This window comes from Salmo salar, chromosome ssa03, assembly GCF_905237065.1.
Source record: "Salmo salar chromosome ssa03, Ssal_v3.1, whole genome shotgun sequence".
In the NCBI taxonomy this organism is placed as follows: Eukaryota; Metazoa; Chordata; class Actinopteri; order Salmoniformes; family Salmonidae; genus Salmo; species Salmo salar.
The window spans coordinates 65,376,226-65,486,503 of NC_059444.1; the positions used below are offsets into that span (position 1 = coordinate 65,376,226).

Below are 110,278 nucleotides of genomic sequence, written 5' to 3' on the forward strand. Positions count from 1 at the left end.
AAAGCAGGAGAGGTAGAGTCAGGCGCAGGAGACAGAGAATTCTTGACCACACTTCTTTATTCAAGAAAATGGATGTGGTCGCCAAAAAATAGGGACGCAGCCCTTAAATACTTCTGCGGTGGTGAACACAGCGAAACCAACCACAGGCAGAGGAAAACCAGCACACGTTCCTCAAGCACATAAACCGGACAAGAAACACAATCACGCACAAACACAGACATCCTACGCTAAACTAAATAACCCCCCCCCCCTACTAATGACTAACCCAAAACAGGTGCGTGCCTACCTAGACCTAACCAACAGAAAGTGAAACAAAAAAGGATCGATGGCAGCTAGTAGGCCAGCGACGACGACCGCCGAGCTCCGCCCAGCCGAGGAGGGGCGCCACCATCCGTCGGTATCGTGACAGTACTCCCCCCCTGACGTGCTGTTCCCGCAGCGCGCCGACGCTGGCCTCGAGGACGCCCCGGAGGGCGAGGCGCAGGGCGATCCGGATGGAGGCTGTAGAACTCCCGGATGAGCGCTGGGTCCAATATGTCCTCCACCGGTACCCAGCACCTCTCCTCCGGGCCGTACCCCTCCCAGTCCACGAGGTACTGCAGGCCCCTCGCACGGCGTCTGGAGTCCAAGATGGACCGGACTGTGTACGCCGGGGGCCCCCCGATGTCCAGGGGGGGTGGAGGGACCTCCCGTACCTCATTTTCCTGCAGTGGACCAGCTACCACCGGCCTGAGGAGAGACACATGAAACGAGGGGTTAATACGATAATAAGAAGGAAGTTGTAATCTGTAACACACCTCGTTTATTCTCCTCAGGACTTTAAATGGCCCCACAAACCGCCGACCCAGCTTCCAGCAGGGCAGGCGGAGGGGCAGGTTCCGGGTCGAGAGCCAGACTCTCTCCCCTGGGGTGAACGCGGGGGCCTCGCTGCGGTGCCGGTCAGCGCTCGCCTTTTGTCGCTCCCTGGCTCGTTCCAGGGATTCCTGCACAGCGTCCCAGGTCTCCCTTGAGCGCTGAACCCATTCCTCCACCGCACATTAGAATGGTGACATGTTGGTAGAGGAGTGGCGCAAAGAGTTCTGAGCCATTTCGGCCCATGGCACGAACCTTGCCCACTCCCCTGGCCGGTCCTGGCAGTAGGACCGCAGAAACCTGCCCACCTCCTGGTTTACCCTTTCTACCTGCCCATTACTTTCGGGGTGAAACCCCGAGGTCAAACTGACCGAAACCCCCAGTCGCTCCATAAACGCCCGCCACACTCGGGACGTGAACTGGGGGCCTCGATCTGAGACGATATCCTCGGGCACCCCGAAGTGCCGGAAGACGTGGGTGAATAAGGCTTCCGCGGTCTGCAGGGCCGTAGGAAGACCGGGTAACGGAAGCACAACGACCAGGACCGGTCCACAACGACCAGGATCGTAGTGTTGCCCTGAGACGGCGGGAAATCGGTCAGGAAATCCACCGCCAGGTGGGACCATGGTCGTTGTGGAACCGGGAGGGGCTGTAATTTCCCTCTAGGCAGGTGCCTGGGAGCCTTACTCTGAGCGCACACCGAACAGGAGGAGACATAGTGCCTCACGTCCCTCACCAAGGTGGGCCACCAGTATCTCCCACTAAGACCACACACTGTCCGCTCAACCCCTGGATGACCCGAGGAGGGAAGCGTGTGAGCCCACCGAATCAGACGATCGTGAACACCGAGCGGAACGTACTTACGACCCACTGGACACTGCGGAGGAGTAGGCTCCGTCCGTAACGCCCGCTCGATGTCCGCGTCCACCTCCCAGACCACCGGTGCCACCAGGCAGGAGGCTGGAAGTATGGGAGTGGGATCGGTGGACCGTTCCTCGGCGTCATGGAGACGAGACAGTGCGTCGGCCTTAGTGTTCCGGGAACCTGGGATATACGAGATGTTAAACTGAAATCTAGTAAAGAACATCGCCCACCTGGCTTGACGCGGGTTGTCTCCTCGCCGCCCGGATGTACTCCAGATTGCGGTGGTCAGTCCAGATGAGAAAAGGGTGATGCGCCCCCTCAAGCCAATGTCTCCACACCTTCAGGGCTCTGACCACAGCCAACAACTCCCTGTCCCCCACATCATAGTTACGCTCCGCCGGACTCAACTTCCTAGAGAAGAAGGCGCAGGGGCGGAGCTTGGGGGGGGCGCCCGAGCCCTGGGACAGCACGGCTCCTACCCCAGCCTCGGACGCGTCCACCTCCACTATGAAGGGCAAAGAGGGGTCCGGGTGCGCCAGCATCGGAGCGCCGGTGAACAAAACCTTCAGACGACTAAAGGCCCTGTCCACCTCCGCGGACCACCGCAACCGCACCGGGCCCCCCTTCATCAGTGAGGTAATGGGAGCCGCCACCTGCCCAAAGCCCCGGATAAACCTCCGGTAGTAATTGGCAAATCCCAAAAACCGCTGCACCTCCTTCACCGTGGTGGGAGTCGGCCAATTACGCACGGCTGAGATGCGGTCACATTCCATCACTACCCCTGATGTGGAAATGCGATACCCCAAGAAAGAGACGGCTGGTTTGGAAAACTCACATTTCTCAGCCTTGACGTATAGGTCATGCTCCACCAGTCGCCCAAGCACTTTACGCACCAGAGACACATGCTCGGCGCGTGTAGCGGAGTAGACCAGAATGTCATCGATGTACACCACTACACCCTGACCGAGCAGGTCCCGGAGAATCTCGTCCACAAAGGATTGGAAGACTGCGGGAGCATTCTTTAACCCATACGGCATGACGAGGTACTCATAATGGCCAGATGTGGTACTAAATGCAGTTTTCCACTCGTCCCCTCCTTGGATACGCACCAGATTATATGCACTCCTGAGATCCAATTTCGTGAAGAAGCGCGCCCCGTGAAATGACTCTATCGCCGAGGCGATGAGAGGTAGTGGCTAACTGAAACCCACTGTGATGGCATTTAGACCTCTATAGTCAATGCACGGGCGCAGACCTCCCTCCTTCTTCTTCACAAAAAAGAAGCTTGAGGAGACGGGTGAGTTAGATGGCCGAATGTATCCCTGCCTCAAAGACTCAGTGACGTCTGTTTCCATAGCCGCTGTTTCCTCCTGAGACAGGGGATAAACGTGACTACGAGGAAGTGCAGCGCCCACCTGGAGGTTTATCGCACAGTCTCCTCGTCGATGAGGTGGTAATTGGGTCGCCTTCGTTTTACTGAAGGCGATAGCCAAATCGGCATACTCTGAGGGAATGTGCACGGTGGAGACTTGGTCTGGACTCTCCACCGTAGTCGCACCGATGGAAACTCCTATGCACCTGCCCGAGCACTCATTTGACCACCCCTTAAGAGCCCTCTGTCCCCACGAAATCTTAGGGTTGTGAGTGGCTAGCCAGGGAATCCCTAGAACCACTGGAAACGCTGGGGAATCAATGAGGAAAAGACTAATCCGCTCCTCATGACCCCCCCGCATTACCATGACCAGTGGCACAGTGACCTCCCTGACCAGCCCTGACCCTAGTGGTCGACTGTCTAGGGCGTGCACGGGGAAGGGTTGGTCCAACTGGACCAGGGGAATCCCTAACTTAGCCGCGACCCCACGGTCCATAAAACTCCCCGCCGCGCCTGAATCGACTAGCGCCTTAAACCGGGAGTGAGGGGAGAAACACGGAAAAGACACTGACACATACATGTGACGGACAGGGGGCTCTGAGTGAGGCTGGTGCTGACTCACCTGAGGTGTCAAAGGAGCGCTCTGCCTGCCTTCTGGACTCCCAGGTGAGTCTCTCCAGCACCGGTCCACAGTGTGCCCTCTGCGACCACATGAGGTGCAGGAGCGAACTCCCCCTCCAGTCTTCCTGGCTGCTGCCCCCCCTATCTCCATAGGCGTGGGAGCAGGAGGGCTGGAGGGTGGAATGAGCAGGGCCCGGGTCGGATGTCCGCGGGCGGCCAGCAGATTGTCCAGTCGGATGGACAGATCCACCAGTTGTTCCTGGGTGATGGTCGTGTCCCGACAGGCTAATTCCCGGCGGACGTCCTCCCTCAAACTACAACGGTAGTGATCTATAAGGGCCCTCTCATTCCACCCTGCTCCCGCAGCCAGGGTCCGGAACTTGAGAGCAAAATCCTGCGCGCTCCTCGTCTCCTGCCTCAGGTGAAACAGCCGCTCACCCGCCGCTCTCCCCTCCGGGGGATGATCGAATACTGCCCGAAAGCGGCGGGTGAACTCTGGGTAGTTGTCCCTGGCTGAGTCCGGACTGTCCCACACGGCGTTTGCCCATTCCAGGGCCTTACCCGTGAGACAGGAGACGAGGACGCTGACGCTCTCCTCCCCCGAGGGAGAGGGACGAACGGTCGCCAGGTATAACTCCAACTGGAGTAAGAAGCCCTTACACCCAGCGGCCGTCCCATCGTACTCCCTGGGGGGAGCGAGTTTCACCCCACTGGTACTGGGTGCTGTGGGTGCTGGTGGGGGCACAGGCTGTTGACCTTCCGCGTTCAGGAGGCCGAGAGCGCTTCGGTCCCAGCTCTCCATGCGCGCCAACACCTGATCCATGGCGTTCCCCAGACGGTGGAGCAGGGTGGAGTGTTGGTCAACTCTTTCCTCCATGGACAGGGTTGGCGCTGAAGCTCCTGCTGACTCCATCAAGTTTGGTGCGTGATTTCTGTCACGGGCTGGCTCAAGAAAGCAGGAGAGGTAGAGTCAGGCGCAGGAGACAGAGAATTCTTGACCACACTTCTTTATTCAAGAAAATGGATGTGGTCGCCAAAAAATAGGGACGCAGCCCTTAAATACTTCTGCGGTGGTGAACACAGCGAAACCAACCACAGGCAGAGGAAAACCAGCACACGTTCCTCAAGCACATAAACCGGACAAGAAACACAATCACGCACAAACACAGACATCCTACGCTAAACTAAATAACGCCCCCCTACTAATGACTAACCCAAAACAGGTGCGTGCCTACCTAGACCTAACCAACAGAAACTGAAACAAAAAAGGATCGATGGCAGCTAGTAGGCCGGCGACGACGACCGCCGAGCTCCGCCCGGCCGAGGAGGGGCGCCACCATCCGTCGGTGTCGTGACAACAGGAACAAACACATGAAGTAAAACCTAACCTAAATAATATACAGTCCACCAATTCATCACTTACATTGTGGTCCCTTTGAGCCGGATAAAGGTGTTTATTCCCAGATCAAGATGCAACGATTTACCGGGGAACCTGGACCTGGTCTGATCATCCAAGGTGCCAAGCCTCACCTTATCCAAGTTATAGTAGCACAGTATGTACATGGGCAAGAAGACGACCTTCAACCTCGCATGGCGGGAGCTGCCAAGATGACACCCCTCACTCCACCCAGTCCCTTCCTCTCCAGCCAGGCCAGATGGGACACAACTCCAGAGGAGTGGGAGACCTTCAGAGAGTACAGGTCCGTCCTAAACCCTCATCTGACCCACAAGAACATAAGGATGAGCCACAGTAAGCAGAGTAAGGAGCAACATAGAGGCCTGTCCATGGTCTACAACAGTCACTGGGAACACAGGAAGCCACCTACAGAGCACAAGCTAGTGAGAGAGTACATCGAACAAGGGAGAGCCCAGCTGGGGCAGTCCCAGCGAGCTATGCAGGTCAGGCTCACTCAGGTTCATGAGCAACAAGAAGAGATGGTACAGCTCGCTGAGACTCTCTGCTCCGTGCTGCCACAGCTGACATCCCAGTCTATAGCTAGTCTCTCTCCCACTAAGCCAGCCCCCTTCCAGCAGATAGAGGTCTGCTGGCACCACCACGGCCCGCGTCAGAGCCGGTTGAGCATACAAAGCCATCACCCAACGAATAAGATACGGCTTGCAATGGACAGTATGACAACAGTGAGTGGCCTGACCCCACAAAATGGCCTCCAGCATGTGATGAGTCACTACTGCTCTGCCATCAGAGTGACACCCCACGCCTACAGTGTGGCTACCAAGAGCCTCCTCCAGCAGCTATGAGTTCCCTCAGTCCCGGTGCTCACCCCACCTGTCAGGAGGCTCCTCCACTAGTGGTCCAGCTAAGAGACATATCTACCTGTCAGCTCCAAGACACTCCCAGTGTGGAGTACCAGCCCACTGACAGTGCCAGTCTAACTGTCATTGCCATTGGTTCTCAGTTTTCCCTCAGCATGGGTATCCAGCCTGTTCCTGACAAGGTGTTTCAGTCTGCCACCACAAAGGATCTATCAGTCCTCAGCCACTGTCCCAGTATCTCTGGTACCAGCTGCAGCCCAGGGGCCACCACCTGGCTTTACACTAGGAGTCATCCCTGTTTTAGTTAGGGTGGCTTCACTAGAAGCCCCCACCTGCTCCTGATGAGGAGCCCAGTTCATCTCTAGCCACTCATCTCTAGCCATTTTAGGTGGCCCTGTCCTGTCCATCCACTTGGCCCTGGCTTCCAGACACTAGCTGCCCATGCAGTGCGGTTCCCACTTAACTCAGTACAAAGAGACCAGAGCAGCTCATTTGGGGAGCCCCCACCTGGTTTAAGTGTGAGCCCACCATGGCTTCCTCCACGGTGGCCGCTTCAGCCTCCACCCTGAGGTCCCATCCAGTCCTCGCCAGCAAGGTCCTCTCCGATCCTGTGGGGGAGCCTCCGCCTGAGACCATCAGCGACGCTTCCTGAGAGACCAGAGCTCAACCCTGTCTTCTGGGCCCTTCAGTCCTCTCCCCTGCAACCTCCGCTAGTTCCTGCCTGTGAGGTCCACCCTGGCTCCGTCTTGGAGCCCCAATCTGCCAGTTGTCGAGAACCCTCTGCAACTCTAGCCCAGGGTCCACAGTCACACCCTGCCTGGGGAGCTCTGCTGCCATCTCTGGAGAACACGTCTGTCCCTGCTTTGAGACCTCAGCTCAGCCCGATTATCAGCTCACATCTGGCGCCTGACCCTAAGACTCAGTTTCCCCTCATCTGGAGGTCGCTGCCTGATCCGGTTGGGGAGTCTCCGCCAGAGCCGGAGCCCTGTTACACTATCCACCATAGAGCTACTACCTGCCGCTGCTCTAGGGGTCAAGCCAGCTCCTGCCAATAGAGCCCAGAGCGCTCCCTCCTTCGAGTGTCAGACTGTGTCAGCCCCAGAGACTGTTTCCTCTGACAAGTCTTCCCCTAGTACAGATACCCTGCTGGTAGCCCCAACAGCCTCTGATAGTCAGTTGCTGGAGACCTGTTGGACCATGTAATAGGACCTGCCTGCCAGCCTTTATTTGCCACAGTGTCCTGCCCTTAGTTATTAGTTAGGCCATGTTGCCAGGCCTTTAGGTACCCCTGTCCTTAGCTCCCCAGTCACCAGACACTCAGGTGTCCCAGGTGCCCTATTAGCTAAGCAGTCAGGCATTCCCCCTTGTTTCCTGCCAGCTGACACCCTAGTAGTCTGGAACAAAGCAGCGTTCCATCAGTTACATTCACCCCTCTCCCAGGAGGATATTCTCACCATATAGCGCGCCTAATGGACTAAGTGTTCCTGCCCGGCTGTTATGGAGAGCAGCTCCTCTACTCCACTAGAGCAGAGAACCGTTCCCATCATTTAAATACTGGACTGGAGTTGATTAGTTATTAGTGGTTATACCTAACAAGGCCCTCTGCTGACAGCAGCTTCTCTACTCCACTAGAGCAGAGAACCCTTCCCATCATTTAAATACTGGACTGGAGTTGATTAGTTATTAGTGGTTATACCTAACAAGGCCCTCTGCTAATGGGGTGGCTAGACACCCCTAGACATCTGGTCTCATGTCTGTTAAGTTTGGATATGATATGTAAGTAAGAGTTAAGTAAGAGTTAAGATAGTCAAGTTAAGTCTTGAGCCTTTCTTAGGAGTGAATTAACATAGTGAATTCAGGAGCGTATTTGTACTTAATCATTATCAGTAATGTTAGTTCATAATATCAGAGCTGTAGCCATTCTGGGCGATCTACAGGTCAGAGAAGAAGATCAGCTCTAGAGTAGTCAAGTGAGAGAAAGTTCCAGCCATCCTTGTGTTTTCCCACCAATTAGCCTTCATTGTGTTAGCCAAGACCAGTGTGCTTCCTTGTTGATATACCATTCACTCACTCACTCACTCACTCACTCACTCACTCACTCACTCACTCACTCACTCACTCACTCACTCACTCACTCACTCACTCACTCACTCACACCTTGGTTACAGCAAGTCGCAAGACCACTAAGTGCCATATCCCATTCATACTACATACACTGTGCGGTGCATCTTCAGCATTATTAAACCACCTCAACTGGAATCCTACCTGTCTGCCATCTGTGCCCTTACCAGCACACAGGAACAAACACATGAAGTAAAACCTAACCTAAATAATATACAGTCCACCAATTCATCACTTACAATTATTTATTTTACCTTGAAAATGATTGAGGATGAATGAAATTGTCAACGTGATGACAATAATTAGCCTATAACACCCTGCAAATCCTTACCAAAAAGTATTTGCAAAGCATTTCACTACACCCATAATAAAATCTGCTAAACATGTGTGTGACCAATAACATTTGATTTGATTTTGAAGACAACGTTTAGATATAATAATATAATTTGATTGAACTGTGAATGACTGGAGTAAAGTCTACTTTCCACTAATTGGTAATCTGCGCAGCGCGACTGCAATAAAAACGTGCTGGAACGCAGCCAGAATGTGTGGGCTTTGTAGCCTACTCCAAAACGATAGAGGGCGGACATGCACCAGTTGTTGGGCTGTCCAGTACAGTCACAAACCAAACCAAAAATCATAAAAAACGTACGTCACTTCTATCAGACACATAATAACACTGAAATGGCTGCTGAAGGAGTTGGAGAGGTCGCTTCTAAGGAGCAACTTTCAGCGGCACAGAAACAACTTCTCAGGAAAAGACAAGATCTCGACTATTGGAAGAAAAACGCGCTAAAAATACGTAGTCGCAACCGCATAACCGGACTAGCTATCGGGGCGTTTGTCATCGGCATGTGTATCCTTCCATCTAGAGTGTCATACATATCTCAGTCGGACCATTAACGTTACTACTGTTCCAGCTGGATGATAGCGGTTATTACTTAGGTAGTGTAAAGCGTAGCACAGAATTTGACAAACATTTACTTGACAACACTTCCTCAGTTCCTGTCTTCTAAACTTCCTTGGCTAGTTGTAAGTGGTTTGTTTAAGCAATAAGGCCCGAGGAGTTGTGGTATATATGGCTAAGGTGCCTGGACACAACCCTTAGCCGTGGTATATTGGCCATATATCACAAACCCTTATTGCTATTATTAACTGGTTACCAACGTAATTAGAGTAATACATGTTCTGTCATACCCGTCTGATATTCCACCTGCTGTCAGCCAATCAGCATTCAGGGCTCGAACCACACAGTTTATAATTACATTTAGAATATGCTCTGTTATTAAATAATAAATGTAACTTTTTGTTCTCCATGAAGTAAAGCAAAAAGGTCTATTGTCTAGTTCATATCTTCTCATTGATGGTCCTTGCAATCCGGATTCCTTGGGAAGTCACCACCCCCCCATTGAAGTTAATGTGAAGGGTAGGGACATCCTAAGGATCCAAGTTAGCACTAACACTCATTGATCGAGACAGGTGAGTGTCAGAGAGGAAGAGGTGAAGCAAGATGGATAACTGGGCCCAAATCTGTCTTCTCCAGCAGGTAGTGTTTTCCTTTTTTTCTGCTCACTACCTGAGGAGTTTTTGTATGGAGGTCAATATGTGTTGAATTTGGTTAACAAAAAATGTAGTGGCTTATTTGCTACATCTGGCTCATTGAATAGAAGTTTTGTAAAGCATAGGTTGGCACGAGTGAACTGATATAAGGAGGACATGACATCTCGGCAACTTAGAGAAAAAAAACACTATCGGAGTTGTACCTGTTGTTCACTTGCATATGCCCTCTCATTGGCTAAAATGGGCCCACCTGATTTGCTGCCTCCTGACTGCCTTTCATTTTTTAAGACATTTATTTTAATTGTTAGAGTTTTGTCCCCCCCCAGTTTTATCATTGAAATGTGATACAGAACACAGCAATGGTGTGCTTTAGGACCATGCGAATGCCTCCGTGCGGTCGGGTAGGCTGTTTGGAATGTGTAGCCCACTGGATACATTTTTTTTTTATAATTGTCCCCCCACTTCTAAAACCAAAGTTGCGACCTTGATATAGGGCCTTTGGGGTGGACACCCAGCTGTCTCAATCAATGAGAGAAGACTTTAAATAGACAAGATAACAATGTATACATTGCTGGATTACTTAATGGAGCAATTAAAAAAAATTAAAAAATTCTAACAAACCACCTGCAACAAGCCATTGACGTTTAGAAGACATGCGCTGTCTTCCAAAGTCAGGAATTGAGGAAGTATCGGAAAGTAGGTTGGTAGAAAAATTGACTTTAAATTTACATTTTTCATTGGTAGTACAGGTGCCCCTGATTTAAAGTTAGGATCATAACATTTAGAAGCACCAGAATGTTTTTTTCTATTGATTCTATTGTACCTATATTAATTTCTAGCTACTTTTGAGCCCTATAAACTGTAAAGACATTTGTTATAAAAAGCTAAAATGTTGATACAAAAACCTGTCATTGAAATTAGTCATTTGTGGAATATTAGGTTTCTACATTGTGTGAAAGTACTACCTATTGAGGTACATTTAGTGGTGGAAAAAGTACCCAATTGTCATACTTGTGTAAAAGTAAAGAAAATTACTCAAGTAGAAGTCACCCAGTAAAATACTACTTGAGTAAAAGTCTAAAAGTATTGGGTTTTAAATATACTTAAGTATCAAAAGTAAATGTAATTGCTAAAATATACTTAAGTATCAAAAGTATAAATCATTTCAGATTCCTTATATTTAGTTTTTTTTTTAAATTTTCAGATAGCTAGGGGCACACTCCTACACTTAGACATCATTTACATTTGTGTTTAGTGAGTCTGCTAGATCAGAGGCAGGAGAGGTGACCAGGGATGTTCTCTTGAAAAGTGTGTGAATTGGAATAAGCATTCAAAATGTAACAAGTACTTTTGAGTATCACGGAAAATGTACGGAGTAAAAGTTGTCAAAAATATAAATAGTAAAGTACAGATACCAACAAAAAAAAACTTAAGCAGTACTTTAAAGTATTTTTTACTTAAGTACTTTACACCACTGGGTACATAACATTGAAAATTGTACACGTCTCTAAGAGCGAAATGGTTTATGAATGTATAGTCAATTCATGACATTTGCAATCCATTACATTTTTCGCTGTAGTAATGGTGCAGTAATGACAGTAACGAATCTACGCCAACTTTTATCTCTAGGGCACTTATACAACAGTACAGTGAAGCTTAATCATTACAACAATTATTGTATGTGTGATTCTTTTTCTAGGTGCACGGTGCTCCCAAAATAAAATGGCAGGTCGCACAACAAAACATTTAGGAGCATATGCAACCAAAATGGTTGCACTTTATAGCCCTGGTCGAAAATGATCTGGTCTACGCTTTACATTATCTAAGTAACGCCTTTCAGCCAGTTGGAACAGTGGTAATGGTCTGACTAGGCAATATTTTTCATAGCTAATCACTAGCTAGCTGCTAACGTTAGCATGTCATGTTCACCAAATAGGTTCCTAGCTAGTTTGTGTGTGGTGTGTGTGTGTCTTATCATTTCTCACTGCTCTAAAAGGATCCACAGCACTCAATATGGCGCTGTAATGAAAACCACAACTCTCAGAAATATACTGAAATGCTCTTTGAGAGGAAAAAGGCAAAGGTTACTCCTGCCTGTTTTGTGGCCTTAACCATTTCTTGTCTTCAGTCAGCTACACTATCCTCTCAGTGAAGCAGGAGAGGATCATGGAGGACATTGATAACGAGGCAAAGATCAAATACATCAGAGGCCCCAGGACCGGGACCAACTCTTAGGGATGTTCCCAGCTCCCTCACCTGCACAGGAACAGTGGAAGCTGAGCTCACACGGGACTGGACTGTCAATCTGCCATACGCAACTGTGGCCAAAAGATACACACTTGTTTTTGAAAGGTGGAGGCTCCCATCAATTTCTTTTATTTCAATATGCATTGTAGAGATAGATGTAACCTTGCACATGCTCTAGACCTGGATACCCTGCAAACTGGTTTCTGAATATATTATAACTTGTTATATAATAAGAGGTTGTTTAAGAATATTACATGGTTTGTGTATTGTGCAACTAATTGGCCTCGTAATATAGGAGAAAGCTTACGTGTTGGGCTATTCCATGATATTCGGATGTTGTTATAGAATGAAATGAAACGTAAAGCTGCAATCAGATGATTAGTGTGTAATAAATGGTTAACTTGACGGTGTATCAGTTTTGAGTTTTCAAAGTCAATGCGTGATGATTTTGTACATCAACCTACAGGGAAAGAAAACTCAAAACAGTGCATGATGTTGAATAGTCATTTATTAGCAATATTTACAAATATGATTTAGGAAACAATCACGCTTGGAAGGTAAAAAAAATGGTAAAGGCACAGAATCTGCATGGCAGTATGTTTTCTAGAAACATGATTGACAACAAAATAGAGCTCATGACATCTAAATATATATTGTATATTTACTGTTGATGTCTTGATTTAGAAGAACACAATCTGAGTAATATATTTAATGTGTTCTACTACAATCGTTCCCCATGTGCATACTTTAAGGCAAATAGCTCAGAATTCTTCACAGCTTCAGTTCTTTGTCATTAATCAAATAATTACCAACCCTAAATGCATAGGCACGCATACAATTTAAAATATATAACTATACATCTTTACCCCGCTATTATTTATAGGGACGCAATTGTTCAATACCAATAGTGAACGACCCCTATGGAAAGTGCATTGTATCAATCCATAGATTAAGAAGATAAAATGCGTTTTAAAGCATAAGCGTCCACTCTATGCTTAAAAAATGAAGGCTGATAAGTGACACCCAGTATCTTTACTACTAGGCCATAGAGAGAGTAACAAATTAACAACGTGTAGTATATTATAAGACCTGGAGTGTTTGTATACTGAACAAAAATATAAATGTAACGTGCAACAATTTCAAAGATTTTACTGAGTTACAGTTCATATAAGGAAATCAGTCAAATGAAATAAATTCATTATGCCCTAATCTTTGGATTTCATATGACAGGGAATACAGATATGCATCTGTTGGTCACAGATACCTTAACAAAAAATGGGTCTCGCAATGGGCCTCACAATCTCGTCACGGTATTTCTGTGCATTCAAATTGCCATTGATAAAATGCAATTGTGTTCGTTGTCCGTAGCTTATGCCTGCCCATAACATAACCCAACCGCCACCATGGGGCACTCTGTTCACAACGTTGTAATCAGCAAACCACTCGCCCACATGATGCCATAAACGTGGTATGTGGTTGGGAGGTTGGTTGGATGTACTGCCAAATTCTCTAAAACGAAGTTGGAGTCGGTTTATGGCAGAGAAATTAACGTTAAATTCTCTGGCAACAGGTCTGGTGGATATTCCTGCAGCCAGCATGCCAATTGCACATGCCCTCAAAACTTGAGACATCTGTGGCATTGTGTTGTGTGACAAACTGCACATTTTAGAGTGACCTTGTATTGTTCCCAGCACAAGGCGCACCTGTGTAATGATCATGCTGTTTAATCAGCTTCTTGATATGCCACACCGGTCAGGAGGATTGATTATTTTGGCAAAGGAGAAATGCTCACTAACCGGGATCTAAACAAATGTAATTTTAGAGAACTAAGCTTTTTGTGCATATGGAACATTTCTGGGATCTTTTACTTCAGCTCATGAAACATGGGACAAACACTTTACATGTTGTGTTTATATTTGTGTTCAGTGTACGTTCAATAAAGTGACATTTAGTTTTTCATGCACCATGTGTGATTTGTGTTGCCTCATGAACATTTGTTTACACCAAAGACAGCTCTGATGTTTTGCTGATACTTGCAGGCGGCTTGGATTGACTCTTATTTAGGTGTACTTGATTTAGTTCGCCCAGCAGACCAAGTAAGCGGAGCTGCAAAATGGAAAACTGCTGACTTGCCGGTCAATACATTAGATAGATGCATATTTGTTCATCCCATTCCTTTCACAATATTATAAACCCTACAAATACACTGTTTTGAAGGCAATGATTACATCTCATCCTGCTAAAGCTATCTTATCTCTTGATTCATAACATCTGGACAGTAAAACGCTGTTTAGCTTGGTCTGGATTCAATCCATATCGCCAAAGTATTGCGGATGACCCGCGTAAAAATGTTACGTTTTTTTCCGATTGAGCAGACATATGCAGCGTTTACCGTGAATACAGTCTCTGCGACCGCAGGAACATTGCCTTTAGTTGTCAATCGCAACATTAAGCAGATCTTCAGCACTTCGGATTGAATAGGGTCATATTGTAGTAAGAGGAGTTCCTGCTTGCAGCAGTTGGAAACCGAAGTGCAGGAGAGAGCAGGGCTTCTGGGACGTGTGTTTTCCAGGGCTAGCACAGGCAGCATCCGCATAAGTGCACACGTAGAAACACACACCTTTAGCCTTCCTATCCTCACTTTCCATTTGACCTGACGCTACACACAGCTATATAAGCTTAGCATCCTTAAGATCGGGAGGGGACTTCCTTGGATTGGTGTCGCAATACTAACTCATGGTATTGCACATGAACCAGATGGCAGATAGGGTGCTTTGGTGCTCTGACAATGGGATCCTTATCTATCGCCGTTAGGAGGAGTGTTTAGTGAGGCCCATTGTGTGGATGACCATGGCCTTTTCTCATTTGGGAAAAAGTCTGTCCTCCAACCTCTCCTTCGTCCTATCTCCTCCGTGACTCAGAAACTGATAAGTGTTCGAGGCGAACAGAAGTGTTCTTCCTCCTTGTTAGCCATCTTCCATAGATGATAGTCATGTGTGTCCTACCTGAGTCCTTCACGGAAGAATTTAGAAATCTGCCACACCCCCTTTGAATCAGCTTTTGTTTTTTGATGGAGAAAAGCATGCACATGTTTACAAACAATATGCTACTTATAGTTGTATCTATAAAATGTCTTGAACAACTAACTTCATTTGTTTTTATCACTCTACACATTTATTTTGGGATCCACCCCTGTAAACGTCATTTGCCTGAGTGGAGAAGTCTAATTTCTTACAAGCGCATTTTCGTCCTCGTTCACTCTCCTTGCAACCTCTCCTCAATGACCTTTTTCAAAAGGAGGCGAGAGAAGACAGCGTAGAGAGGACAGAGGAAAGAGGACGCAGGAGTTGAGCAAATCCAATTGAGAAAAGGCCCATGTCTTCTGGCCATCCGGTTTCCCCATCCCAAGGCTCAGGCTGGGAGCTATCTGTTCAGCACTGGGCTTGGCAACTTATTGGTCATCATTGGGCTCCCTCTCTTCCTGGTTGGGAGGGGAGGCGGCTGGCCACAGTATCACCTGCCCCAACCCCCAGTCCTCCGGATCACACAGGGAGACGCGTCTCACTAGTAGGAGAGAGGTTAGAGGTCAGAGGGCGTAGTGTGTTCACCAAGTAACCAAGCAGGTTAACAAACAAAAACCAAGGTGACTACGTTAACATATTATTTTCGTCACTGTACAGGTTTTTAGAAGGATTACACCTGTCAAAATGTTCTATGTAATTGTTCAGACTGACACGGTCAGGGTTCAGGGATCATGGGTCAGACAGGGTGCTTGCTCACCATCCGGTTGTAGTCGGGGGCAAAGGTCACCCCTTTACTGGACCTCTCCTGAGAGCCACTGCTGCTGCCATTGACTGAGTTTTTACGCATGATCCCTGTGTTTGTAAGACATGGAGGGAATAGCTAAGTCATAACGAACTCCCAACCAGACAGCAACATAACTACTACAATACCAACTGACCTGCAGGGGGCAGTATATCCAGTCTCTGCAGGCTGTTCCTACGCGAGCCGGGGTAGTTACCGCTCTTGGAGAGGCGCCTCTGGCGGTTGTTGAGCATGGCGGCGGGGGACATGATGCCAGGGGGAGGCACCTTTCCCATCCGCTCATACAGCGCCTCAATCTCTCTCTTCTGAGTGAGCTGGAGGGCCTGCACCTCTGACAGGTGCCTGAGAAAGAGAGAGGGAGGGAGGAAGAACAGAGAGGGGGAAGGGAGGAAGGACAGAGAGGGGAAGGGAGAAGAAGAAGAAAGAGAGAGAGGGCACAGAACATGAATAGAGGACAAGGAGGAGAGAATACAAGAGAGAGTGAATGGGACAGGGAAAGAGTTGAGAAGGGAGAAGATGTTCAAGGTCAGGGGCAAAGAAGGGGTAAGAAGACTTTTATTAAGTTAGCTTGAAATGGTGTTTGTGTTTTCACAGTCAGGTCGTGAATTTGGAAGATCATTTTGGTTTAATGACCATTTGGTGTTGACAAACCAAGTTCTAAGAATGTTCAAAACCTTATGTCATGCTCTAATGATGACAGTGGAGGCTGGTGGGAGGAGCTAAAGGAGGACAGGCTCATTGTAATAACTGGAATGGAATGAATGGAACGGTATCAAACATATGGAAACCGCATGTTTGACTCCGTTCCATTGATTCCATTTCAACCATTACAATGAGCCTATCCTCCTATTGCTCCTCCCACCAGCCTCCACTGAACGACAATGCATATGACCTTATTACACATGTTGATGTCAACAGTTCTTAGAAGTCTTTTTAATTCAACTAGAGTGATAAAGACACACTTCTACTTCCTATCAACAGTGTGGCCATAACTCCGATTGTTTTGTTTTGGAGGACTGGGAAGGAACCGGAGACCTTGATTGGTGGAACAATGTTTTCTACTTTGACTGTGTGTTTGTTCACAACCTCAGAGACTTGACTTCAAAAACAGAAATGGTGCGCCTCCTCTCCTCCACTCACCTGTCCCTGAGTTCCTGTAGCTCTTCGCACATATCCTCGTCTTCACTCTCTGTCTCGTCACTGCTGACATACGAGGCGCTGCGTGTGTAGCTCATCCAGGGCTGGTTCAGGTTGCTCCCGCTGAACTGGGGGCTCCCCGCCGTACCCTCCCACAGGCTCAGGCTCAGCCTCCGGCCCCCCCTTCTCCTCAGCTCCTCCTCCTCCTCTCCCTCCTTTTGCTCCTTGTCTGGCTCCTTGTCTGGCTCCTCCTCACTCTCCTGCTGGTCCTCCTGCTCTGTCTGCTTAGGGCCTCCAGGCAAGGAGTGGGCGATGTCTAGGTTACACAGGGGCCCGCCGGGGGATCGCTGGGGAGGGGACACGGTTACAGTGCTAATGCTGCTTTCTGATTCGCCCCCCTGCTCCTCAGTGCTGGTATCAGATTCACTTTCCCGGAAGGAAGGGCTAGTGCTAACGGTGACTGTGGGCGGGGTTTGGTGTTGTGGGTGGGTTTGGGGAGGATCCTGGGCAGGTCTAGCGGAGGCTGCAGGGATCTCTCTGCTGGGTGTGACCTGGAAACGGCCGACGGTAACTGTAGGCTTTTTCTCTGTTGGAGGGAGAGAGAGAGAGAGAAGAGAGCGGGGGAGAGCGAGAGTCATGTCACGTTACATGATTGACACACATTATAATGGTGTCTAGAAAGTCATTGACATTAAGCCAGCCTACTCATCTACACAACAATGTATTTCTCATCAAAGTTCATACTACAGGTTGGGCACTTGGGGGGCAGACTTAACTGTGCAATGATTTAAGTCATGTTGCTTGAGAGAGTACCTTGGGGTCATACAAGTACACAGTAAAAAGTGAATTGATAAACGAACGATCCACAGTATCGTATATTAAGTTGCCATGGACACAGCAGGTGCAAAAATACAATGTGGTTTTTCCTGACATATCGGCTATCTTGGAAACAGACAGTGCTTTAAAAATGTACATGAATTAAAAATGAATTGACGTGATTAACTATTATTAGCTCATCATGCCAAATACATACACAATGAAAAGGTGTATGGCATGGAGAGAGAGCTTACCCTCAGAGATAGGTGACAGTCTGTTTTTGGCAGCGTTTGCTCCTGACTCTGACACCACCAGGGGTGAAGAGGTTCTTAGCCTGGGTGAAGACACCTGCAGGGTAAAATAACAACAACATTTTTTCAGCTTTACCAGCTCAGTACTGTAATAATACACTATGCCAGAACATGTTACAGGCGTGTCTAATCTATACAACACTGTAGAGGAACAGGTTTGAGGTTTTAAAGGTAAGGCAACACAGGTTGAAGCAAATTCATATCCTACAGTATACACTTCTTCTTCATGTATATGAGCACATATTTATTAAGTGACTCACGGTGCTCTGTGGGCTGGCTGGAGCTGAGGAGGAGGGGGAGCTGGTGATAGAGGTGGAGGCTGAGCTGTCTGTCTGCTCCTGGAACCCCACCCTGGGCCCCAGCTGGCAATACATCTGGGGACTCGCCCTGGATCCTGGAGGAGAGAGGCTGGAGCCAGCTTGCCTGAAAGCAGTCCCATCCACTAGCCCGCCAAGCTGGGGTGACCCTGGGGCTACGTTGGCTTTCAACAGGCTCTGTTGGTGCAGAGCCTGGGTGTCTGCATACTGCTGGCACATGTCCAGATACTGGCCTGCTGTTATCTTGCCCTGGGGTTGGTAGGGGCCCTCCCCTGGCATCAGCTGGGGAGGGCCAAACATGGAGGGGTGGTAGGAGCCAGACTGGGCTGGGTTCAGACCGCTGGGCATGGAGGTGGGGGGCATGAAGGACTGGGCCACGCTCATGGCCAGGGACAACACGTTGGCCAGGGAAAAGAGGGGCTGGTTGTGGCTGTTTGGGGGCCACATGCCTGGGTTCTGCTGCTGTTGGGCTGGAGGGGTAGGCTGGGGGGGTACTGCCCACTACCTCACCGCTCAGAGGTAACGTTTCACCCCTCTGCTGCTGCCCTGGGGTGGCCGGCTTGGCCGGGGAGGAGGAAGGGGATGGGGAAGAGGAGGAGAGGTTGGAGTTGCTTAGGACCCGGTGGAGGGTCTCGGGGGTGAAGGGGGCGCCGGCGGGCTTTGAGGAGTTCTGGGTGACAGGGTAAGGGAAGGGGAAGTGGGTGTTGGGGACATTGGGGGGCTTGGGGTACTGCTGGGGCAGGTGAGGCAGCTGATTGAGGGGCATCACGGGGGGGCACGGCCTCGGGGTGGGAATACTGGGGGTAATGGGAAGCAGGCGGGTGGAAGGTCTGGGAAGAACCTGGAAGACGCATAAGGAATATTGGGGTTAGACTCATAAGTAGGGGAACAATCTGACTTATGACTGGTTGAATGGGTTCCATCCACAAACCGAATAAAGACCTGTTCTAAAGAGTTCATGTTAAACAGCATTCCCTTCTGCCTAGCACCACATCTAAAGTAACCATTCAGTTATTTACAACATAAATCAAACTGGACCACCTGAGGAAAGACCTACTTTCACTCAGATATAGATACAGTGAAACAGTATTGGTTACATTCACTTTTCCTCTCACAAATGTAGATACTTCCTTCCTTTTTCAATCTTACCAATGGACAGAGATATCATTCTGCAGCACAACTTCAGCTCCATTAAGCACAGGTTCCCATGAAATCAAGGCATGTCAGTCAAAAGGAATTTTGACTCGCCCAGAGTGTCAAAAGTAATTACAGACCACAAAATAAACAAAAGCTAAAACCTGTCAATGATGGATGGATTATGTAACTCACTTAACTCCTCTTTCACATTGCAGCTGCACATAAACCTCACACCTGTTAAAATAGACTGAATGGCAACTCTCAGTAGAGCTGAGACAGAGTGGGAAAATCCCCACTGTATCGGTCAGTAAACATTCTGAGAGAGCAACTGGAGGGAGAGGAGAGAGAGAGAGAGAGAGAGAGAGAGAGAGAATAAGAGAGGGCATTCAGGCCTGAACCGTCCCCCCTCTGGGTGGTTGAGGTAAATACCCAAGGGACCCTGCTGTGGGGCGAACTCAGACTCTGAGGTGCCTGAGAGGAGGAAGTGACGCACAGTGCTGGCTGATAGCACTCTGCTCTACAGTAAACCTGAACACTAGAGGTGAGTGGGTGTGTCTGGGTGGGAATACCAGTTCTTCGAATAACCTTATGCCCATATAGAGTATCACATGTTTTGTCTCCAATTGCCAGACGGCCTATTGCTTCTAATGGAAATCTTCTTTCCTTCTTATTCTGCCTATCTCGATGCCCGATTGGTAAACGAATATATACTTTGGCAATATCAAAGTATATCAACACCGCTACTCAGACTACTACTGTAATAAGCATTCAAAGTCTAAGACTCAAAGTCTGATGTCCAAACTGTGTTTGTTGTTTGCAGTAACTTTTTTGTTATTGTAACATCCCAAACGGACGTGGCAGTTTCACCTATTAAGGATTCCAGCTATAAATTAAACGTTTTTGTTTGTGTGGTTGATGGTGAGCAGCCAGACAGTTTTTCGGGGTTTGGAGTGTGGTACGTACTTGACGTGGTCTGGAAGGACTGAGAGCGGAGGGGACGAACAGAAGGGACTGCCTTTGGGTCGATGTAGAAGTCTCCAACAGGCGCCACAGGAGACGAGCCTCGGAGCTGAGCAACGCTGCCCTCAGCAAAGTCTGGCCCAGAGAGACAAATAAACCCTTAAACATGCGCAGATACACCAAAGTGACATTGATCATACCGTATCGATGTGTTTGTGGGGACTGATGACAAATCTATATGTGATGGACGTCACTGTGCTGCTTAGGTTACCAATTCAACTCAGTTGATTGATTGATTTTATTAGCCGGTTAAAAAAGTACATGTACATACGTTTACAAACGTGACAGGGATAGCGCAATAAAGTCAGATAATTATTTCCATTATGGTCCCTAAAGTACAATGTGCAAAAGCATTATAGTTACAGACATACAGTGCCTATAGAAAGTCTACATCCCCTTGGATTTCTTCACATTCTACTGTGTTACAAAGTGGGATTAAAATGGATTTTATTGTCATTTGTTGTCAACGATCTACACAAAATACTCTAATGTCAAAGTGGAAGAAAAATTCTAACATTTGTCAAAGATGAATGAAATATAAAACACTCATATACCTTGATTAGTATTCACTCCCCTGAGTGTTGCTACATGTTAGAAACACCTTTGGCAATGATTACAGCTGTGAGTCTTCATGGGTAAGTCTCATAAGAGCTTTGCACACATGTATTGTGAAATATTTGCCAATTATTATTTTCAAAATTCTTCAAGCTCTGTCAAGGATGTTGGGGATCATGGCTAGACAGCAATGTTCAAGTTTTGCCATAGATCTTCAAGCAGATTTAAGTCAAAACTGTAACTTGGCCACTCAGGAACATTCACTGTCTTCTTTGTAAGCAACTTCAGTGTAGATTGTTTTTGTGTTGTAGGTTATTGTCCTGTAAAGCACGTTTTCCTGTGCTTAGCTCCATCCCATTTCTTTTCATCCTGAAAAACTCCCCAGTCTTTGCCGATGTCAAGCATACCCATATGTTGATGCAGCCACCACCAAACTTGAAATTAAGGAGGCAGTTACTCAGTGATGTGTTGTGTTGGATATGCCCCAAACATAAGGCTTTGCATTTAGGCCAAAAATTGTAGCCCTTTGCTGTGTTTCTTTTGCAGTATTACTTTAGTGCCTCGTTGCATACATCTGCATGTTTTGGAATATTTGTATTCTGTATATTTGTATTCTTCTTTTCACTCTGTCATTTAGGTCATTATTGTAGTCACTACAATGTTGTTGATCCATCTTCAGTTTTCTCCTATCACAGACATTGAACTGAAGCTGTTTTGAAATCATCAATGTCTGATTTGTTATTGTTACCCATCTACCAATCACCTCCCTTCTTTATGGGGCATTTGAAAAGCTCCCTGGTCTTTGTAGTTGAATCTGTGGTTGAAATTCAATACCTGACTGAGGGACCTTACAGATGTTGTATGTATGTGGGACAGAGGAAGGGGAAGTCTAAACTGAGGGGGTAAATACTTATGCAACGACTAAATTGTAGTTATTAAACTTTTACTAATTTGTAAAAATGTGTAGAATTTTCTTTTCATTTTGACATTACAGAGTATTTTGTGTAGATCAATGACAAGAACATAAAATTAAATCTATTTCAATACCACCTTGTAACACAACAAAATGTGAAAGAAGTTCAAGGGGGTGCAGAACTTTCTATAGGCACTATAGAAACATACATCTATACATATATTGCACACGCACACAGGGAATCTTCCTTACCGGGCAAAGACGAAGAGGAATGTGTCCGTTCCAGTCCATGCGCGTGTAAGTTCGGCTGAAATACAATCACAAAGCAAGTCAACCAATCAACCGTTAAAATCACTCCATGGCATATGCTGTCTTGCTGCAGAGGATTGCCATGCACTTGCTTTTGTTGTTAAGTTGTTCTAAAGATCAGGGGCAAATAACCCAGGGCATTAAAGTTGTTGTTCATTGTAAGTGGGACCAACAAGTGCACAACTTACAAAACAACAACAGACAAAACCAACCATCTGTCTCAGGGGTGCATATCTCTGGTCTTTGAGTTCTCCAGTCGTGCTGATTAGATTTTTCACCAGGCAGTTGATTGATGTTACTGATTAGCTGGAGAGTGCAAATATCTCCTTTCGCAGGTAGAAATCAATCCCATAGTTAAATTCAAGACGAAAATCAGGACTGTGGCCCTCAAGGACTGGAGGTGTGCACCACTTATATACACTGAACAAAAATATAAATGCAACATGTAAAGTGTTGGTCCCATGTTTCATGAGCTGAAATAAAAGATCCCAGAAATGTTCCATATGCACAAAAAGCTTAGTTCTCTAAAATGTTGTGCACAAATTTGTTAATTTCCCTGTTAGTGAGCATTTTTCCTTTGCCAAGATAATTCATCCACCTGACTGATGTGGCGTATCAATAAGCTGATTAAACAGCATGATCATTACACAGGTGCACCTTGTGCTGGGGACATTAAAAGGCCACTCTAAAATGTGCAGTTTGGTCACACAACACAATGCCACAGATGTCTCAAGTTTTGAGGGAGCGTGCAGTTGGCATGCTGACTGCTGGAATGTCCAACAGAGAATGTCATGTTCATTTCTCTACCATAAGCCGCCTCCAACGTTGTTTTGAGAATTTGCCTGTGCATCCAATCGGCCTCACAACCACAGACCACAAGTAACCACGCCAGCCCAGGACCACCACATCCGGCTTCTTCACCTGCGGGATCATCTGAAGAGGGGGAGGGGGGTGCTGAGGAGTATTTCTGTCTTTAACAAAGCCCTTTGTTGGGAAAAAGTCATTCTGATTGGCAGGGACTGGCTCCCAAGTGGGTGGCCCTATACCCTCCCAGGCCCATCCATGGCTGCACCCCTGCCCAGTCATGTGAAATCAGTTGATTAGGTCCTAATGAATGTATTTCTAGTGACTGATTTCCTTATATGAAGCCAAACTCTTAGAAATTGTTGCATGTTGCGTTTATAGTTTTGTTCAGTATAGACTAAGGCCCAGCATGATTCGAGTTCCACATCTTTTATTAGTGAAACTTAAAGAAAACAATAAACAAACAACGACCGTGAAGTAACAGAGCGCACATCAGCACTCAACAAAACAATATCCCACAAAGCAGGTGGGAGAAAGGGCTTCCTAAATATGATCCCAAATTAGAGGCAACGATTATCAGCTGCCTCTAATTGGGAACCATACAACCCAGCCACATAGAAAATCAATGACTAGAACACCCCCCTAGTCACGCTCTGACCTAAACACCATAGAGAATCGAGAGTAGGAGGGGTGACTACTGTCGGCTCCGGTGCGGGTCGTAGCCCCCGCCCCGACCACGGATCCGGCCATGGAGCTGGGTTGGACGCCGCGCCCGGACTGGGCACCGGCGCCGAGGAAGGCTCCGGCCATGGAGCTGGGTTGGACGCCGTGCCTGGACTGGGCATCGGCACAGAGGAAGACTCCTGCCATGGAGCGGGACTGGACACCGTGCCTGGACTGGGCACCGGCGCAGAGGGAGGCGCCGGCCTTGGAGCGGGACTGGATGCCGTGCCTGGACTGGGCACCGGCGCAGTGGAAGGCTCCTGCCATGGAGCGGGACTGGACACCGTGTCTGGACAGGGCACCGGCGCCGAGAAAGGCTCCGGCCTAGGAGCGGGACTGGGGAGGCGCACTGGAGGCCTGGTGCGTGGAGCCGGCACAGGTGGCACCGGACTGGTGACACGCACTTCAGGGCGAGTGCGGGGAGCTGGCACAGGACGTACCAGCCTGGGGAGGCGCACTGGAGGCCAGATGCGTGAAGCCGGCACAGACTTCACCAGACTGCTGACAGGCTCTTCAGGTCGAATGTTGAGCAGAACACACTTGACCAACATCTCTCTCTCTCCCAACTTCTACATCGCCTCCCTGACGGTCTCTGGCTCTTCAGGGTGAGTACGGGGAGCTGGCACAGATGGCACTGGACTGATGACCCGCTCTTCCACTCTCCACTGCTCCGCCGACCACCCCTCGTGCCCACCCCCCTAAAACAAATCTTGGGGTTTCCGTGGCCACGGTCCCCGGCGTCGTCGCTGTCCTTCCACCTTCCTTGGTGTCTCCTTCCAAGGAAGGGTCTCACATCCGGACATGATTTCCTCCCATGTCCAAAACTCCTTAACCTGTTAGGGCTAGGGGGCAGTATTTGCACGGCTGGATAAAAAAAATGTACCCGATTTAATCTGGTTACTAATCCTACCCAGTAACTAGAATATGCATATACTTATTATATATGGATAGAAAACACTCTAAAGTTTCTAAAACTGTTTGAATGGTGTCTGTGAGTATAACAGAACTCATTTGGCAGGCAAAACCCTGAGACATTTTCTGACAGGAAGTGGATACCTGATGTGTTGTATTACCTTTAAACCTATGCCATTGAAAAACACAGGGGCTGAGGAATATTTTGGCACTTCCTATTGCTTCCACTAGATGTCACCAGCCTTTACAAAGTGTTTTGAGTCTTCTGGAGGGAGATCTGACCGAACAAGAGCCATGGAACGATGATGGCCCATTAGACACCTGGCGCACGAGTTCATGTTGGGTACCCTCGTTCCAATACGTTATAAAAGAGTATGCATTCGTCCACCTTGAATATTATTCATGTTCTGGTTAAAAAAGGCCCTAATGATTTATGCTATACAACGTTTGACATGTTTGAACGAACGTAAATATATTTTCTCCCCTCGTTCATGAAGTGAAGTCCGGCGGGCTTAAATCATGTGCTAACAAGACGGAGATTTTTGGACATAAATGATGAGCTTTTTTGAACAAAACTACATTCGTTATGGACCTGTGATACCTGGAAGTGACATCTGATGAAGAGAATCAAAGGTAATGGATTATTTACATAGTATTTTTGATTTTAGATCTCCCCAACATGACGTCTAGTCTGTATCGCAACGCGTATTTTTCTGGGCGCAGTGCTCAGATTATTGCAAAGTGTGATTTCCCAGTAAGGTTATTTTTAAATCTGGCAAGTTGATTGCGTTCAAGAGATGTAAATCTATAATTCTTTAAATGACAATATAATATTTTACCAATGTTTTCTAATTTTAATTATTTAATTTGTGATGCTGACTTGACTGCCGGTTATTGGAGGAAACGATTTCCTCAACATCAATGCCATAGTAAAACGCTGTTTTTGGATATAAATATGAACTTGATAGAACTAAAAATGCATGCATTGTCTAACATAATGTCCTAGGAGTGTCATCTGATGGAGATTGTAAAAGGTTAGTGCATCATTTTAGCTGGTTTTATGGTTTTGGTGACCCTGTCTTTGAATTGACAAAACATTACACACAACTCTTGTAAATGTACTGTCCTAACATACTCTAAATTTATGCTTTCGCCGTAAAACCTTTTTGAAATCGTAAAACGTGGTTAGATTAAGGAGATGTTTATCTTTCAAAGGGTGTAAAATAGTTGTATGTTTGAAAAATTTGAATTTTGACATTTATTTGGATTCAAATTTGCCGCTCTTGAAATGCACCTGCTGTTGATGGAGTGCACCACGGGGGGGACGCAGGCGTCCCACCTAGCCCATAGAGGTTAACCTCCATAACACGCTGCTTGGTCCTGCGTTGGTGGGATACACTGTCACGGTTGTTGGGATAGACGGACCAAGGCGCAGCGTGATTCGAGTTCCACATCTTTTATTAGTGAAACTTAAAGAAAACAATAAACAAACAACGACCGTGAAGTAACAGAGCGCACATCAGCACTCAACAAAACAATATCCCACAAAGCAGGTGGGAGAAAGGGCTTCCTAAATATGATCCCAAATTAGAGGCAACGATTATCAGCTGCCTCTAATTGGGAACCATACAACCCAGCCACATAGAAAATCAATGACTAGAACACCCCCCTAGTCACGCTCTGACCTAAACACCATAGAGAGGGCTCTCTATGGTCAGGGCGTGACAATAGATGGTTGGTTTTGTAACTATTTTGTAACTATTGGTTTTGTAACTAAAAAATAAGACTTTTAAGGCTTAAGTTTTCATAAACCCTACATAGATGCTTCACGAATGATTGATAAGCAGATTCTACTGGTGGTAATAGTACAGGTTTTTAACACACTGTATTGTGTTGTATTTGGTCTGTGTACAGCTGTATGCACGTGTGGACCATGCCAACAATGGGCAGCAGCAGTGGTTAACCGCTGCTGTATTAACAGTATTTCTACTTGCACATCATCATACGCACATCTATCACTCCAGTGTTAATTTGCTAAATTGTCATTACTTCGCTACTATGGCTTATTTATTGCCTTACCTCCTCACGCCATTTGCACACACTGTATATAGACTTTTTCTATTGTGCTATTGATTGTATGTTTGTTTATTCCATGTGCAACTCTGTGTTGTTTTTTGTGTCGCACTACTTTGCTTTATCTTGGCCAGGTCGCAGTTGTAAATAAGAACTTGTTCTCAACTGGCCTACCTGGTTAAATAAAGGTGAAATAAAAAATGTAAAAATCTGGCATGGTGGCACTGACCAATGATGTATATGTCTATGGCACTGACCTGCGAGGCGGACAGGGTGCCCACTTCGCTGAGGTAGGGGTAGAGCTGGTGGGCAGCATCCCCCAGACTCAGGGGCTCGCCCCTCCTCATCAGGGCCTCTGCACGCTTGATGATGTCACGCATGCGGTAGATGAAGCCCTCCTGCTCAGAGGGAAGGATGAACTCATTGTGGACCTGAGGGAGTTAAATCAATCAGTCAATCAATCAGTAAATTAATCATTCAATCAATAAAACAGATATGAGTGAAGGAACAGTTAGATTTGACAGATTTGACGATTGAGACAAACAAGGACACAGATGGACAAAGTTAGGGAAGAAAGAGAGGAAGATTTTGAACGTGAGTAAACAATCATCTTCGCTTGTTGTTGTCAGGATTTCATAACAGACACCCACTTAGCTAGTCCTGAAACAGGGGTCTATAGTCATGTGTCAGGGCTACCACTTAGGCAGATGGCTACTGGAGCAGTGAGTCGATAGCTTTCATACACACTAGTTTTGAAACTAGCTTTGCAGGTCTTGAAATGCCAAGTACATTGTACAGGTAACTGCCAAAATAAAGTGGAACATCAACATAAAGTGTCTTAATAGGTTGTTGGGCCACCATTCTGCCATAAGAAATTTCATAATTTGGTGTTTTGTTGATGGTAGTGGAAAACAGTCTCAGGCACCGTAAGTGTTCAATTGGGTTGAGATCTGGTGACTGAGGCAGCCATGGCATATGGTTAACAGTGTTTTCATGCTCATCAAACCATTCAGTGACCACTCGTGCCCTGTGGATGGTGGCATTGTCATCCTATGGGGCATATCCATGGTAGCCAAAATAATGGCCTGCCCAGCATTTTTGTACATGACCTTAAGCATGATGTTAATTGATTAATTAACTCAGGACCCACACCTGTGTGGAAGCACCTACTTTTAGTATACTTTGTATCCCTCATTGGAAGTATTTCCATTATTTTGGCAGTTAAATTTGCTTACGGAACCTAAAAAAGGTATAATACAAGTAATTTATCTCATTTCAATACATTTTTCAAGATATGTTTTACTATTTCATTTTAAGGTAAAATATATTGGAAAATATCTTGAAATAAGATAAATTACTTGTATTAAGCCTTTTATAGGTTAAAATAAGCAATCTGCCAATGATGTTTAATTTCGCTTGTTATGAATTATCACTCAATATAAGATATTTTGGCTTGTTTAGATTTCACTTTTTGCAGTGCACCAATGCAAAATTGTTCTCTGCAGTCATTTTCAGCTTGTTTTAATCCCATCAACTCCATGATGTGAGCAACTGCTATGAAGTTTTAAGAACTAGAGAAATGTTCCCCTATGACTGGGGCATATTCAATCAAAACCATTAACCATGCTTTCCCAGGGCTAAGGCCAAACAGCATTCTTTCCAAAACTGTGAGAGATCTTGCTGGAATCCATGGTCAGTTTCACTTTCTTACACTATTTCATTGATTGGATAATTAGATGTTATATTCTCAAGGAGCAAGCACAGTGTTCTTCTGTGTTCTCTGGGAAGTTAAGGTTCTGCTTGAAAAACGCCGATGTTTTGTAACACTGGATGAGATTACAGTGGCTCAGTGGATAAGAATTAGTTGAGTTGAAGATACGCGCATGCACGCACACACACACAGCACACTCACCATGACAGCAGCAATGTCCTCCGGGTTGTCTCCGTCCAGATCAAACTTAAAGGTCACCATCTTACTGTTGTGAGTCTGGAGCTGACACTCCACCACACGGTCCACCTTGTCAGACAACTGGAAGGACAGGACAAAAACAAGTGTTTATCCACTCAGAACATGTAGCCACTTGACAAGACCAAGGATGACTTGGATTGCAATCCTCTTTGTATGTGATTAATTCATTACAACTGCTAACTGACAGACAGACAGAGAGACAGAGAAACAGACAGACAGACATTCCATACCCCAGTGATTCGTAAGCGTGAGCGGGCTCTACTCCTGAAGAGCTTGGTACCGGTACGTTTGTTGGCACTCTTTTCTGATAGGCCCTCATTGCCATCACTCAAGCCTGATGTCACATCAGAGGCATAGCTGTGGGATAATCAGGAAGTGGGTTATGACAACTGACCAGGAGATGTAACCCTGTGTCCTTTTGTTATTGATAATACTAACTATTGCTATAAGAACACCTACACTACTACCACCACTACAAAAATGTTAACTACTCGCACTTGAAGTACCAATACAACTACTACTACTGAAAGTACAACAACAACAACAACAACAACTACTACTACTACTACTACTAATGTCTACTTCTAGTCTTATTTATTCTACACAACTAATAACGAACTGGTTATTAATGAGGCTGTAGTGTATGGCCAAACAAACCACTGAAAGTCTTCTAACTCCTATTAAAAGGTTATTTCCATCCCACCCAGCTCCCAGAAGGAAAAGCCTATTAAGACCATTGACCTTCTCCCCCGAGACCATTATGGATTACAGTCAGAAAGGCACCTGAAGGGAAGGAAGTGCTCTGATACCTCTCGCTCCACTCTCGCTCTAATTGCACACAGGAAATGGGGTGATTGGGGGACGAGGGCAGGGGGAGGATGGGGGGAGAGAGAAAGAGTGTGTATGTGTGTTAGGTGAGTCACACAGGAGAAAGGGAAGCACACTCCAACGGAGCACTTTCAACAGACATTCACGTGGCATCATTCATCAAAGTGTTGTTCGCCATGTCAGACTTGCTGGCTATTTCCCATGGGGATAGAGAACCACACACAGGCTCAATAAAAGATCGCCTTCAAGTTCACACACACCTGTCCTGCTTTAATGGATACTACCGGAATTGTGTGTTAACTGCACGGATACCCACCCATTAGACAGGGAAGAAGTCCATTCTAGTTTTATTTATTTAATTATTTTATTTAACCTTTATTAACTAGTTAAAAGCAGCAAAGTGCTTGTATAGTGGTTGTATACTTCTATAGTACATTTGAAATTTGTTCCTTTGTTGGGCCTTTGTTGTCTTGAATGCAACACTGCCATACACACATCACATTATACTTAGATACTGGCCATAAGGTGTGTGGTGCAGGCCTTTGCCTTTCTTTATACCCTGAACAACACCCCCATCATGGAAGAGGGGTTCTACATGTGTTTGGGTTACCTGTCAACAGGAGAAGAGAAACCACTGGCGTTTCCTGACTGGGGCATGATAGTGTTGGACACAGCGATACTCTGGGGGAGGGACAGAGGGTCAGAATAGTCTGTTGAGGTAGGGTGCTAAAATTACACACTCATGGCTATTCTGGGTATTAATGGCTTATCCACTCATCACTCTAATCATAAACACATATCCCCGCTATAAAACTAGTAGGGCCCAGAAACTTTCCTGGTAAGGTGTTGTGTAAGAGTCCTAACTGGATATAACACATTTTATAAACTGGCTGGTTCGAGCCGTCAATGCTGATTGGCTGACAACCATGGTATATCAGACCGTATACCATGGGTATGACAAAACATTTATTTTTACTGCACTAATTACATTGGTAACCAGTTTATAATAGCAATAAGGCACCTTGGTGGTTTGTGATATATGGCCAATATCCTACGGCTAAGGGCTGTGTCCAGCAGCCCTTAGCCGTGGTATATTGGCCATATACCACACCCCCTCGGGCCTTATTGCTTAAATATAACAGTTATAAGAAGTCATGATAATTAATATTTTGACTGTTGAGCTCTACATCCATAGAAATATAAACCTCAAGACCTTCATACAGGCTACCTACCGAGGGGAAGCGGAGAGCCGGGATTGGTGGAGCGTCAGGGGGAGGAGCCTTGATGGCCAGGGCCTCGATGCGAGGGATCTCCAGGGGCAACGGAACAGGAGTGATGGAGGAAGGGGAGGAGTTAACAGGAGGCTGGAGAGGGGAATCCCCAGGATCCTGGAAGCCAGAGGAGCTCAGGTAGCCGTCCATCTCGCAGTCGGCTGCCATGGCGACATCATGGTTAAAGGAAGGGAAGTGGGAGGGAAGAGACAGACAGGCATTAACTGTGTTTCTACACCTGCATTGCTTGCTGTTTGGGGTTTTAGGCTGGGTTTCTGTACAGCACTTTGAGATATCAGCTGATGTAAGAAGGGCTATATAAATACATTTGATTTAATTTAACATGTTATCAATCTCTTCTTTATGTCATGTACCCCTGAATGTGTTAACATATACTGTAAAAGATACGTCTTGTCTGGAAATAATGTATACTCAATGTTTCTTGTTATTTGTTCATGAAAATAAAATCCTAACGTCCTGAGGGAGGGGTCCTTTTTGGGCTCCACTAACAGGCACCGTGAGGGACGGCTACATGGATTAGCAGGGCTCGAGGGTAACCACAACAAATGGACAGAGGCACAACTGCAAAAGATTAGCCTACTTAAGAGATATATAAAAAACACATGGGATCTACACAGGGCTATGTAGCACGTGCACTAGGCAAAGTCTGTTGAGCCAACAGTTTCCAATACACCCTCCACTGATACCCCTTTAGCTGTACAGATATAAGGAAACACGTGGGCCCATGCACACACATACACACACAGTGCAGCTGTGATACTGTAATTCCGAATCCAGGGCATGAGCATGTCAGCAATGAATGTTTGTAGCATGTTTTGGCTAAACCTCATATCAGCGAGTATGTGCCTCAGGTACTAATCTTGAAGGTTGTGTGAATAGGGTATCTGTGTTATATATCTTGAAGGTTGTGTGAATAGGGTATCTGTGTTATATATCTTGAAGGTTGTGTGAATAGGGTATCTGTGTTCTATATCTTGTTTACAGTAAACTTGTGGACCATACTTATCTATCTGCGTCATACGTATAGGCCAGGCCAATGCACTTTGCATGTTGCCTAGACATGAGAAGCCTCGACTGTACATGCTGTCTGTGGGCAAATGTGTAGTTTCAGGAGCTCAGCTACGAAGCGACACGAGTTTAGGATAAATGTCTCTGCTGTATATGACCATGTGATTGCACTATAGTGCAGAGGTTCTCAAACCTCTCCTCGGGACCCCCAGCCACTCCAGAGCTAGCACACCTGATTCAACTTGTTAACGAATCATCAAGCCCTTGAATAGATTAATCGTTGAGCTAGTTCACGTCCAAGGGTCCCCAAAGGAGAGGTTTGAGAACCACTGGTATAGTGAGTGTATCCTCACACGTGGCAGAGGAGTAGCTGGCGTGTCTGATGTTGTAGTGCAGCCGCTGGTCTGCCTCCTGCTCCTCCGTCTCTGCTGTGAAGCTGGCGTTTATCCCCGAATCCGCCGAGCCGTTAGCCACGGACATCACCGGCCTCGGCGGAGTCTGGTCAGGGGGTGCCGAGACAGGGGCGGGGTTGGGCGGTTTGATGGGAAAGGCTATTTGAGGTTTGGGGGTGGGCGGTTCTGGTTCGGGGGCCGACTCTGGTTTTTCCTCAATGACAGTTTCCTGTTGTTGGCGCAAGGCCTCCTCGGCCATCCGGCGCTGCTTCTCCCGCTGCCGCTTGATGGCGGTGGCGCGGTCCCGGATTGCTTTGGCCACCAACTTGTAGTCTGCCTCACAGACGAAGCCCAGCACCACCTAGGGGGAGGGGAGGGAGGGAGAGGGAGAGGGAAGGAAAGGGGGTGGTGAGGTAGAAGATTAGGGAGAGGAAGTGGGGGAGGGTGAGAGCAATCAGTGAACTTGACACTTGAGATCCACAAAATGTGAAAAGGGTCCGGAAATCCATCAACAACCCACCATCTCCTGGGCCACCTCCTCGGGTACATCCTTGTAGAGTTCAAACAGGAACTCGATGGCGTTGTTGTCCTTGTACTTCCCATGCAGCTTCTTGGTGTCGTCCATACGCAGCCACAGCTTCAGGCCAGACTTCACCATGTCGTCCTCCTCCGCCAGCTCAACATGGACGCCATTGTTCTCCTTGAAGAAGGTGTGTTCCAGCAGGTCTTGGATGGTGTACCTGGAGAGGCCACTGTTTTCTTAGTTTTATAATCCATTGAATTGAATATTACTGTATTTTCTCAGTCTGTTCTTTTTATTGTCATTAACTAAACATAAAAACAACAGTATTTTACTATAGGTGGGTGGATGTGGTGAGTCAGACTCTGTGCCACTTTAGACTATTGACACACAGCCAAAGGAGAGAGATGGATAGGTGTGTAATGTAATGTGCCCCTATTTAACAGAAGGTCAGGTATCATCTCATTGGAACCCCAGGGGCCTGAAACCTGACACCATTAACGATGGTCGATGTGTGTGTCACCCAGTTCCCTCGCCATAGTAATGTGGCAACATTTGAATTATGTATGTCTGAAGTCGTTTCTCACTGTTATTTTTAGCTCACAACATCATTCAATCAATGCTTTGAAAGAGAATGAGAAATTAGAAAAGCTAATTTAATCATAAAACTGTTTTCGTCAGGGCATTTACACAGTTGTTGGCTGAGACTGATACAATTTATTTTGTTTCAATGTCAGTGCCCTTAGATTAATGTTGGAGAGAGCGACAAAGAGTCTGGACAAACTAGCCTGACAGGGATAATATCCTTTGTCTAGGGGGAACAAAACTGTCTGTCTAATGTTTGCACACATTAAGAATACACACACACACACACACACACACACACACACACACACACACACACACACACACACACACACACACACACACACTTCAAACTACAATCTATCCAACATTTGATACCACACCACCGCAGTGCCAGACTGAAAGCGGATGTCTGAGGTAAGGTGAGTAAAGAGAATTCCTATCTGATTACTCTACCTCTGGTCTGTATTTATGCGGATGCATCCCTCTATGATCTCTTTCAACTCAGGGACTTTTACTTTGAAGAAGCTGTCCGGCTTAATTCCCTGTGAGGAGAAAGAAGGAAAGGGGAAAAGAGGAACGGTTAGATATGTCACCGACGTCAATCACTCCATCATTTGGGAGAGGAGAGGACTGATGCAGGCAGAAGGACCCCTGAAGCAGAGTATGTGAGCAGAGCGGAGTTGGAGCAGAGCAGGGAGTGGAGCGTTCCCAATTTGACTGGAGTGAGGAGCGAGATTCCCAAAGGCTGGAGCTCCGGCCTTCGTGCCCGCTCCAATTTTGCTCCAGTAGAGCTCACTTCACGAGCTCAGGGCATGCCCGGACCAGCATGCATTTGTAGTCTACTTGGGTGCTGCTATAACCCCTTGCTTTAGCTACTGTCATTGAGTTCCCTAAATATTTTCAGAAAGAAACACACAGGTGCAAAATCAATGTGACTTACAAAGATGAGTACCAAGAGCAAGAGAGGGAGTGTGGTGATGTAGTGTCCACAACAAAATATTATCTGCTGCTGGCCTGCTCTCCAGGCACCATGGAATGAGCCACACACTCTGTCGAAACTTGGGTTTCTAAAAATGAATTCAAAGGCACTGAAAACTGAGCCCAAAAAGGCATTTTTCATTTAATTCTAACTATAAACTGGGTGGTTCGAACTCTGAATGCTGATTGGCTGACAGCCGTAGCATATCAGACCGTATACCACGGGTATGACAAAACATTTATTTTTACTGCTCTAATTACATTGGTAACCTGTTAATAATATTAATAAGGCAACTCTGGTGTATGTGGTATAAGGCCAATATACCACGGCTAAGGGCTGTATCCAGGCACTCTGCGTTGCATCATGCTATGGAACAGTTCTTAGCTGTGGAATATTGGCCGTATACCACACCTCCTCGTGCCTTATTGCTTAAGTAACTCACAGCCTATATAGGCAATTTATAGACTATAATTATTTAATACAACGAAATGTTGTTTAAATGCTGAGCGCTTAATGTCCCTGACTCCCTACAAGCCTAGTGTGTCACATTTGCAAATGCTTCACAATTTATTTCTTTGTAGCTATAGCCTTGAAATAATTGAAATAATATAGCCTAAATAATCCTTTTTGTTCCTTCTTAGTCTCCCTGTCTGGCGCCTGACCTATTTAGAGTGTTAATATGCTGTTTAATATGACATGTAGACTATTCAGAGTGTTTAGATGCTGTTTAATATGACATGTAGACTTTTCAGAGTGTTCATATGCTGTTTAATATGACATGTAGACTATTCAGAGTGTTAATATGCTGTTTAATATGACATGTAGACTATTCAGAGTGTTAATATGCTGTTTAATATGACATGTATCCTATTCAGAGTGTTAATATGATGTTTAATACTACATGTAGACTATTCAGAGTGTTAATATGGTGTTTAATATGACATGTATACTATTCAGAGTGTTAATATGCTGTTTAATACTACATGTAGACTGTTCAGAGTGTTAATATGCTGTTTAATATGACATGTAGCCTATTCAGAGTGTTAATATGCTGTTTAATATGACATGTAGCCTATTCAGAGTGTTAATATGCTGTTTAATATGACATGTGGCCTATTTGAAATGATGAGCGCTTCTTACATTCACCTTTTCATGTTTATTAAAATACTTTTCATTCAAATCATATCAAATCAAATGTATTGCTCACATACACGTGTTTAGCAGATGTTATTGCGGGTGTAGCGAAATGCTTGTATATGGTTTGGTTTCAATACTTCAAAAACAAATGGGAGGTCCAGGTAGTCACAAAAATAGATGGGTGTTGGTTAAATTGTGATTTTAATGAATGGAGCGAATTTGGAGAGGCAGTTTTTTTCTGTGAGCGCAGAGCGGTTTTTAGTGGAGCGGATGGAAAGGACGTGGAGTGCTGAAGCGGTGCACTGCTCCATGAGCGATGAGCGGGATAGCCGACCACTCAACTCCGCTCACCTACTCTGTCCTGAAGGAGCCAGGGTGATACGGGAGTGAGGAGTGAGGGACAATGTGGATATTTTTCCCTAGCCTGCCCTACACCACTATGATGGATGGAATACTTTATAAGTATGTCTCTATGCTTCAGAAACACAGTACATGTACATCCTCTATTCACATTGGTAGATCTCCTGGAGAGAATACCTTTAAATATGAAATATATATATTATAAATATCTAAATGGAGTTAAAGGTTTCGTTGTTATCAGTAACTATAGGTTGTGATGTCATTGGTAACAGTTGCCTGGACACCCTGCCCAGGGGCACAAGGTTAAAAAACAGGGTGTTCCCGTCAGAGATATTCTCTGTGGGCCATCGTCAGAGTTCAGACATAACTGAGCATGGCTATGCACACAAACAAACAGGAACAAACGCACGCACCAACACAGACACAAAGAGGAGGGTTCGACTCTGTCCCAAACCGTTCACTGTTTGGTTTCTCTCTGAGTTCTACGGCCAGTTAGAACGAAAGTTCAAATGTGGTGAGAGAGTGGTGGTGTGTGTAAGAGTATTGTGGTGCTAACCTGTTAGCTAATGGTTTTGTACACAAACACTCAGGTCATGATACATAATGTCCAAACCCATCGAGAGCACGCAGGTCTGTGTGGGTGCAGAGCACTGAGTACTAACTACCATGTGGTTTCCTAAAGGGCAGTCAGCTCATAGCTCATGTTAATTTGGTTTAGACACAAATGTTCATTGACATAATACAAAATGTACAAAACCATCTAGAGGATAGTGATGGGTATAGCAGGTGTCCATACAGTAGCTGTCGTGACCGGATACAAATAGAGAGAGACTTCCTATGGGGCTGTTAGCTAATAACTAACGTAGCGTGAGCATGAATACCAAGCAGCAGTCAGATACTCACTACATAGTAGCCTTAGCCTGCGTGGCGGTGAACACAATGACTGGGTCACACAGGTAAATGGGATACTTCCTGTAATGCTGTGTGTTAATGCTTAGAGGTGATGCATGGCCAATATGCTCTTTAGGTTTATGAGGTAACTATCACCAGACACAGCGCAGGGAGTTCAGGTAGGGTGAGAGAAACAACCAACAGGGCTGTGTCCTACTGAACAATATGCATGAACAAACACATTCACATACTATAAAGCCAATGTCACACACAGAACCACACGCGTATACAGACACGGCCACATCACTAGACCACAGGTCTTTTCTGTGAAAGGATGGGAAACATGGTGTGGGTGGAAAGAGGATAAACGCTTCAAGGAGAGGTATTACCACAAGAAACGATTGAGTCATTCTCCCCTTTGAAGCTTCATGAACAGAACAAGCAAGTCTAGCGGAGGAGATAACACATTTCATTGAGGTGATAAGACTCCCCGACAGAGGAAAATACCACTATTTCACAGTCTGTCGCCTCCATGGTCTCCACAGATTAAACAAGGCCTGTAGGGTCAAGGTCTGGAGTTACTGAGCGGAAAAGCAAGGTAAACCTCCTCCGTGTAAAATGTACGAGGCGGAAACAACAAGATGACGGCAACGAGAAACGAAATGGGAAGACTGGTCCTCATTTATCACACACACACACACACACACACACACACACACACACACACACACACACACACACACACACACACGAAATCATTTAACACAGAGCACAGAGGGTGAGCGGAGTTGATCACAAGGTTTTCAGCAAAAGGAACCTGTCCGCACAAAGTGAGTGATGTAATGCAGCTTGTTTTTATTACATAACTCCTCAAAAAAAGACTATAAAAACGATGTGAGATTATATTGGATTAAAGAACACAGTGGCACATTTATGGAGGAACTTTAAGTTGCTCAACCGGTTCCATGTGACGAATAGTGTGAAATACGTAGCAGTAAAAATAAAAAATTGGAGAACCAGTGTGACTTGACTTTTTTTTTTCTGGTGGTGACGACAGTGGCCCCAAATACTCCTCTTTCCCACTAAAGCGAGGGGAGGCAGCGGGACTTACTAACGGAAAATGGACTCTATCGAATTCTCTGGTGTTATCCGAGCAGATAATTGCAGCGTTTAACTACGTAAGAGAAAAGGGAAGGGAAAAGACATGATAACAAAACAAACAAGACATTCTAAGCAACAAAAATTGAGAGAAAAAAGCTAAATGGTGTCCATCTTAATGGCTGATATGAAAAGCATCTGGAGACGTGAATAAACCCTTCAGTCTTTAGAGGGGCTTAGGGAGGAGTCACAGAGCCTGCTCTGTACGGTGGCTTTTGTTGGTCGGTGACATCAGCCCAACATCTCCCCAACGTCCTGACCCACCGAGACTCTAAGGTGTACTGAGGACATGAAGTCCTGAGATACAGAGCCAACCACTCCCCCCACCTGAATGAATACAATGAATGAATGGAAACTCTGTTTTTAGAAGAGAGAGAGAGAAAGTGAGACAGGGAGATGAGTTGAAGATGGAGAGATACTGGAGGATATTGTCTTCTGGGAGACAGACATCATAATGGACGCTCTCTATGATCCAATCTCCAAGGCATGGCAAGAACAATGTCAAACTGAAGGTTAATGAGAGATGATGAGCCACTTTATTAGGGCCCCAAACCTCCCTTCCATATAGTGCAATTGGTAAAATTACACTATTTAGTATTTTGCACCAGATTTTAATAGGAATATTTATTTTTGAGAACTCTCTCGCTTTATCTCTCTCTCCCTCCCCTTCTCTCTTTCTCCTAATGACAAATGTTCTCCATAATACCCACTGACAGCAAGCAAATCATTCTAATCACACAAATGAGCTTTCCCAGAACACCAATGTTTTCAGTGGAGAAAACACAGAAGCACTGATGGGTGTACACAGAACATAAGCATGTTGTTCCCGTCCAGCTAGATGTACTTTGAAGAGGATTGACTTAATTAGCTCTACAATTTGGAGTTAACACACACAAACTCAAATTCAACACACAAACACTGCCTCTAACACAAACAAACAGTGACCTTGTGTAATGAGATGAAGACTCCATTTTCCATTGTGCTATAGCTTCTTGACTTCTAGCACTCAGAAAGCCCTTTGAAAAATGGCTTGATGTGGATGCTTTAATCTTCTCACGTAAAATAAATAAATGACGATCAAATTGAAAATGTTTCCCATGGAAATACTATGACTTGATGACTGAAGTTTTATGAGCAGACCACTGCAAAAGTTATTGAGCTACTGGCCTTATTAATACAAAGCTTACAGGCTGGCTCCCTGCTGCTAAAACAAGGGTATACTGCTAGTGGTTCTGAGATCAAAACTAGAGTAGAACTATAATCTAACTCAGTCAGGGAAACGTATGTACATGTATGAAACATGTGTGGGAGGATAAGGGCCACAGGTCTGTGTAATCACACAGACTCTAGTTTTCCTGAGACGGATAGAAAAGAGATAGAGATAGAGAGACAGAAAGAGAGAAAGACAGAGAGAGAGAGACAGGGAGAGCAAGAGAGAGACAGAGAGAGACAGAGAGAGAGAGACAGGGAGAGCAAGAGAGAGACAGAGAGAGACAGGGAGAGCAAGAGCGAGAGACAGGGAGAGCAAGAGGGAGAGCAAGAGAGAGAGAGAGACAAAGATACAGAGAGAGCGACAGAGAGAGAGATAGACAGAGAGAGAGAGAGACAAAGAGAGAGAGAGAGGGAGAGCAAGAGAGAGAGACAGGGAGAGCAAGAGAGAGAGAGAGACATAAAGAGACAGAGATAGAGATAGACAGAAAGAGAGAGATAGACAGAGAGAGATAGACAGAAAGAGAGAGATCGACAGAGAGAGAGACAGACAGACAGAGAGAGATAGACAGAGAGAAAGAGAGAGAGAGAAACAGAGAGAGAAACAGAGAGAGAGAGACAGGCATAGCAAGAGAGAGAGACAGACAGACAGAGAGAGAGAACACTAAAACAGCAAGTTTGCCTGAGACGGATAGCATTAATTATGTGAATTACACAGCTACTCTAATTATGCACACATGCATAAATGTGCACACAGAGACAGAGAGAGAGACAGAAACAGACAGACAGAAAGAGAGAGAGCGTTCACAGTCAGCCAGCCCACTGACACCCCTATCAGACCACAGCAAAATCACAGTCTACTTGAACAGAGCAATACTCAATCATGAGGCATCAAAGCCAAAGGAACTGAGTAACATTAAGAAATGCTATAGATGGACAGAATGCAGTTTGGAAACCTATCAAAAAACAATTAGGCAACAACAAATTCAATCCCTTTTAGACAATTTCCTGGGAAAAACGTTCCACTGTAATAGTGAAGGTGTAAACGTGGCAGTAGAAAATCTTAACAGTATATTTGACCTCTCAGCTTCCCTATCAAATCTAAAAATCTCAAATAGAAAACAGAAGAAAATGAACAACAATGACAAATGGTTTGATGAAGAATGCAACAAATCTAAGAAAGAAATTGAGAAACCTATCCAACCAAAAACATAGAGACTTAGAAAACCTGAGCATACGCCTTCACTATGGTGAAACACTAAAACAATACATAAATATATTACGGAAAAAGAAGGAACAGCACGTCAGAAATCATCTCAATGTAATTGAAGAATCCATAGACTCTAACCACTTCTGGGAAAATTGGAAAACACTAAACAAACAACAACATGAAGAATTATCTATCCAAAATGGAGATGTATAGGTAAACCACTTCTCCAATCTTTTAGGCTCCATAACAAAGAACAAAGTGCAAAAACATAGACATGATCAAATACAAATCTTAGAATCAACTATTAAACACTAACAAAACCTACTGGATTCTCCAATTACATTGAATGAACTACAGGACAAAATACAAACCCTCCAACCCAAAAAGGCCTGTGGGGTTGATGTTATCCTAAATGAAATTATAAAATATACAGACAACAAATTCAGAGTGGCTATACTTAAACTTTTTTTACATCATCTACAGCCCTGGCATCTTCCCCAATATTTGGAACCAAGGACTGATCACCCCAATCCACAAAAGTGGAGATAAATTTGACCCCAATAACTACCATGGGATATGCGTCATCCTTAGGAAAATCCTCTGCATTATCATTAACATCAGACTCGTACATTTCCTCGATGAAAACACTGTACTGAGCAAATGTCGTATTGACTTTTTACCAAATTACCATACAACAGACCACGTATTCTCTACAACAGACCACGTATTCTCTACAACAGACCACGTATTCTCTACAACAGACCACGTATTCTCCCTGCACACCCTAATTGACAAACAAATAAACCAAAACAAAGGCAAAGTATTTTCATGCTTTGTTTATTTCAAAAAATCTTTTGACTCAATTTGGCATGAGGGTCTGCTATACAAATTGATGGAAAGTGGTGTTGGGGGAAAAACATACAACATTATAAAATCTATTTACACAAATAACAAGTGTGTGGTTAACATTGGCAAAAAAACACACATATTTCTTTCCACAGGGCCGTGGAGTGAGACAGGGATGCAGCTTGAGTCCCACCCTCTTCAACATATATATCAACAATTGGCGAGGGCACTAGAACAGTCTGCAGCACCCGGCCTCACCCTACTAGAATCTGAAGTCAAATGTCTACTGTTTGCTGATGATCTGGTGCTTCTGTCCCCAACCAAGGAGGTCCTACAGCAACACCTAGATCTGCTGCACAGATTCTGCCAGACCTGGGCCCTGACAGTAAATCTCAGTAAGACAAAAATTATGGTGTTTCCAAAAAGGTCCAGATCCGGGCCCTGCCAAATGTATGACCATATTAGAGACACATATTTCCCTCAGATTACACAGACCAACAAAGAATTCAAAAATCAATCAAATTTTGATAAACTCCCATAATATCTACTGGGTGAAATACCAGTGTGCATCACAGCAGCAATATGTGACCTGTTGCCACAAGAAAAATACAAACAGTAAAGAACAAACACCATTGTAAATACAACCCCTATATGTTTATTTCTTTTCCCTTTTGTACTTTAACTATTTGCACATCGTTACGACACGGTATATAGCCATAATATGACATTTGAAATCTCTCTATTTCTTTGGAACTTGTGTAATGTTTACTGTTCATTTTTTATTGTTTATTTCACTTTTGTTTATGATCTATTTCACTTACTTTGGCAATGTAAACATATGTTTCCCATGCCAATAAAGCCGGTTAAATTGAATTGAGAGACAGAGAGAGACAGTGTAACGGTTGTTGCAAGGAGGGGACCAAGGTGCAGCGTGGTACGTGTTCATGATGGTATTTATTAAAACTGAACACTGAATCAAAAACAAAGTGGAACAAAATGCAACAGCTCTGTCAGGCGAAAAACACAAGACAGAAAACAGAACATAGAATGCCCACCCTAGTCACACCCTGGCCTAACCAAAATAGAGAACAAAAACCTCTCTATGGCCAGGGCGTGACAGACAGAGAGAGAGAGAGAGACAGAGAGATAGAGACAGAGATAGAGAAAGAGAGACAGAGAGAGACAGAGAGAGGTCCTTCTACGGTTGTTTCTCACGCTCTTAGTTTTTTTCTCTTTCAGAGAGTCTTTGTATGGTCTGCCTAGGGAGATGACCACTAAAACAGCCAGTTTGCCTGAGACGGATATAATTAATTATGTCAATTACATGGATACTCTAATTAAGCACACATGACAGAGAGACAGAGTTCAAAAAATGTTATATTCCTATCCAAATCTGGTGCACAAAATTCAATACTGTAATGTTACCAATTGCACTATATGGATGCAAGGTTTGGGGTCCACCAATTAACAATTATAAGCTCTGGGAGAAAAAAAAAAAAAAACGAATCTAGAATTATCCTAAATATCCAAAAGAAAGTACCAAATAATGCATGCAGGGCGGAACTCGGACGATTCCCTTTAATTGTAAATATAAAGAAAAGGACAGTAAAATGTTGGCACCATTTGAAATGAAGCCCCAAAACATCCTTACAATTCAAAGCAGTGGAAACCCAAGAGCTGAACCCTGAAAAGAGTTCCCTGTGTTAGCTGTTAAAACACTACACAACCCTATAATCCAACCACACTGTTACACAAATGAAAACCTCTTACTTGACAAATTGGGAAAATTAAACAAAAACACAGAATAAACTAAATTGCTATTTGGCCCTCAAATGAGAATAGAAATTGGCAGAATATCTGTCAGAGAGATACAAAACAGAGACAGATCCTGACCAAATACAGGCTCGGCGAACACCAATTGGCTATAGAAAAAGGGAGACATAAAAAGACATGGCTACCCAAAAAGGAGTGTCTATGTGGTCACTGCAAGACAGGGGAGGTAGAGACAGAGATGCACTTTATCCTCTACTGTGAGAAATACTCCCAAATAAGATCATCTTTAAAAATAAATCTCAATCAATTCCCAACCTCTGTGCATTTACTAATAACATAAAGCTGGGAATTATTCTGGTTGAGGGAGAAACCGCAAATATTACTGCCAGATATGTATATGACTGCCATAGTCTGAGGGACATCCCATTAATTCCTTGTAGTATTTACATTGTATATAACTTACTAGTAATACATAGTGTAACAATCATCATGTACATTCTGTTGTTTATTTATTAGCCATTCTTTCTTTTTCTTTTTTATAATCTTATTTGTATTTAATTAAATGTACTGACCAAAGATTACACAGTACAACAACAGAGAGAAAGCGAGAGAGAGTGAGACAGCTAAACTGAGAGAGAGAGAGACAGCTAAATCTGAGAGAGAGACAGACAGACAGAGAGAGACAGCAAGACAGACAGAGAGAGACAGCGAGACAGACAGAGAGAGACAGACAGAGAGAGACAGCGAGAGACAGCGAGACAGACAGCGAGACAGACAGAGAGAGACAGCGAGACAGACAGAGAGTGACAGTCAGAGAGAGAAAGCGAGACAGCGAGACAGAGAGAGAGAGACAGCGAGACAGAGAGAGAGACAGCGAGACAGAGATAGACAGCGAGACAGAGATAGACAGCGAGACAGACAGAGAGAGACAGACAGAGAGAGAAAGTGAGACAGCAAGACAGAGAGAAAGCGAGACAGAGAGAAACAGGGAGACAGAGTGAGAAACAGCGAGACAGAGAGAGAGAGACACAGAGAGAGAGACATCGAGACACAGAGAGAGAGACATCGAGACAGAGCGAGACAGCGAGACAAAGAGAAAGTGAGAGAGACAGCAAGACAGCGAGAGACAGCGAGACAGACAGAGAGAGACAGCGAGACAGGGAGAGAGAGACAGCGAGTAAGAGACAGCGAGACAGAGAGACATCGAGACAAAGAGCGAGACAGAGAGAGACAGCGAGACAGAGGGAGAAACAGTGAGGAAGAAAGAGAGAGACAGCGAGACAGACAGAGAGAGACAGCGAGACAGAGAGAGAGACATCGAGACACAGAGAGAGAGACATCGAGAAACAGAGAGAGAGACATCGAGACAGAGCGAGAGAGACATCGAGACAGAGCGAGAGAGACATCGAGACAGAGCGAGAGAGACATCGAGACAGAGAGAGACAGCGAGACAGAGGGAGAAACAGTGAGGAAGAGAGAGACAGCAAGACAGAGAGAGAGAGACAGTGAGACAAAGAGAAACAGGGAGATAGAGAGAGCGAGACAGAGAGAGAGAGACAGTGAGACAGAGGGAGAAACAGTGAGGAAGAGAGAGACAGCAAGACAGAGAGAGACAGCGAGACAGAGAGACAGTGAGACAAAGAGAGAGACAGCGAGACGGAGAGAGACAGTGAGAGAGAGAGACAGAGAGACAGAGAGAGAGACAGCGAGACAGACAGAGAACGACAGCGAGACAGACAGAGAGAGACAGCGAGACAGAGAGAGAGAGACAGCGAGACAGAGAACGAGACAGAGAGAGACAGCGAGAGAGAGAGAGAGAGAGAGTCAGCGAGACAGACAGAGTGAGAAACAGCGAGACAGAGAGAGAGACAGTGAATCAGAGAGAGAGACAGCGAATCAGAGAGAGAGACAGCGAGACAGAGAGAGAGACAGCGAGACAGAGAGAGAAGGCGAGTCAGAGAGCGAGACAGAGAGAGACAGCTAGACAGACAGAGAGAGACAGCGAGACAGAGCGAGAGAGACAGCGAGACAGAGCGAGAGAGACAGCGAGACAGAGCGAGAGAGACAGCGAGACAGAGCGAGAGAGACATCGAGACAGAGCGAGAGAGACATCGAGACAGAGCGAGAGAGACATCGAGACAGAGCGAGAGACATCGAGACAGAGCGAGAGAGACATCGAGACAGAGCGAGAGAGACATCGAGACAGAGCGAGAGAGACATCGAGACAGAGCGAGAGACAGCGAGACAAAGAGAAAGAGACAGCGAGACAGAGAGAGAGACAGCAAGACAGCGAGAGACAGCGAGACAGACAGAGAGAGACAGCGAGACACAGAGAGAGAGACATCGAGACACAGAGAGAGAGACATCGAGACACAGAGAGAGAGACATCGAGACACAGAGAGAGAGACATCGAGAGACAGAGCGAGAGAGACATCGAGACAGAGCGAGAGAGACATCGAGACAGAGCCAGATAGACATCGAGAGAGAGACAGCGAGACAGAGGGAGAAACAGTGAGGAAGAGAGAGACAGCAAGACAGAGAGAGAGAGACAGTGAGACAAAGAGAAACAGGGAGATAGAGAGAGAGAGACAGCGAGTAAGAGAGCGAGACAGAGAGACAGAGGGAGAAACAGTGAGGAAGAGAGAGACAGCAAGACAGAGAGAGACAGCGAGACAGAGAGACAGTGAGACAAAGAGAGAGACAGCGAGACGGAGAGAGACAGTGAGAGAGAGAGACAGAGAGACAGAAAGAGAGACAGCGAGACAGAGAGAGAGAGACAGCGAGACAGAGAACGAGACAGAGAGAGACAGCGAGAGAGAGAGAGTCAGCGAGACAGACAGAGAGAGACAGCGAGACAGAGTGAGAAACAGCGAGAGAGTGAGAAACAGCGAGACAGAGAGAGAGACAGCGAATCAGAGAGAGAGACAGCGAGACAGAGAGAGAGACAGTGAGACAGAGAGAGAGACAGTGAGACAGAGAGAGAAACAGCAAGACAGAGAGAGACGGCGAGTCAGACAGCGAGACAGAGCGAGAGAGACAGCTAGACAGAGCGAGAGAGACAGCTAGACAGAGCGAGAGAGACAGCTAGACAGAGCGAGAGAGACATCGAGACAGAGCGAGAGAGACATCGAGACAGAGCGAGAGAGACATCGAGACAGAGCGAGAGAGACATCGAGACAGAGCGAGAGAGACATCGAGACAGAGCGAGAGAGACATCGAGACAGAGCGAGAGACAGCGAGACAGAGAGAGACAGCGAGACAAAGAGAAAGAGACAGCGAGACAGAGAGAGACAGCAAGACAGTGAGAGACAGCGAGACAGACAGCGAGACAGCGAGACAGGGAGCGAGACAGAGGGGGAAACAGTGAGAAAGAGAGAGAGACAGCGAGAGACAGCGAGACAGACAGAGACAGCGAGAGACAGCGAGACAGAGAGAGACAGCGAGACAAAGAGAGACAGCAAGACAGCGAGAGACAGCAAGACAGACAGCGAGACAGCGAGACAGAGGGAGAAACAGTGAGAAAGAGAGAGAGACAGCGAGAGACAGTGAGACAGACAGAGACAGCAAGAGACAGCGAGACCGCGAGTAAGAGACAGCGAGACAAAGAGAGACATCGAGACAGACAGAGAGAGACAGCGAGACAGAAAGAGACAGCGAGACAGACAGAGAGAGAGACAGAGAGACAGAAAGAGACAGCGAGACAGACAGAGAGAGAGACAGAGAGACAGAAAGAGACAGCGAGACAGAGAGACAGCAAGACAGAGAGAGAGAGAGAGACAGCGAGAGACAGCGAGACAGAGAGAGAGACAGCGAGAGACATCGAGACAGAGAGAGAGACAGCGAGACAAAGAGAAAGAGACAGCGAGACAGAGAGAGAGACAGCGAGACAGAGAGAGACAGCGAGACACAGAGAGAGACATCGAGACACAGAGAGAGAGACATCGAGACAGAGCGAGAGACACATCGAGACAGAGCCAGATAGACATCGAGAGAAAGACAGCGAGACAGAGGGAGAAACAGTGAGGAAGAGAGAGACAGCAAGACAGAGAGAGAGAGACAGTGAGACAAAGAGAAACAGGGAGATAGAGAGAGAGAGACAGCGAGTAAGAGAGCGAGACAGAGAGAGAGAGACAGTGAGACAGAGGGAGAAACAGTGAGGAAGAGAGAGACAGCAAGACAGAGAGAGACAGCGAGACAGAGAGAGACAGCGAGACAAAGAGAGAGACAGCGAGACGGAGAGAGACAGTGAGAGAGAGAGAGACAGTGAGAGAGAGAGACAGAGAGACAGAAAGAGAGACAGCGAGAGAGAGAGAGTCAGCGAGACAGACAGAGAGAGACAGCGAGACAGAGTGAGAAACAGCGAGAGAGTGAGAAACAGCGAGACAGAGAGAGAGACAGCGAATCAGAGAGAGAGACAGCGAGACAGAGAGAGAGAGACAGCGACAGAGAGAGAGACAGTGAGACAGAGAGAGAAACAGCAAGACAGAGAGAGACGGCGAGTCAGACAGCGAGACAGAGCGAGAGAGACAGCTAGACAGAGCGAGAGAGACAGCGAGACAGAGCGAGAGAGACATCGAGACAGAGCGAGAGAGACATCGAGACAGAGCGAGAGAGACATCGAGACAAGCGAGAGAGACATCGAGACAGAGCGAGAGAACATCGAGACAGAGCGAGAGAGACATCGAGACAGAGCGAGAGAGACATCGAGACAGAGCGAGAGAGACATCGAGACAGAGCGAGAGACAGCGAGACAGAGAGAGACAGCGAGACAAAGAGAAAGAGACAGCGAGACAGAGAGAGAGACAGCAAGCCAGTGAGAGACAGCGAGACAGACAGCGAGACAGGGAGAGAGAGACAGCGAGACAGGGAGCGAGACAGAGGGGGAAACAGTGAGAAAGAGAGAGAGACAGCGAGAGACAGCGAGACAGACAGAGACAGCGAGAGACTTCGAGACAGAGAGACCGCGAGTAAGAGACAGCGAGACAAAGAGAGACATCGAGACAGACAGAGAGAGACAGCGAGACAGAGAGACATCGAGACAGCTAGACAGAGCGAGAGAGACATCGAGACAGAGCGAGAGAGACATCGAGACAGAGCGAGAGAGACATCGAGACAGAGCGAGAGAGACAGCGAGACAGAGAGAGACAGCGAGACAAAGAGAGACAGCGAGACAAAGAGAGACAGCGAGACAAAGAGAGAGACAGCAAGACAGCGAGAGACAGCGAGACAGACAGCGAGACAGCGAGACAGACAGCGAGACAGCGAGACAGGGAGCGAGACAGAGGGAGAAACAGTGAGAAAGAGAGAGAGACAGCGAGAGACAGTGAGACAGACAGAGACAGCAAGAGACAGCGAGACCGCGAGTAAGAGACAGCGAGACAAAGAGAGACATCGAGACAGACAGAGAGAGACAGCGAGACAGAGAGACATCGAGACAGAAAGAGACAGCGAGACAGACAGAGACAGCGAGACAGACAGAGAGAGAGAGACAGAAAGAGACAGCGAGACAGAGAGAGAGAGACAGCAAGACAGAGAGAGAGAGAGAGACAGCGAGACAGAGAGAGACAGCGAGACAGAGAGAGACAGCAAGAGACAGCGAGACAGAGAGAGAGACAGCGAGACAGACAGAGAGAGACAGCGAGACAGACAGAGAGAGACAGCGAGACAGACAGAGAGAGACAGCGAGACAGAGAGAGACAGCAAGACAGACAGAGAGAGACAGCGAGACAGACAGAGAGAGAGAGAGAGACAGAGACATCGAGACAGAGCGAGAGACAGCGAGACAGACAGAAAGAGACAGCGAGACAGAGAGAGAGACAGCGAGACAGAGAGAGAGACAGCGAGACAGAGAGAGAGACAGCGAGACAGAGAGACAGCGAGACAGAGAGAGAGAGACAGCGAGACAGAGGGAGAAACAGTAAGGAAGAGAGAGACAGCAAGACAGAGAGACAGTGAGACAAAGAGAAACAGGGAGATAGAGAGAGAGACAGCGAGAAAGACAGAGAGAGAGAGCGAGACAGAGAGAGAGACAGCGAGACAGAGAGAGAGACAGCGAGACAGAGACAGCGAGACAGAGGGAGAAACAGTGAGGAAGAGAGAGACAGCGAGACAGAGAGAGAGACAGCGAGACAGCGAGACAGAGAGAGAGAGACAGCGAGACAGAGGGAGAGACAGCGAGTAAGAGAGCGAGACAGAGAGAGAGAGACAGCTAGACAGACAGAGAGAGCTCCTTCTATGTTTGTTTTTCACACTGTTATTCTTTTTCTCTTTGAGATGGGTCTTTGTATTTTGTATTTGTATTTATTAGGGATCCCCATTAGCTGTTGCCAAGACAGCAGCTACTCTTCCTGGGGTCCAAACACATTAAGGCACTTACATTACATATATAACAAAAGATAAAACAGTACAACATTTTTACACCGCTACATATCTACAATACAAAATGTAAAATACTACCATACAACAATATTACAATGTACGTGTGTGTAGAGTACGTATGGTCTGCCTTGGGAGATGACCACTAAAACAGGGGTATCTATGTCAATTATAACACCCTAATTAAGTTCTCTATTCTTTATGTCTCTCTTCATCTCACCAATCTCCCTCCTCCCTCTCTTTGTCACTGGAAACAAGCGCTGAAACATAATAAATGACTAACTGGTGCCCTGCACATTGACTCTGTACCGGTACCCCCTGTACACAGCCTCGCTATTGATATTTTACTACTGCTCTTTAATTATTTTTTATTTGTATTTTTTAATTATCTATTTTTTACTTGACACTTATTATTTTCTTAAAACTGCATTGTTGGTTAAGTAAGTAAGCATTTAACTGTAAGGTCTACACCTGTTGTATTCGGCGAATTTGACAAATAAAATTTGATTCGATTTGATTTCCAACACAATCAGCATGAACAGAACATTTCTGGATCAGCGGCAGATCCTTTAACACCCCCCCCCCCCCAACCACAAACACACACAGAAAGGAAGTGCGTCAGAGCTCCTTATTGCCTGGTGTGTGTTCGGTGTGTGTGGGCAGAAACATGTGGAGGAGGAGGGACAGTGGTGGTGTGGTGGCGTCCATGGCTCTGCTAGCTAATTATAACCCTGCAGTGGAGTAGAGAGGTAGAGGAGGGGCTGTGGAGTTACAACATCTACACAACACTGGCTGGTTGGGAGGCAGAAAATAGTAGAGACTAGAGAGGGCCAGCCCAGGGGTGGTGGAGAGAGGGGGTCAGCCCAGGGGTGGTGGAGAGAGGGTCAGCCCAGGGGTGGTGGAGAGAGGGGGTCAGCCCAGGGGTGGTGGAGAGAGGGGGTCAGCCCAGGGGTGGTGGAGAGAGGGCATGGCCAGGGGTGTCTGTTCCCTCACACCCTCACTCTCTCACTAAAAAGGGAAACAGGCAATGTACCCCCATAGCAGCACAGGAGGGTTTTGGTTGTGTGGGCAGTACGTAGGGAGTTGGCAATGTACGGATTAGTCTGACTCTCCCATTGCCTTTAATTGGCCCTCAAGATGTATTGGATGGAGTCAGATCATGTTCAATAAGGGGAAAGAGGGATACCTAATCAGTTGTACAACTAAATGCATTCAACTGAAATGTGTCTTCTGCATTTAACCCAACCCATCTGAATCAAGGCATGGTAAGACCTTGTTCACCCCATAGTTGGACCCCATGTTGAAAACAATATGACTGCCACTCAGTGAAGACTGTGAGCTTAGGTATGGGGCTTCAGGCAATGGCTTTCAATCACACCTCCCAACACTGTGACGTAAACGTCACCATACCACACAGACCTACTGAAATCACACAAGCCTCTTAGCTTTATCCTCTTAGCAATTGTTCCAGAAAGGTAAATGAATGGCTCAATGGTTCTTGAGATCTACTCATTTGTTTCAACAAGATTCATCACAGAGGTGACTCTCGCCATTCAGTCATTTGTTACTCATTGGACAATTGATAGAGGAGGGAGGGTTAGACGGCTGGTAGCCATGTTAACTACACACTCTGGTAAGCTGCCAGGAACTCCTGTTCTTTGAAGCCTTCATTAAACCCTGGTGACTTCTTGTTTAATGGTAATATGCTGTGTGGGGGAACGACAAAGGTTCCTGGTATTCCTAGAATCCTACAATGCAATTTTCTCCTTACCATGTGAAATCACGAATGTGTTGAGGTTGTTGGTAGGATCAATGGGAATGTATAATATTCTGTATTCTGCACATTGAATGAACATACACTATATTTGCAAAAGTATGTGGACACACCCCTTCAAATTAGTGGATTCGGCTATTTTAGCCATACCCATTGCCGACAGGTGTATAAAATCGAGCACATAGCCATGCAATCTGCATGGCTATGTGCTCGTCATAGGATGCCACCTTTCCAACAAGTCAGTTTGTCAAATTTCTACCCTGCTAGAGCTGCCCCGGTCAACTGTAACTGTTGTTATTGTGAAGTGGAAACATCTAGGAGCAACACCGGCTCAGCCATAAAGTGGTAGGCCACACAAGCTCACAGAACGGGACCGCCGAGTGCTGAAGTGCGTAGTGCATAAAAATCGCATGTCATCGGTTGCAACACTCACTACAGAGTTCCAAACTGCCTCTGGAAGCAACGTCAGCACAATAATTGTTCATCGGGAGTTTCATGAAATGGGTTTCCCTGGCTGAGCAGCAGCACACAAGCCTAAGATCACCATGCGCAATACCAAGCGTCAGCTGGAGTGGTGTAAAACTTGCCGTCACTGGACTCTGGAGCAGTGGAAATGGGTTCTCTGTGATGAAACGCTTCACTATCTGGCAGTCCGACGGACGATTCTGGGTTTGGCGAATGCCAGGAGAACGCTACCTGCCTAAATGCATAGTGCCAACTGTAAAGTTTGGTGGAGGAAGAATAATGGTCTGAGGCTGTTTTTCATGGGTCGGGCTAGGCCCCTTAGTTCCAGTGAAAGTAAATTTTAACGTTACAGCATACAATGACATTCTAGACGATTCTGTGCTTCTAACTTTGTGGCAACAGTTTGGACAATGCCCTCGTGCGCAAAGCAAGGTCCATACAGAAATGGTTTGTCAAGATCAGTGTGGAAGAACTTGACTGACCTGCACAGAGCCCTGACCTCAACCCCATCAAACACCTTTGGGATGAATTGGAACGCCAACAGCAAGCCAGGCCTAATCGCCCAACATCAGTGCCCAACCTCACTAATGCTCTTGTGGCTGAATGGAAGCATACTTTTTAAGAGGCGCAGCGGACATCTGCTAACGCCTTGGTCACAAGTCTGTCTGTCTCCTCACACACTCAGTCAGACCACAGCACAGCGACGGCTTTGAAGAGTTGGAGGAGTGATGCTGGACCCGTTCTGCTCACCGTATCAATGTCCTTTGTCAGCGGCGGCAACCCCTCGTCAGCTGACGCACTGGGTAATGTTCTGCTTCTGTAAGAGCTCACTTCAACCCAGTAAACTTCCAGAGAAGACAGTGTTACTGTCCAAGTTAACTTGCTGTAGGTGTATTGGATAAAGGATTTACTCTGTTGTTTTTGAAAGTTACTTGGGGGCATTGTCTTGGCTTTTGTGCACCCACACACTGGCGTCATTCCGCCGCCCACACACATGCTCATACTGATACACGTTCTCACACAGACACAAATACACACACACACACACACACATTTCAACTAATGTGTCTGAGAATGCGCAACACACACACATGCAAAACACACACACACACACACACACACGAATGAGGGAGGACAAAGCTTTTACACCTACTTGAAAAGGCAATGTATCTCACCTGAAGGAAAAACAAATAGGTCTTTCTGTGCAGACACCGTATATCATCTCATCTCACACGTCACACAGCACAGGGGAAACTTGAGCCATATATAATATCCACCGTTTGTCCTGTTGGTGAAGGCTACTAAACATGACAGTGATATCATTCCACCAATAGACCACTTCGTTCCTCTTTCACCATCAGGTAAACAAAGATATACAGCTCTCCTATCATAGCATAAATATATAGCTCTGAGAAAGGGAACAAGATAATTTGATGACACAGACATTGTCATAAAATGATGTCAGACAGTGGCCAAGTGTAGGAGGAGAATGGTGGCCATTTGCTGTAATCTCAGTAATAATCTGCTATTCATTTCCTCTATAGGCCAAGCCTCATGGCTGAATTAGAACTGTGGTATGAATGAAGCATGGAGATCCTTATCTGCTGAGGTCAACACAAATAAGAAACAACAGTGCAAGTATGTCTGAATACAGAGGCTGGCTGGAGAACGACTGAATACAGAGGCTGGCTGGAGAACGTCTGAATACAGAGGCTGGCTGGAGAACGTCTGAATACAGAGGCTGGCTGGAGAACGTCTGAATACAGAGGCTGGCTGGAGAACGTCTGAATACAGAGGCTGGCTGGAGAACGTCTGAATACAGAGGCTGGCTGGAGAACGTCTGAATACAGAGGCCGGCTGGAGAACGACTGAATACAGAGGCCGGCTGGAGAACGACTGAATACAGAGGCCGGCTGGAGAACGTCTGAATACAGAGCCCGGCTGGAGAACGACTGAATACAGAGGCCGGCTGGAGAACGACTGAATACAGAGGCCGGCTGGAGAACGTCTGAATACAGAGGCCGGCTGGAGAACGTCTGAATACAGAGGCTGGCTGGAGAACGTCTGAATACAGAGGCTGGCTGGAGAACGTCTGAATACAGAGGCTGGTTGGAGAACGTCTGAATACAGAGGCTGCTGGGGAACGACTGAATACAGAGGCTGGCTGGAGAACGACTGAATACAGAGGCTGGCTGGAGAACGTCTGAATACAGAGGCTGGCTGGAGAACGACTGAATACAGAGGCTGGCTGGAGAACGACTGAATACAGAGGCTGGCTGGAGAACGACTGAATACAGAGGCTGGCTGGAGAACGACTGAATACAGAGGCTGGCTGGAGAACTGCTTTTGTGGTTCTGGCAGAAAACCCATAACGGAGTGAGAGCCTTGCTTCCTCGAAGCTGTAACACTCCTTTGGACTCTGGCACTAAATACTGCTTATGTTGTTCCAGGGCTGTAGCGTGCTCAGACACACACACACACAGCTAACACGTGGGTTCTTACTGCGTCAATCACGTTGGAAGAGCTGCATATAAATGAATCCACGACATACATGATCGTCCTTGGGGATTTCAGTTTGTTTGTTTGACCGCAAAGAAATCCCGAATTGTGGAGTGGAGAAAATCCAGCATTGTGGAGACGTTTCCATTCCTGCATGTGGACCTCATTCTCCGACAAATAAAAGACTTAAAGCATAATTCCAATTCCAGTAATTAGCAATCATGTCCCAGCCCTTCAGCTCTATCAAATCTGGTTGTTACGGTGCAACAGCTGATTATAGCAGTGAAAGAGAGGCGTCCATTTGGTAAATATCATTATAGCTCCACAGAGACCCTGTAATTGACTCTGCTGAGGAGAAATGTCACAGCAACATTGCATAGAGATGAGAGATGGTAGATTACCATTAGTGGTGTGATAAACACTCAGTAACAGAGATAACAGGGTTGGGTACAAGGGGAGGGTTTCTATTTTAGGAGACCGGATGGGATGGAAGTGAGAACGTAGGTGGCATTCACAATGAAGAGAGACCTACAAAATGCTAAAATGACAGTATGTAATTGAGAGTGTTTTTGTGTCACATTAGTGATGCATAGCAAGCAACTTCAAAAGAAAGACAGAGGGGGGTGGATAGAGAAAGAGAGAACAGCAGTTAGTTGAAAGGAACAAGAGATGATGATCCTTGCACATGTTGCACGCCTTTTGAATGCCTCTTTCCTGCTTACCTCTTCCCAGAGGCAAGCAGCACGACACTGAACAAGTGGTGCTGTCAAACTGCAAACTGCAGCCAGAAAGATGGCCAAATTTCTCTTCAGATCTGACCGACATCTAGCGAAACAACAGACAAACTGAACAACATGGACTGGACACACAGAATCCACCAGAGAAATCCACTCACGCTGGTGACTTTACGGTAGATCTGAGCAGCGTTCTGGCATTCAGAGTAGGGGTACTCAGACGTGGTCATCTCAAGCATGCACATCCCAAAGGCATAGACGTCCACCGCCTCATCATACTTCTCCTCGTACATCTCCGGAGCCATGAACTCAGGAGTCCCTACAGGGGGGGGGTAGAGTGAGGTGAGGAGGGGGTATAATGGTAGTGGTTATGAGAATGGCGCAAAATCTGGTCCTACTTCACTGACAACTGGAGTTACACTTCACAATACAGTGGCTTTATTCCTTCTCACTTTGACCACTTTGGAACAAGTTGCCTTGTAATACAGTGCGGAAAATGTGTATTGGCAACAAACTGTTCTGGTATTCATTTACAGTACAAGTGTATTCAAACGGAAAAAAATAATCAAGGCGGTTCAGAAACAATGCAGGAGGTAATCAAAAGATAAGTTATTTATTGATACAACACCAAATCTTATACGAGCGTGATAATGTAAAACAAATGTTAAACGTCTGTAGGTTTGAAGGTTTCCAAATGGGACTTAGATGACCCACACTATTAAAAAGTCACTGAGACCAAACACTGTGATAGCAGTGAGATAGATTAGAACATGTCGGGCAACCGTGCTGATGTCACTACAAAGACTAGCCGTCATGCACCATGACAGTATAAATATAAACACCTAGCCAAATAAATAAACACAGTGGCCAGCCTAAAACATGGCATTGAAGGCTTTATTTACAGTTGCTCCAGTTTAAGGTCACACCACACTAAAGGGACAGCAGTACACAGGTAGCAGTGGGACTGGGACTATATTTGACACTAAGTGATTTATTCATTGAAATATTGAATAACCGTTTCACACAATACTGTATATCTGTAATAACATTTTAAAAATACATTAAAGCAAATAGCAAAGAGTAAGTGTTGTAGGTGGCAAACCATTTTAACATCCTCTATGAGGTTTCAGCTATTACGTACGTCTCACTTTAACCTGTTAGGGCTAGGGGGCAGTATTGACACGGCTGGATAAAAAAACATACCCGATTTAATCTGGTTACCACTCCTACCCAGTAACTAGAATATGCATATACTTATTACATATGGATAGAAAACACCCTAAATTTTCTAAAACTGTTTGAATGGTGTCTGTGAGTATAACAGAACTCATTTGGCAGGCAAAACCCTGAGACATTTTCTGACAGGAAGTGGATACCTGATGTGTTGTATTGCCTTTAAACCTATCCCATTGAAAAACACAGGGGCTGAGGAATATTTTGGCACTTCCTATTGCTTCCACTAGATGTCACCAGCCTTTACAAAGTGTTTTGAGTCTTCTGGAGGGAGATCTGACCGAACAAGAGCCATGGAACGATGATGTCCCATTAGACACCTGGCACGCGCGAGTTCATGTTGGGTACCCTCGTTCCAATACGTTATAAAAGAGTATGCATTCGTCCACCTTGAATATTATTCATGTTCTGGTTAAAAAAGGCCCTAATGATTTATGCTATACAACGTTTGACATGTTTGAACGAACGTAAATATATTTTTTCCCCTCGTTCATGACGAGAAGTCCGGCTGGCTTAGATCATGTGCTAACAAGACGGAGATTTTTGGACATAAATGATGAGCTTTTTTGAACAAAACTACATTCGTTATGGACCTGTGATACCTGGAAGTGACATCTGATGAAGAGAATCAAAGGTAATGGATTATTTACATAGTATTTTCGATTTTAGATCTCCCCAACATGACGTCTAGTCTGTATCGCAACGCGTATTTTTCTGGGCGCAGTGCTCAGATTATTGCAAAGTGTGATTTCCCAGTAAGGTTATTTTTAAATCTGGCAAGTTGATTGCGTTCAAGAGATGTAAATCTATAATTCTTTAAATGACAATATAATATTTTACCAATGTTTTCTAATTTTAATTATTTAATTTGTGACGCTGACTTGACTGCCGGTTATTGGAGGGAAACGATTTCCTCAACATCAATGCCATAGTAAAACGCTGTTTTTGGATATAAATATGAACTTGATAGAACTAAAAATGCATGCATTGTCTAACATAATGTCCTAGGAGTGTCATCTGATGGAGATTGTAAAAGGTTAGTGCATCATTTTAGCTGGTTTTATGGTTTTGGTGACCCTGTCTTTGAATTGACAAAACATTACACACAACTCTTGTAAATGTACTGTCCTAACATACTCTAAATTTATGCTTTCGCCGTAAAACCTTTTTGAAATCGTAAAACGTGGTTAGATTAAGGAGATGTTTATCTTTCAAAGGGTGTAAAATAGTTGTATGTTTGAAAAATTTGAATTTTGACATTTATTTGGATTCAAATTTGCCGCTCTTGAAATGCACCTGCTGTTGATGGAGTGCACCACGGGTGGCACGCTAGCGTCCCACCTAGCCCATAGAGGTTAAAACCTTAGTAGGGGGGACAGAATGCTTTAATCCTACATTGAGAAATATTCAATAGTCACAGGGTCTAGAATAGAGCCCTGATGCACTCCATCATGCTGAGTGTCAGTGTCAGCTGAAGTGGCTGTGGGTAGTTGGGAGGCTCACCAATGACACTCTTGGCGAACGAGGCACTCTTTAGTGTGGCCAGGCCCAGATCGCCGATCTTGACGGAGCCTGTGGGGCCGGTGATGAAGATGTTGTCACACTTGAGGTCCCTGTGGATGATGGGCGGGGTGCGGGTGTGGAGGAAGTGGAGGCCCTTCAGGATCTGGTGGCTCCAGCGCTGCAGCAGCTTCAGCTTCATCTCCTTGAACCTCTTCAGGTACCTGTAGGGTGAGGCTGATATGAGTACTGTACGTGCGGCCTATGCAGGACTCAAACCCACAACCCTGGTGTCCAACCAACAAAGAGATTGGAACCATGGGGTACAACAGTGTAAGCAACAAGTGTTACTAAGTTACAGAGCACCATGGACCAGGGGTGCTCACACTGAATCTGAGAGCCTGAGGATGAGGTAGCATTTTCCATTCCATCTGTCTCTGGAAACAATTTTCTCCTGTCATGCTCAAATTGAGAGTGACACTTAATTTCGACAGATGTTAGCCACACCAATTCAGTAGATTCACTAACATGAACAGAAGAAAGCATATCTGCTTTGAGTCTTTTGCACACCCTTTTACAAGGAGATGACGTAGGAAAATGGCACATACTTTTCCCCATCTGCTATTTACTCAGGCAGTGGGGATGGACTTAAAGGGATAGTTTTGGATTTTGGCAATGAAGACCTTTATCTATTTTCTGAGAGTCAGATGAACTCATGGAAACCATTTTTATGTATCTCCAGTACGAAGGAAGTTAAAGGTAGTTTTGTGAGCCAATGCTAACTAGCTTAGCACAAAGACTGTAAGTCTTCGGGTACAGCTAGCATACTTTCAGTCTTGGTGCTAAGCTAGTTAGCATTGGCTTGTGAAACTACCTCTAACTTCCTTCAAACTGGACGTAGATACATACAAATTGTATCCCTTTAACTCACGTCTTGAGGGTGCCTGACGTCATGAGCTCGGTGACCAGAAGGATGCACTTGTGGCCCTTGCAGTTGTCCTTCCAGGAGTCGTAGAAGCGGACGATATTGGGGTGCTGCAGCCCCTTCAGCATCTCCACCTCCTCACTGAAACGCTGGCGCTCCACTTTCGTCAGCCTCCGCGTCTGGAGAGGAAGAGTAGAATACATTATTATAGTGGTGAGACTATACACATAGTAGGTTATAGAGGTACAATAGAGTAGACACAAATATAGCATTAAGAGAGGGAAGAGGGGAATACATTGTTATAAACAGAAGTACTGAAATTAGAGGTTAAATGGATGAGACACAAACATACAGTAAGTATATAATACACAATATACAGGCCAATGCTAAGTCATCTATTATGCATCCTGTATCTAGGCCCCTCAATGTAATTATAGGGGGCTGGGTTTCATTGCATAAGGTTACACAATCATGTGAGTTTACTGCATAATATTAGCAGATTAACAGATATAGCTTTAAATGTATATACAAAAATCCAGATGTGAATACATGACGGTATTGATAGAGTAGCCAGTACTCTAACTATTAGCCTGTGGTGGGAGGAGACGTAAAAGACCAGTGCCAGAGACCAAAGAAGAAGAGTTGTGCCAAGCCAGAAATCTGCCATCCCCAGCCCTCTCATGAGGCACGCATTACTCTACCAGGGGCTTGGAAACACTGACGCGTAACAGTTCTCTAATGGCACCAAGTGTTCTCTAGCTTCAATGTTGTTGGGGGTTAGAGCAGAGTTCTCAGAAATCAATGCATCAATTATAGAGAAAAGGAAAGTGATTGTTTCAGAGAGGTTTAGCAGCATGTGTTTGTTTGTGTTTCCAAAATGCTGGATGGGGTTTTTACACATGACAACAGCCCCGCCGGTGGTTTTCAGTACAAAGCGACAGACGCCTCTCTCTCAGGAGACAAGTGCTGTAGGAGACCAACTGTCCACACTCACTCTAAAGATTACGCAACAATAAGGCGAGGATATCAGGCCAGTAGTTCTCACTGCCCTCTGCTGTCCCACTCAGAACACAGGCTGTGCTACTGCATGCCTGCTCTGTCCACAAACACCAAGCTGTCATTCTCTGTCAAGTGTCCTGATCCAGGAGCCAAGCTCACAACAAGGAGCACTATTGGGAGAATTTGGCACCCGGGCATCGTGACACTAACGCACAGTGAAAGTGCAAAGTGGGTGCCAAAGTCAACGTGAATGAGGGCGGTCCTGTTTACAGCACACACTAGGGACATTTTACTAAGTTCACAGAGAGCCAGGATGATGCGGGATGTCCAACGACGACACCTAGCTTATGTAAGAGTGGCAGTGGGAGCAGGTCATGACTGGCTGGTGGGGGGATGGAGGGGTGATGGGGGTAGAGAGCAGGGGGTTAATTTCTTCCTTCACTGGACAACCTATTTTTGGTTGTCCAGGAATGAACCCCACATAAAGAAAAACAGCTGTGTGAGGCTCCTCACTCAATCACTTCATCTCACTCTCCCCATCTCTCTAGATCTCTTTCAACCCACCAGGAACGGATTTGGTGATCAAACACCAGCCAGTGAAATGATTTAGTAGGGAGCCGTCAGAAGCAGTGAACTTACCACCTCTATAGCTCTCTGCCACCAATTCTAGTAAAAGACGGGTACTTTGATTTGCTGCAACTTTGACCTGGCTCCATCGGCAAAGTTCATGAAGATGATGTGTAAGAGTGTGTGTGTGTGTGTGTGTGTGTCTTGGGGGTATGATATTTGACACTCTGTAACTTTCTCACTCATCATTAGTCACGATTCATTCAGGATTATCCGTAATCATGGTAGCATCCACATTAACGTAGAAGTGTTAGAAACATATTCTAATTTATAATAAAAGTGACTCCAATATGACACAATACATGATTTACCATTCATTTCTATTGGGCACAAAATAATGTAAAACACAGCCAAAGCTAACTGCAAATGCATACGAGTTTGTAGAGTCACAAGCTTGATGTATTCATTGTTTGTTAGGAATATGGGACCAAACATTGACTACTTCATTTATAAGAATCTTTAGGGGTGTCAATAATGTTGACCCCTAACTTTTGGAGAAAATAAACAATTACTTGTTCAACAAAATGTATTTATCTGAGTAATTGTATTAGTATAAAATAATATAATTATTGCTCATCTTTATCAAGGGTGTCAATAATTTCGGGCCCCACTATATATACAGACAGGATGGCTCACTTCTTAGGAGAAATTGTACAGATCCTCTTTTGTTAGTTGTTTTCCATGGAGTTGTCTGGCAACACTGTAATGTAAAAATGTTGGGTCGCTGTCTAAGAAAAATGAATGGCTGTATTCATCAGAAAATACTATTTCTGTAATAGTGTCAAATCACTGTTCTGGCTCCAAATAGAGATATGTAGAGTGTACTGTAGCTTGTGGGCTGCTATGACAATCTGACCACAGACTAGCCAAACAACATTGGGTCTTATCTGCCTATAGAAAGAGGTGCACTCCGCACCTGTTCCTGGACCTGCTAGTTTGAGTATGACTTATCTAACAGGAAACTGAGCTTTATTTTCTGTTGAAAGTGAATGGGAACGAGGGGAGCTCACTGGCTCTATAACTCAAATAAAATACTGTTCACATTTGATTAGGCCTATCAAAGTTGTGGTTTAATTTACCCAAGTCCTACTGTGCCAAACTTGACCAGGACAATGTCAAGCTTTTAGGAGGGAAAGATCTTTAAGAACGAGAACAGTGCCCAGAAGCTATGAGAGAACGTCAGAATTCAGCCCAAAATAGGTAATAGCACTATGAGAATGCGCCTTACAGTAAGTGCCTATGTGCCCTGGCTATAGACCCTGGCTAGTGTCCATCTCCAAAGGAACCAATAGTAAGGAGAATGCTTGCTGGATTAACAGTAGCTCTGGGAATGTTTTTTTGTCAGTGCATACAGAGTGGATATAGGGTCTATGTCTGAATCATTAGCAGGAGATCAGTCCAATTGGCTGTGGTTTTGGAGAATTCTCAGTCGTTTTTTCTTGGATGACGGTGCTGTTGAACACATTCCGGCAGAAAGATGCCAAGAGCACACAGGATTTTTTCTGCATAGAAAAGTCTTGGCGGGCCCCCTATGTCCAAACAGTAATTTTCGGTATGGAAAAACGTTTTTAAGTGTAAACTAAAACCTAAAACCAGATATGACCTATGTAGAAAATATAATGGACCTTTACATTTTTTAATAAGATCATCTTTGAGAACTTACAATAACCAAAATAAAAGCTAGACGATCAGGGAGAATAAAAAACTCCACAAACTATGCATTCAGGAGTATTTTTGTCATGACATGGGACCACCATTGATTTTGTTATAATATTTCAGTCACTCAGAAAGCATAAGCCATGGCAAAAAAAATGTATTTCACCTTTATTTAACCAGGTAGGCCAGTTGAGAACAAGTTCTCATTTACAACTGCAAGTTGGCCAAGATAAAGTAAAGCAGTGCGACACAAACAACAACACAGAGTTACACATGGAATAAACAAACATACAGTCAATAACACAATAGAAAAAAAAGTCTATATACAGTGTGTGCAAACGAGGTAGGATAAGGGAGTTAAGGCAATAAATAGGCCATAGTAGCGAAATAATTACAATTTAGCAATTAAACACTGGAGTGATAGATGTGCAGAAGATGAATGTGCAAGTAGAGATACTGGGTGCAAAGGAGCAAAACAATAAATGTGGCAACATTTTATCTCCGCCACATGAAAAATGTGTCACTATGGCCAACAGGAGTGCCTCAAAAATCTGCGGTCGATGACCGCACTATTGGCCACAACCATGGCCACGCACTCGCCACACCCACCACCACCTAAGCCCCAGTTTGATGCAGAAAAAACCCTGGCAAGGCAGCAGAAAAAAACTGCCCTTTAACTGTTAATGCCTTCTTTCCTGAGGTAGACTGCAGCAGAAAAGTAATACCAGAAACACAAATGCAACAAAATGGAGCCTGTGCATGTTTGTGTGTAATGTATGTGAGAGAGTGAAGGAGAGAAAGGGAGGTGAAGATGTGTGGAGATGTGTGAAATGTAACTTACGTTGTGCATTGTAATAACTCTAAGTATTAAATAAAACAGTGTGTAGGCTATTCCATAATGTGTTTGTGTACATAGGGTAGTCGAGAAGGAGTGGAAGTTTTAATCTTTATCAGGAACAATCTGTTTTTTCTCGAGGACACACTGATTTTAACCTGAGGGAGTTGACACCGTGTCACAGTGACACCAATGCCCCGTTTCTTCAACCATGCAACCTGACCTCAGGGCAATTCCTAAGATTTGGTACGTAAATCTGGCCTCCCATTTAGTATGATACTTTATCTTAGGTTAGGTTACATTATGAATGGAATAGCGGTCGTACAATATCCTACGACTTAGAGGACGTACAAATTCATACGTCATACCCAATTGTACAATAGCATACAAATTGGATGATGTAACTTATTATACATCTCTGATGATCTTGTATTATAAATATTTCTCTGAGACCAGGTTGCATGTTGCATCGGAATAACAAAGGAGAATTATAGGGAAAATGTATGTTGGTGGTTTGGAGAACTAAAGACAAAGGTTAGAATAAGTGTTAGGGGAAGAGTTAATTAAAATGCTACAGTTGTCCCCGACACGACTCGAACACGCAACCTTTGGATTGCTAGATGGTTGAAGTAAACGTCTACCCATCCTCCCCGACCAACCTTCCTACTATCGTTTCTGTCTTAAGTAACCTTCTGTCTTTGGTAACCATACCAAACGTAACATATCATACTTATTGGAGGTACAAAGATTTATCTAAAATACCAAAGGTCTGTCCAGCGAGTCCAGTCTGAACTCCAGCAGTTACAGATGAGACTTTGTGAAACATTTCTAGTTTGAAATTAGTAGAGAAACAATGCTTCATTGTACATTATGTTACCATTTGGAAAAATCAATTTATTTCAGATGACTGTGCATTAGGTTTACCTCTGAGGCAGGAGAACATTTTGTTATTTTCTAGACATGATTACTGATTGAGCAGTAGTGCAGTCAGTTACTGTAAGAATCTGTATAAGACCACCATAGCTTCAGAGAGGAGCACAAGGAAATACAACTCAAAGCAGCTAAAAACAACTAATTGTCCAAAAACATGTTTGTATATTTTCTTTAATCTAACTAATATTATAACATTTATGTACTAACTTATATTTACAGACAATCAGATTTTAGTTATTTAACCTTTATTTAACTAGGCAAGTCAGTTAAGAACAAATTCTTATTTACAATGACAGCCTACCCCAGCCAAACCTGGACGACGCTGGGCCAATTGTGCGCCGCCCAATGGGACTCCCAATCACGACCGGATGTGATTCAGCCTGGATCTATCCCAGAATATTCAAAGTGAATCTCCAAATCCAGACAGTTCTGGACAGCTAGTTGCCACTATGTAATCCCAAGGAAACATAGGGTCACTATGCTTGCTGTCTGAACTGCATACACTCCCCACACACTCCATGCTAGGGTGGTCAAAATTAACCTCTGGGCCGAGTGTCCTCAAATCACATGAGGCGTCAGCCTCCAAAAACTAACCCAGAGAGGGGAGGGACCTGGCCCCCCCTTTCTGGGACGCTGAAGGGGGATATTATTAGTCCCAGAGGATCTCGGCATGCGCCGCAAAGCCAGGAGGTATTTGGCCGGCGAATGCCACCTCACCCTTACATAATCACTGTTTGGTGGTTTGCAGGGCCTGGCAACCCACAACCAGCTGGGAGGGGAGAGAGTGTGGTGGGAGTGGGAAGGGTGGGTGTCAAAGATCCTGATAAGTAACACTTTAGAATAAGGCACATTGTATGTAGCCTATTAGCAGCTAATTAGCTATGAAGCCATCATGGAAATGAACGTGTTCGCAGGTTATTAGGCAATTCATCATACATGGTCTACTAACTACAGGTTAGGGGCTGGTAGAGATTAGAGACCCGTGAGCTAATAGTATTCAACTATTTAACTACCGGTAAATTACAAGTCTTAATTCCCATGAAAACAAACCAGTCAAATCCACCTGCAGAGATTTGCTAAGAAACCTGCTGTACTACTGTGGTGATTTGCACGTAATTGCAGTTCAAACTGACAGACATTCGCTATTGTGTGGCTCAGTTGGTAGAGCATGGTGTTTGCAATGCCAGGGTTGTGGGTTCGATTCCCACGGGGGACCAGTAAGGGGGAAAAAAATGTATGAAATGTATGCATTCACTACTGTAAGTCGCTCTGGATAAGAGCGTCTGCTAAATGACTAAAATGTAAAATTGACAGTGAAAGGCCATGAAACAGATATAAGATTATTATCATGCCAAGTGTTTGGGTCTTTTTGTATTTGTGCGGAGTGCCTCAGGGTACTTCTTTAACCTACAGCCACTTTTCTCCTTCCTGAATCTCAAGAGTGAACCAGAGACAAGGTATACTGGTGCTTCTCTGTGGCTCTGATGACCCACACAAACCATTTAGGGGTAACTGTGTAGTCCCTGTGGCTGTGGTGTTTGTTCAGGTAAATAACAGCTGGAGGGACACACATTGGGGTATAAATATCCAAGGGAGGAGAGAGAGGTATCTGCCAGACTGAAAACTTGAACCTCTGTTAAAGCCATTCAGGTTCCTAATTGGTGGGCAGCTAAGACGTAGTGAAGAGGATATCACTGACTAAGACAAGTGAAACTGATGTCATAGGGGCTAACTGACTCAAAAACAGGCCTCAGCTCACGCTCCAAGGAAGCACTGACGTTGCATGTTTCGACCGTTGGAAAACATCAGTGGTGGAAAAAACAAACAATGAGAGAAAGCGAGTCACAGCTGATTTGATAAGGAAACTGACATTATATCTCCCTCATCGACCTTGGGGGCTGGGGCCAACTCACAGCATGCCTTGCTTGCTCCTAGGCTCGCTCCTTGTCTCTGAGCATAGAAAAGATCTGCAGGGCGGAGGGTGTGGAGGAGGTGTAGGATCTTCTGTTTTAACCCTGACGATGTGTATCTGTAAACGGCTATGTTGATAATAAACCATGTCACTAGGAAAGACTAATGTTTTCACAAAGTTATGTATTTGCTTAGAACCTGACACGAATCAAACAGGTTGACGAATAAAAGGTTTCGGAATGACTATGTACGAAAATGATAAGAATGAGTGACACATTGAAAGAAAAATAAATACATCACTGTTCTCTTATCAACTTGACACAAATGGTAAAAGGCATAGACCAGTGCACATGTGTCTTCATCAATAAATGCCACCATTAAGTTGATTCCACAACACTTTCCGTATACTGTCACACCAGACCATTCTTTGTACAAATCAATACAGAGACAAAGACTGAACTGCATCCAAGGAAGAAGTAAACAGTAAATGACAATAAAGTGGGCCTGTAAAAGGCGAAGGCCTGAAGCCCCCCCCCCCCCAAGTCTCCATAGAAAATCAAGCTGTGCGAGGGTGTGTCAGGGACGGCAACTCCAAAGCCCTGGCCAGAGCAGTGGAGAATGTCTCATTAAACCGGCCTCTGTCTCGTAAAGCATCCGGATTCTCTGGTAAAGCCTGGTGCATCTTTACCCCACAGATGTTCCTCGTCAAGGGCTTTAACTAGTGCCTTTGGAGGTACGGAAGCAGAGCCTGTCAGGGCTACAGGATTACCATGTCCACCAGGAGAACAAAGGAAGAACAGAGAAACAAGAATGCGTCTGTTAAACACTAAAACACAGGGCGATAAGATTTGGTTTGAAGTACCAGATCCAGGAGTTATTGAACACTGATACTGTAAATATTGTAGGGCTTTACTTTGATAGGTAGTTTGTAGCAGATAGAATTTTCAGATAATTTCACACCTGCCACTTTGAATCAAATTGAACTAAGCTAGAAATAGGTTAACAACTAGCAACTAATATTAAATGTGTAATGATAAGTCTGAGGTTAAGAACTATTCTTCTGCAGAGTTTGATCCTAGATAAGCCATTTAGCGTCAGAACTAAAGGGTGTATGATATGAATGGGATCATGCTGGTGTAAAGGATGTCACGCTGCCTGCTTAGCGAGTACCACTTCGGCTCACACAGAGGCTCAAACCCAGGGACCTCTGCCTTGCTAGCACACGTGACCACCCTCCTGAAGCGTCTTACCAGGAGCTCTGCTCGTTAAATCCCATTACAATTATCCTCCTCCTTGTTTACTGGTTTGGTTTCACTCTAACCTCAGGTAATCCCAAATGGATGGAGCCAGTGGCCACCTACAATTACAATTATGCCTCATCAAACATAACACTGTCACTGCAAGAAGGATGCTGAAAATCAAGTCACAAATATAAGTAAAAAAATGACCAGATTCCCCATCTGCAGATTTTTTAAAGGAGATCAATTTGTGCTAAATGTTAAGTCAACCTCTGGTCACAGGAGTGAAGCTACACTGAGAAACACAAAATACATGTGGGACAGTGGAGGCTCAGGACCATCCTCCTCAGTGAATTTAGTGAAACATTAAGTGAAGCATTAAAAAAGTTATCCTTTTTAGATAAAACTATACTAAATATATTCACATCACCAAATAATTGATTAAAACACTGTTTTGCAATGAAGGTCTACAGTAGCCTCAACAACACTCTGTATGGTAGCACCATGGTGTAGCCAGAGGTCAGCTAGTTTCTCTTCTGGGTGCATTGACTTAAATACAAAACCTATGAGGCTCATGGTTCTCACCCCCTTCCATAGACTAATTATGATAACTTCCGGGGGATGCCCTCCAACCTATGAGAGCTCTTGCAGCATGAACTGACATGTTGTTCACCCAATCAAAGGATCAGAGAATGAATCTAGTACTGAAAGCATAAGCTACAGATAGCTAGCACTGCAGTGCATAAAATGTGTTGAGTAGTTGAACAAATTTTTTAACAAATGTATTTATTTAAAAATGGAGAAGCAAGAGAGAGAGAGATAGCTATATTTTGTTGTATTTTTTTTCTTCCACTTTCACTTAGCTAGTGAATGCAGCTAGCTAGATTAGCCTATGTACCTCACCGTGATTTGGTGTGGCTGTGGTTAAAGCGTTGAAGGCGTGGAGACGTTGGCTTGAGGGGGCTAAACACCCTTTCCTCATCTGGACTGACCACCGCAATCTGGAGTACATCTGGGCAGCGAGGAGACTGGATCCTCGTCAGGCAAGGTGGGCCATGTTCTTTACCCGATAGCTACTAGAACTATGTTGACTAGCTATGACATTAGCAAATATGGTGACAATGATGTAGGCTGTGTGTAGCGGTTAATGGTTATGATTTGAAGGTTTGGCATGGAAAGGTTTTTTCGCCTGGTCACAGACAACTAATGAGTTGTGCACTGAAGTCCACAAGCAAAGGGAAAACGTGAGAGGAGGAGAGCGCGTAGATGCGAGAAGGAATTTTACAACAACCAAAATGATTATGCTGTTTTTATGTGGCTGCTATGAAAGTGAACTGTGTTTGTGTGTGATCACGGGTGTATTCATTCCATCAAAAAGCTTTTCTTAAAAACCTAAGCAACTGGAACGAAACGGGGATAAACATACTTGAATTAGTCCAAAAGAAAGTCTCTTTTGCAACTGTTGGACTAATGATTACACCCTAGATCAGCTAGATGCAGACAAGAGTGTGCAAGGCGGTATTGAACTTGTCACTGTCTGTCACCTTGATTACTCAAATTTTTCTCTCGACCTGTGCACCTACATTGGAAACTTGGGAATATACATTTAGCACCTAGTGTCCTAATTCACGGTGAAAGAGATACACTCATGGTCAAGTTCCACTCCACCACACAGTAACAGGCTGACTATTTAGAAATCTATATTATTCAATTATTGCACCAACGAGCGTTTGCATTGCCAAGGGCTAAAATAGAAGTCAGTTCTATTTGTGACACAGATCGTGCTGCAAGTCCTGCCTCTCCCATCTCCTCATTGATTTATAGAAGCAGGTACCCATGTGCCATCTCCTCATTGGTTATACCCACGTCAGTGACTGAAAGACGAACGAGGTCAGTGGCGGTAATGCACCTAATTTATGAAAGTTGCCAATTGCAATATAAAGTCAAGAGAAGAAAAAGCCTGGAATGAGGAGATGACAAGAAACGATTCTGTTGACCGTTTTATGTGTGGATTAATTGTCGGCGTAGAGGACCTTGTGCATTTCAGGTAAAATAACAACTCAATGTTTATATCCCAGGACAAATTAGCTAGCAACAGCAAGCTATCTAAATAGGACAAATTAGCTAGCAAGTGCAAGCTAGCTAGCTAAATTGCCATAAATGTTTAATGCTTTTCGACCTGTCCCCAAATTAATGTAATTGGTTCAGAGTTTGTTTTGATATTTTAACCTGCGTGTTGTGATCGCATTTGGTCTGGGGGGACAAAATACATTTATGCACGATGGCGCACGCGTGCAGCCGGTTTGGGTTCCGTGTAACACTCCCAATCCTGGGCTGTTTGTATATGCACCGCAGACCCTCAAAATAAGAGCCTTGGCTTGATAAAGCAGCTTAGCTAAGCTGATAACACTCACAGCTAACATAAAAAAGCCCATGGCCCGTTACGATTTGGATTCACTAGGAGTTATTTCTTGGCAACTGTTGCATAAGACTTGGATTTCCTTCCGCTACCATAAATCAAACAGAAATACCCTCAGATGGATATTTGCATCCAAACAGATCCACAAGTGCAACAGGAACAACACCTGCAGTGGTAACGGTGCAGTCTATCCATCCTGTCCTGTTAATGAGTAACGGAGCATGATGATCTGAAACAGAGGATGTGTATGTGTCAGCAGAGCCGGCTCCAGGCATTAGCAACATAAGCGGTCGCTTTGGGCTTCAAGCTGCTAGGGGGACCCCAACCCACACATACATCATAAAACATTTCTTAGGACCTCAGATGGGGTCTCCAATTGTTGTTGAGAGTTAGAATAGCAGAATATACAAGGCACAAGTTCGAAATTTGGTTGTGGATCATCAATTGTACTCTTGTTATGTCAGTCACTGACAGTCAGTCAATTAGCCATGTCAGCTAACAATTCCTTGATTGGTAAATTATAGCCAGCTATCTAAAATTGTATTAATCATGGCCAAATATCAATCAGGTACGCAGGGCATGAGGCACGCAGGGCATGAGGCACGCAGGGCATGAGGCACGCAGGGCATGTGCCCAGGGGCCCCATTGATTTTGTTAGTCACTTTCACTCAGATATTATTAACATGGCATAAGTCCTGGCAAAATGTGTAGAATTGTAAGAAATTAGCTGTAAAACTGCAATTCATTTCTCTCTGCCCCATGGCAAAATGAGTAGAATTGCATGAAATTTGTCATAAAATTAAAAAAAAAATCTCTGCCCAATGGTAAAATGTGTACAATTGCAGGAATTCACTTTAAAAAAAGGGGGGCGGGGGGACCAAATTTCGCTTAGGGCCCCCCAAAGGCTAGAGCCGGCCCTGTGTGTCAGTCTCTAAGTGTCTCTGCTTTCAAGCTTTCTCAACAGTACCAATCTGTGTGTGTGTGTGTGTGTGTGTGTGTGTGAGACCAGGAAATAAGTACACTCTTAATTGTATATTGGGCTTCTGCCAGGACAGTCACATGGTTTAATAGGTTAATAATGCTGAGCGTGGACCAGATCCCAATCTCACAAACAGCTGTTTCTTTTCATTACACTGAAGTAAACAATGGGCATATTTCAGGCGCGCTTCCATGCTAAAAACAATAGGACTTTCAGGCCTGTAATTGGAGTGAATCATGAATATGAATGACGTTTGAGATATTCTGTTGTTTGTAAACATCATTGTAAATGTCATGACAGCTCATAGGTGTTTGTGATAAAATGTCCAGGTGTGTTGAATGTGAAACTGGGAAGTTTAATGAGTCATTACATATACAGGTGATGGCAACTGGCAAGAACCAACAGTCTGCCACTCAAGTAAAGAACACTACATGCTTGCAGCACTACAAAACCATGCCCACTCTTTTAATAGCGCAAAACAAAGCTCAATGACAATTAAATTATTATTTCATTATACCTTTTATGACACGTGGAGACACCTTTAATGCAGTTCACTTGGAAAGTAAAGGGTGGAACTATAGAAGAAAATACTCAGCAGTTAAAATGAATGGTATGAGTTGTGGAACTATGACCCCGGGTCATTCACAGATAACCTAGAGGAGCTCTGAATGATAAGAAGTAAAGTGACCCAGTTCTTTGAGTTTAGTGAGGTCATAAAATGATTAAACTGCAATATCTTTTGTCACATATTTATAATACCTGAATATCTCGCTCATATGTATGTAGCCCATTACTGTACTGACACATGATATTTCCGATATGCGTCGCTCTTGCTCAATCTGTCGAGTGTCGACTGCCAGGATCAACTAGATGGAATGGTCTGTTACAACTCCCTTCTGAGTATGTCAATGTCTAGACAGAACATGATACATCCACGTACACATGTTCAACTGTAAGTGTATTAGGACCCCTGAGCCTGTTAAACCAATAGGGTGTTAAGGTCAGGGACATGTAAGGATGATGACAGTACCGTTGGAACTGTTGCTATCCACACACTGTACAGGTATATAGCCAGGCTCATATGTAACGATGAATATATTGTACAAGATTGTTCCCCTTACACTATATGATTTGGGAGGTAATAACAGTATAGGCAATAAACGCAGTAAAGAGATAGATACCATGGGAAGAGAGGGAAAAGAGACAGAGACAAAAACCATGAGAGAGGAGAGGGGAGGACAGAGAACAAGAAAGATGGATGGTGGGTTGGAAAATAACTGCTCTACGTCCAGTCGTTGTTTTTAGGAAGAGATGTCAAAAGGTTCTATGGGTAACAAATAGCTTTTACCATCCATATTAAGTTATAGTGAATTTAGGATCCCTATTGAGAAGAGACTGAAGGAGGTAAAATACTCTAAAGACAGCAGATCAGAGAAACATTAATTATATATTTCTGAAGGCAAAGGTAATTAATGTCAAGCTAAAAAATGTGACGCGATAACAAGAAATATGAAAAACATTTACAACCGACGGACAAGGCATCCTCCGAGGTGTTAAAACAGGCCGATTCAAAATGAGCTGTCAAACCTCTGTGGCTCTTGTTCTTTGAAGCCAGTAACCTTTGTCCATCTGGAGCACAATATAAACCAAAAAAGATGTACTATGAATTGATAAAGTTCCAGCAGTTCCAAATTCCAGTAGAGAACTTGAAAAAACTGGACTGTCTCATTGAACATAATATGGCCGGTAATAACATAGAGCTAGTGGTATCTCCTTGTGAGAGAATCAAACAAACTCCGAATGGCAGGATGCAAAGAACACAATATAGCCCATTATAAACTAAAATATGAATTTTACATAATGTCAATTCATCGTAACTGGTAATTAGACAGGGTGGCTGGGGAACCAGGAGGAAAATCTCTCTCTCTCTCTCTCTCTCTCTCTCATTGCCAAAGCAAGTGAGGTAGATAATAAACAAAAATTAACAGTAAACATTACACTCACAGAAGTTTCAGATGAATAAAGACATTACAAATGTCATATTATGTATATATACAGTGTTGTAACGATGTACAAATGGTTAAAGTACCAAAGGGATAATAAATAAAAATTATTTGTGGATCTGTGTAATCTGAGGGAAATATATGTCTCTAATATGGTCATACATTGGGCAGGAGGTTAGGAAGTGCAGCTCAGTTTCCACCTCATTTTGTGGGCAGTGTGCACATAGCCTGTCTTCTCTTGAGAGCCATGTCTGCCTACGGCGGCCTTTCTCAATAGCAAGGCTATGCTCACTGAGTCTGTACATAGTCAAAGCTTTCCTTAAGTTTGGGTCACTCACAGTGGTTAGGTATTCTGCCACTGTGTACTCTCTGTTTAGGGCCAAATAACATTGTAGTTTGCTCTGTTTTTTGTTAATTCTTTCCAATGTGTCAAGTAATTATCTTTTTGTTTTCTCATGATTTGGTTGGGTCTAATTGTGTTGCTGTCCTGGGGCTCTGTGGGGTGTGTTTGTGAACAGAGCCCCAGGAACAGCTTGCTTAGGGGACTCTTCTCCAGGTTAATCTTTCTGTAGGTGATTGCTTTGTTATGGAAGGTTAAGGAATCGCTTCCTTTTAGGTGGTTGTAGAATTTAACAGCTCTTTTCTGGATATTGATAATTAGCGGGTATTGGCCTAATTCTGCTCTGCATGCATTATTTGGTGTTCTACGTTGTACACTGAGGATATTTTTGCAGAATTCTGCATGCAGAGTCTCAATTTAATAAAAAATGATTAAAAACTCTGCTCTCTCTCTCCTTCCCACCTCACGTTTATCTTACTGGCTGCTTCTCAGTCTCTATCTCGCTCTCTACTGGTAGTTAGATAGATAAGAAGACAGAGTCCTGAGAAAAGGAAGAGCCATGTTGAAGGGTGCAATCCACAGAACATACAATGCTGAGTTGCAAATTTCACGAGTCGTGAAACACACTGTGACAGGTTATATACTCTGTGTTTGAACAGCGTTTAAAGCGTTTCAGCAATTGCTTAGTTTCCAATGCCTGAAAAATATAAGCTCTGAAAAACTTTCCTCTGATCCATGCTGCTCTATAAGAATATGAAAGGAGGGAAAAAGTGATGTTTGTGAATTAAAAAAATGCTAAGAGAATATGATAATGTTATTCAATTGGCAAAGGTGCCAGTGGAGGATTAGCAAAGCATACTAAACAGAATCTCACCCATTATCACAAGCACATTTATAGAATGTTTTAGAATCCAAGATGTCATAGCAGTCGGTCGTGTGTTTGTCTTGTCTCATGTAAATAGTCGGTCTCATCGTTTTTTTCATATATATTTTTTAGGTTTTAATCTCACTTTCCACCTACGATCCAAATATACATTTACGTCATTTAGCAGACGCTCTTATCCAGAGCGACTTTCAAACTGGTGCATTCACCTTATGATATCCAGTGGTACAACCACTTTACAATAGTACGTCTATATTTTTTTTGGGGGGGGGTTATACTTTCCTGCAACCCACCCCACCCAATGTGGTACGGATCTGCTATTTTTATACGTTCTAACTGGAACCTCTATCAGAAGCTAGCCAGCTAACTAGCTACTAGCTAGTAGTCACTGTTAGCTACGGCTAGCGGACTTCACCCTTAGCTCGGTCACCAGCCAGCCAGCTTTAGCTCGGTCAATACCTGCCAGTCTGCACAGCACGATATCGGACTGCTTTTCTCCACTACATCACCGGATTCCTGCCGCAAGCACTGGGCCATTACACCGGATTATCGCAGCTAGCTAGCTGCAATCGAGTGGCTTTCGCTGGCTAACGCCTCTGTCCCGAAGCAAGCACCAGTTAGCCTTGAGCCAGCCTCGAGCTAGGCCCATCTCCCGGCTAGCCGAAGAGGTATACCCGGTAATTCGTGGGCTACAATACCTCTTTTGACAATTAGCCTGGAACCTTTATTGCCGACACGGAGCCCCACCGATCCATCACAACTGGTCTGCCGACGTAATCGTCCGATGTGGTTTCAACAGCCTTTTCCATTGTGTTGTCACTGAAGACCCTTCAGCTAGCCCCGGCCTGCTAGCTTTCTGAACGCCGTGCCTCCCGCTCGCCTAGCATAATAGCGACTACCGAACGGCTCCCGGACTCACCTATTGCTGCTCATTGGACCCTATGATCACTCAGCTACACATGCCCCTCTCTAATGTCAATATGCCTTGTCTTCTGCTGTTTCGGTTAGTTATCGTTCTATTTCACTGTAGAGCCCCTAGTCCAGCTCAACATGCCTTAGATAGCTCTTTTGTCACACACTCCACACATGGGGAGACCTCACCTGGCTTCACTGGTGTTTCCAGATGCAAGCTCTCTCATCGTCACTCAATGCCTAGGTTTACCCCCACTATACTCACATCCTACCATACCCTTGTCTGTACATTATGCCATGAATCTCTTCTACCACGCCCAGAAATCTGCCGCTTTTATTCTCTGTTCCCAACGCACTAGACGACCAGTTCTTATAGCCTTTAGCCATACCTTTATCTTACTCCTCCTCTGTTCCTCTGGTTATGTAGAGGTTGATCTTGGCCCTGTAGCCCCCAGAATCACACCTATTCCCCAGGTGCCCTCATTTGTTGACTTCTGTAACCGCAAAAGCCTTGGTTTCATGCATGTTAAAACCTGTTGGGGCTAGGGGGCAGTATTTTCACGGCCGGATGAAAAACGTACCCAATTTGAACAGGTTACTACTCTGGCCCAGAAACTAGAATATGCATATTATTAGTATATTTGTATAGAAAACACTCTGAAGTTTCGAAAACTGTTTGAATGGTGTCTGTGAGTATAACAGAACTCATATGGCAGGCAAAAACCTGAGAAAAAGTCAAGCAGGAAGTGAAAAATCTGAGGTTGTAGTTTTTTCAAGTGATTGCCTTGACTGTATACAGTGACTTAGGGTTCATTTTGCACTTCCTAAAGCTTCCACTAGATGTCAACAGTCTTTAGAACGGTGTTTGAAGATTCTATGGTGAATTTGATGGGAATAACAGCACAAGGAAGTAGGTGTCCCATTATAAGGCATGGGCTCAGTCACTCCTAAAGAGAACTGATAGGTCCGGTTGGAATTTTTTTCAAGATATATGATAAAAACAACCTAAAGATTGATTCTATACATCGTTTGACATGTTTCTACAAACTGTAGTATAACTTTTTTGACTTTTCATCTGGACTAAGTAAGCATGCGCGTTGTGGATTTCGATAGTGAACCTAACGCGCCAACAAAATTGATTATTTGGACATAAATATGAACTTTATCGAACATTTATTGTGGAACTGGGGTTCCTGGGAGTGCCTTCTGATGAAGATAATCAAAGGTAAGTGAATATTTATAATGTAATTTCTTAGTTTTATTGACTCCAAGATGGCAGGTTTCTGTTTGCTTGTTATTGGTGTCTTCTGGGCTGTACTCAGATTATTGCAAATTGTGCTTTCGCCGTGAACCGTTTTTGAAATCTGACAAAGCGGTTACATTTAGGAGAAGTGTATCTATAATTCTGTGCATAACACTTCTATATTGATCAAAGTTTATGATGAGTATTTCTGTAATATGTGTGCTCATTGTGCTCATTCACAGGTTTGGAGGGAAAACATTTCTCAACATTACGCGCCAATGTAAAATGCTGTTTTTGGATATAAATATGAACTTTATTGAGCAAAACATACATGTATTGTGTAACATAATGTCCTAGGAGTGTCATCTGATGAAGATCGTCAAAGGTTAGTGCATAGTTTTAGCTGAATTTCTGGTATTTGTGACACCTGTCCTTGTTAGGAAAATGGCTGTGTGGTTTTTCTTTTGTTGGAACTGTCCTAACATAATCTAATTTTATGCTTACGCCGTAAAGCCTTTTTGAAATCGGACAATGTGGTTGGATTAACGAGAGTCTTATCTTTAAAATGGTGTAAAATAGTTGATTGTTTGAGAAAATGGAATTGTGAGATTTTAGCTGTTTTGAATTTGGCGCTCTGATTTTCCACTGGCTGTTGTCAAAATCAATCCCGTTAACGGGATAAGAATGGGAAGGAGTCCCCTAGAGGTTAACATCAGAAGCCTCCTCCCTAAATGTGTTTTATTCACTGCTTTAGCACTCTCCGCCAACCCTGATATACTAGCCGTGTCTGAATCCTGGCTTAGGAAGGCCACCAAAGATTCTGAAATTTCCATCCCCATCTACAACATTTTCCATCAAGATAGAACTGCCAAAGGGGGCGGAGTTGCAATCTACTGCAGAGATAGCCTGCAGAGTTCTGTCATACTATCCAGGTCTGTGCCCAAACAGTTCAAGCTTCTACTTTTAAAAATCCATCTTTCCAGAAATAAGTCTCTCACTGTTGCCGTTTGTTATAGACCCCCTTCAGCCCCCAGCTGTGCCCTGGACACCATATGTGAATTGATTGCCCCCCATATATCTTCAGAGTTCATACTGTTAGGTGACCTAAACTGGGATATGTTTAGCACCCCGGCTGTCCTACAATCTAAGATAGATGCCTTCAATCTCACACAAATTATCAAGAAACCTACCAGGTACAACCCTATATCAGTAAACATGGGCTCCCTCATAGATATCATCCTGACCAACTTTCCCTCTAAATACACCTCTGCTGTCTTCAACCAGGATCTCAGCAATCACTGCCTCATTGCCTGCGTCCGTAAGGCGCCCGCGGTCAAACGATCACCCCTCATCACTGTCAAATGCTCCCTAAAACACTTCAGCGAGCAGGCCTTTCTAATCAACCTGGGCCGGGTATCCTGGAAGGATATTAACCTCATCCCGTCAGTAGAGGATGCCTGGTTGTTCTTTAAAAGTGCTTTCCTCACCATCTTAAATAAGTAAGCCCCATTCAAAAAATGTAGAACTAAGAACAGATATAGCCCTTGGTTCACTCCAGACTTGACTACCCTTAACCAGCACAAAAACATCCTGTGGCATACTGCATTAGCATCGAATAGCCCCGCGATATGCAACTTTTCAAGGAAGTCAGGAACCAATATACACAGTCAGTTAGGAAAGCTAAGGCTAGCTTTTTCAAACAGAAATTTGCATCCTGTAGCACGAATTACAAAAAAGTTTTGGGATACCGTAAAGTCCATGGAGAATCAGAGCACCACCTCCCAGCTGCCCACTGCACTGAGGCTAGGAAATACTGTCACCACAATAAATCTACGATAATCGAGAATTTCAATAAGCATTTTTCTACGGATGGCCATGCTTTCCACCTGGCTACCCCTACCCCGGCCAACAGCTCTGCACCCCCCGCAGCAACTTGTCCCACCCCCCAACCCCCGCTTCTCCTTCACCCAAATCAAGATAGCTGATGTTCTGAAAGAGCTGTGGAATTCCTTACAAATTAGCTGGGCTAGACAATCTGGACCCTCTCTTTCTAAAATGATCCGCCAAAATTGTTGCAACTCCTATTACTAGCCTGTTCAACCTCTCTTTCGTATCGTCTGAGATCCCCCAAAGATTGGAAAGCTGCCGCGGTCATCCCCCTCTTCAAAGGGGGAGACACTCTAGACCCAAACTGTTACAGACCTATATCCATCCTGCCCTGCCTGTCTAAAGTCTTTGAAAGCCAAGTAAACAAACAGATTACCGACCATTTCGAATCCCACCGTACCTTCTCCACTATGCAATCTGGTTTCCGAGCTGGTCATGGGTGCACCTCAGCCACGCTCAAGGTCCTAAATGATATCATAACCGCCATCGATAAAAGACAGTACTGTGCAGCCGTTTTCATCGACCTGGCCAAGGCTTTCCACTCTGTCAATCACCGCATTCTTATCGGGAGACTCAATAGCCTTGGTTTCTCAAATGACTGCCTCGCCTGGTTCACCAACTACTTCTCAGATAGAGTTCAGTGTGTCAAATCGAAGGGCCTGTTGTCCGGACCTCTGGCAGTCTCTATGGGGGTGCCACAGGGTTCAATTCTCAGGCCTACTCTTTTCTCTGTATATGTCAATGATATCGCTCTTGCTGCTGGTGATTCTCTGACACCATTCTGTATACATCTGGCCCTTCCTTGGACACTGTTAACAAACCTCCAAACAAGCTTCAATGCTCCTTCCGTGGCCTCCAACTGCTCTTAAATGCTAGTAAAACTAAATGCATGCTCTTCAACCGATTGCTGCCCGCACCTGCCAGCCCGCCTAGCATCACTACTCTGGACGGTTTTAACTTAGAATATGCGGACAACTACAACTACCTAGGTGTCTGGTTAGACTGCAAACTCTCCTTCCAGACTCACATTAAGCATCTCCAATCCAAAATGAAATCTAGAATCAGCTTCCTATTTCGCAACAAAGCCACCTTCACTCACGCTGCCAAACATACCCTCATAAAACTGACTATCCTACCGATCCATGACTTCGGCGATGTCATTTACAAAATAGCCTCCAACACTCTACTCAGCAAATTGGATGTAGTCTATCACAGTGCCATCACTGTTTTGTCACCAAAGCCCCATATACTACCCATCACTGCGACCTGTATGCTCTCGTTGGCTGGCCCTCGCTACATATTCGTCGCCAAACCCACTGGCTCCAGGTCGTCTATAAGTCTTTGCTAGGTAAAGCCCCACCTTATCTCAGCTCACTGGTCTCCATAGCAACACCCACCCGTAGCACACGCTCCAGTAGGTATATTTCACTGATCATCCCCAAAGCCAACACCTCCTTTGGCGGCCTTTCCTTCCAGTTCACTGCTGCCAATGACTGGAACGAATTGCAAAAATCACTGAAGCTGGAATCTTAGATTTCCCTCACTAACTTTAAGCATCAGCTGTCAGAGCAGCTTACCCATCACTGTACCTGTACACAGCCCATCTGTAAATAGCACACCCAACTACCTCATATTGTTTTTTTTTTGTTGCTCTTATGCACCCCAGTATCTCTACTTGCACATCATCATCTGCACATCCATCACTCCAATGTTAATGCTAAATTGTAATTATTTCGCCACTATGGCTTATTTATTGGCTTACCTCCCTAACCTTACTACATTTGCACACACTGTACATAGATTTTTCTATTGTGTTTTTGACTGTACGTTTGTTTATCCCATGTGTAACTCTATGTTGTTGTTTTTGTCTCACTGCTTTGCTTTATCTTGGCCAGGTCGCAGTTGTAAATGAGAATTTGTTCTCAACTGGTCTACCTGGTTAAATAAATGTAAAATAAAAAAAATAAAAAAATAGAAGCCTACATCCGCCAAGGTAATTTGTCAATTAGCACTGTCCATTTTGAGGCTTAAAAGAATAGTTTATCAGCACAAAGCAGCATGAACTCTGTTCCTAAAGTTATGTGTGCCTTGGTCTGTACCAATGCAAATCCTCTTTATAACTTCATAGACAATGAGGTTCAGGGGCACTGATTTTTACCTGAAAACAGAATCAGAAAATGTTCCAAATTCGTCTTATAGTTAATTAGGAACTACAAGCAAAAACAAGACTGATCACAGCATATATTTAGGCTAGTTTTACACATGCAATGGGTTATATTGGTTGGTTGAGGAACAGAACTACTCGTGATTTTAGCCGGTATGTTTAGCAGGTTTCAGTCAGACAACAAAAGGAAAAGTGCAGAGCTGGGGCACTGTTGCTCTTCTTCTACGTAATGGATACGTGTTGACGGGACGCCTGGTTCACGGTTTAAGAGACCAAAATGGGAGGTACCCTAAAGGGGTCGATGTTTTCTACACGAGTTTATAAAGAAATACTACAAAAACCCATTCATGCCTCGACAGTGCCTTACAAAAGTATTCATACCCCTTGTATTTCTTTCTTTTATTTTGTTACAAAGTGGAATTCAAATGTATTTAATTTACATTTTTTTGTCAATAATCTACTCAAAGTACTCTGTAATGTCAAAGCAGAAGAAAAATTATACAGTACCAATCAAAAGTTTGGACACACCTACTCATTCAAGGGTTTATCTTTATTTTTACTATTCTCTACATTGTAGAAAATTAGTGAAGACATCAAAACTATAAAATAACACACATGGAATCATGTAGTAACCAAAAACATGTTAAACAATTCAAAATATATTTATATTTGAGATTCTTCAAAGTTGCCACCCTTTGCCTTGATGACAACTTTGCACACTCTTGGCATTCTCTCAACCAGCTTCACCTGGAATGCAGTGATTGGGGATATTGCCTTGTGTAGGGTGCTGTCTTTCAGATGGGATTCCATTCTGGCCCTCATACCAACACAGTCACCTAATCATCCCCAGATTCAATTGGCTCATTCATCTCTCTCCCCTGTAACTATTACCCCGGTCATTGCTGTAAATGAGAATGTGTTCTCAGTCAACTTACCTGGTAAAATAAGGGATAAATAAAAAATAGTTACTCAACATTAATGACAGAAAATACAAATAAACAGAACAGAAATATTCTAAAACATGCAACAAGGCACTAAACTAATACTGCAAAAAACATAGGAAATTAATATGTCTTTTGGCCTACATGCGAAGACTTATGTTTGGAGCAAAATCCAACAAAACACATCACTGAGTAACTGTCTCCTTATTTTCAAGCATGGTGGTGGCTGCATCGTGGTATGGCTATGCTTGACATCCGCAAATACTGGGGAGTTTTTCAGGATAAAAAGAAACGGGAAGAAGCTAAGCACAGCCAAAATCCTAGAGGAAAACCTACTTTAGTCTGCTTTACACCAGACATTGGGAGAACAATTCACCTTTCAGCAGATCAATAACCTACAACACAAGGCCAAGTTACAGTTTAGACTTAAATCTGTTTGAAAATCTATGGCAAGACATGAAAATTGCTGTCTAGCCATGATCACCAACATCTTGACAAAGCTTGAAGAATTATGGAAAGAATTATGGGTTAATATTGCACAATCCAGGTGTGTAAATGTCACGTCCTGACCATAGAAAGCTTTTGTTTTCTATGGTAGAGTAGGTCAGGGCGTGACTGGAGGGTTGTTCTAGTTTATATTTTCTATGTGGGGTTCTAAGTTCATTTTTCTAATGTTGGTGATTTGTATGATTCCCAATTAGGTGCAGCTGGTTATCGTTGTCTCTAATTGGGGATCATACTTAAGTAGCATTTTTTCCACCTGTGGGTTATGGAATATTGTTTATGTTTAGTTGCCTGTTAGCACTGCATTGTCGTCACGGTTCGTTTATTCATTATTTGTTTTGTCTTTGCCTAAGTTTAACTTTATTCATAAAAATTATGTGGAACTCTACGTACGCTGCGCCTTGGTCCGATCATTATTACAAAGAACGTGACAGTAAAGCTCCAAGAAGACTCGCAGCTGTAATCACTACCAAAGGGGTTTCTAACATGTATTGAGTGAACACTTATGCAACAACTATATTTCTATTCCTCTTAAAAAATAAATAATAATAATCTTCTTTAACATTCAAGTATTTTGTGTAGGATGCTGACAATTTTTTTTTAATCCATTTCAATCCCACCTTGTAACACAACACAATAAAATGTGAAGAAATGCAAGGGGTATGAATACTTTTGCAAGGCACTGTATAATCAAGAAAAGGTAGTGTTGTCTAAATAAGCACTGGTCTATTTTTGATGTAATCATACCTATTAAGGGGACTTTATGTCAACACTAGGTCAGAAGGCCAGCACTGTCTTAAAACTTACATAACAGATGTCATTGGGAGTCATAAACAACTGCTATGACAAATCAAATGCATCACAACAACATAGAACATATTCATGGCAGGCCTCGTGTGCTTTACCCCCCCCCACCCACCCCAAACAACAACAACACAACCCTAACCCAGGTGCTGCTACAATCAATCTTGTGGTGACATTCCACAGTGCAGGGCTTCTCCTTGAAACTCCCAGTGTGTGAAGTGTACAGCAAACAAAGGAGAACAGAAAGCCCAACAAACACACGACAGAAAAAGAATGAGACACACACACACACAGTAACTATACATGGCCTGGGCACATCGTTGTTATGGTTCAATCAAGTTTAGGGTTACTTACTCTGGAGGTAGTAACGGTTTCACCCGCCCCTCCTCAAGGGCCATTCCAGGGATTCTGAGAGAGACCAACCCGAGGCATGGGAGGGACAGGAGTGGTGCAATGCTGAGTTTGAATTACACAAGAGAGATGTGACAAGGTCCCTTCAAGGCAACTTGCTGTCCACCAACTACTGCATTTTTTCTATAGTTAACAATTTCTGTGTAACAGAAAAAACATGTACAATGCCTTCGGAAAGTATTCAGCCCCCTTGACTTTTTCCACATTTTGTTACGTTACAGCCTTATTCTAAAATTGACTAAATAGTTTTCCCCCCTCATCAATCTACAGATACTAACCCATAGTGACAAAGCAAAAACAGGTTAATATACATGTTTGCTAATTTATAAAAAATATAAGTATTCAGACCCTTTATTCAGTACTTTGTTGAAGCACCTTTGGCAGCGACTACAGCCTCGAGTCTTCTTGTGTATGACACTACAAGCTTGGCACACCTGTATTTGGGGAGTTTTTCCCATTCTTCTCTGCAGATCCTCTCAAGCTCTGTAAGGTTGGATGGGGAACGTTGCTGCACAGGGGGTCAAATACTTATTTCCCTCATTAAAATGCAAATCATTTTATAACATTTTTTACATGCGTTTTTCTGGATTTTTTTGTTGTTATTCTGTCTCTCACTGTTCAAATAAACCTACCATTAAAATTATAGACTGATCATTTCTTTGTAAGTGAGCAAACGCACAAAATCAGCAGGGGATCAAATACTTTTTCCCCCACTGTAGCCAGTTTTAATTAAACGGTGTTTGCTTTTTCACAGTTAGCACGGCTTATGAACCAGAGCCAAACGGATGTAGTGCTGCTAGAGTGTGTGCAGTGCTCCCCTCCGTTTTCCTTCACACTCAGTGAAGGCAATGAAACATTATGAGCCCTAAACTGCATGGTAATGAATGGACAGGGGGTGTGGGGGCAAGCCTGCTGAGAGGCTGAGTCAGTCAGTCAGCCAGTCGGTGTTATCCTTGATCAGAGCCACATAGTCAGCAGTGGCCACGGTGGCATCACTACCGGTAGCCTTGGGCAGTCTCATTAGCTACGCTGAAGGCCCATGAGTACGGTAGTGTTTGTCTCGCTTACACACGTTTAGGGATGGTGTGTGGGATTGTCATGGGGGATCAGAGCAGACCACCATCACCATGGTAGCCCTTGTAGAGACCGCCAGCAATTTATCAGGGCTAATTAAGCTGGGTATTGTGAGTAAAATAAATGAAGAGGGAAAGTCGGATTAGCTCAATCACTCCACAGGCATTAAGAGCGACATTCTGAAGTGGAAAAGGCTGACGGAAAAAAAAAGGTTCCAGCTGGCGCAGCAGAAGAATGTGTCCCCTGGAGAACAGTAACACCACGGGAGGGAAAAAAAATCTTTGTTTGGGAAATATATAGGGGTAAAGGACGCTTATTATTAGGGGCTACCAGCCAGGGAAGTTCCAGACTAGTCATCAAGTCTCTTGTCACCTAGTGTGGCACAGGAATATGCTTATTCAAGTGACGGAGGGACTGAGAGACACTTCAATGGACTCCTGGCCTCAGTCTGGGGTCTGTAAATCCTAGTTTCATGTTTAGTATGGCAAATGCTTTTACAGCTAATATCAGTTCTGGCCTGAAAGCCCTCCTTGTTTTCTTCTAGAGGTGGGGTAAGGGAGGGTTCAGTTAGTTCAGCTCATACATTGTATAAGCGACCTCTCTCCCCATGGGTCTGATTCCCACTGACATCTTGACATTTTGAAAAAGGAAACACAGCTGTACGAATGTGCGTTCTTGAGAACAAGATCTCCTAAGCAATATCTAGTCTTCTTTAACTCTGTCATTTTAATGAGTGTCTAAAGGTTTTGATTAATTAGTGAAGGCTTTAACATGCAAGCAAGCCTTGCCATGGATAGGTAAACCAGATATCTTCTCTATATCATACACTGAGTTACTCTTACACGAGCACATACAGCATGAAATTCAATCAGTGCACAGAGATAAGACAAAGAGAGGAAAAAAAGCCAATATTTTTAGGCAGTGTTGCCTAAATCAGCATTGGTCTATTTTGGATGTAATCATACCTCATAAGAGGACGTTATGTCAACACTTGACCTAAAGCCTCGGTCAGAAGGCCAGCGCTGTCTTAAAACTTACATAACAGATGTCATTGGGAATCATAAACAACTGCTATGACAAATCAAATGCATCACAACAACATAGAACATATTCATGGCAGGCCTCGTGTGCTTTACCCCCCCCCCCCACCCCAAACAACAACAACACAACCCTAACCCAGGTGCTGCTACAATCAATCTTGTGGTGACATTCCACAGTGCAGGGCTTCTCCTTGAAACTCCCAGTGTGTGAAGTGTACAGCAAACAAAGGAGAACAGAAAGCCCAACAAACATAGGACAGATAAAGAAGGACACACACACACACACACACACACACACACACACACACACACACACACACACGGCCTGGGCAGGTTGTTGTTCTGGTTTACTCATGTAGTTAGTTACTCTGGAGTTAGGAACTCAAGGGCCATTACAGGACTCCCAAGAGAGAGAGGGAGAGAGAGAGACCTTGTAATTATGCACAGTGTGATTTGTTTTAGGCCAGGGAGTCAGAAGAACTCTCTCGCAACCTCGATCTCTCTCAATGAGCCCTAGGACCATGCCTCAGGACTACCTGTCCCTGTCCCCAATCCACCCAGTCGTGCTGCCACTATCGAACCCTGACCGGTTTCACCGCATGTGCTAAATCGTCCCGGACCTGCTGTTTCGACTCTCTTTCTTGGACCTGCTGTCTCGACCTCTGAATGCTCAGCTATGAAAAGCCAACGGACATTTACTCCTGAGGTGTTGAACTGCTTCACCCTCTATAACGACTGTGGTTATTATTTGACCCTGGTGGTCATCTATGAACATTTGAACATCTTGAATTACAACCTGGCCTTATTTTCCATGTGCTCTTATGATCTCCACCTGACACAGCCAGAAGAGGACTGGCCACTCTAGGAGCCTGGTTCCTCTCTAGGTTTCTTCCTAGGTTCCTGCCTTTCTATGGAGTTTTTCCTCCTACATCTGCATTGCTTGCTCTTTAGGGTTTTAGGCTGAGTATCTGTATAGCACTTTGTGACAACTACTGATGTAAAAAGGGCTTTATAAAATGTATTTGATTGATTGCTGAGGATGTTGTTCAACCGAGTTGACTGACTCCCTGCACCTTGCTCATCTTGCTTGGAAACCCTGTAGCCAACTAACTTTGACACTCAACAGGTCAGTGCAGCACAACCAACTTTGTCTTTCAGTGCACAAAACCTTTTTCATAAAGACACACCATTCTCTGCCGTCTTTCACTCCCCTGTACTATATCATGTGGCTTGTTTTAGAATGACGCCTCCTGGTCCCTGCTATTCCCTCCAGCTTCCCAGCTGCCCCCTGGAGGGTCTGGGGCGGCTCCTGTTACAATGGCTGCTGCCTGGCCAGGGAGTCTGCTGCTTCTATAAACAACTCTCTGCAAGCAGTCAATGGAGGCTCTGCTGAGGGACATTAAGATGAGTTCTAGGCATTTTAAAGATGGTGGCTCTGTCCTGAACACTGATTGCTTTACCATAATAATTTCCGAGATAAACATAAATATATTAAATCTAGTCTTCTAGGGTGGTGGAACTCCTGGGCACAGCTATGCTGATATTAGTTTTGAGTTTGTAAGAAAGGCATTTTACTGTACTTGTGCATGTGACAATAAAACTTGAAAATGAATGATTGTCACTTTGGTGTGAGTAATCTTGATCTTGGGCAAGTGACAGGTGTTTGAAGATGAACGGGAGGCCAGGCAGTCAGTCTCAGTAATAAGCATTTCTGTGAATGAATGACTGTGTTGCAAATTTTACAAATACATGTAATAACAAGTTAAAAAGTTCCGGAACTCCAATTTGAGCAGCAGCAGCTGAAAAATGAGCTCCTACAAATATTGAAATTTACATGGTTTTTAGAGTGAAGTACATCGGAAAAAAGCAAAAAAAAACTGCAAGACTGAATAGGAGAAAAAACAAGCAACAAACAAAGAAGATAGGCTTTTGAAAATAACAATTTTTCATAAAATTGTAGTTATCTTAGCTAGCTGAATTGTTTACCAGTTGCTAAGCAGTTGCTAGGGACTCTTTTGGAAGAAGCTAGCTAGCTAACGAAGAACATCAAAGAATATCTAGTTAACAGAAGAAAAGAAAGAGAAAATCAGGACAGAAGAAAAAGGATATCACAGTTCTCTAAAGACACAAGAGACAATAATACAAGAAACAACACTTCTGTAGCTTGTCAACTATGTGTCTGTCTATCCCTGTTCTCTCCCCTCTGCACAGGCCATACAAACGCTTCACACCGCGTGGCCGCTGCCACTCTAACCTGGTGGTCCCAGCGCGCACGACCCACGTGGAGTTCCAGGTCTCCGGCAGCCTCTGGAACTGCCGGTCTGCAGCCAACAAGGCTGAGTTCATCTCAGCCTATGCTACCCTCCAGTCCCTAGACTTCCTGGCGCTGACGGAAACATGGATTACCACAGATAACACTGCTACTCCTACTGCTCTCTCTTCGTCTGCCCACGTGTTCTCGCATACCCCTAGAGCATCGAGCCAGCGGGGTGGTGGCACTGGAATCCTCATCTCTCCCAAGTGGACATTCTCTCTTTCTCCCCTGACCCATCTGTCTATCTCCTCATTTGAATTCCATGCTGTCACAGTTACCAGCCCTTTCAAGCTTAACCTCCTTATCATTTATCGCCCTCCAGGTTCCCTTGGAGAGTTCATCAATGAGCTTGACGCCTTGATAAGTTCCTTTCCTGAGGATGGCTCACCTCTCACAGTTCTGGGTGACTTTAACCTCCCCACGTCTACCTTTGACTCATTCCTCTCTGCCTCCTTCTTTCCACTCCTCTCCTCTTTTGACCTCACCCTCTCACCTTCCCCCCCTACTCACAAGGCAGGCAATACGCTTGACCTCATCTTTACTAGATGCTGTTCTTCCACTAATCTCATTGCAACTCCCCTCCAAATCTCCGACCACTACCTTGTATCCTTTTCCCTCTTGCTCTCATCCAACACTTCTCACTCCTGCTCCGTGGCTCGACGACTCACTACGAGGTCACAGAACAGGGCTCCGGGCAGCCGAGCGGAAATGGAGGAAAACTCGCCTCCCTGCGGACCTGGCATCCTTTCACTCCCTCCTCTCTACATTCTCCTCTTCTGTCTCTGCTGCTAAAGCCACTTTCTACCACTCTAAATTCCAAGCATCTGCCTCTAACCCTAGGAAGCTCTTTGCTACCTTCTCCTCCCTCCTGAATCCTCCTCCTCCCCCCCCCCTCCTCCCTCTCTGCGGATGACTTCGTCAACCATTTTGAAAAGAAGGTTAACGATATCCGTTCCTCGTTTGCTAAGTCAAACGACACCGCTGGTCCTGCTCACACTGCCCTACCCTGTGCTTTGACCTCTTTCTCCCCCCTCTCTCCAGATGAAATCTCGCGTCTTGTGACGGCCGGCCGCCCAACAACCTGCCCACTTGACCCTATCCCCTCCTCTCTTCTCCAGACCATTTCCGGAGACCTTCTCCCCTACCTCACCTCGCTCATCAACTCATCCTTGACCGCTGGCTACGTCCCTTCCGTCTTCAAGAGAGCGAGAGTTGCACCCCTTCTGAAAAAACCTACACTCGATCCCTCCGATGTCAACAACTACAGACCAGTATCCCATCTTTCTTTTCTCTCCAAAACTCTTGAACGTGCCGTCCTTGGCCAGCTCTCCTGCTATCTCTCTCAGAATGACCTTCTTGATCCTAATCAGTCAGGTTTCAAGACTGGGCATTCAACTGAGACTGCTCTTCTCTGTGTCACGGAGGCTCTCCGCACTGCTAAAGCTGACTCTCTCTCCTCTGCTCTCATCCTTCTAGACCTATCTGCTGCCTTTGATACTGTGAACCATCAGATCCTCCTCTCCACCCTCTCCGAGTTGGGCATCTCCGGCACGGCCCACGCTTGGATTGCGTCCTACCTGACAGGTCGCTCCTACCAGGTGGCGTGGCGAGAATCTGTCTCCGCACCATGCGCTCTCACCACTGGTGTCCCCCAGGGCTCTGTTCTAGGCCCTCTCCTATTCTCGCTATACACCAAGTCACTTGGCTCTGTCATATCATCACATGGTCTCTCCTATCATTGCTATGCAGACGACACACAATTAATCTTCTCCTTTCCCCCTTCTGATAACCAGGCGGCGAATCGCATCTCTGCATGTCTGTCAGACATATCAGTGTGGATGACGGATCACCACCTCAAGCTGAACCTCGGCAAGACGGAGCTGCTCTTCCTCCCGGGGAAGGACTGCCCGTTCCATGATCTCGCCATCACGTTTGACAACTCCCTTGTGTCCTCCTCCCAGAGTGCTAAGAACCTTGGCGTGATCCTGGACAACACCCTGTCATTCTCCACTAACATCAAGGCGGTGACCCGATCCTGTAGGTTCATGCTCTACAACATTCGCAGAGTACGACCCTGCCTCACACAGGAAGCGGCGCAGGTCCTAATCCAGGCACTTGTCATCTCCCGTCTGGATTACTGCAACTCGCTGTTGGCTGGGCTCCCTGCCTGTGCCATTAAACCCCTACAACTCATCCAGAACGCCGCAGCCCGTCTGGTGTTCAACCTTCCCAAGTTCTCTCACGTCACCCCGCTCCTCCGCTCTCTCCACTGGCTTCCAGTTGAAGCTCGCATCCGCTACAAGACCATGGTGATTGCCTACGGAGCTGTGAAGGGAACGGCACCTCCATACCTTCAGGCTCTGATCAGGCCCTACACCCAAACAAGGGCACTGCGTTCATCCACCTCTGGCCTGCTGGCCCCCCTACCTCTGAGGAAGCACAGTTCCCGCTCAGCCCAGTCAAAACTGTTCGCTGCTCTGGCACCCCAATGGTGGAACAAGCTCCCTCACGACGCCAGGACAGCGGAGTCAATCACCACCTTCCGGAGACACCTGAAACCCCACCTCTTTAAGGAATACCTAGGATAGGATAAAGTAATCCTTCTAACCCCCCCCCTTAAAAGATTTAGATGCACTATTGTAAAGTGGTTGTTCCACTCGATATCATAAGGTGAATGCACCAATTTGTAAGTCGCTCTGGATAAGAGCGTCTGCTAAATGACAAATGTAAATGTAAATAACAAGTTGCTTGCTGTGTATCTGTTCTAAACTAGTATTGCTCAAGTTTGGGTGTGAGAAGCAGCTCTGGTTGAGTGCTGGCTGGCGCCAGTGGCTCTCAATGAAAAGAGAAATGGCCAGGCAAGATGACAGTCAGGCCCTGAGTGTCACACTACCACTCATCTCTCTGTCCCAAGCACCACCACAAGGTTCAGCTTTCCCACTATGAGGTCACACATAGATAGATTACAGAATGTACTGGTACTCTCAGCATGAAAAGGGCTTTTCCTCAGTACAGTACATGGAAACGGTATCTAGGAATCATTGGCCATGGTAAAAGGTCACTCAATATGGCTCCCGAGTGGCGCTGTGGTCTAAGGCACTGCATCTTAGTGCTATAGGCATCACTACAGACCCTGGTTCAATTCCAGGCTGTATCATAACCGGCCGTGATTGGGAGTCCGGGGTAGGCCGTCATTGTAAATAATAATTTGTTCTTAACTGACTTGCCTAGTTAAATGACGGTTAAATAAAAAATAAATATGAACTTGATGTGTACTGCAAAAATATGGGTCTGATTCCCACTGACATCTTGACATTTTGAAAAAGGAAACACAGCTGTATGTGTGTATGTTCTTGAGAACAAGATCTCCTAAGCAATATCTAGTCTTCTTTAACTGTGTCATTTTAATGAGTGTCTAAAGGTTTTGATTGATTAGTGAAGGCTTTAACATGCAAGCAAGCCTTGCCATGGATAGGTAAACCAGATATCTTCTCTATATCATGCACTGAGTTACTCTTACACGAGCACATACAGCATGAAGTTCAGAGAGAGGAAAAGTCCAAGAGATATGGATTTTATATGGCCATGGAAAGTGGCGCAAGAAGGAGGGGATTTCATAGAAGCAAACCAAGTCTGTTCTGTTAAGGGTAGACTTTGTTTTAATTTTTGCTGTGTTTCATCTGTATTTGTCAAACCTCCCACTTTACCCCATAACCCACACTTCCTAGTCATAGGACAGCTGCTAGGATACCACTTGTCATGGGGATTGTGACAATTAGCGAGAAACGATCATTAAGACCATTCTCACCCCCCATCTGGTCTGGACTAAAATCCCTTGGGGTATATGTATGCTAACAATGACAGCCAAGTCCTCCACTCCGCCCCAGAACAATTGTGTCAATTGTTAGTGTGCATTCAGCGAAACAATGATAGAAAAACATTCCAACCTCACCCCTTGTCATAGGCTTTATATGCATTAACAGTGACAGCACATGAAGGGGTTCAAGTAAGTAAAGACACTTATAATATGCTTCCCAGTTGAAAATAGGCCTATAACTGATTTTTCCATTTTTCAATTGCTTCAACGTCAGTGTTGATACTCAGTTGTGGATAACTGTTTAAATTGCAACTAAAATCATACAATGTTTGTTTTCGATTATCAGACATCATAACATTTCCTTACTACACAACTCCTGAAGCCTCAACTGATGGCAGCTTCCTTGTGCAGGCAAATGTAGTGCACATATGTCTGGCTGCAGGTGATCTGAATATGAAAACTAAGTGGGGCAACTGTTTCCTACCCACTGGGCACACACTGATTGAATCAATGTTGTTTCCACATCCTTTCAATGAAATGATGTGGGTATTCTGTCTGCAATTATCAACTATCAAGTGGTTTGAAAGACACATTTCAAATCACTTGATAACTCCACTGTGGTAGACAGCTCGCAAGACGCGCTTCCTACCACTATCTATTTCACAGCCGAGTTATAGGTGTCGGTTTGAAGAAGTACAGATATTCACACATTATACAATGCAGACGAGGAGTTATGGATTGTTTATTTGCCCTCAGTAACATGATTTTGGGAAAGAAGTACCCCCACTAAGAATCTTTCGCCAGTTATTTTTTTGGCCTCCGAAATTGTAACCACCTAGCACTGGGTTTTGACCAGAGTTGGTGCCTCCTCTTAACAACGCTGCGCTGCAACGCTTCGCTCCAACACTTCACTCCAACTCTTCGCTTCGCTTGAAATTTGCATAAAGTAGAGCACAACTCAACTTTTTCTTCCGCACGACGAGCAAGGTTCTCGCCGCTCACCTTCCCACAATCCATCGCACATTTCTCTGTGTGTACTCGTTGAAAACGTATGGGGTGGAACTTCTGCTGTTTTCACCAACAACGAATTCAGCAGGAGAAGTTCCGCCCCCATTAATTTCAACGAGGGTACTCAGAGAAATGTGCAGGGGATTGTGGGAAGGTGAGCGGCGAGAACTCTGCTAGCGGAGTGGTAGAAAATATGTTTGCTTTCCTCTACTTCATGCAAATTTCAAGCGAAGCAATGCACTGGAGCGAAGCATTTTCAAGAGCAAGCGCCTCTGATCAAAACCCACTGTATGTAAGACACCCATGTGTGGAAACGCAGTGTCCTTTATAGGGCTAGTTGTATGATTACTTTGAGAGCTTTAAACTCAGTAGGTCCACACAGGTTCTCAATAACAGCAGATAAAAACCGATAGGCCTAAACCAAATTAGCACAGAGATTATAAATGAAGTCATGTATGGCATCTTATCTGAGCGGCTGATAATGTTGAGAGAAGGTGTGGACAATTGTAATTATCACCTAAGTACTTGTATAAAAAGCTATGGATTTGGCACACTTCTTGATCTGATAAAGGCATAACTGCCTAAACACACTAGCCTGCCCGGCAATAAAGAAGTGAAATGAGCTGGTGTGTTTTTGTCCTTTTTTCATGTTTGTCCTTCTTTTTTTATGTTTTGATGTGTCTCAGTTTACCAATGTTCTTGAACTTGGGATTTCATTTGAATTCATTGTCACATATAGAGCACCCAGAAAATTAAGCGAGACAGCACACATGTTACCCACTCCACAATGTAGAGAGAACTTTGCTTGGCTGAGCCAAAGCCTTTGTAAACAATTTTTTGCGGTGGCCCAAATATGATTTTAAGGGAATGATGCGTGTTCTTTTGAGTTTCCCCATTTGTACACAAAACATAGCAGATTAATGATTTACCTGTAGCTCACACCATGCCACTTCTACTGTTGTCTCCGTATCCAGGCCTTTGTACACCGTCTTGAACGACCCTCTCCCAATTTCAATGTTGAATTTGAGGAACCTTCCATCAGGTGACGTCGCCACGGCTTTGGTTTCAATTTCATCCTTTTCCTCTTGCTCCCGTTTGCTTTCAAATGGAGCTCGAGATAAAATGACCTTTTTGTCAGTGATTTCTTCCTCGGAATCTGAACTTGTGCTCTGTGCTTGCGAGCTGGGCTGTGGCGCGTCCCAGGTATCATGAGGTGGTTTGGGGTCTGACGCTTGGGTACCAGGTGAGCACGTGCTCGTTCCCGGGCTTGAGACAGGTGAGGCTGGTACTGATGAGTCCACCTTTTTCTCCTCTGCCGCTGTTTCTGCTAAAATATCATCAGCAGACCAGGAGTGAGTTTTGGAGAGAGGGGCATCATCGTAAACTTCAGGCTCCAAATCCAAGGTATTTATTTTGCTCAACCTGTACGAGTTTCTCCTGGAGTTTGCCGAGTGTCTCCTTCGCCTTGGTGGTATTCGGCCAGGGAAGCAGGAGTTGGCGTCAAACCCAGCAGGTAGTGTGGAGAAACCCAGTCCGGCCATGTCGACCTCAAGCTGTGACATGTCTGTTTTATGAGTTTTGTCGCGAAACGCAACAGGTGGGTTTTGTGTCCCAACTAGTGGATAGTGCAAATCTGAACGAAGGCTATTTAAAAACATAAACTGGACAAGGGAACATCGTAGGTTGCAGGGAATGTGAATTATTTCGAAAAAAAAAAACGGGCAAAAAACTACAAAAATCCAAATGAGACAAAAATAAGTATAGGCTACATATAAAAGGTGTCTACATATTTGGCTTATACATTCGATTTTGTATGTTCAATTCAACTATAGGCTATTGGACTATTGGCTAATAATACAAAAAAAGATTTAACAAATCAACAAGTGTGCTGACAAGTCTCTTCACCTCAACCTGAATGAAGGTCGTTCTCGAGTTCTCACTAGTAAAACGTGCTTGTTTAAATCCGTCAAATATAATTTACTTGGTCGTGGTCTTGCTCATAGACAGACGAAAAATAAATGACATTAATCCGAGTATTCCTCAAACCGTGTCTCTGGTCGCACGTCTTCAAACTGTCCGCTCCCAATGTGGATTAACGCTGTATCAACAACGGGTAGACTGCTCGAGCGCACAGTGAAAGCTCAATGGGCTCCACCCCCAAAAACACATTTCCGATCTTGTGTTTTGCCTGCAACCATAGACTATTATAGGTTGTGAAGCTAGAGTTCCCCTGAATGTACACTGAACAAAAATATAAACGCAACATGTAAAGTGTTGGCCTCATGTTTCATGAGCTGAAATAAAAAATACCAGAAAGCTTCCATACACACAAAAAGTTTATTTTCCATACAACAAAAAGCTTTCTCTCATATTTTGTACACAGATGTGTTTACATCCATGTTAGTGAGCATTTCTCCTTTGTTAAAATAATCTAACCACCTGACAGGTGTGGCATATCAACAAGCTGATTGAACAGTATGATCATTACACAGGTGCACCTTGTGCTGGGGACAATAAAAAGGCCACTCTAAAATGTGCAGTTGTCTCAAGTTGTGAGGGAGCGTGCAATTGCCATGCTGACTACAGGAATGTCCACCAAAGCTGTTGCCAGATAATTACATTTTAATTTCTCTTCCATAAGCCGCCTCCAGCATCGTTTTAGAGAATTTGGCAGTACGTCCAACCGGCCTCACAACCGCAGACTATGTATGGCGTGATGTGGGCGAGCAGTTTGCTGATGTCAACGTTGTGAACAGAGTGCCCCATGGTGGCGGTGGGGTTATGTTATGGGCAGGCATAAACTACGGACAACGAACACAATTGTATTTTATCGATGGCAATTTGAATGCACAGAAATGCTGTGATGAGATCCTGAGACCCATTGCGAGGCCCATTTCTTTTAATAGATCTGTGACCAACGGATGCATATCTGTATTCCTAGTCATGTGAAATCCATAGATTAGGGTCTAATTAATTCATTTTAATTGGCTGACTTTCTCATATGAACTGTAACTCAGTAAAAATTTTGAAATTGTTGCTGTTGCATTTATATTTTTGTTCAGTGTATATTTTCTTAGTTAACATTTGCTAAAAAAATAAAACATTCTAATGAAGTTTACTTTGAAATTAGAAAGCTGTTAGTTTGTGGTGCGTAGTAGCCTAGACATACTGTACAGTAGTACTTGCAAACTTACTATTCAAGGTAGCCTAATAAGTCACAAGAATCTTGGTCCAAGTGTGATATGAATGCATTCTGGCAATGTGCCAAGGCTTTAGATGCCAGCTCTTGGTTTAGAATGTTGGACTTACAGTAGGCTATCCTGTATATTGTGCTATACCGTATGCCTACTGTAAGGTCATTATTACGATAACAGAGGACAAGAGTCATCAAAAACGTATATTAACTTAATAATAATAATAACTGTTTTACTGAGGTAATTGCTCCCAGGGCAGGAGCTATCTGCTTATCTGTGGTGTTGACTGTGGTGATTATCTTTAGCAATATTACATAATGTTGCACTGTGAACTACTTGAAATAGTGGGTAGGATTCAAATGGAGATAATGACTACAGCAAAACGAATGAATCCATCTTAACGTCAAGTTGCAACAGACTAAAATTACCTGGCAGCCTGCCATCCTGGCACTGTAGAAATAGGCTTCATCAAGAAGTCTGGATTAAGCCAAAGACAAAGACAGCTGACCATCTAAATCTAGGCTGTACCTACCTAATCTCTTCAATAGGAAATTAAATCACAGAGACAAAAGCAATACAGAAACTGAAAGAGGTTTCACTGTCTTATAAAATAGGTTTACAACAGTGTCCTCACCAGTCAAGTATTCCCTTTTTGTCTGATGATGAACTCAGTAATAGGGGGTTGGGTTGTGTGCAGATTTAGTCAAGGAAGGGTAGTAGCATAGTTGTTATAGGAAAGGTTGTTTATTCTTGTCTGTTTGACACATCTCACAAATTCTCATCAGTTACTTGTGATATAACACAGTAGTAGCATATCACTCAAAGCTTAAGAATAGATATGTAAAACACCCCCAGTAGGTACATTAACGTCATCAGTCACTCTCCACCACAGACACACACATTTCCTCCATTCCAGGTTTAGCGTGTCAGGCCATTCCAGGGTTAACGTGAGCACCCTGACACGGACTGAGGCCTCATCTTAGCAGGTTTCCGGGACGAAGTGGAAGGAGCGGCTTAGCGTTGTGTGGCCAAGTGATTTCACGTCACATTAGACGAGTGCCTCACACACCTTACTGTTGACTTGTGCGATATACTGACCCCATTCCCCTCATACTAAGGATTCCAGCCAGGGAAGTTCCAGTCAGTGTCTCCCCAGCCAGTGAGAGCATGTGCTACAGCTTTGATTCCTGGGTAGACCGGTGTGTGTTGCCATATGCTTACAATCGCTGACACAGACACTGATGAAGGTGCTCAGCCTACCTCTGTAAAACACAAACAGACCGACAGACAGACAGAGGGCCAGTGACTCTTTGTTTATCCCCTCCTCATGAGTGTGTGTGTGTGTGTGTGTGTATAAGAGCTTGCACTGTGGAGATAGATAGCTCAAGTCCCAGCACCTGATATAGCCCTCACTACCACTGCCAGGAGACTTAAACTAGCCGTCCCCCACCTGTCACATGAGCTTCACAGAGAGGCTGTGTGGAAGCAGGGGAGAGGAGCAGTCAGAGGGGGAGCTTATCTGCAGGAACACATTGCTCCTATGGCAGCAGACGGCCACCCACGAATGCTAATCACTCATGCTTGATGAGAGCTTCTGCAGAGTCATCTTTCCAGAAAAGAAGAGTAGCACAGAAATCCCCATGAAACAGCATAGAAATGGGTCACACAGTCGACGACGTGCTAATCTCAGCGCTCTTCACAATTCCAGCTAAAAAGCAGCGTGTCGTCCTCCCTTCTCTGTCCGCTCTCTCTGCTGCTGTATGGTTTGTTTATCTCCCCGTTATGAGGCAGGCAGTGCAATACGCTCTGTTCTTTTCTGCTTTAGCTGACACGGGGCAGGGGGATGGAGGCTGGGCCTTGACAGGGGAATAATAAACAGAGGTCCTATTTTTTTGAAGGTCAAGGAAATTGATATGATATGACATTAAAAGCTTAGTGGCTTTTGCAACTTTTTCAAGGGCTTTAGCAATACTCATAAATGCCTGCCATAAGACTGTGAAAGTGTATTCCAACATACATAGAGGGAAGCTCACCAGTTGGAAAGCAATGTGAACTGTTGAGTGTGAACAGAATATTAATGTGTGCACTTAGTTGGGATAATAATACATAGCCTAGTAATACCACAATAATCCAGTTGTAAACAAGGCATTGGGTGAATATTGCCAGGTTGATAACATACTCAATAAACATGGACAAGTAGCACGCCGGTCATACAATTTCTCAAGCAGGGCCCGCATGCAAGTACAAAAGCTATGGCTCTTTCAGACAGAAGAGGGATAAATACATTCAAAGTGAGTGGGCTTTTTAGAGAGGCCTCCTTTCCTTGGATGCTAATGACCATCACTATGCACATACCCTATATTATCCCTGGCCAATTCCAATATTTTTTTCCACTAACTGGTATTCATCAGCTCTTTTCTCATCAGATCTTTTTCAGAGCTGATCTAATAGGTCATAAATGGCTCCCTACCCTTGCCTCGCCTCCTACTGTAGGTCACCAACGCTCCAATAAAACAGTGTGTGACAGCAATACTATGAAATCCCCACCTAACCTACCCATGTGGTAACTGAAGGACATATGTTCCCTACTCTTGTTGGAGTATGTAATGACATAGTACTGTAATGTAGAACTACACTTGTTGCCACCTAGTGGGCTTATCTGGAACAACACAGACCCATGTTGTTTTTTTTTAACACAGACCCATGTTGTAAGGCTGCATCTCAAAGTCTGCCTACACTGCTTTGCCAGAACAAAATGAAAAATGGAGTAGGGTTACATCTACAACTCTTCTCTTTACAGTCAACAAGTCACACATCAGTATGTGGGAGTGTGTCAACTCTGGAGCTACAACAACAGGGCTAAGTGGCTTTGTTGTTTGCTTTCACTGATGTATGAACTAACCATTAAGCCCTATTAACCAATGTTTTATACTGAGCTTAAGCAGTGCTTAATTTGAGCCGGATGGTTTGCGCAACGTTGTAGCCCAAATAGACCAACGCTTGGCCATTGCTGTGAAGAGAGAGAGAAGTGCGCCTCACATAACTAGAATGAGAGTCACTTTCTATTATCTCTTTCCCTGCTCTGATAGATATGAGCATGCAACTCTCATCTCTCCAGCTTTGCACTTAATAATTTATTTCCTTATAGAAGCATAGCCGCGGGAAGGGTGCTGGAGTTATTACAGAACCCCTGCCAAAGTCATAGAATTACTGCTGTCAGCCATAACAGGCTTTTCACGATATTTCAAATACAATCGCGGGACAACATAGATCCTGATGTATAGAGAAGACAATTTTTTTCTGTAGACTAGCAAGTTATCAACTTCCAAATAGACCTATTGAGCAAACAGCATTGTTTTATAAAGTAAAACAAGAGAGAGATGAGCTTTTGGCACGAGCGCATAGGCCATCGCCGGTGAGTGAGCTGCGTATCATTGAATGAGTCAGTGAAACGAAAGCTTTTTTAGGACTAATTTATTTTGTACAATATGTGTGTGTGTCTCCACACACCTAGGCCTGGGCTATTGGTGGATTCAAGACAAGGTCGTTGCCATTGATTTCAGATTCTCAGTTTGTCAGTGTCAAAGTACAGCGTGTCATCTCGATCATTTGTGAGCTATTAAAAAATATTCTGCTAAAGTCTCCAGTCATCTAAAATCAGGTAGAATTGTATGAAATGCGTTTATAAAGTCCATTCTTTCCCTGGCCCTAGGCCACTAAACATTTCGCCATGTGTGTAACTTCTGCAATCGCCTCTCTCTGCTCTACTGCTCTATGCCAGTATGCAAAGGCGATGATAATGCATGCAATGCTTTATTATAAAAGTGATTTTTCTTTTCATGCGTTCCGGTACCTCAGAGCCCCCCAGGTCACCCTCCTCTGTGGCTCACTTTTTGTCCCTGCACCTCCCAATTTACAAATTAAGCACTGAGTTTAAGTTAGTAAAAGTGTACTTATGTTCCTAGGGAAAATATATCAAATGTGTGAAAATAATAAGTATGTTTTTGTGGAGGCAGAAATTCACAAGAGTCCATCCAGATTGTGACTATATTTTGGATAATGTTTCTCTGTCTAATGAGACTGGAACAAACCCACTTCAAAGGAGGGAAATTGTTATTCTGTTTTGTTATTCTGATTAGCTTTTCCCTAACTTGATGTTGACAAAATAATCAGCTGATATGCGAACATGGCAAAAAGTCATATTTGATTGCAATATTGTTAGATAGACACTAAACACTTGTCTCACTGGTGATTTCTGTCAGTGCCTGCTTTGAGTCTGTATGAAGCACTATTTTGTGTGAATCTCTTGGGAGGCCGTCATTGTGTGTTGTTTTCAGTAGGCCTACACACTTCAACTTCAAGATTCTTGGCATACATTAGTGAGCCATCGCTGTGGCCTTGAGGGCAAAATGTGAGCCAGAGTCAAGGTTTACCAACTTACCAGGACCCTGATGCAGGTGATTGTAAATGTAGGCTGCTGGCAGGGCCACTGTCCAGAGGGAAGTGCTTACATTTTAGTCATTCAGCAGACGCTCTTATCCAGAGCAACTAACAGTTAGTGCATTCATCTTAAGATAGCTAGGAAGGACAACCACATATCACAGCACAGGCATAGAAAGTACATTTTTCCTCAATAATGTAGCTATCAGTAGAGAGCTAGAAGGGGGCGGGGTCAAGTAAAAGTGCTGTTTAATATTTTTTTTTATTAAAAAACTGGGGGGGGGAGGGTCGAGGTGAGGAGAAGGATTATTTAAGATACTGTTTGAAGAGGTAGGGTTTCAGATGTTTTCGGAAGATGGGTAGGGACTCTGATGTCCTTCTTTTGGAGAGATTGGAAACCCAAATTGGACTACACGGACAAGTTCTGGCATGGTTTAGATCTTATCTGTCGGAAAGATATCAGATATCAGCTGATGTAAGAAGGGCTATATAAATACATTTGATTTGATTTGATCTGTCGGAAAGATATCAGTCTGTCTCTGTGGATGGTTTGTCCTCTGACAAATCAACTTTAAATTTCGGTGTTCCTCAAGGTTCCGTTTTAGGACCACTATTGTTTTCACTATATATTTTACCTCTTGGTGATGTCATTCAGAAACATAATGTTAACTTTCACTGCTATGCGGATGACACACAGCTCTACATTTCGATGAAACATGGTGAAGCCCCAAAATTGCCCTCGCTGGAAGCCTGTGTTTCAGACATAAGAAAGTGGATGGCTGCAAATGTTCTACTTTTAATCAGACAAAACAGAGAGGCTTGTTCTAGGTCCCAAGAAACAAAGAGATCTTCTGTTGAATCTGACAATTAATCTTGATGGTTATACAGTCATCTCACATAAAACTGTGAAGAACCTCGGTGTTACTCTGGACCCTGATCTCTCTTTTGATGAACATATCAAGACTGTTTCAAGGACAGCTTTTTCCATCTACGTAACATTGCAAAAATCAGAAACTTTCTGTCCAAAAATGATGCAGAAAAATTCATCCATGCTTTTGTCACTTCTAGGTTAGACTACTGCAATGCTTTACTTTCCGGCAACCCGCATAAAGCACTAAATAAACTTCAGTTAGTGCTAAACACAGCTGCTAGAATCTTGACTAGAACCAAAAAATGTGATCATATTACTCCAGTGCTAGCCTCTCTACACTGGCTTCCTGTTAAGGCAAGGGCTGATTTCAAGGTTTTACTGCTAACCTACAAAGCATTACATGGGCTTGCTCCTACCTATCTTTCCGATTTGGTCCTGCCGTACATACCTACACGTACGCTACGGTCACAAGACGCAGGCCTACTAACTGTCCCTAGAATTCCTACGCAAAAGCTGGAGGCAGGGCTTTCTCCTATAGAGCTCAATTTTTATGGAATGGTCTGCCTACCCATGTGAGAGACGCAGACACGGTCTCAACCTTTAAGTGTTTATTGAGGACTCATCTCTTCAGTAGGTCCTATGATTGAGTGTAATCTGGCCCAGGAGTGTGAAGGTGGATTCTCTGCCTCTAACCCTATTACAGGGGCTGAGTCACTGGCTTACTGGTGCTCTTCCATGCCGTCCCTAGGAGGGGTGCGTCACTTGAGTGGGTTGAGTCACTGACGTGATCTTCCTGTCTGGGTTGGTGCCCCCCCTTGGGTTGTGCCGTGGTGGAGATCTTTGTGGGCCATACTCGGCCTTGTCTCAGGATGGTAAGTTGGTGGTTGAAGATATCCCTCTAGTGGTGTGGGGGCTGTGCTTTGGCAAAGTGGGTGGGGTTATATCCTGCCTGTTTGGCCATGTCCGGGGGGGTCTCTCTCTCTCTCCCCCCCCTGCGGCTATGGAACCCTGACCCGTTCACCGGACGTGCTACCTGTCCCAGACCTGCTGTTTTCAACTCTCTAGAGACAGCAGGAGCGGTAGAGATACTCTGAATGATCGGCTATGAAAAGCCAACTGACATTTACTTTTGAGGTGCTGACCTGTTGCACCCTCGACAACCACTGTGATTATTATTATTTGACCCTGCTGGTCATCTATGAACATTTTGGCCATGTTCTGTTATAATCTCTACCCGGCACAGCCAGAAGAGGACTGGCCACCCCTCATAGCCTGGTTCCTCTCTAGGTTTCTTCCTATTTTCTGGCCTTTCTAGGGAGTTTTTCCTAGCCACAGTGCTTCTACACCTGTATTGCTTGCTGTTTGGGGTTTTAGGCTGGGTTTCTGTACTGCACTTTGAGATATCAGCTGATGTAAGAAGGGCTTTATAAATACATTTGATGATCCTAGCTTCAGGGGGAAGCTGGTTCCACCATTGGGGTGCCAGGACAGAGAAGAGCTTGGAGTGGGCTAAGCGGGAATTGCAAGAGACCTGAGGTGGCGGAACGGAGTGCTCAGGTTAGGGTGTGGGGTTTGAGCATAGCCTGAAGGTAGGGAGGGGCAGTTCCTCATGCTGTTCTGTAGGTAAGCACCATGATCTTGTAGTGGATGCGAGCTTCGACTGGAAGCCAGTGGAGTGTGTGGAGGAGTGGGGTGACATGAGAGAACTTGGGAAGGTTGAACACCAGGCGGGCTGCAGCGTTCTGGATAAGTTGCAGGGGTTAAATGGCACACGCGGGGAGCCCAGCAAACAGCAAGTTGCAGTATTCCAGACGGGAGATGACAAGTGCCTGGATTAGGACCTGTACCGCTTCCTGTGTGAGGTAGGGTCATACTCTACGGATGTTGTAGAGCATTAACCTGCAGGAGCGGGTCACTGCTTTGATGTTTGCAGAGAACGACAGAGGGTTGTCCAGGGTCACACCAAGGTTCTTTGCACTCTGGGAGGGCAACACTGTGGAGTTGTCAACCATGATGGAGAGTTCTTTGAGCGGGCAGTTCCGTCTTGTCGAGGTTGAGATATCTGCCAGGCACGCAGAAATGCATGTCGCCACCTGGGTGTCAGAAGGGGGGAAGGAGAAAAGTAGTTGAGTGTTATCCACATAGCAATGATAGGAGAGAACATGTGAGGATATGACGGAGCCGTGTAACTTGGTGTATAGAGAGAAGAGGAGAGGGCCTAGAACCGAGCCCTGTGGGACACAGTAGTGAGAGAGAGTACGTAGTGCAGACACAGATCCTCTCCACATCACCTGGTAGGAGGGGCCTGCAAGGTAGGATGCAATCCAAGAGTGTGCAGAGCCTAAGACACCTGGCCCTGAGATGGTGGAGAGGATGATCTGATGGTTCACGGTGTCAAAGGCAGCGGATAGATCTAGGAGGATGAGAACAGAGGGGACAGAGTCAGCTTTGGCAGTGCGGAGAGCCTCCATGACACAGAGAAGAGCAGTCTCAGTTGAGTGACCCGTCTTGAAGCCTGACTGGTTAGGGCCAAGAAGATCGTTCTGAGAGAGATAACGAGAAAGTTGCTCAGAGACAGCATGCTCAAGTGTTTTGGAAAGAAAAGAAAGAAGGGATAGTGGTCTATAGTTGTTGACGTCAGATGAGTCGAGTGTTGGTTCCTTGAGGAAGGGAGCAACACGGGCCGTTTTGAAGTCAGAGGGGTCAGGGATGAGTTGATGAGGGAAGTGAGAAGGTCTCCAGAGATGGTCTGGAGGAAGGAGGAGGAGATGGGGTTGAGCGGGAAGGTTGTCGGGGGGCCAGACCTCACTAGTTGCAGGATGTCATCTGGAGAGATGGGGGAGAACGAGGTCGAGGCATAGGATAGTTCTGTGTGAGGGAGACCAGGGGACTCAATAGGCTGAGTGAATGAGTAGGGGATGTCGTCAACCTTTCTTTCAAAGTGGTTGGCAAAGTCATCCGCAGAGAGGGAGGAGGGGGTGGAGGATTAAAGTGGGAGGAGAAGGTGGAAAAGAGTTTCCTAGGGTTAGAGGCAGAAGCTTGAAAATTAGAGTGGTAGAAAGTGGTTTTAGCAGCGGATACAGAGGAAGAGAACGTAAAGAGGAGGGAGTTAAAGGATGATTTTTATTTATTTTATTTCTATTTAACTAGGCAAGTCAGTTAAGAACAAATTCTTATTTACAATGGCGGCCTACCAAAAGACAGAAGGCCTCCTGCGGGGACGGGGGCTGGGATTAAAAATAAAATTAAATAAAAATATAGGACAAAACACATACCACGACAAGAGAACGCAACACATAAAGAGAGACCTAAGACAACAACATAGCATGACAGCAACACATGACACCACAGCATGGTAGCAACACAACATGACAACAACATGGTAGAAACACAACATGGTAGAAGCACAAAACAGGGTACAAACATTATTGGGCACAGACAACAGCACAAAGGGCAAGAAGGTAGAGACAACAATACATCACGCAAAGCAGCCACAACAGTCAGTGAGAGTGTCCATGATTGAGTCTTTGAATTAATAAATTGAGATAAAACTGTCCAGTTTGAGTGTTTGTTGCAGCTCGTTCCAGTTGCTAGCTGCAGCGAACTGAAAAGACGAGCGACCCAGGGATGTGTGTGCTTTGTGGACCTTTAACAGAATGTGACTGGCAGAACGGGTGTTCTATGTGGAGGATTCAGCAGTTCACACACCAAGTAGGACAATGGGAAGACAGGCAGCACTTAAAGTAGACGGCCTTAGCTAGCAAAAAGACAGTACTAGACCACATCAGATAAAGACAAAAAAGAAATATACTTATCACTCCTGGAGATATCAGGAGTCCTCTAGATATAGAATGAAGCACTTGACTCTAATAGGTAAAACCTTGTTTGAAGAGTTGTGTACTGTGCTCAAGTGAGTTATGTATGGAATAGCACTGCGTAGGCGTATTTCAGGTTATTAGAGTATGCAATCAAAAATGATGATTTTGATAGCGCAGTGAAGTTGGGGGAGATTGGTCCTCAGAGGGAATCCTGAGCGCTGCCTCCCGAACTTAGCCTTAAGATGCTTTTGGGAAACGGCCCAGGTTATTAGAAAAATATAGGGCAGCGTTTTCCATTAGCCAATCTGTAACGTTGACTACGGAGCCATCATATATCGGCCTTACAAGGCGTAGCTTTAGGGCATGTCCATCTAAAAGGACCCGTGAGCACCAACATGTGAAGTTCATAGGAGCATATCAAATTGGGTGTCAAATGAAAGCTACACTACATGGCCAAATGTATGTGGACACTTGCTCATCGAACATCTCATTCCAAAATCATGGGTGTTTACATGGAGTTGGTCTGCCCTTTGGTGCTATAACAGCCTCCAGTCTTCTGGGAAGGCTTTCCACAAGATGTTGGAACATTGCTGCGGGGAATTGCTTCCATTCAGCCACAAGACCATTAGTGAGGTCGGGCACTGATGTTGGGCGATTAGGCCTGGCTCGCAGTCAGCTTTCAAATCAAACCACATTTTATTAGTCACATGCAATGAATACAACAGGTGTAGACCTTACAGTGAAATGCTTACTTACGAGCCCCTAACAAACAATGCAGTTTTAAAAAATACGGATAAGAAGAAGAAATAAAAGTAACAAGTAATTAATGAGCAGCAGTAAAATAACAATAGCGAGACAATGTGTGGGGGTACCGGTTAGTTGAGGTAATATGTACATGTGGGTAGAGTTATTAAAGTGACATTCATAGATGATAACAACAGAGAGTCTGGGTAGCCATTTGATTAGGTGTTCAGGAGTCTTACGGCTTGGGGGTAGAAGCTGTTTAGAAGCCTCTTGGACCTAGACTTGGCACTCCGGTACCGCTTGCTGTGCGGTAGCAGAGAGAACAGTCTATGACTAGGGTGGCTGGAGTCTTTGATAATTTTTAGGGCCTTCCTCTGACACGGCCTGGTATAGAGGTCCTGAATGGCAGGAAGCTTGGCCCCAGTGATGTACAGGGCCTTCACACTACCCTCTGTAGTGCCTTGCGGTCGGAGGCCGAGCAGTTGCCATACCAGGCAGTGATGCAACCAGTCAGGATGCTCACGATGGTGCAGCTGTAGAACCTTTTGAGGATCTGAGGACCCATGCCAAATCTTTTCAGTCTCCTGATGGGGAATAGGTTTTGTCGTGCCCTCTTCACGAAAATTCATCCCAAAGGTTTTCGATTGGGTTTAAGTCAGGGCTCTGTGCAGGACAGTCATGTTCTTCCACATCGATCTCTTCAAACGATTTCTGTATGGACCTCGCTTTATGCACGGGGGCATTGTCATGCTGAAACAGGAAAGGGCCTTCTCCAAACTGTTGCCACAAAGTTGGAAGCACAGAATCATCTAGAATGTCATTGCATGCTGTAGCATTAAGATTTCCCTTTCCATAATAATGCATTTCTGTATAGTACAGATCAGGGACCCATGATGTAATTCTGTTACCTTAATTCCATTACCGGATGTAAATCCACTTCACCTACTGTAATTCAATAACCAAATTAAATGTATTCAAACTCAAGGTGTCATGTCATAGCTGACATCCCATTCTTTCTGCAGACATCTTTGAATTTTAATTCAGAGGAGATAGTTTTTTATGCGACCATGTTTAAAAAAGATATGAGGGAGATTTTACCATAATTCTGTTTACCAAACTTTGCATCTGCACATTTCTTCCAGTGAATGTGCTTTTGTGAAATGTTCTTTGTAAATTGTTCAAAGTAGTCCTTGTGCATAGAATTGTATGGTTTGTTAAACTTTGAAATCAATGTTTTTTGTTTGGAATACATTTTAAAGTGAAAAATCTTAGTCAAAGCCTAATTCCATTATCGTGGAATTCCTAGCCTATAGGGTCTGGGTTGAGCAGTCCCAGCACATAGACTAACTGTGACAAAAGTTTACAATACAGACTGTCAATAGATGTCAATAGATGAATGAAAATGAATCTACTTTAAACTAAGATTTGAAACAACTTTTGCTAATGTCAGAAAAGACACATTTGAGTAGTAAGGTGAAAAACAAGTCAAGGAGTGAAGTCGGGGGGAGGTGCATCTGTGACATCCGAAAGTTGGACACTAATGTGGTTTTCCAATAGCAAGGCTCAGATCAACATGGAAGTGTTGATAAAGAAAGTTTTCATTACAATTCCGAAATAAACATGGCTCAAACCCCCATATTACACACACAAACTGAAATCATATGTGTGTTCATTGTACAATCAATTACTGTTTCAGTCATGTCTTTGGTCACATTCAGGTGGGTCAAACAACACTGTAATGACTGGTTCACACTAGAGCCTGCCATATAGCAGGCGATGGCTGCAGGATGAAGTTGGTGTAGAGCAACTGCAGAAACTTGCTGTCAACTGCAGTCAAAACTTAATGACCTTTGATCACACGATTTCTGTAAAGTTAATGCAGTCGACATGAAGGCGCTAGTGGGACAATTATCCTATAATGTAACTCACTTTGAAATGCGGTGACGATCGGTACTTGACATAGACTCGAACGAACCCACTCAATCGGTCAAAACAGCTGGCAGTAAGCGGTTCGGAGGTGACGTAATTCTGCGACGTACATCATCAAATCGCGCGCTCAGAAGCACACAGCGCTCAATGACTATATATTTTACATTAAACTACGAATAATCAAAGAAGGTAAGTTAATATTTGCAACCATGCACTCCTGTTGTTTTAAAATAAAATGACGATGCCAAACACAGACACAACGCTAGCTACTTGTCCGACATTTAACTTGTCCAACAGACCTAAGCCTTGCTCAACATACCCACACAGCTAGCTAACGTTAACTAGTTACTAGCACCATGGCATTAGAATGGATCTCTATGGCTAGTACAGACCTGAACGTGTGAACCCCATCATGTCAGCTGAAGGTGTAACGTTGTGACTTCCAATCCTGATCCTTTTATTTCATTTTCTGCCCTGTTTGAGGTTTATGTAGCCAACTAGCTAGCTACACACAAGCGCTGTTCAGATTAGTAGAAATGTAACGTTAGCTAGATTTCCTGTTTTTCCTTCGTATTGTAAATCATGCCCACTACACATTTTCTAATAACGTTACACGTAGCTCACACAAGCCTAATTATTTACACCTAGTAACAGTTGTTTCCCATCAGCAACCAAAATAATTTCGATCTGTTTACTACATTGCTGCGGCAAGATGATTGATGGAAGTTGTTTATTTTTTTTATTTTGCAGGTCAGACGATGACTGAGTTTAAGAGAGCCTTCTCACTGGTGTGGGACCACTTCACTCTAGTGACACCTAATAAGGTTCAGTGCGCCCTCTGTTCACAACGGCTAAGCTTCAACAAAAACACCTCAGCCATGTTAAGGCACCTACGATCAAGGCACCCAAGCGAGGCCTGGTACAGCAACTCAACATCTGGAGCCCACTCAAGCACAAGCAACTCAACATCTGGAGTCCACTCGTTCTCTAACTCAATAATTAGTAGTGCTGGAGTCCACTCATCGTTCTCTGGTACTACAGGACTAAACTCAATGTTTACAAACAATGCTGCTGCTGGACACCACATCCAAGGTATGTTTCCTTTAGGATAGATGGTTTTCATCCAGTTTCAATCAATTATTATATTTAGATTGCCATTCATTGTACATCTAATTCAACTTGAATTGATTATACTGTTTTATTTCACAGTCAGGACCACCAGACAAGAGGACCTGGATGATGCTCTAGTCAACATGTTGGTTAAAGACACCCAGCCATTTTCAGTAGTCGAGGAAGAGGGATTCGCTGCTTTCGTACAAAAGCTAGATCCAAGCTACAATCTTCCAAACAAGCAAGCGCTGAAGAAAATGGTGGGGTCTCGGTGTGAGTTCGTCAATGATAATGTTGTATCTCAAATGGTAATTTCTGACTTTGTCAGCCTGACTTCGGACATGTGGACATCTATCGACAAGCACAGTTACATTTCAGTGACAGGGCATTTGGTAGCAGAAAATGCCCAGTTATCCACTTTCCTCCTTGGGATTTCTAAGCTGCCTGAAAACCACAAAGTGATCCACATTGAGGAGGCCAAAAACCAACTGGTGGCGAGCTGGGGCCTCCACAGCAGGGTCGCAGCATTTGTCACAGAGAACAGCGAAAATATGGTAGCCACGGTTCAGAAACTAGGAATCCTCCAGTTGCCTTCTTTTGCACACGTCCTGAACCTTGTGATTAAGAGGTCCATGGAGGCTACTTTGGAGCTGCAGGACATCCGCTCTCAAGCGCGGGCTATCGTGGCTTTCTTCAAGTTGAATCAGAACGCAGAGATGAGGTTAGCCGAGGTGCAGGGGCAGCTAGGCAGGCCGGAGCAGAAGCTGATCCAGGAAGTTGACTCGAGATGGAACAGTAGCTTTTCTATGCTGGAACGCATCTTTGACCAGAGGGAGTCTGTGGCTGCTGCTCTCAGTACCCTGGACACGGACATCATCCCTCTGGGATCTGCTGACTATGAGGTCATCCACCAGTGTCTCGGAGTGCTGGGTTCCTTCAACCAGGCCACAGCCGAGCTCGCCTCAGAGAAACGCGTCTCGGCCTCCAAGGTCATTCCTCTTGTCCGGATGCTGAAGATAACCCTTGAGAAGAAGCACGGTGCCATCATACACCCTACGGCTACACAGCTGGCGTCTAACCTGCAGAGGGAGCTTCAGACGAGCTGCAGTATGGTGGAGACCGAGCCAATCCTGGCTCTCTCTGCTCTCCTAGACCCACGCTTCAAAATGTTGGCCTTCGGGAACCAGGGCTACGCTCAGGAGGCGGTGAAGCTCCTCACCTCCGAGTGCGCCTCGTTAATCCGGATAAATCCGGACAAGGACAACACTCTGCCGCCGTCCACCACTGGGTCGACGACGCCCTCCCCAACATCACCCCAGACTTCCTCCTGGGCAATGGAAACCGCTTCCGTCTCCATGGCAACATCTCCATCTAAGTCCCACGATGGGGGTCTGTGGGAGATGTTTGACAGTAAAGTGGGCGAGACACAGAGTGTTCAGAGCAGCACGGCAGATGCAGCGGTGGAGGTACAACACTACCTCAGTGACCCGTACCTGAACCGAGTGGAGAACCCCATGCACTACTGGGAGAAGCACTCCAAGGTGTACCCGCACCTGTTCCAGCTGGCTCGGAAATACCTCAGCGTTCCCGCCTCGTCTGTGCCATGCGAACGCATATTCACCAAAGCTGGAGATGTGTTCAATAAAAAGAGGAGTTGCCTCAGTATGAAGACTATAGAGCAGATAATGCTGTTGAATAAAGGTCTAGTATAGCAGAAGCAGCATACTATCCACAGTGCTTCTCATGCTGTTTGGCCTGTATGTAATGGACTATTAAATGTACCAAATGCATTGTAATGTATTCTTCCTGGTTTGTCTATAAAGTATGTTAAAATGGGCTTTTTTAAAAGAGAAGTGGTCTTCTACATTTTAAACATTTGTCAGGAGGCCATTTAACCACTAGAGGGCAGTGCTGCACTGGCTAACAACCGGGCACTCTTGGGTGTACATTTCAAATCAACGTTTATTTGTCACGTGTGCCGAATACAACACCTTACAGTGAAATGCTTACTTACAGGCTCTAACCAATAGTGCAAAAAAAGGTATTAGGTGAACAATAGGTAAGTAAAGAAATAAAATAACAGTAAAAAGACAGGCTATATACATAGCGAGGCTATAAAAGTAGCGAGGCTACATACAGACACCGGTTAGTCAGGCTGATTGAGGTAGTATGTACATGTAGATATGGTTAAAGTGACTGCATATATGATGAACAGAGAGTAGCAGTAGTGTAAAAGAGGGGTTGGTGGGTGGCGGGACACAATGCAGATAGCCCGGTTAACCAATGTGCGGGAGCACTGGTTGGTTTATGGCTCTCAATTACATTTAATTTATTACTGGGTGGACTGAATTCAATATTGCCTATACATCACTATAAGTGTTAAAAATATATTTTAAAACATTTAAAAATCACTGAATACTATTTTGCATTGTCATGTAATCGTGATGGTTGTTGTGCAAAGTGCAATTGATGTTATTTCACATTCACATTTCACACACCACGTATGGAGTTCTCTTGATGCTTTTTGAGTGCTTTTTAAGGTCAAGAAAATATTATTTAACTTCTGATGGTTTTTCCAATGCATATTGATGCAGGTGGGGATGATGCTGAATGGTGTTTTCACTGGAGGTACCTTAGTGATGTATGCAAGTCAAACAAGGAAGTCTGTAGCTGGTATACAACTTACAATTTACACTTATAAAGGGCACATTGCGTTTGAATAGGTTAATGTTTGAAAATTATGGGGGGAAAATTGCTCGGAGTCGTTCCACTGTTTTTTTATTTAACTAGGAAAGTCCGTTA

At 44.7% G+C, this 110,278-nt stretch overlaps 3 protein-coding genes across 5 annotated transcripts; 2 read left to right on the forward strand and 1 right to left on the reverse strand.

Annotated features, from left to right (window-relative positions):
* Positions 1 to 8,718: 8,718 nt before the first annotated feature.
* On the forward strand, positions 8,719 to 12,315 carry coa3b (cytochrome C oxidase assembly factor 3b). Its single transcript, NM_001141177.1, is given in 2 exon segments — positions 8,719 to 8,960; positions 11,793 to 12,315. Coding segments are annotated over 2 exon segments (279 nt in total). The 5' UTR covers positions 8,719 to 8,788; the 3' UTR covers positions 11,900 to 12,315.
* Positions 12,316 to 12,401: 86 nt separating this feature from the next.
* Positions 12,402 to 93,497, reverse strand: LOC106601258 (serine/threonine-protein kinase WNK4). Its single transcript, XM_045716059.1, has 22 exons — positions 92,300 to 93,497; positions 58,435 to 58,607; positions 57,507 to 57,727; positions 54,932 to 55,089; positions 33,814 to 33,902; positions 32,773 to 32,992; positions 32,214 to 32,613; positions 30,793 to 31,157; positions 30,171 to 30,241; positions 29,516 to 29,560; positions 28,963 to 29,089; positions 28,676 to 28,792; positions 27,021 to 27,194; positions 22,195 to 22,249; positions 20,418 to 20,549; positions 18,849 to 19,158; positions 18,261 to 18,798; positions 17,944 to 18,037; positions 16,877 to 17,459; positions 15,873 to 16,078; positions 15,692 to 15,786; positions 12,402 to 15,475 (listed from the first exon to the last, which is right to left on the reverse strand). The coding sequence occupies exons 1-22, from the start codon at positions 93,026 to 93,028 to the stop codon at positions 15,473 to 15,475; spliced, it is 4,905 nt and encodes a 1,634-aa protein (XP_045572015.1). The 5' UTR covers positions 93,029 to 93,497; the 3' UTR covers positions 12,402 to 15,472.
* Positions 92,688 to 109,313, forward strand: LOC106601259 (zinc finger BED domain-containing protein 6). Of its 3 annotated transcripts, none has more exons than XM_014193335.2 (3): positions 92,688 to 92,774; positions 107,117 to 107,458; positions 107,576 to 109,313. In XM_014193335.2, the coding sequence occupies exons 2-3, from the start codon at positions 107,125 to 107,127 to the stop codon at positions 109,186 to 109,188; spliced, it is 1,947 nt and encodes a 648-aa protein (XP_014048810.1). In that variant the 5' UTR covers positions 92,688 to 92,774; positions 107,117 to 107,124; the 3' UTR covers positions 109,189 to 109,313. The 3 variants fall into 3 exon arrangements, with proteins under 3 accessions (XP_014048810.1, XP_014048809.1, XP_014048808.1); XM_014193334.2 differs by lacking the exon at positions 92,688 to 92,774 and adding an exon at positions 106,362 to 106,555; XM_014193333.2 differs by lacking the exon at positions 92,688 to 92,774 and adding an exon at positions 106,689 to 106,791.
* The last annotated feature ends 965 nt before the right edge of the window (positions 109,314 to 110,278 follow it).

What these genes read in the sequence shown, in the direction of transcription:
- LOC106601258 (XM_045716059.1), bottom strand. Translation starts at nt 93,028, where the DNA reads ATGTTTTTAAATAGCCTTCGTTCAGATTTGCACTATCCACTAGTTGGG. An exon ending in TCTACCGTAAAGTCACCAGC is followed by an intron (nt 33,903 to 54,931) that starts GTGAGTGGATTT and finishes TTCTCCTCACAG; the next exon opens with GGAATTAAGCCGGACAGCTT. An exon ending in CAGCTACTCCTCTGCCACGT is followed by an intron (nt 31,158 to 32,213) that starts GTGAGGATACAC and finishes ATTAAATCAAAT; the next exon opens with GTATTTATATAGCCCTTCTT.
- LOC106601259 (XM_014193333.2), top strand. An exon ending in TGCTGGACACCACATCCAAG is followed by an intron (nt 107,459 to 107,575) that starts GTATGTTTCCTT and finishes TTTATTTCACAG; the next exon opens with TCAGGACCACCAGACAAGAG.